At 39.4% G+C, this 144,179-nt stretch overlaps 5 protein-coding genes across 7 annotated transcripts in view; 2 read left to right on the top strand and 3 right to left on the bottom strand.

Moving 5' to 3' along the window:
• lrrk1 (leucine-rich repeat kinase 1) overlaps positions 1 to 29,497 on the top strand; it is a 97,364-nt gene extending 67,867 nt beyond the window's left edge. For both annotated transcript variants that reach the window (XM_060884263.1, XM_060884271.1), the window contains 9 exons: positions 1,242 to 1,439; positions 1,749 to 2,026; positions 7,505 to 7,699; positions 10,236 to 10,387; positions 13,928 to 14,045; positions 16,437 to 16,553; positions 18,305 to 19,191; positions 20,633 to 20,734; positions 27,480 to 29,497. In XM_060884263.1, the coding sequence (XP_060740246.1) occupies positions 1,242 to 1,439; positions 1,749 to 2,026; positions 7,505 to 7,699; positions 10,236 to 10,387; positions 13,928 to 14,045; positions 16,437 to 16,553; positions 18,305 to 19,191; positions 20,633 to 20,734; positions 27,480 to 27,657 (2,225 nt within the window). In that variant the 3' untranslated portion in view covers positions 27,658 to 29,497. The remainder of the gene's footprint in view (positions 1 to 1,241; positions 1,440 to 1,748; positions 2,027 to 7,504; positions 7,700 to 10,235; positions 10,388 to 13,927; positions 14,046 to 16,436; positions 16,554 to 18,304; positions 19,192 to 20,632; positions 20,735 to 27,479) is intronic.
• A 19,130-nt stretch (positions 29,498 to 48,627) lies between these two features.
• Positions 48,628 to 97,561, bottom strand: chsy1 (chondroitin sulfate synthase 1). Its single transcript, XM_060884280.1, has 3 exons — positions 96,861 to 97,561; positions 93,561 to 94,056; positions 48,628 to 51,476 (listed from the first exon to the last, which is right to left on the bottom strand). The coding sequence occupies exons 1-3, from the start codon at positions 97,175 to 97,177 to the stop codon at positions 49,881 to 49,883; spliced, it is 2,409 nt and encodes an 802-aa protein (XP_060740263.1). The 5' UTR covers positions 97,178 to 97,561; the 3' UTR covers positions 48,628 to 49,880.
• A 2,631-nt stretch (positions 97,562 to 100,192) lies between these two features.
• On the bottom strand, positions 100,193 to 105,884 carry selenos (selenoprotein S). Its single transcript, XM_060884292.1, has 6 exons — positions 105,640 to 105,884; positions 103,364 to 103,492; positions 103,164 to 103,270; positions 102,370 to 102,459; positions 102,198 to 102,270; positions 100,193 to 101,169 (listed from the first exon to the last, which is right to left on the bottom strand). Exons 1-6 carry the CDS (start codon positions 105,725 to 105,727, stop codon positions 101,090 to 101,092), a joined length of 567 nt encoding a protein of 188 aa, XP_060740275.1. The 5' UTR covers positions 105,728 to 105,884; the 3' UTR covers positions 100,193 to 101,089.
• Positions 105,885 to 112,084: 6,200 nt separating this feature from the next.
• On the top strand, positions 112,085 to 114,344 carry LOC132842427 (uncharacterized). 2 transcript variants are annotated; one of them, XM_060865113.1, is made up of 6 exons: positions 112,085 to 112,184; positions 112,305 to 112,522; positions 113,125 to 113,256; positions 113,439 to 113,606; positions 113,725 to 113,861; positions 114,193 to 114,344. In XM_060865113.1, the coding sequence occupies exons 1-6, from the start codon at positions 112,163 to 112,165 to the stop codon at positions 114,230 to 114,232; spliced, it is 717 nt and encodes a 238-aa protein (XP_060721096.1). In that variant the 5' UTR covers positions 112,085 to 112,162; the 3' UTR covers positions 114,233 to 114,344. The 2 variants fall into 2 exon arrangements, with proteins under 2 accessions (XP_060721096.1, XP_060721090.1); XM_060865107.1 differs by lacking the exon at positions 114,193 to 114,344 and having other exon boundaries at positions 113,725 to 114,163.
• A 27,381-nt stretch (positions 114,345 to 141,725) lies between these two features.
• The window catches only part of LOC132854465 (E3 ubiquitin-protein ligase TRIM39-like), a 3,638-nt gene continuing 1,184 nt past the window's right edge, over positions 141,726 to 144,179 (bottom strand). The window contains exons 4-7 of the mRNA XM_060882926.1: positions 143,999 to 144,179; positions 143,740 to 143,902; positions 143,553 to 143,588; positions 141,726 to 142,066 (exon numbers count right to left, since the gene is read on the bottom strand). The exon at positions 143,999 to 144,179 is cut by the window's right edge and continues 53 nt beyond it. Coding sequence (XP_060738909.1) covers positions 141,726 to 142,066; positions 143,553 to 143,588; positions 143,740 to 143,902; positions 143,999 to 144,179 — 721 coding nt within the window. The remainder of the gene's footprint in view (positions 142,067 to 143,552; positions 143,589 to 143,739; positions 143,903 to 143,998) is intronic.

Here is a 144,179-nt window from a genome sequence, read left to right on the forward strand (position 1 = left end):
GTCTGATTGTGCTCTTTATTCGAACATCCACTGCCCTGAGAAGAAATCCATAACCGGCTCAGCCCTGCTATCATCTCCTAAACCCTGAATCTATCATCTCTATTTCTTACAAAATTTTGGTCTCAAAGTCACATTTAAGAAATTGACTTATGACCCGTTTTATACCAGTCACCTTGGATAATGCTGAAACATTCTGTAGCATTAACAGTACTGTAGAGTGCTGACTTCAGTACAGCTGGAGAGAAACAGTATCCCTGCTCATTAAGGGCTTATGGTCACAAGAGCCCAATGCCAGACCATTATATGTCCTCCAGCTACAAAACTTCACCGTCACTCAAGTCTACTCACGCAACTGGTGACGGTTTCTTTTATTGAAGTCACATGTTGTATACAGAAGCAGTGGCAGTTTTATAACATACATAAAGCCTAAAGGAATGCTTTAAATGCAGTGGCTGTGGCAGTGTTAGGATTTAATTCCCCTGGTACACGTTGTGTCATTCTACATATCTGTGATTTTGCTGATCGCCCACTAGACCAAAGGTAAAATGCCCCTCTTTTCTATTCCTCTGTAATCCTTCTTGTTTACAAAGGGCTGGAAAAGCAATTAACAGGACTGAACACTGACAATGTTTCCCTTTTAATGCTTAACTACTAATAATTGTTTAATTGAGATGTACAAAGTGTTTGTACTTGACTAGCACCCTAATTTTTTTTTCTTTATTTAATTTATATCCATTTTAGACCAGAAAGAGCAACTAAAAATGGCCACTGAAGAAAAAAGTGAAAAATATTACCAGTGTTGATGATGATGCAATCACTGAAATGATTTATATATCAACTGACTGGTCATAGTACAGAATAAGATGTATTTTTAAAAAAAAAAACATAAAATCATTCACACCATCGTCAGAAGATCAAATCTGTACGATGCTACAGGCATCCAGGCCCGCTGTCAAAGCAGTTTGGGAGAAAATTGGATTCACTAAAGTTCAAGCTAGTTGTCTGTATGTTGATCTTTCTGCTCCAGTATTTGTTTGGTTTGTTGGAACTGAAACCAGGCCGTAATCCAAGCAGTTCACATTCTCTGCCTTAGACAGTCCTTGTTTTCCCACATATCAGTTTTCAGTTGTTTTTCATTCTAGTTTGCAATTTGAGAAACATTGGAAAGCGAAGACCCTTTAGCCAAGCCTGATTTAACGTCCCCCAAACTAATACAATAATGCCCTCTTATGCTCTCCCAGACACTATGCTGAAACACCTGCAGTCTGTGGATGCTTCCAGAAGCTTCTCAGAGTTCCGCCAGGAGGCTAGCATGTTACACACCCTGCAGCACCCCTGTATTGTGGCCCTTCTGGGCATCAGCATCCACCCGCTGTGTTTTGCACTACAGCTGGCGCCACTTGGGAGCCTCAACAGTGTACTGGAGGAACGTAACAAAGGTGAGGCGGGCTCATACCCAAGAAATTTAAAACATGCTTCTTTAACAGGCACGATTTATTAAAGCAGTGTGTTGATCTCATGATTAAATTACGATAATTAAGATATGATAACTTACTGTACTAGGGCTCTGTATAGAATTTTCTGGCATTCCATCCATCCACCATTGGCACTGACCAGAATACATCTGTGCTCCCATTAAACTAGGCATAATATTGATTATCATCTTAACCTCATGTATTTTCTAAAAAGTTAACTCATTATAAATAGTGTTCAAGTGCAAGAGCTCAAGTGTTGGTTACTGTCCACAGGCTCTGGTTTCATGCCTCTGGGATACATGCTGACCTTCAAAGCTGCCTATCAGGTCGCTGCAGGCTTAGCCTACCTTCACAGGAAGAACATAATCTTCTGTGATCTGAAGTCGGACAACATCCTCGTTTGGTCACTGCAGGTGGAGGACTCGGTCAATGTGAAGCTTTCCGACTACGGCATATCACGCCAGTCTTTTCATGAGGGAGCTTTGGGAGTAGAGGGCACGCCAGGATACCAGGCTCCTGAGATACGCCCGGGCATCGTCTATGATGAAAAGGTATATGGTCTGGTTTCTTGCAACCCGATCTTAGGAAATTAATTTATTTATGTATAACAAAATCTAGCAAATATGGTTTTCACAGTTTTAATGTATTATTTTCCACTTATGTAAACACAAATTTTATTCATCAGTACTGGAATTTTTCTGAGCTTACAATTTTGTCTTTTCCTATGACATTCTCATGAGAACTGAGAGTAGCCAGGCAACAGTAACAATATAAAAGATTATTTTAGATATATAAACAATAATACAAATAATACATGGGGGCACACAATGTAATTATGGTATAGTATTAGCACCTCTCAAGTTTCTTTGGTTTGGTCCTCAGCTAGGTTTACGGTCTGTTTATTGTTGGTTTCCGCTGAGTTATCTGGTTTCTACCAGCCTTTCAAAAATATTATCAGTGAATGAATATATATATTAAATTTGGTGCCCTGTGATAAACTGATCTCCCATTCTGAGTGTATTCACACCTTGCACCCATTAATCCCAGGATAGCCTTCATATAGCACCTATGTAGGCGTATTGAGTTAGCATGGGGAAAAGCACAAGCACAGAAACATGAAACAAGTATTTTTGCTATGCAGTATCCTTATGTGATGTGGTTATGTGTGGCTATGCAATGCTTTGTGGTCAACAAAAAATATGTGCCCCCTTCTGATGACCTCTCCATGCTGGCATGCTGGCACAGAAGAGGGGATTATAATTTCTCTTTAGCTGCTACTAACTATAACCATGTGACCAAACTATCTTAAATCATGGCAGAGCTGCTCATTCAAATAGAATACATGTTCATTATACATGACCTGCATGACTGTGGCGCTGTTTGCAAAAGCTTACTTAAAAAAAACTATTTTATAACTACTGCCATTATAATTTGATCAGTAACAGATGAGCAGGTAGCTGGGTTGTACCATGAGTTTTACAGTAAATGTTAAAGGTCCCAAAATCTTTCTCTCCTACTGTCCTATTTATTTCAATTCCTTCCTCTCTTTCATATTAATTTGCCCCTATACAGAAGAGGAATGCTTAATCAGACATACAATAGGATAGGATAGGCTCAGGATACAATAAATTGTACTGGATTGTTGAATTCTTCATGTGATTGATTAATTCATCATCACCATTGTTGAAAATAATTACAGGTTTTTATTTGCATGCGCAAACCATGACGATTTTTATGTGGCTTCTGGTGATGGTTATGTATATCCAATAATACTGAATAGCTCTGCTTTATGACAATGATAATCACTTCTCCTGAGCTTTCTAGAATGCTTTTGGAACAATTGGTTATGTAAACAGCACAAACTAAAAAAGAATGGCATCTTAGCAAGGGAAACAATCTTGAATATATATCTTAAATACTATTATCTAGTATTTCCTATTACAGGATTGCAAAAGAATCTATAAGAATGCACAAAGCTAGTTCTAAACATTTTAACTAATTTGCTAGTTGTTCAATTGTCAGATAAATTTGCACATTTTAAGCATTTATTTCTCGAAAGAAGCAAATTATTTTGCAATTGAAGAAGAAAATAAGGTTTAATGATCTTCTTGGATCGGAATAGGAACACCAGAGAAATCATGTCTATGCGTTCTTGTGTACCAAGTTTTTTTGTCCGTTTGTTTTTTTTAAGCATGCAGAATTGAATTTAAAAAATGTACCAACTCTCCTATTTTTGTACTCTTTTTGGATGCTTTCTGAGAGATTAGAGCTGACCTGGAATCATTCACAAGTCATGATTCTTTTGAGCCCAAATTGTACTTTGATAGGAACCAGTAGCTGAAGTCATTTATATGATGACTTCATCCTCATCATTATCCTTGCCACATTCTCTGAAAAAATAAAAGCCCACAAGCTCAGCCATGCTCTCAGTGCCCAAACCTTGTGATGTCATCATATGAAATCTGAGATGGTCTCACTCAGGTTTTTAGCCTGTAATTTCAAATGGCCTGCTGTCATTTTGTCGTGCGTTTGGTTTATTTTTGCCATTAAAGACATCGGCGCCCTAAAAGGCTCTTTACTAACTTTTTTAAAGGATTAAAAATGCGAGAATTTTTATGGTTCAGTCCTTTTTTTATAACACAATTGAATGTTTTCCCATTTTCCATTCGTACCCCAGTGTTGCTGAAACTGAAACATATTTTGGGTTTATAAGACCTGGGGAACAGACTTCAGGGGGGGAATTTTCTGTCCTTCTTCATAATGGAGTAAATTTAAGCAATATGTTTAGTTCGGCTGAAAATGACGCATTTCAAATTCAGGCTTTTGTTACAGAATAGATGTTGTTCATTAACATGAGAAAAAGGTTTAAAAATAATATTTTTTTTTTTTTTTTTTTTTTGTATCTGTAGCCCAGCTTCTTGGGGTAGTATTTTACAGTTGCCCAGTAGGCATGAAGTTGTCTGTTAGTAATTTTTTTAAATTATCCTAAACTCAGATAAGAGAAGCTGATCCTACCTTTTATCCTTTCTTAATTTCATATGTTTATTTAACCTTTATTACATAAACTTCTCAGTGCTGTGTTGCATGCTGTTGTTCTCCGAATCCTGCTAGCAGCTTCTGGCTGTTGCTTGGAAATCTACTTACGAGCCATTGTAATTAGCTTAAATGGACGCTAGATAATATTTCCAGAATAAATAATTTTAAGGTATGTAAGAACTGACTAAACTGAGCAAATTCTGTACAATGCATCACAAAATCTTATATAAAACAATCACCACATAATGCAGTTAGCTTGTATGTAAATAATCTTTATTAAAAATGGTGCTAGTCAGACTCGAGTAACACCTTTATGCGTGATGATAGAATGCCACAGCTTATAACTGAAAGGTTGAATGTTTTGTTTTATATCGAGGCTTCACACAAGATGCTTTGTCACCATAACCATTATCTGAGTATATAATATAATGAGTGGAAGCTCCTCACAGAGAGACCCACACATCTGCCTCGATTCCTTTCTGTGAGTAAAAGAAGTACTGAATAGATGACTATATTGACATTTCTTTTCTTGTTATTCTGGTTTTCTTTTTTTTTCTTCTTCTTTTTTTTAAATACACCAAAAAAATGTTTTTTGGCCTATTCAGGAAATGAACAGATGTTAATACTTGCTCGGCTTATTCAGCTGTTTTGAGAGGCCGGTGTTAATGAGGGATTCTGATGCTGAACTCTGAGTTCAAGCTTAAATCTTTCTGATCCTGTCAATTCCGGTTAAACACCCTCAAAGCAAAGGGAGAAATCAATTTGAGCTACAGTGTCGATAAACCCAAAGAGTTAGGTTCTTTTTAACTTTTAACTTCCGCTCAAAGTTCCTGAAGATCTTCTTAATGATTATGTTAAGATGCAGCTTCTGAGGTCAGTGAGTTACAACCACCGTCAGACAATTGACTATATTACTACCACAGTAGTCACTCAGTATTACCTCTTTTGCCACAGCAGTTTTTTATTTATGACAAGTCATCTGCTAAAAGACCTTTTTGTGTCAGAAAACTCCTTCAATTTTTAATACATTTTTGTAGAGTACAGTAACTGCCTAAAAACTTCCTGTCTGGGCATGACTGACTAAAGGTTTGGCTATAGCAAACTGACCGTGAATATTGGCCATGCGGAGCTCCTGAACAACAGTTTTGCTGAAAACAGCAGAGTTGTGGTGTGTATTTGATTCTGCAGTGAGTTGGACAGCTGTGGTTTTAAGTTTTTTTTTTGGATATAGTTTCACAATAACTCCTATTGGATGTGGTTCGTCCTTCCTGGCGACATTACCTCAAGTTAAGTCAAGTCAAGCCATGAAGCTTTTATTGTTATTTCAAGCATATATATCTGAAGCAGTACATAATGAAATGAAACAACATTTCTCCAGGACCATGGAGCTACATAAAAAACAGAGTTATATAAGACAACACAGAGACTCTGTGCTATTACTTTGGTTCCTGGGGCAATCAAACTCTCAATTTGTCCTCACATGAGTTCTGATATGTCTCTTATTACTTTGCCTGGATTTTAATATTGTACACACTCTGTTTCAAATTTCAAATTTTCTCTCTAAAAAAAGAGACACCAGAGAGTGCGAATAAATAATTTCCTTCCTATAACTGTAGACAATATTAGTTCAATGGAGTCAACCAGGAGCTTTTGAGCAGCTTACAGTATAAGTATGAACGTCAGCATAATTAATTTTTACAGTAGCATCCATGTGCATGCTGACATACTGTAATTTTCTATTAAATAACAAAACCAACAAAAACTTGCTTGTCTATTTGATGAAATTAGCTGCAAGAAGAGTTTTGTCAGAATTATGTACGCGTCTTTGCATTATGCACACAGAGCTAGCTTTCTAAGGGCTGGAGCTGCTCGGTGATTGGTTTGCTTAAATTTTAAAGTTGATACATATATATACATATATATATATATATATATATATATATATATATATATATATATATATATATATATATATATATATATATATATTATGTATATTCAGATGTTTTTGCCAATGCCGATCAGAGTGGTGTCAAATACCGAAACTCTAAAATACACAGTTTAACAGCCCATTTCGAAGAGTTTTTTACACCAGCAATACACCACTTAATCTTCGGTCCTGACCTATAAACCTCTCTTAATGAGAGTCATTAAATAGCTAATTATTTTACAAAAACTTTTTGGATGTTTAAATTTATGTTTTCACTAACAGTAAGTAACAGTAGTGTTAAATTACAGCAAAGTACATCACATATAAGGGGAATCCAATACAAATAACATTTAAAGACAAAATAATGCATCAACACAGCAAAGCAAAGGAACTATTATACAGATGGGAATTCTTAAGCCAACCAAAATTAGTCACATGAAGTATAGCTTGGAACATAGCCTCAGTATTTAAATGGGTTCTCAATGTAATTAAGCAATTTAATGCGTTTCCCAGATTTTGCTGTAGCCACAGGGACTGCCATACTCAAGCAAAAGGAATGCAGTACACTGCCTTATATGAGATGGGTTGAGACCAGCCTCTGCCTCTAGCACACTTCCTGCATATCTTAAATGTTTACTGAGTGATGTCAGTATACGCTGCTGTACCTTCAGCACTGTGGGGAAATCATGGCTATGTTTTCCCCTCTTGGCAAGGCTATCCTAAAAACACACAATGTCCTTTTTTTAGCTACGATTCAGGTTCATTCACGGAAATTACATAACTTTAGATAACGCCGTACTCCAGATATGACCTGGTTCCATTCTGTCCAGGTTTTGTTGTACAACAGAGGAACAAGAGCCAAATATAACTTCAGAATTGTTCCACACCAATGCCAACACTTTACTCTTCTGTGCTTTTTCCCACATGTCAAGCAAAAGCACACAAAGCAATTATTGTATAAATAATGACTTTTATGTGCTTCTAAATCTTTTGGTTCCCTCATGACTCTCTTCTGTTTCCTGCTGCATCGTTTCTTCTCTCTTCTTCTATCTCTGTGTCTCAGGTGGACATGTTCTCTTATGGGATGGTCCTGTATGAGCTGTTGTCTGGTCGCCGGCCATCGTTGGGACATCACCAGCTGCAGATAGCGAAAAAACTCTCCAAAGGCATCCGGCCTGTTTTGGGAACCACACAGGAAGTGCAGTTCTATTGCCTGCAGGATTTAATGAAGGAATGTTGGGAGACAAAACCAGAGAAGGTATAAAACGACTTTTCAAATTTGAGTGTGTAGTCTTTTAGTGACTCTAAAAATACAGTTCTGCATAAGGTAGTTGCTAAATTAATGGCTTTTAGCCTGAGTAGCGTTAGTGTTCAATTAATGGCTCTAAAAATGCAACAAAATATAATTACTGGGTTTTTTCTCTCCAAGTTGCATGCAGCATAATTTTGCAAGTTGGCCTGAAAGCGTGTGCCATATTTTCAGAACAAGCTATACAGAGTTTAATACACCCAAAATAAAAAACAAAATGTTTTTGTGAAGAAAAATCTATATAAGAAACACACTGCTAAGATTTGCATTTATTTCATTTCAAAATTCACTTCAGCCACATCAATATCGTTCCACATTTTTTTCTCTAAGCCGAGGATTTAGCTATAGTCGATCTAAAGGCATCGATCAGACCTGAAAATATTTATCATTATACTGCATAGAAATGTTTAATGCTGAATATTTCCACCATTTGATATCTGCTAGTACAAGACCCATGACATAAAACAGAGTGATGATATGGGGTGATGTGATGCAACGTGAAGCCGGAGTAGAACTCCTACTAAGAAAAGGACAAAATTAAATAGCAGTTTAGGAAATGTTGCTGCTTCTTCAGACACAAAAATGGAATCTTGGTCTCTAGACCATACATAGAAAAAAAAAAAATATATATATATATATATATATAAATATATATATATATATATATATATATATATATATATATATATATATATATATACAGTTGAGGCCAAAATTATTAGCCCCCCAGGAATTTTGGAACATTTTCCTAAAGATCTTTCCAATGTTTGCAGCATTGATAAAACTTGATATAATCAAACATTCGCCAGTGCTATTTAGTAGCTTTTGGTACATTTTGGAATATAAAATACATTTTTAGGCTTGCTTTATAATCAAATATAGTGAAAATGGGGTGGTCAAAAATATTAGCCCCTTGTGAATATTTGCTTTCAAAACACACCCAATTAATCAATCAGCTTTCAAAACACACCTAATTAATCAATCAGCTTTCAAACCACACCTGTGCAGTCAATTGGCTTCCTAACAACACCTGGGCATTCAATCAGCATTAAAGGACTCCAAGGAACAGGGCACTTGAACACATTATTGGGAGAGACTACTTTTACTCACCATGCCAAAGACAAAGGAAATCAGTCTTGAGCTCAGAAAGAAGATAGTGGAGGCTCATGATAAGGGGGAAGGCTATACTGCCATTTCCAAGCTTTTCACAGTGTCTAGAACCGCCGTACGTTGCATCATTGCCAAGTACAAGGAGACAAATTCTGTAAGAAACAAACCTGGGTGTGGTCGTAAGCGCAAGATTTCAAGAACCCTGGAGAGGAAAATAGTCAGAGATATCAGCAAGATGCCCCAGACATCTGCCAAGATGATTGTTGCTGACCTGGCCTCTTCTGGAGTTGATGTTTCAAGGAACACAGTTGTGAGGGCTCTTCATCGTGGTGGGCTTCAGGGCCATCGTCCCAGAAGAACCCCTTTACTCAAACAGCGGCACATCACAGCTAGACTGAGGTTTGCCCGTGAACATTTGAAAGGTAAAGATGAGTTTTGGGAGTCTGTGCTTTGGTCTGATGAGACTAAACTGGAACTGTTTGGGCACATGGATGTTGCTTATGTTTGGCGAAGAAAGGGTGAGGCCTTCAACCCTAAGAACACAGTTCCCACAGTTAAACATGGTGGTGGGAGCATCATGCTGTGGGGCTGTTTTGCAGCTTCAGGCACAGGGAGCCTTGTTCGGGTGCATGGCATCATGAAAAAAGAAAATTATGTTGACATTTTGAGGGATAATATGCAGAAATCTGCTCGTAGTCTAGCCTTAGGTCGTCGCTGGGTCTTCCAACAAGACAATGACCCAAAGCATACATCGAAATTGGTCCAACAGTTCCTGAAGGATACCAAAACAAAGGTCCTGGAGTGGCCCGCACAGAGCCCAGACCTCAATCCTATTGAGAATCTGTGGCGAGTGCTCAAAGTGAATGTCCATGCTCGGAAACCACGTAATTTGGACCAGCTGGAGCAATTTGCAATGGAAGAATGGGCTAAAATCCCTCAGGAAACCTGTGCCAACCTAGTAAAGAACTACTCTAAGAGGTTGTTGTCAGTTGTGGCTCAGAAAGGGTTCACTATTGACTATTAATGACCGGGGGCTAATAATTTTGGACGTTTCATTTTTGCCCTTTCTTGTTTCAACTCACTATTTCAATTAAATATCCTAATCAAACTTAGTGGAGATTTTGTCTTTGTTATTTTGGAAACAAACACACTATAAAACACTTGTTGTTAATGGTCATTTCCATGGAGAAATCAAGAGTTTTGTCTAATTTCATAAGGGGGCTAATAATTTTGGCCTCAACTGTATATATTTATTATATGTGTGTGTGTGTGTATATATATATATATATATATATATATATATATAAAGCATTAATGTTTAATGCCAGTTGTAGTCTGATATTCTGTGTGTGTGTGTGTGTGTGTGTGTGTGTAGCGTCCTCTAGCCTTGCCTATCCTGAGGCAGATGCAGGAGCCGAGATTCACCTGTCTAAGGTACCTGTTGCCCTGCGAGCAGCACAGTCAGCTCTTCCTCTCCTCGCTGCAGGGCTACAGCGCCGTGTTCTGGGATGGTGAAAAAGACAACAGGTGTGTGTAGGAGTGTGCATATGTGGGCAAGTTTTCATTTGCAATTCTCCTCTGTGGGTTTATTTTCTAAAAATACTGCACTAAACATCGAGCTGATTCTGACTGTAGGTGTTGATGCAATTTGGTAACACATTTCACCTAAGATTAAGAATTCTCCAAAGTCATAGACAATTCTCACCCTTCAGGAAGCTCTCTGTATCATACGACAGCTGCAAACTTCCTGTCACACAGATACCAGGGAGGGCAAAGGCTACGATTATTTCCTCAGAGGCATATGAATTCAGCAGCTCACATCTGTTCAAACTGCTGCTCATGCAACATCAGATGGAAATGTAATGCCCTCAAAGGACAAGGCTGTTCATCTACTTTTACATGAGCTCACAGACGTCCTTGATTGGCTAATATTGCTATGACTGATAGGTAGGAGAGAGACAGAGAGAGCTTCTTGAGTGGACAGACAATTTTGTGTCATTATTGTAAGAGCCTGACAATGGAGCTTTTAATTATGTGTTGTTTTTTCCACTGGTTTAGTAAATATAACATTTTCACACGCCTGCTTATAGGTTTTCTTTATTTTTACTAAGCTCTACAATTTAAAAACAATGAGGAAGACATTAACAAGTAATAAGAAATGACCAAGAAAAGGCATAAGTAAATAAAAACAGTGTTTCTAATGAAGCTTACCACATACTGAAATTTCTAAGCTCATCACTACATGTTAAGGGAAACAATTTCAGTTGAAATACTATAAAAAAAAAAATACCAAAATATGTCTGTACTGCTTTGGAGTGGCAGGGTATCTATAATGATGATCTTGTTTATATACTGTAGGATTGCATCTCATTTGTTAATCCCAATGAGCTTTTCTTTCCTGTGCATGGTTGCAGTCAGACCACTAATTCAGGGAGAGTGGAGAAATGCAGCACACTGTAGCACAGTGCATAGAGCTGGATATAAAAGAGCACTGATTAACACAAGCCTGCATTGGACTGCTGCCTCTGGCATTTGGTGTGAAATTACTTTAAGATGGGTTTCAACTTAAGAAAAAGGCCCAGGCTAATGAATTTGGCTTTTTTAAAATAGAACTCTATTAAATCAGACCCTGGGACCCCATCTGTGTCTCAGACAACCTCCAAATGTGACAACTCGTCATAACCCAATCCTGGTAAAATGATATGTAAATATCTAATTGGTGTTTGGGAAAATGAAATATCTCCCTCATTTGTTCCCTTGCTGACTTTAATGTTAATCAGCATTTCGTGTGGCCTTTTCGAGTAAGCACTCTTCACTTAGGGTCCTACACACACTTCCTCTCTTGCTCATTAAGTCCAGTTACCCGCTTTCAAAACCCACAGTCGTGAAACTAAGCACCCCTATTAACCCAAGTTAATGTGAAAATATTGAGATGAACCACACGGCCCTTAAAAATCTGTTTGAGGATGTGTTAATATTCATGAGCATGTAAACGAGCTCATTATTATGCGTGACAGGCTTCCTGTAAGAATAAACGGCCGTGGCCTGAAGCTCATCACAGAAGATAGCTTCCAGGTGAGATGAGAAACGGCCGTATTGTTTCTTGTCTCTCAGCGAGCCATCCGAGGCATCCTGACACAATCTGAATGGCCAGCTTTTATCTCGCGGCCCAGGTGTTGGCAATTACATCCGCCGTCGTGTCATCATGCCAAATGGAGCGGCCTCGAGATGCGCTGAAAGGTGCTGTAATTCACATTCAGGGCTTGAGAGATGCAAGAAGAAAGAGCCCTTTGTCTTTACTCAAGCACAGCAAGTCCTCTACAGAGTGGTATACTATATCCTGTACATGAGAGAGGCTTTCAGAGGTGCACAGTGAAACAAAAACCTTTAGTGGAATTGTTTTCTTTTATATGAAATAATAATAATATTTTTACAATAGTACTGGCTAATAATAATAATAATAATAATAATAATAATAATGATGATGATTCACTCTAGGAGTTAAAGGCCCATAAAAATAACTTTACAATTACAATTTCAGAACCTTTATTAACAGAAATACAAATCTATGTTTCTACATTTAAAAACAAATCTGTATACAGTAAGAAACTGAATACAGATCATATTTAATGTGACTGTGCTTTGTTTTATAGATATGTGTCTGTAGACGCAGGTAGAGGTGATGCGGTTTTTGTGAGGTATTAGGAGAATATGGAATGTAGTTTTATAATAAACGAGCATCTTGGATACCTCATGACAGTTCCTATAGAAACCATGACTTTAGTAGTTCATTGCTTTTGAAAGTAAAAACCCTTCATGAAGTTTAATTGGTCTAATGAGTAATAGGTTGGTTTCTTTACTGACGTACAAATATTTTTCTGTAACATAACTTCTTTTTTTTTTGTTTTTAAAGTATTGTTCAGGACTTGGACATGTGGGTTAAAAGGTTTGTCTCCCATCTCTGTGGTTTGATTTTTGTGTCTCGTGCTTTGGGGTTTTCTTCAAGTACTTCACTTACCTCTCCAATCCAAAGACATTCATTTTGTTCTGGTTGTCCAGTTAACTGGCAAACAGTTATGAATAAAAGTCTAATAGCATAGGCATGAACGCTGCCTGTTCTGGGGACCCAGGCTACTGATGTGGTCAATTTTGGGGTGATTCACTAGTTTCTGTTTTTTATTGGTTTCTTTGTTTTTGTCAGTCTGACTCCAATGACTCTAAATACTTAAGTATTTTTTATTGTTACAGTACCTGAGTGATTGAACAGACCATTAATTTAATTTAAATAAGAAAGAAAGAAAAGGTAGCAGGATCACCTTGACCGAATGTATCAGCGTAAACGAATTTGTGAAAAATCCACTAAACACTGTAGGTGGAAAATCTCCCACTAGAATGAAATGAGCTTTGGAGCTTTTTGTCCAAATTTGGACAGTGAATACAAGTGGCAAGCTTAATAAGACAGTCAGTGGTGTAACAATAATATAGAAACTATAACATTACAGAACAGACTCAGAGACTGACTCTTTTTATTTGAGAAGCTTTTTTCACATTCATAAACTTTGACATCGCTGACTAGATTAAATGAAGACGAGTTAACAGCAGACATCTCAGTCGATCGATGATCATTATGATAATGTCTATTTCATGAAGAAATTAGGTTTTAAATTTCATTCGTAATAATGACGAGCTGATTTAGGGTCATGATGGAGTGACTCGTTTGGGGGAATTGAGCTACTCCGAGCACAGCATGATTAATGACCTCAGAGTTCTAGCTATGAATCATGATTTAAGAAACATGAATTCATGAATTCTGTAAATCGACAAAATGCATTTTCATTTCTTTCTCGATTGAAGCAAATCCCCATGCTTTTGCTGTAACAGTATAATTTACTATAAACCTTCAAACAGCAGTGAATTCTGCATTTTTAAAAACTTTATTTATATATTTGTTTTATGTGAGATTTCATTGTTCCCATCTTGTTTGCTGGTTATAATCAGTTTCAAGTGGAGCAGCTAAGCCCAAAGCAGTCTGTAAAAACTGTGTGTGTATGTGTGTGTGTGTGATAGGAACTACACCGTGGTGAACGCAGCCAAAGGTCAGATGGAGGTGAAGCGAATGCCGTGCCCAGGATCACGCCTCAGCTGTCAGTTGAAGACAGAGAACACCCTGTGGACCGCGACTGAGGTAAACTTCTGGGAAATGTAGTTTATCCAAGCTCCTCTTTTCAGCATGTTTTCATGGAAATGCTATAATCTCATTTAGCTTCTTCAGTCAAAAACCACAACCAAAAACCTTATATTGTTGCCCAATATATTACAGGGCTTAAAGTGGTTAAGTAGTAATCATGCAGAACATTTTTAACAAAGTATTTAAAAAAAAAAAATTAAGTATTTTTTGTATAGGAATTAATAATTATTTATGAAAATATGAAATCTAGTCTTTTTACATTGTTCGAAGTAACTAGTAAATACACAACGCTGTCATGTTTCATGTATAAACAGTGGTTTCTGATGTGTACAAAAGGCTTAGGATGTGGTGTGTGTTATATATGTGTCATATACAGTATATCACATAACCAGCTGTATCTGAGTCATTGGTTTATATGGCACAGTGTTTTGTGAAAAAAGCATTATTTTAAACACACAGGATGACGTCCAAACAAATCTGGATCGGATTTTTGGTTTTAAATATAAAAGAATGAAATAATATGAGTGATGTTAAAAATATAATGGGTGAAAAATCCAATGTTTTTTAATGAAGTTTATTTAAAAAATTGCAGTAGAATATTATAACAACACACTAAACAAACATCAAAAATTGTATTTCTATCTTTAGTATTTTACTTTAAACATTTATTATTATTTTAATTAATATTTTCCTACCTAGGACCTAAAATAGTCTTATAGTTTAATATACAGAATAATGCTAGAAAATAAGAATAGCTAAGCAAAGAAATGGCCCAGTTCACTAATACACATGATTCTGTCAGTAAAACCAGCTGATATTTCACATATATGCAAAAATGTTTGCAAAACATTGAACTCAATCCAAAGAAAAAATATCAGCTCTTGGCACCACCTTAAAATTAGTTCCATTCCGTGGGAAAACCACAGCCCTGGAAACACAGGCCAACACTGATGATGCACTGGAGTGAGAGAGTAAAGAGACTCAGTTTAAATCCTTTTGATCTTGGTCCAGAATGGACAGAGCCGTCGCCATATTGTTTAGCTCGAGTGAAAACATATACAAGTCTGGTAATGCGAGACGATTGATGCAGATCACAAGAGGATAAGAAGAAATTCAGAGTCGAACGCTGAGCTTGTAGAACTCGATAAATCACAAGAGGCTTGCCTGTTTACGATGATCACAACCAGTATAAATTACCACAAGAAGAAAACAGTGCTTCTGATCTGTGCATAAAAACATCATCGCAGCTTCATACTCACTTCCATTTTTGATTCATTTATCTGTATGTGAAACTCTGCACTTATTCATCAAATGGGCGCTAATTTGAGTGGAATGACGTCCAACCCAGTCTGCGTCTGATTCACTGAAAAGCTGCAAATGATGAATCAGCTTCAGCTGCACGGAAATGAATCTGTTCCTTGTAGACCAGTTGACCTTTAGACCCGTATTTGCATGTCAAGTCAAATTATAGCTAGATTTTTATTCATTTAAGAACTTGGAAAGATCGTTTATTTGTTTGCTTGTCTGTTTAAACTGCCGTTCCTTGCTGCTATAGAAACTGAGCCGAATCGAGTCAAGGTCCAGTACTATTGTGCTCAAGAAGGTTCTGAAATGTCATGTCAGAACTTCAGTGGAATAATCCTGACTTAAAATCACTGGAAAAGCAGAGCAAAGTAAATGCCTGGTGAATTTTTAGTGCTGATATGAAATAAATAACCTAAAAATAGAGATTTGAATATCCCAGGCTTGCATTTTTACTGCTAATGGCTCCATATCCAGCTGCTCAGCCCATTGCAGTGCCACAGTACTTAAAAAATGCACTTATTTCACATTTCCAGGACTACTGTACTAATAAAGATCCACTTCTGCCTAGTTTGCTTCATAATTTATATGATGACACTTTTCCATCATCATTACCTTGATTTTAGTTTAAGCTCCCTCTGTACAAAGTTTCAGTTAATAATGGTATTTTCTTTTTTTTGTTATTTGTACCACTGTACATAGTGTAAGATACATGATACAATTATCAACCACACTTATTTTCTATTGCTTTTGGTTATTTGATTGCAAATCGGGCATTAAAAAAAATGTCATCACTGTTAACTCAGATAAAGTCCTGTTTTGTCATCTGTTGTGCACTCTTAGAACAAAAAGAAACCGTTTTCAATTTTAAAATGGTCTTTCGTGTCATATACCATCCGTTTCTTGAACACTATTTATTGATTTATGTTGCCTTTATGTATCTAGCATTGATTTACAAGTGTCAAGTCCACGTGGCTGAATCAGCTGGTTCTTTAGTAGCTATTTGTCTGTTCTTTTTCCTCAGCCAGCTGTGCAGCCTCTGTAAACGCAGATAATTAATCTTGCATTACATGCAATTGTTTTCAGGAGCAGGAGGTTTTTATATACAGCCTGAAAGAGATGTGTCCCTTGAGTCACCCGCAAAAACTGCTCTCTTGTCCGGCCGTGGTCACCTGCCTCATGCTGCTGCCAGCAAGGTCAGAGGTCAGTATCTGGGTCGGTTCACACGCTCGCCAGTCACTCAGCTGGGCTTCATTCAGATGTCCAAAGTAAAAAAGCAAATGGTTGTCTGTCATTTTAGAGGCACCAGCTGTTTCAGACCTTAAGATGATTAGAGGGTTGCAAGTTCAAATCTCGTCCTGAATAGCCAGAATCTCGACCTAAGCTCCTCATCTGTAGTCCTGGATCTCGCATATCAAGCACCTTAGATAAATGTTGTCCTATTAATGGATTTACATAGAATGGAAAATGTATTTTAAAAAACTGCACTGTGCTGGATTCTCATAGCTTATTGGTGTATAATCTAATCTGTACAGCCATTTGTATCTTCAAGACAATATTTAAATATTGATCATTAGACTTACATAAACTAGCCAGTGTTGCATTTACTACTTTCCTACAATCACGTCCTCTGTGCACATTAGCTGCTTGCTAACTTTACCCGATTACCCCACCCAGGTATTACAATGAAGGGCTTCTTCAATGCCCAACACAGAGGTTTTTTCACCTTTCTCCTCCTCTCGTTTGAAGTGTCCAGAGTGCAGGTGTTAGTGCTTCGGCTCTCCGAGGCAGATGGTCCTCTCTACAGACAACAATGACAGAGCTGCTGTTCATCCCTCTCCAAACACACACTTAGACTCCCCTTTGTGCACTTTGATGTGGCCTCCACCTATGTTTTTGAAGCACTCAGGGTCAATGGAGAGCTTTGCCTTCAGGGCAGCATTAGAGACTTGAGCTAAACATTTTTAGAAAACAACAAGCTGAATAAAAGTGGAACAGGGGTTGGTCACAGGTTTGTCTTTGAATAACTGTTTCATAAATAAATACATTTCTGGCCAATTTTATTTGTCTTTTAAATAGTATGTTAAATATGAGAATCCTTGCCATGTTTTATAAATATTTTATTTTCAGGAAAAGAAATGTACCATGTATTTTAAAATAATGACTGTAATTTTATCTACAATTAGATATATTATGCTAGATGATTTGATACAAAACCACACTTTATTACCATTTTAATTAATAGGGCGTAATACATTTACACATGCGTACACACACACACACACACACACACACACACACACACACACAAAGAATAAACATGAACTGAATGACACAGACTTCAGCAATAATAGCATATGGTTAGGTCCTGGTTTTGTTTGCTGGATTAGTGGTGTCAGAGGTTACTTTTATCCTAGATAAAAGTATTATCCTAGATATGTAGACAAGTTCCTCAACCAAAAGGTTTGTTTTTGGTCTAATTTTGCCACAATACAATGCCTGTTTTAGTTCTTAGTGGAGTTCAAACACAGTATTTTGCATTGAGATGCTTAATTTTAGCAGCACTTCCAAACAGCTTGCTCAAAAATCATGAATGGTATTTAACAGTCGATGTAGAAACTTGACAGTTATAAGAATCAACTAAAGTACAGTTCTTAAACTGTAATGCTTCTGTTTATCTCCTTCACTATATTCTTCAATGTGTGGAGGGACAGCGTGCTCTTGGGTCCAAATCCTGACAAATTTCCAAATGCTTAATGCTTTCCTGATTTCATTTGACAAAGGAGTTTACATGTGTGCAGCCTTACAGTATATTTATACCTCAGGAAACAGGACATGGTTAAAGACAAATCCTGGGTACTGAAAGTATGTGAGATATAAGTTTTAAAGAATTGTAAACAGTTTAAAAATTGAGATTTTTAAATGTTAACTGTTCTACTGTTTCTACTGTACAGTCCCTACCACAGGTTTTTGCTGGCATGGCAGATGGCTTGATTGCTGTATACACCATAGTGGATGATTTGCCTTTGGAAGGTGTGGCCTATGTGTGCTCTCACACTGTGAACAAGTCCCTGTTGGCGATGGAGGATCTTGATCCACGTCAAAGGCCATACCCTGTAAAGAGCATGGTGCCTATACGCTCTGGCTCTGAGGTGTGGTACACTAATGGGCCTGGTGTGCTCGTGATCGACAGCCTTACACTGCAGCCCATTCGCCGCCTTGACCCTTACCTCCACCCCTCCTGTGTGGTCTCCATGATATCTGCCCCAAGTTTTAGAGGCGATGAGGCCATGTGGTGTCTAGATGACCACACTAACACTCTGCTGATGTACCACGCGGGTAGTTATCAGCTCTGCGCCACTTACAGCTGTGGAGACTTGCACCCTTTACGAGATGTTTTTCCTATCCAGAACCCAGCAGGAGTTACAGATGTCACTGTGAATGCTGAGGTACAAACGGAGGAAGAGGAACCATTGCCACTTGAGATTAAACCTGCTGTTTCAGTAACGATAATCCACAGTGAGGATGCTGGAACACAGATCCTCAACCAGCAGGACTCAGTAGATTACTGCTCCATCAGTTCTTCAGGGTTCAGCTCAGAGCAGATTGCAGGACTCACCCATATTGAGGATTTCAGTTCAGGGGCCCTCAGCTCTCTAGCCAGCTCCAGTAGCATGCCCTTCTCCACGGATTGTGAGGATACAGACAGAGCTCAGGACGAGCAGATCCTGGAGGAGTCTTCACCTCTAGAAAGTGTGGATCCAGCACTACAGAGCAAAATTCTTCCCCACCTTCAAGCCCTTAACATTGTTTCAGTCAAGGACACAATCTGGATACCCAGGTACAGCGAGTTTTTTATTAAATTTGGGTTCAGGGTAAGAGGCAGAAGGGGGGAAAGGGCTTGACTACTGATCAGAAGGTTCTGAGTTTGAATCCTAGGGCCACCAAATTGCCATTCCTGTGCCCCTGGGAAAGGCCCTTAACTCTCAATTAGTCATCTGTATAAACTAGATGAATGTAAGACACTCTGGATAAGGACATCTGCCAAATGTCATAAATGTAATGTAAATGAGAAGAAACCATTTCCCTGCTAATTGGTTTTAAGGTTCTGAGTTTGGTTGCTATTTTGTAACTTTAAAAGGAATACAAAAATATAGCTGAAGTCACAAAAGCACAAACCTCTATGAATCACCTACGCAAACCACAATTCCACCTTTCCCATCCAACCACACCTATTCTGCCTTCAGGTTTCTTTCAGACCTGTGGGAAACACTGTAAATAATAATTACCTCAGCCAGGTTTACAAATGTGCCAGGTTTAGCCAAAATGTTATGTATCATATGCTGTCTCTGGGTAGGTTGATGTGTAAGAACATGATAGAATATTTCCAAAACATAAAACGCAAGTTAACATTAAAAGACTGTGGTTACAAATCAAATACTAGGATACTTTTTTTAATGCATAGACAGTACATTTTCCAAAAGATATTTCCTCAGTTGGCATTGGTGTTGTTAAATTAGTTTGAGATCTTTTAAGCGTGAGGGCCATAGCATATAATTTGCTTCATGTTCACACTCATCAAAGCATTGACTGAGCTCTTGTGCCCTGTACTGTAGATGGGTTATGGTCATTCGGTAAGAGACCACCCCTATCAGGATAGAAATATTTCATCGAATGATGCTTTACTCAAAGTTGACCCAAAGCTTGCTAGCTTAAGGAAAAACAGACTACACTGTAACAGAGCCACTAGTTTATCCTTTTTCTGTGGCCCAACTGTAGTGTATGATAATTGATATAAAAAAAGAAATATTTCCAAGAAGAACTGATACTCATACGTGGGCAGATGGTGTGTTTGTTGGTCGGTCTCAGACTTGGGTGTGCTTTTTTTTTTTATTGTTTTTTTTTTAATTCCTTACTTTTTAAAAAGAAACTGGCTAAGCTCCATCCCAATTGTCAAAACCTGGGTACAGGGTTGTGGAAATTTCTTGAGAATTGATTGCAAATCCCTGAACAATAGGCTTTGTTTGTCTAAATAGTTATTTACTGCGCAGGGATTAACAGTAAGTATTGTTTTGGCACTGGTCATGGGGCATGCCAGATACTGAGTGCTTTTCACTGGTTCCTTAAACCAACATTAGTAGGAATGTGTTATGTCACATGAGAAGTAATACGATATTCGAAGGAAAAGTAAATAGTTTAAAGAGATAAGTACTTTGGTATTTTTCTGTACCTAAGGATTAATTCACCATACTGTATGTGGATAATTTTACTGTATGTTGCAGGTGCGGAGGTGACATAATGGTGATCGAGGTACAGGAACAGTCAGGACTTCTCAGAGGTCGTGTGATTGCTGTGCTCACTGTCCCAGGAGTGGAACAGTATGGGTAAGTGGCAATACTGCAATGTATTCAATCTGATCTTAATATTTGTTTGTGTCTGTGTCAGACTATACCTAAGGATCTTAAACCCGTCTTAAATAATAGTGATGTAAACGTACGATTTAATCACATTTACCATAGCCTGGGGGATTTCCCACTAATCCATGAGCAAAGCAGCTGGGTCTCGAATGAGGGGATAAGAATGTTCACATAATGCTATAACTACAAGTCAAGCCAAATGTAGTAAAAAAAAAAAATCCTATCCTTAGTGACTGCATGTTTTACAACAGGGTGTAAGTAAGAATAGGAACTTAGTATTAAAGTAGTATTAATGTCTTCATCAATATGTGGCCATTTTCCATTGGCTCTTATTTCTGTTTAGCAATTGAAGTACATCTTTGCATTAGGTTTGCATATTGGCTCTTATAAACTACTGTTATTGTCAGATATTTGCTTTTGTAGCATTGTAATGATGATGTTATTTCCAAGTTAAGACTCTATGACAAAAGTGTGTGACGTGCATCTGAATGAATCAACCTTAAAAATAGAAACTCACTTAAAAATTCATACAATATTATCATTCTGTTCACACTGAATGTTCCCACCTTTTGACCTTGGAGTCTGAGCCAATCTGAGTACAAACTGTGTGCTACGGACTAAATTGAGTGAGACAATGAGTTAATAAAAGCTCTATACAAACACGCTTAAATGAATCACAGTTTTTAATGCTGTGGTGTACCGACGTTTATCTTTAGAAAGAATCACTTCAGTCACGTCCACGTGAGTCTGTTTGAACTCAGTTTGGGGTTGAGGCAAGTGTGATGATTTAGACATTTAGTTTACACAGTGCTAAGCAGGTAATTACTAAGAGTTGGATGAAGTCATTTTAATGAAGCAGCTTCCTATAGTTAAAGCAAAAACTGATTGAAGATATTTTTAGCCGATATTATTATTTTTTTTTAGCCGATATTATTATTATTAAGTACATCAAACCATACATCAGTAAATAACTAATATACTTCTTACAAAGAATTTTATTCTACAAAGCTTTCTTTAGGCTACACGTTAAATGATGAAACTAATACAAAATAATAGATCTGTGTATCATATTGAACTGTGTAAAGATGTACCAGTTCTTGAATTGCACTGGTGTGGGAGACCTGGCAACACAGGAGAAATCATATATTCTGGAACCAAATGGTTTCAGTCAGGGTTTCAAACCACATCAGTGCCAAGCTGCCACTATTGGGGCCCTTGAACAAGGCTCTTAACCTTCTCGGCTCCAGGAGCGCAGTATCATGGCCAACCCTGCACACTGATCCCAACTTCTTAATGTGAGTTCTGCAATGAAAAGTATTTCATTGTGCTGTAATGTATATGTGAGAAATAAAGGCTTGTTCTTCTAATACTTGTGTACTCCAGCAACAATAGTGTCTAAAAACGAGTCTGAATGTCTTTGGCTCCTTTTAACTGAGTAGGACTGGATAGTGATGTCCAGCCAACAGTACTCTATCTAATTGAATGACTAGTCTGTGCCACCCCTGGTAATTACAGGTAAAGGAAACTATTCATTTGCTAAAGTGAGCTGCTTGTTCTATTGCAAACTAAATAAGCAAGCATATTTAATTTAGCATATTTAAGCTAATTAACATTTTTTTATGAGTGAATGATTATGCGCATTTAATGATTGAATGCTTTCAAATATATAAAAAGATACACATAAAATATTCACAGAAATACTCAAAGCATGGAAAATGGGAGGCAATTAAGCAACTCTGGCAATGCTGTGGGCTTCCCTCATCATGGTTTAATATGTGAAAACTTGTTATATGCCACTAAGCTCATAGTCCTGACAAGCAAAAAAAAAATATCCAATCACGATAAAAAGAATGAATGTGAATATTAATTCAGCAACTCAGCTTCAATAATGCATACAGAAATGTATCATGCTCTTGTGGCTCTTGGGGCCGTTTGTAATTATATATTTTATCTCTAAACACTTCAGAAATTGTTGAGAGAGAGAAGATGGAATTTAAAGGCCACACACAATAACCGCATGCACAGCTGGATCTCTGCAGACACGTGTCGTTAGATATGTACCTATACACATGTAGAACGGATTAATGATATTTTCACTGGTCGGTTAAGTAATAAATGCTCTCTTACTGCAGATGATACTGTCCAGAAACATCATGATCAGTAGTTTTATAAATGACAGCTACTGTATTTCATATATCCATCATAGGTTTAATCTAGCTAGCTCTGATACAAATTGACAGACAAAATGAACATCAGAATATGTCTCAAGTTGTAAAAACAAATCTTTTATCCAGCAAATATATTAACCTCATATCTAGGATTTTTCAGGTTTTCTAGCGAGACGTTCAGACTGTCTCTCCACACTGAAACTTGACTGGATCTAAATGGAACTCATTGTTGAACTGATGTGAACTTGTGCTTGTCTAGACAACAATACACTCACCTCTGCCCTGTCCATCTGATATCCAGCCAGCTGCAGATTCTTGCCAGCGGTCCCACAAAGCTTAAACAATTCTTTGTTTTTAATCACGTCATTAAGCTGAACCCCTCCCAATGCTCAATTACAGAAAACATCATTCAGAATCTGACTCACTGAGTTCTAAGTCTTCCTACACAATGATCACAAATGTTCTCAGTCAGAATTGTCTGAATTGTCTGTTGTCTTTACTTTACCGTTCAGTTTCCAGAAAAAAACTTTCTCCATGGGATTCTGTGTTTAAACCTTGGCTCTAGAAGAGTTACCCTGTGTTCTCTCATGCTAGTCAGCATAAAATTCACCTGACTAGTTTGTTGTTTGGGTGTCTCCTAAACAAGCAGCCTAAACAACGTGGTAAGCTTTCCTACCCTGTGCTGTTTCAGTATGAACTCAGTATGAATATTTCACTCAAACCATTGCATCTTTGACACTGCGTTTGTGGTTAATTTCCTTTCCCATTTGGTTTACTTTGGATGGATGCTAGCTTGTTTGCTATGGCTAGCTAAATGCATCAAAGAACCAAGGCTTGATTTTTTTTATTTTTTTTTTCCCCCTTACTGAATGAATCTGACCTCCATCGCTGAATGATACCCTAAAGAATGCCAATACAACTCTGAAAGTGATACTAAACTGTACTTCCCTTGTTGCTAGGCTGATATACTTAATGTACATATTTTGTACTCGATCTTTTAGTGCACTTTTGAAAATCATAATGTTTATGGTCACCTAACTATTACAAGGACATAGTTGTTGAATGCTTGTTGCATGGCAGTAGAAAGTTTTTACTAGCTAGACATAAAAGAACAACTTGTTTTATTGTATAAAACTATCAGAAGTAGTGACTGCCCTAGAGTAATGACTTAAATTTAGGGTTTAATGTCAAATTTAAATTCAGTCGTTATCTTATAGTTGATCGTGTAGTTTTTCTCTTGCACTGCCCATATATGGATAAAACTTTACCAAAATTAAAGATTTTAAAATATAAGATTTAAAGCATTTATTGCAATACGCACTGCATAAAGATTCAACAGTATGCAGTGAGATGCCGCTACCTGATATAACTACGATGGCTAGCATTACCCACCAAAGTGGATACAGTACGCTGTGATCCTTATGTGCTTTCCCCTTTCCTAATTTCTGATTCCACTGAAACTGACAAAAAAAAAAATAAAACATACAAAATTTGTTTTTCTGATGTATACATTCTTTGTCTAGCTTTAGTTTAAGTTTACAACAAATATTAGAACGGGTTTAAAAAAAGTAAAATTTACTATCATAGTTCTCTGATTGCAGGTGCCAGAGAGTTTAGTTGAGTATTTCAGGAATTGAACAGAATCTCTTAGAAGATTCACTCACGACAATTGACAAAAAAATTGTGTGAAAAACAAAAAACCTTCAGTGACCAACAGTTGCAAAACTGTGGCTTCTAACTACTCTTTGCAACTGTGGTGAGCAGAAAAGTATTTCATGCCTCACAACACACCAAACCTTACGGTACATAGGCTACATGAGCAGATGCCCACATTTGGTTCCATTCCTGCCAAGAAAAGGAATCTATGGGCACTTGATCATTGAAACAATGGAGTTGAAGACTAGAAAAAGTCCTGGCAACATTTTTTTGTCCAGATGTCCCATAACATAGCTAGCGTCTAGCATCAAACAACATATGTTCCCATGCTATGATACTAGTCATACTAGTTCAGAGCATCTTGTCCTCAATAAATCTGACCATCTTCCAAGAACATAAGTATGGTTGCAGGGTCATTTCTTAAGGCATCACTTTTAAGGTCTGCCGTAGAAATTACATGCTGTTCAAGCACGTAGGTCACCTTAGGTCGATAGATCAAGCAAAATAGTGAATGAGAGTTATAGTCTTCCATGACATTAAATGCTGAAAGGATACAAGACCGGCATATCAAGGTGTTTTTCTACTGATATGATGCTGTTATTTTTGCTGTCTGCTGTTTTTTTTTTAGACCACTCTTCGATTTTGCAGTGTCCAGAGTTATAGTTCATCCATTCTGTGCTGCACAGGTGTGCTACAGCTTCGTCACAAACAGCACCCGTTCTCAGAAAGCAAATATTCAGGGATGTTTGAGGGATTAGAAAAATAGATCATCAGGAAAAATAATGATTAATAAACATGTGATCTGCTACAGATGATAATCAAGTCGTGTTATGGGATGCACACGCGATTTCGTGAGAAAGTTCACCTTTTTTTTTTTAAACACTTTAAAAGGCTTGCTGGAGAACCAGATTAGATCTGGCACCAGCACAGTTTCAGTGGTTACAGCATATCAGTGTGATTTATGTAGGATTTCATTAAGCACCGGCACACTTTGATGTACTTTCTCAAAGATGAGTTAGAAGAGGGAGTGGACAGTGGGACATGTCTCTACTGCTGGATTCTTTGGAATCATTAAAGCCATTGCTCAACCACACACATACTGTCAATGCACTTGTAATACACATCATATCAAGATGTTTGATTTCTGTCAGCACATCATTCCTTTATTATACATGCAATAATGTGGACATGTTATGCCCGAGGCAAAGTTCAAGGCAAGCAGCAAAGAGCTTAATCCTACATTATACACACCATTGAATGGCTCATATCAACCACCGCTTCCTAAAGACCTGGCTGATGATATTCAGCAAATGAAAGACATTATTTCACAGCCCAAAGGAAAACCTGTTTAAGATTGTAATTTTTATCTATCGAAAATTAAAATATTTTATTGAGTAATAATTAAACATGACTTTTTTGCCTTGGGAATGTGGATTATGAACTTAAATGTTTAAATGCAAGAAATTCAGGAGACAAATGTTACAAAGCTAAATAGCTAAAGCTTCTACACTGATGTTGAAACTTGTAATCATATTAATACAATACAGCGACCGATATTCTGAGAAAAAGTGAAAAAAGAGAAACATTTCATTCCAATAAACACCAACACAAGCTGTATATTTATTTCTTTTGCATCTAATTTGACTGTGTGATTCATCCATTGATTTATTTTTAGGTTTTTATCCTGATCAGGTTCACAGTAGATCTGGTGCCTATCCTAGAATCACTGGGTATAATCAGGGAGAATCACCCTAAATAGGGGGCCATTTACAACCCCTTCACACCAAGGGGAAATTTTGATATGATATACGTCATACTCCACACACACAGCAGCTAAGGATCGAACTCTGGAGCTGTAGGATAACACCAACAACTAATGTAATAGTATTTGATTAATACTATTAATTATGTGAAGTGATTCTCATCACAGTTACAGTAATGCATAAAGACACTTTTTTGTACCCTAAAAAAAGCTATACAAAAGAAGCAGTAATTATCTGCATTGGATTAAACTTTACAATAGTTACTAAAACAGTCTAAGCATATTGAATGACCAATAAATATTGGTTAAAAAATTGTATTGACATTCAGTGGAACATAAATCATTTAAGAAACCTGAAGAAACAAAAAAAAAGATGTGTAAAAAAAGTATATAATATATCTAGCTTGTTCTAACCTACAATTCAGCAACAGCTCCGCATGCTTGGATTTTAGCGACACACCCCAAAAGTAAATGTGCACAAAGGAAACGTTTTGCGTCACTGCAATGTGAATGAATCATAAATCAAAGTGTTGAAAAGCAGTTACTTCTCAGCGGTCATTAGTGAAGGTGGGCACATTGCTTCTGAGCAGCAGCAGCATCACATTTAGTACAAATCATATAAGTGATGCATTTAATAACAGTAAATTACATGCAGCAGTGAAATAAGTCCAGGAAAAAGCTAATTTCACACAGCTGGAAGAAACTGTAGTCTACATTAACAGATGTGTTGATCACTGTACAGGAAAAAGGGCATAGTCATGTTCACTTTCAAATGGACTGCAGCCAAAGCAGAGGTTCATAGCACCCTGCACACACTGCTCTAGTTATAAGACCAACCCATGTAAAAGCCCTAATTCGCACACCTGTATGTAATTGTATGATGCTTCAGAGGGCCCTGATTAGCTGAATCACATGGGTCCTATTATGGTTCAGAGCTCACTCCACAGGAGGGATGATCCCCTAGAATGGGGCAGTTGGCCTCAGCTTTTTCACCAGTATCCCAGAAAAGAACATTTTGTATTTCTAGGAAGAATCCACAATATTTATTTCAAGCATTTTCAAGAACGTTTACACATTTACACTCTCTCTCTCTCTCTCTCTCCCCCTCCCCCTCCCCCTCACTCAGGGCCCTAGTGGAAGCTGCGCTGGTTGCAAAGGACACTGTTGTATGCGGCTTTCAAAACGAAAACATGGCCTGGTGCCTGGCTGTCTGGAGGGGCTGGGGAGGCCACGAGCTCGAGCTTTTCTACCAGTCCTATGAAGAGCTTGGCCGTTTGGAGACCAGCATGAGGAAAAGAAGGTAGCTGTGTGTGAGCGTGTGTGTGCGTTGCAGAGCAGAATCGCAGCACTGTGTGGTTAAAGGTGACTTTAGGGAATACACACATATGTAAGCGTAAAAGGACTCAACTATGGGGAACGAGTGAACCTGTGCACTAGATACTACACACGTACACAAGCCTGGGATTGAGGGCCTATCCTGGAGAGATGGATTTGGAGGCCTCGATATGCAAACAGACACACCATACATAGTCGTCATATGAGCTTACATACACACCGTCTATACATTTTGGACTGTATCTCCAAACACACACATCATTATATTGGGTGAATCAGAGGCATGACTGAGAAGAACTGACATCACTGGTATATTCATGAGGGAAGCTACAGTAACTCAGCAAAGGCCAACACTGTGTGTGTGTGTGTGGGTGGGTGTATGTATGTGGGTGTGTGTGTATGTATGTGTGTGTTTTTATGTGTGTGTGTGTGTATGTACGTGTGTGTATGTGTGTGTGTTTGTGTGTGTAGGTGTATGTGTGTGTGTGTGTGTGTGTGTGTGTAGCAGAGCAAATTAATCAGCAGGCCAAGACACTTGAGACAAGAGCTCTCAGGCTTCTTCTAACAGCAGCTCAGCCGTACTGGATGTGTCCCTGACATGTCACTATGGTATTTTTAATTATGCCTAGCAATAATGTATTAACCTTATGTTCTCCAGAGCATCTTCTACATACAATGAAACCAACAGTAATGGATTATGGGATTTAATCAGAACTTTAATGAGTTCACAGGTTTTCAAATGATTTGGTGGAAAATCACCATTGCAAGATTTTCTTCTTGCCCCAAATGTTACAGAGCATCCAAGACATTGATTAGTGTCTGACATTTGCGTTTTTCTTTTGTACCAAAGCAATGAAACTTTTGTAGATAAGAAGTAATGATTCTCTCTCAACCGAATTCTTTTCACACCCAGTAAATATTTGCAGTATCCATGAGACTGCATGCAGTTAGTTGGTAATATCAATAAGACTTGCTGACGTGGTTTAGGACACAGTACGACTTTCATTCAAGACAACCAGGAACACATTCTTTCCTTGCAATTTGGGATGACTAAACACTTAAGATTAAACACCCAGCCTTCCATAGTTGCAATTGTAAAGCAAAATTGATGATTAGACAGAGAACACTAACACGTCATTTCACAATCTCCCATTGGTGTTTAACTAGTTGATTACAGCTGAGTGTGAAAGCCATAGCATATGATTTTAGATCATTTTTAAACTCATCAAAGCATTCAGTGAGCTCTTGTGCCCACTGGAAGCATCCTAAAACAGACCATTCCCATGAGGATAGAACGTTTTCATCATAGGATGAAGGTGATCAAGTCCTTTCTATTGATTTGCAGTTCCTTTTCTTCTAAGAAAAGTGGTAGACCTAAACCATGCCTGTAATATAAATGCCCCTCAGAGCCACTGTTTTTTTATTGAATTTGTCAAGTCTTTTCAAAAGCAAGATAATATTTCTTAACATGCCAATGTTATTGGCGCTATTTTGTGAGGCTTTGGACTTGTAGTGTAGATTAGACTTTGTCTGTATTAGACTTGGAGCTCCAGTGCAAAACTGAAAAAGGCAAATGTTGAACCCCAAAAATGAGTTGGTCTGATTTGGTACATTTGGATTAGAAAATGGTATACATTCTTTTGTGAAATCATTTAAATACCTCTACACTAGTAGAAATACCAGCATGTTAGCTTTTATTACTGTAAATATGTAACTAAACTTTGTAAACTGTATGATATTTATTATACACCTGCATGTGTAAATAGATTGATACTGTACTGTACATTTGAATAAAACTGTATCAGACTTTTTTTTGTATTCTTCTATTATTGACATAATAATAAAAAAAACATTGTTAATGACAAAAGCTTACATAACACAAGACACAGATTGTGTGTAACTGCATTTACAAATGTACAACAAAGCCCCTGTTTGGAACTTAGTGTCATTTAAGGTAGTTTTCACACTAAATATGTAAGGAAGAAGATAATAGGGAATGGTGTTATAGGAACAGAATCAATAATTTGGCATTACATTTACAGCATTTGGCAGATGCCCTTATCCAGAGCGACTTACATTATTTCATATTTATACAACTGAGCAATTTAGGGTTAAGGGCCTTGCTCAGGGACCCAGCAGTGGCATCTTAGTGGACCTGGGATCGAACTCACAACGTTCTGATTGGTAGCCCAAGACCTTAACCACTAGGCTACCACATGCATTGTGAAGCCAATGTGTGTGTTTGCTTGAATAGACTCACTGTAAACGGACAGGTGAAGACTGGAATTATTCTGGTGAAATGTGAAAAAAAAATGGTGATTTTTGTTTAAACTGTTCAAACTATGTGAGTTTGTGCCCATGATAGCCTCAGATTCCTATTCTTGGCTGACCAGCATGAAGCCTGATATGCTTTTCTGCTTTTGTAGCTCCTCTTCAATGTTTGATGTTTTGTGTATGCTGAGATACTTTTCTGCTCACCACAGTTGTACAGAGTTATTATACAGGTTACAATATTTATTCCAATCTAGCCATTTACCTCTCTTATAAACAAGACAGTTCCTCCCACAGAACTGTTGTACACTCAGTGTTTTTATTATTTTGTTCTGTGGAAACTCTAGAGATTGTGTGTGAAATTCTCAGGAAATCAGCAGTTGTTGAAATACCTCTTATCAGCCCATCTATACGAACACACATGAAACGGTTAGTCACGTAGATCAAACGAGTTAAAAACATTCACCGATGCTGTGCTGTAAAAGAAATGTTATTAGATAGGTTACATACTATTGTCTTTATTTTGAAAATGGAGCACACCTTTGTCTGTAAAACATACTGATTCCTAGAGCAGTAAACATCTTTCATCCTATTCAAACACTCACTCAGAACTGCACATACACACACACACACACACACACACACCCTCATTACTGTCACACATTCACACAAGCTGTCTAACATGCCACACAAACAAGCACTGTCGTTTCCTTCCACGGATGCAGCATGATTGATTACTATGGAAAACTGATGACAGGCACACACATACACACACGTACACACATACACACACACACCTGTCAGGAATACATCAACACCATGACGCACATCATCTGATAATACTACTCACATAGAACTCAGAGAGCTCATGCAATCACAATAAACACAAACTAAAGTTGTGTCTCAATGCGACTTTGTCTTGAATTCATCTAAATGTACCAGAATTATTGTCTTGTGGCTTCAAGTGTTCCTAGTGTATTCAAGGAAAAACACTGCAGGAGAATTTCAATCCTATGAGTATAAACACACAAAAGAAAATGTTCTAAATATTTGAACTCGTGTCCAATCAGCCAATTTATTTCTGTGAAAACTCGGAGCGATTTTCAAGGAAAAAGCTGCCGATTCCTCGTAAAACAGGCCGATGGAATGGATGCCAAAAGTTTGCTCAACACTGGACATGGTGGCCTGCAAACAGCTTTATGAATGTGCCTCTGTATGGCACAGTTTGTTTTGCATGACACGAATTAGTCAAATATAATCTTCAGGATTTAGCTCTTGAGGCTTATCCAAAAACAGATACACCACTAGACAAACTGATCATTAGGAGACATGTTTGGTCCCTCAACTGTACAACTTTTATTTCCATTAATGCATAGTCTACATTAGCAGAATGTAGTCAAATTCACATATTAATTTTACAATGTGTGTATACTGTGATGGCTGGTGAAGATATTTAATGTTGACTTCAAGTAGAATTAGATCGATCGATAGATAGATAGATAGATAGATAGATAGATAGAGTATAATGTAGACTGTATCATGCATAGTAAGTATGTGGCAAATCATCACACACTCATTTAAGACAGACAGGGTCAATAATTTCTTACTTTTTTTTAATAATTTAAGTTTGGAAAGCTCTGTTGGTCTTATGCTGTGTTTCTCCCAACCATGGTAACGGTATATTCTCACTCACTCACTCACTCACTCATTTTGTTCCGCTTATCCGAACTACCTCGGGTCACGGGGAGCCTGTGCTCAGGCGTCATCGGGCATCAAGGGAGGATACACCCTGGACGGAGTGCCAACCCATCGCAGGACACACACACACTCTCATTCACTCATGCAATCACACACTACGGACAATCTTCCAGAGATGCCAATCAACCTACCATGCATGTTTTTGGACCCGGGGAGGAAACCGGAGTACCCGGAGGAAACCCCCGAGGCACGGGGAGAACATGCAAACTCCACACACACACAAGGTGGAGGCGGGAATCGAACCCCAACCCTGGAGGTGTGAGGCGAACGTGCTAACCACTAAGCCACCGTGCCCCTCTAACGGTATATTTTTACAAAAAAATAAATATTACTAAAATCATGAGTGCGATGCAATTGAAAATATCTGTAATCAGGTTAGATTTTCAGGATGACATTTTTGCCACCAATAAAATGAGAACCTCATTACCATTCGTCTAATCTCCAAGCTAACAGCTTTCACTTTGAAAAGCATTTGTTTATGTACTTGCATCTGTTTTATTGGCTTGATGCCTAAAGTTTTAAGCTCTTCCATGGTAGGCTTTTTTTTCCAGCTAACTGTAAATAAACATGTTTCCTTGCTACAGGAAAACCCTTTGGATTCAGAAAAAAATCAGGTTATGAACGTTGAGGTGACAAACATTCACACTTTAGAAAATAGACAATTTTTTAATTACGTCTCTAAAATTAGGTCAGACATTCTAACAAATGTGCCTCTGTTTTCACACTTGTATGAGATAACTAGATTTTAAAATACCTAAAGCTGTGATGCAGCACAAAAGCAATTACATTAGTTACCATTAAGTACACTATACTAAAGTGATCATTATTCTTGAGTACATTTGTAACCACATTACATTTCCTGCAAGATTCTGTGCAAGTTGCTGTGTATAGCAGAAGACAAAAATGTCTTACAGAAATGTCCAGAAAATGCAATAAATATTGAACTCTTATTGTTCTATTCTTTTCTATTTAAAAGAAATGATTAGATAACTGCTAAGCCTGTTTACATCTTTCAGTGTACAAGTGAGCCAGGACTGACACCTCCATTCAGAAGACCTCTAGGAATGCAGTTGTAGACCATTTCAGCAAATGAATGAGTGGTAACCGAAGGTTTCACCTCGACACTCAGTGCTAAGGACTGTCAGGTTCAGATGATTGAGAGTTCTCTAGGACACCCCAGGGCTCAAAGATGGGGCCCATATTACCTTCTTTACAGGCTTACAGTGCCGGATTTAGTTACATGTCTAGCCTCTAGCTGAAGATACAGGTTGAGGATTGAAAAGATTCCATAGATCATGGGTTTCCTCACTTCAGTCTTACAGTGTATATAATTATAAATAGCCTGTTAGGGACATCTTTCACTTGGGTTTTAAACAAATTCTTAACAATAGGAAAGGCAATGTTTTGTGCCAGTGTATTCTGTTGTAGAACTGGAGCTGCAGCAGCTGTGTTGAGATTTAAAAAGGACGCATGTGCATGAGGAGGGACGGGTGGCACTAATGGGGTCCATATGGCACAAAGTAATACAGAAAAATGAACAACAAGCCAGACTAAATGGACACAAACCAAGGTAGCTGAATATCAGGATCACAGATGCAGAGCACAGGGTAGTGTATGTGGCATGTCGCACTCAAACATCTTCAATGGACAGAGCATCATGAAGGTCCATGGTCAAAATAGGGAACATACAAAGGAGTGAGCAACATGCTGAGGGGATTCACGTTTCGCTTGAGTAAGAGTACGTTCATGCATCATTATAAGAGATATCACTTCTTCTAAAATGCAAAGCCAAAATCCTGAGTATGTATAGAAGCTCTTCATGATTGTCTAAAAATATATCTTATTCTGAAAACTGCACTGAAAATACTTTTGGTTGAGACACACGGAAAAAAATATATAAGTTCTAACCTCAGTGATGGAAAAAAGTATTATTAATAATAGTGGATAATTTTTTTCTATTCCATGCCAATTTGTTAACTGACTACAAACTAAATTGTTTAGGCTTATGCTTATTTTAATATGACACATCCAAGAAGTTGATCAAAGAATAACATTGCCTGTGTGAGGAAAATGTACAGTGTTTCAGCCAAACCCAATTAATTTTTTTGGCTATAACTCCACACATACAATATAATACAATATGATTTTGATATTCAATAAGTCAACAGATGTGGGCCAAGAATGCCATTAGGCTAAAACCCTGTTATAGAGTCCAACAGTCCGGGGATGTTCCTTTCACCACCTGGAAAGCAGTACAGAGAGAAATCTTGATGCATGTCTTCCTTGTGTCTTGAAGGATGGTGCCATGCTTATCGCTCAAAGGGTTGTTTAAATAATAAGAGTTAAATTATGTCTAGTTTAAGAGTAAGAACAAATACTCTTAAGTTCATCCACTGAGTTCACAGTTCATCCACTGAGAACAGCCATATTGTACATATTGAAATTCGAATCAAGGTATGTTATAAGCAGAAAATCACAATTTTATCCAAAACAATCATTGGCTGCTGGCCAGAATTTAGTCTCTTTGCTAATAGTGGTTTTTCCCGGACTGCTTGCACATATGTGAAGGAAGACACCCTCCCACACTGCAGGAGCATGACTGGGAAACAAGGCTGTAGTGTAAGGCAAGAAAAAGCTTTTGGTCCAGTTTTATCCAGCTGGCTCTGTATAAACTCTGCGTCATGCCCATCTGTGGCGTGAAGATGCAGTGACTCCATTAGAGCATAGCAAAACATAGCTTGACTTGTCCATCTCTGCGCACCATCATGTTTCAGGCTTAACACTAGCCACTTCTGCTCCTGGCTAATCTCCTCCACATGCACACACACACACACATACACACACACTTATTCCATGGTTTTTTCTACATAAACCACTCTTGAGCATACTGACACACATATTCATCAGCCTCTGCATCACAATAACTAGATATTTCTTTGCACTCCAGTGGTCATTTTTTTTAATTGCTCGACAACAGGGTAATATTCTGTGGCCAAATCTAATATTTTATGCCAAATCTGAGTATTTTCCTACAAAAAAAGTTACATCTTTTATGGATTATGAATTAGCATTAATTAACAACAGACAAATCATGTTCCTGCTATGACTTGCATCTTCACATCAGTGGTCTCTCTGTTAAATAAGTGTGTTTTTACAGAAAACATCATATCAATTGGTTGTTTTTTTCTTGAATAAACCACATCACTGTGTCCCTGAAAATGCTGAAAAACACTGGCAAGAAAGCAGAGGTAGGAAAGCCAACACAGTCAGCGTGGTTTGTTAATTCTGGCATTGAGAGTTAGCATCAGCTACATCAATAGATTTCATATTTGCTCTCATCTGGAGTTGAGATTGTTTAGGATTGTTTTTTTTCTACTATTCAGTTATTATTTTTGCTATGTATGATTATTTATATAATGAATGATCTAGCAGAATAAACCTGGACAAGACATTTATAGACAGATGGATGGATGAACCGTGGCCTGCAAACTTCATGCACGCCTCAGCAAAATGCCCTGTGAAAACCTGACAGACTTATTTTTAAACTAAGCTCCTATTCGTATGTATTGAATTTATGAACACAACGTATTTGTATTCAGTTGCTTACTTATTATAGGTGAATCTCAGAGGTGGGCACATTTAACACTGTAGTCATCACATTACACTGAAGTGTGTGCAAACAGGACAATATATAATCTCCTTTACTTAAATACAGCTCATGTAATGTCCTGGTTTGGTTTAGTCTCTTAGACGACCTAAGAACTTACTTTGGGTTTTGTGTGCATGTAAACAGAGCTAATCTCCATCTCTGTTTCCCACAAGGACACACACAAAGAAACTATTGAAGAGTGAAGCTGCGTAAGCTAAAAAAAATGTACACATGTGTTTCATTATTGGAGCTATAGTCAACTCACCTTCAGGCATTTGGCACAATTGCTAATCAATAACAACAAAAAAAAACTAAAAGTATTGAACGAATAAGTTTCATGAAAGCTCTCATATCACATGTCAGACTGTAGAAAGCAAGTAAGAATGAAAACCATGTAATCAGCTGCAGACCTGACTGTGAGTAAAGAAATCTTCACTGTGATATTACGTTGCATATAACTCAGATTGCAATATACTGGATCAGGAGGAAGAGGATGAATGTACTTTCTTTTATGGCATTCTTTAATAAATGATTATTTGACAGGAGCATGCAATAAAAGTGAGAATGATCTGTCATCAGCTGGTCTGGCCTTCACGTCGCTTGTATAAGTTCGTTTTTTCCCTTTTTTTTACACATCTGGATCAAGATAATACTGCAGAGAAATCTGGTATTTTCCATTTTGTGAATATTATATAACACACGGAGTATTTCCGTCATTTCTGCAGTCACATTAGTCAGCAATATAAACTAGTTACTATTAAGTGATGTAATTCAGGTTTAACTATGACTATAAATACAAAATGTCAAGATTAAACAGTAGCACTGAGTAATTCACAAGGGTCCCCCCCCCCCCCCTCTCTCTCTCTCTCTCTCTCTCTCTCTCTCTCTCTCTATATATATCTCTCTATATATATATATATATATATATATATATATATATATATATATATATATATATATCTATATAGTGCTCAGCATTTCCAGAACAATTGCGCTGTTGTTTTGGTGTGTTTTGTGCTTGGCCCAGGTGCAGATGCTGCTTTTTTGCTCATTAAGTAGCAGCTCTTCCAAAATGAAAAAAGCACACAGTCTGAAATCCACCATCACTTCTTATGTCAGCAATGAAGGACCGCTAATGAAAATGTGTCCAAGGACTTAATCCTCTGATAGCCAGTGGCAAAAATAATGCAGTTAAAGGTTATATTTCTAACATTAGGCTTAATTTATTTATTCGAATTTATAATTATACTTAACTGTATTGCCAGAGTCCATTGTTATAGGCTTAATGCAAATCAATCAGTAATCTTTTACTTTAATGTAGGTAAGTAATTTCCTGTTCAGTGTCTGACTAATAATACATGTCCTGCTTTATAATATAAATCTGCTCGCTAGAATGTGATACAACGGCTCAGTGGCTTTTAATCATATCTAAGCCTGTGCTAAAAAGAAGAGTTTTTCTTCTAGCTTGGCTTTTATTCACGCAAGCTGTAACCTTTACAGCTGTTTATTTAAAAACATTATACCTAAAAACTGAGCGCTCAAGAAAGAGTCTCCCGGGAGGTCTCAGGATCGATTCCCTTTAGAGTAGAGTCTCTGTCAGAACATTAGGGTTGCCATCATGGGTAGTGAACAGAGGGAGGTCAGGGTTATCAATCCTTCATAGTAACAGAAGACAATATAAAGTGCCAGTTCTGCCATAACACCATACAACAACCCCTCAAGATGGGGTGAAACGAGTCCCACGTACCAGAGTAGAGATGCATAAGCAACATATCAAGGTTAGCGTATCTCACTAAAGGTGCATTAGGTAAGATTAGTCTATTAGTTTCTATATTAAATCTCTAATCGTTACGTGGGTTTGATATTTAATTGATTTAAGTGCACATTTATAGACACAGTGCAGTATGGTACCATTGGTGGCCCATACTGTGTCTATAAATTGACTGAAAGCAGCTGCATTGAAACACAAACAAGCATTAAACAAGCATATCATTTTGTGCCTATTTTGAATTTCCTGTATTGTTACAGATCAGGTCATTAAATTAAACCTGGACTGTTTTCCAACAGAATGGGACATTGTGCATCTGAGGAGGCATTGTTCATCTGTAACCTGACATGATCGTAAAACTCTCCCTTGAATTGTGTGTTAGGTCCTGATGCATGCCAGCCATGATCCACGCTTCTACTTTGGTTTAAACAATACTCATATGATTAAAGAAAACTTAGTTACTGTAATAAACTTGTGCCAGTGTGGATATACTTTCCAGTTTTCCACAACTCCGTACACAAGTTGTGTGTTTGGCAATGACCAAAGCCAACATGTCCTTTGCTGAATCTATTGGCAGAATAACACATTATATTGGACTTAAATTGCATTAGAAACCACAGTGTTCCAATTCTGAACACAGAATTTATTACAAACCTTCAAGCCAAATTTTGGGAATCCTGTAGGACACAATAGATGCACTTCTTGACACACAAAGACGAGGGACAGTCAAAGCTATCCATAATCATTTGATCATTTTCAACATTGTCCTTTTATTGATTAATAAACTGATTTATACTATTCATATTATGTGAGAATGTTTTATTAGTCAGTAGTTTATTTGTCATTGTGATTTGTGGCTGTGACAATATAATCTTAATTGTTTTGTAAGAAAATAATCATTACTGTGCCTGGCTGAAACATAATTATAAAAGTATTTTTTTTTTTTTAGAAATGTTTAGATTTAACAGAACCTCTTCAACTTTCGGTATTCTCAGACTGTTGTTTTGGTTTAATGGGCATGGAAACACAAGTGTAATATGCCACGACAAGGTGATTCTTTAACAATTTAAAGAACTTCTGGCACATCACAGTTCAAAGCGCACTCACTAACAGTATCATGTTCCTGAACACACACTTTATATGAAGTTGACGTGACAACTTCATATAAAGACAGCTCAACTCAAGACAGGTGATCTTGATCCAGCACCTAATGGCAGGTTAAAAGAAATAAAAACCAATAAGAGTCTAGAGACTACACAGTAGGGGTAGATACAATACTTCAAGGGCCACATACTCTTTACTAAAGTATACATAGTAAGATGCAAGGAATCCCCACACTGTTAAAATGTATGAAGCAATTAAACTTTAAAACATAAGTAATAAAATGCAACCTTTTTTTTAATCCACATAATACATTAAATCATAGCAGAACATATGTCTTATAAGATTTAATTACTGTTCTCCTCTTTTTGTCCTTAAAATGTTATTTGAACGGCATGTAACTAGTTTTTCAGATATTTGTGGTGACAGTTTGTGCTCAGGAATTCTCTTCTTTAAATTTTAGTGACTTTTGAGTTATTATCTAGTGCATTATTACAGATGTTGGTTTAAAGCTGGCTTCTGCTGCAGCATTTGATTTCTTTGGTGTTTTTGTCATATCAGTTTCTACGGAAGGCCTTGAGGTTTTACCTGGAACTCGACAGCATTGCAATTAACAACCTGATGCAAGCTGATGAATAACAACCATGACTCATGTGGCGTGACGGAGGTTAGAACATTTCTTTTGAAATCAATACTGCCTCCAAGAAAAAGAAATACAAACCCACACAATGTTGAAACAGCAAATTTGTAAGAATTTGTATGAATCAGCATGTATTGTATTCTATTGTATTTACACAATTTTACCTACTTTATTTTCCCAGATGATGTTTGGAGTTTAACCCTTTCATGCGTAAATGAATCCAAAATATATCAAGATTTAAAATAAATAAATGAAATGAATGAGATAATGAAGTTAGTAGCTCTTAAAAAAATAGAAAAATAGAATTTAGTATAGTATAGTTTCTTTCTTAAATATATTTGCAAAATAATAATATAATTAAATGAAATAATCAAACAGACATTCCTTTTAATACAAAAAAAAATGTTTATCGATTTATTAAATTAGATCTTTTTCTATAGAAACCTTTAGACAGAAAAACGTGAAGATTTGTTCCCATGTTGGTGACATCGCTAAACCAGAAGAATAGTTTACATAACATTACAGTTAGAGTGGTTATTTAAATCATATATTTCTTAAAACAATCGTAAATTGTTGGTTTTTGAGCTTGGACGACACACACACATAGGATCAATGTTTAGTTCTTTACATTAGTATTTAGCAGTGAGGCTGATGGGTAATAATGCAATTCAGCAAAGTTCAATAGTGGACCAGTGAACCTCAGCTTTTAAGGGTCTGTATGGAATGGATCAGTGAGACACATTTGGTGCATTGAGCAAGAATTTTAGCAATGTGTTAACTTTGAAATGATTTAATTGAATGATAAAGATTTGCATTACGGTTCCCTTAATTGACATTAAAATAAATAGAGTAAAAACAAGTCAAACAAATGAAATCAGACAAATAACCAGACCATAAATTCATTTTTTTGTATAGCACTTAACAAATTTGGGTAACAGAACACAACCTTATAAATGTCTTGCATTAAATGTTGTACTCTAGATGAGTAAAATGGAGCCAATAATGAGCAACAAGAACAATGTAATGAATATTTTATATAGTTGGCAAAATTAAGAAATATATTAACTTTAGGCTTGTTTTTTATTCTGAAGTTTATTGTTTCTTGATGTTAACTAATGCAATAAGAGATATAAGTTATGGAAACCTTAATGAAGTGTTATCAAAGGACATTTTCCCTACTTACAGACTTTGTGTAAATATTTAAATAGGTTTATATATATATATATATATATATATATATATATATATATATATATATATATATATTTTATATATATATATTTATATATACATATATTTATATTTGTTTGCTCAGCGTTTTATAAATACAATTTCTTAGTAGGTTTAGAAACTGGAGTTTCACGCTTCATTGAGTTAAACACTGACTAATTTGTCTCCCTGACACGATCCACTGAGCGGCACAGGGAGAGCAGAGCCAGGCTCGATGTACTACACTCCATGTGTTCAGCAGATGACATGTGTGAACAAAAAGTTCATCTCCATAGTGCAGACAGTTCCTTTCATGACATCTAGTATCTGTAACATAGGTAGCACACTGCAAGGACATGGGAAAAGATCAGTAATGCCATAGTGTAGACATTTTAGGATCATGAACATATACAGTGTACCATGATCATGAACTCTAATCCATCCTGTATCAAGTCAAGAGTCAAGTCATGAAGCGTTTATCGTCATTTCAACCATATATAGCTGTTGCAGTACACAGTGAAATGAGACAGCGTTTCTCCAGGATCATGGTGCTACATAAAACAAAGACTGGGCTAAGGACTAGTCCTAGCCACAAAAAACAGTGCGGGACAAAAGACAGTGCAAACAAAAAATACAAGACATTACACAAAAGACAAAAGACAATAAACAAAGACAGCGCTGACCAGTGTAAATACTGTATGTTCAATCAATATTGCATGTGGAGAAATACTGAAATGAACACAGTATTATAGCAGCAGTTACATGAGGTATTGTAAAGTATTGTGTAAAACAGCAATAGACTGAAATGTGAGACAGCATGTGCAAAGAGCAAAAACAGTGTGCAAAACAGAATGGAAATAGTTTGATGGATGTACTGTATATTTGGTGTAGGTCTGTGCAGTCTGTACAGTGTGTGTTGTGCTCAGTACAGTTCATTTCAGTTATCAAGGAGTCTGATGGCTTGTGGAAAGATTGGTCAGAAGCTGACAATTACTTTTCTTTAGCTAGTTTGTTTTTTGCAGACTTATGCTTGATGTTTCACATAACCTGACATGGTGAGGTTTTCTGTAGAGCAGAGTTATTTAGTGTCAGTTAATCTCAGTGATTTCTGGCACAGTAAAGTGTTCAGGAGTTTGTGCTTTGTGTTTTGTCTAAAATGTGACTTCATTTTATATCCAAATCCAGAAATCGGTGTGGATTATAAAGAAGCAGCACCCTTCTTAAATCAGTTGTCTAGATCAGGGGTTCCCAAACTTTTCAGACCGCGGCGACCCCCAATATTAGACTGCTGACCCCCCCCCCATGACCTGTGTTTATTTTTAATGTAAGTCAGCGCGGAGAATGTCTTTTCGTATAAATACGTTGAGCCAAATTGCATGAGTACGTCCAACGCGGCTTTCAACAACTGTGGATATTCCAGAAACCCAGAACTCATTCAGCGTCTTGCCGTCCTCAGGGTTCGGTCGGTTGAAAGGTCTATCAGCACATCTTCCATATCTGACGCGAGATGATTTGCCGTGGTTACACTGAATGGTGACCTTAACTGTCGTAATTAATCGGAGCAAACAAAGTTTTATTTCCAGTTTATTTTAATTATCCTAAATTTATACTCGCATCATTACAACCTTTTTTAACATATAAAAAAATAATAATAAATACAAATAAAAAAATAAATAAAGATTCTAGAAATCATCTCACGACCCCCCGCGCCCCACTCCGCGACCCCCACTTTGGGAACTGCTGGTCTAGATGAGGCGCTGGGGTAGTTACTCTAAAAATGTTGATGATAATAATGGACAAAAAAAGGAAATCAAATGTATGAAGTGGAATTGTGGTTATTTATCAAGAATTTATAAGGACAAATGAATATATTTAGGCCACAAGTGAGGATTACTAGGTATCTTGTGAGTTCATAACTGAATAGGTTGAGAGGACATAATACAAGCCACCAGTTAATTATTTGGGGAACAAATAAAAAAAATATATATATATATATAAATAAAAACTCATAAACTCTACTCAAGTTGAGAATGTGCTTAATGCTATATACAGTACATGTCAACACCAGTGATTCCAGTATGTATGTGTAAGTGTATGAAAGTGTATAATTATCAATTATCTTCATGCTTCGGTTCCTGTGGGAGAGTGGTGTAATTCATTCTCTCTCTCTCTCTCTCTCTCTCTCTCTCTCAACCCAATATACCACATTTTTTTGAAGAGCTGAAATAGAGCTTGAGAAGCCAAACTCACACCCTTAATATACACTTTGTGGGCAAAAGTATGTGGACGCCTGACCATGACACCCACATGTGCTTTTTAAGCATCCCCTTCCAGATTACGTTCCCTGTTACTGTAATAATACTCTCCACACTTCTAAGAAGGCTTTCCACTAGATACTGGAGTGTGGTTGTGGGACTTGTGCTCATTCAGCAAAAAAGAACAGTAGTGATATCAGGCACTGGTGTTGTGTGAGGAAGTCTGGGATGATGATTTGTCTAAGAAACGATTTCTAGAAAGAATTGATAATAAAAATGGAAAGTGCTAAATGTGTCATTTATATATAGGCAAGAAAAGAAAAAACTTTATATATGGGATGATTCTTAATCAAATACAAATAATATAAGGTCATTTGCCCATATTCAAGAAATTTCACTTGTAGAGATATAATAATTTTGTCTTAAAAATAACCAGCATATCACCTCAGAGGCTCCATACGTTGCATGCATAACAGTATTATTGATGTTTCATATTTTTCTAATATGCTCTAACTGCCCTGGTTGAGGGATTAACTCTCAGCACCAATCCTAAGCCTGGAGGAAATGCGAGGGTGGCACCAGGAAGGTTATCAGTCACAAAACCTGATCCAAAAGTGTTCATCAATACCACAACATCTAAATCATGAGTCATGCTTTTATGCTACACACTGAGAGAATATCAAAGGATAAGAACTATGAGCTTGTGCCACAGTGATCAGGAAACGTCTTTGTTATCATGAAGTCTGAGTGTTGGGTATGATGCAGGAACAACATGCAACATCTGATCAACATCAACATAAGGCAGCGGTTCAGAAATATATTGTGTGCTGCTTCAGACAGATTCATTCCCAGTAACAGAAGGTTATATTTTCCTCCAGTGGAATCCACAGTGATATTTTAAGAGAAAATCAGAGTTAATTTTCCACAGTAAGAAAGGCAATAAAATCTCAATTTTGGCATACCTATCTTAATCACAGTATTTAGTAATGAAACTTCACAATAAAACTTGAGTGTAATATATTGTAAAAGACTGTGGCAGCATTATGTGATAACAGTTCCAAAATGTGCTTCACAACATCTGATGTTCAAAAGTTTCTTCCATCAGGAAACAGGCGATTTATGAAAGCCATGTGAAAACACAGCATGGTCGTATATCAAAACCTTCCAGTCAGGAATAAATGGTTACTCTGTTGAATTTGATAGAAAAGGTGAAATAGCACAAAAAGAAATGCACCATGGCAAGTTAGAAAATGTCATATTTAACCATCATGGATAAAAGCTCTCAGATCTAAATTTTAGTGACACCTGAAAAAAGTGATATCGGCAGACAAATCACTGGTGTCTGTTGCCTGCAATTTTACACGATTACATGCTTTGATTTTTTTGCCCTCAAATTAAAAAACATGAAAATGGGTCTTTCATCTTTACTGATTTTCTCTGGTGTAATGCAAATCAGGCTCAAAACACATTTGTTGAAATGATGTGTGTGTGTGTGTGTGTGTATGTGGGCGGGTTGCAGTCAGATGTTGATTGTGTCCTTGAAACCATTGCCATGGAATCTGGCACTGGCTTTATTCCTAGCAGGGTGGATAACAGAGGCATGCTGATGGACATCAACAAAGAAAAGCAGCTCTAAGATTCAGTTTTACAACATGGAATGAAGAGCTGTATTGAAAATGCACCTATTGTTCGTGTGGATCTAAAAATCTACTTCCCAAAAACAGTTTATGCCTAAATCTAATCTCACCTGAATGCTGTAGACGCGTCAATGAACGGCTGCTTATTCTCAACATGCTCACACATACATTGCTCAAAAGCGCTTGTTTACACCACTGCACTTGACTATATAGCGTGCAGGTCTAAAAGGGAAATGATTTATATTCGCACTCTCTGCCGTCACCCAGATGAGTATGTCTTCCTTTTTGAATCTGGTTTCTCTCAAAGTTTCTCACGTCAGGGAGTTTTTCTTTGCACCATCACCTCTGGCTTGCTCATTAGGGATAACTCTTTAGGGATTACTTCTTCTGGTCATCTCAGGCTGTTTGTTTTTGTCACATCTGCCTCTATCTTGGTCTTTAGTAACCTAAATTCATTTATCTAAAGCTCTAGTACTGTGAAAATTCTGTCTGGTCCTCGATTGTGGCAGTTATGTGCTTCATTCATCCATTTTGTTTAAAAGTACACCTCAGGAACAAGGGAACAGAGTGAAGGATAGGAGACCCTATAACAGGGGTCTTCAATCTTGTTCACACAGGGCTGGCGTGGCTTCAGGCTTTCATTCCATCACCTGTTTCCACTTGTTTAATCAGTTCATCATGAGCTCCAATCAACTAGCAAGTGCCTCCTATTTAAGTAGAATGAAGGCCTCCAGCCACACTGGCTCTTTGCGGATATGACTGATCAATCATTAGCCAATTGCCTTGAGGAGTCGGCAACCTAACAGCATCCAACCTACAGACGAAAGTCATGTAGAGATACATCAGTATAAAGCTAGTCTCATTACTGAAACAAAAATTCATTCATTTCTCTTGGTCAGGGTTGTGGTCACACTTGCACCTTAAAGCAATTTAGAAATTGCCAAGACACATACTGGTATGTTTTTGGGAGGAAGGAGGAAACCCACCCAGACATGGAAAGAACATGTGAATCTCCACACAGAAACCAGAGCCCAGGATCAACCTGGGATTCTATCTTGAAGTAATTCAGAGCCTTATTTCAGTTGTGACGACTCTATGGAGAAAAAACCGCAGGACTATCAGAGAGCCACAGACGGCAAAAGCCATTACATCTTTTTTTTTTTTTTTTTTTTTTTTTACACAGTTTTACTTTTTGGTTTCACTGAGCATCTTAAAGTGGCTATAGATTGTCTTCATCTGCAGACTCAAATGTTCTTGTAGAATAGAGGATTTTCTGGACTGTTCCCTCAAAGTTAAAGCCCTTTTTGTAATCAAGAATCATCAACCTTGCAAAGTACACTTAAGGAGCCTGATTTATTTGTTCAACTAATGAATTTTTTTTTTTTTCTTGGATTTTAACTTTGCTTGGAAAATGTTCGTCACACTTGTTAGTTCCTTTGAATAAGCTCTATGTGCCTCTACAACAGTTTCATATCGTATTTGATCACTTTTCTACCATCAACACCAAAACAAAACCCAGACATATGAAATAGGGTGGTACCAGTTCATGAAAGAACAAAGCATCAGCCCCGACTCTGGCCAAAAAAACAAACCAAAATCAAAAGCTCAGACTTACGTAATGTTTTTTGCTTTCCGCACTCTCAGGATCATATTATGAAGCAGTGGAAATTAAACACAAAATGCAATACAGAAGGTCACCAAGTTCCATCAACCACAGATGTTCCAGGCTTTGACAAGATCCTCCAAAATTGATACAGCCCTGAATGGTGTTCTCTCTCCTACAGCAGCTCCCAGGATGTTATTTCCAACATGTCATGTTCTTGCTTAAGAACTTGAACTAGTAATATCAGTAAAGCAGAACACTGGCATGGGAAGCAGCGATTCTCTACTCTTTATTCTGCTCACAATGTAATTGGCAAAGGACACTCAGAACAGCCAAATCAGCAACAAGTTGGCCAATTGCACAATAACGCAAGGCTATTGTGCAACATGAAGCTGCAACTCGAACACAAGATTAGCAGTGACAGTTTCAAAGGAATAGATGTTCCAAAACAGTAAACTTCAAATCACAACATTAAGCTGAAACTGGAATAATTCTGAAGCCATCAGGTTTTCATAACCCTGAAACTTGGAACAAAATAATCTTTTATGAAAGCTTCAACTCTGAATGCCATACAGATTGGATTGCTGTGGTTGTACTACAGACATTTGGCAGTGAGGATTTTCTTCTATTAATTAGTTATACTTCACTGTACATTGATGTACAAGTCAGGTCCAGTAATCACACATTCTAGCAACTGCAAACAGTTGTTCTCTCAGCAGCCTCTTTCTTCTCCTCTCTTGAATTTAAAGCAAAAATTCAGCTTGTCTTATTACTGTGAAATCATGAAGACTTAAAGTGCTGGCACTAGGTACTTCTTGCATAAATGTTAAACTTTTCTCGGGGGGAAAAATAATCTGTTTACGTGGAACATCTGCTACGCAAGTCCGTGTGTAAGACTTTTGCTATGGAAACGATAACGCATTAGTATCGCAATTTAATATAATCCTGTAATTTCCATCACAGCCAGAACTACCATCAGAGCCGCTGTAATAGAAAAGTAATCATCGACATCTGACCAATCAGAAGTCAGCCATGCTGTGCTTTATTTCTAGGTAGTGTAGTGCTTTGTAACCCTGCCACATGATTTTACACAAATGAATCATTTTAGATGCAAGCCACGTTGACTGGAGAAGTTTATTCACCATTCTTCCAAGATGACTTGACTTGTTTAAATATCCAAAAGAGTGCAAAATATAGCTAACTCCAAGCCTGTACAAAGAAATGGGAAGGTTTTGTGAGAATGAGGATAGTCACACTTTTTTTTTCTTTTTTATCTGCTTGGCATGCTTGCTGGTTACCACTGCCTGCTAACAGCCTATTGGCAAGCTTCCCTTGCTGGCAGTTGTTTAAAAGTGCAAGCCCTGTGAAATCATTTAATTGGGGCTCTCGATCAAGAATCCCTTGGTCAATTCACTTCACGTCACTGGCCTTTTACAGAGTCTTGTGCTGAACACCATTACAGAATTAGATATTATAGACAGCAGGGCCTGTAAGATTTGAACAAACAGATGTACAGTTTAAAGGAATGGCTCCATCAAATTTTAATCAAAGAGCCAAAACATGGTCTCTGAAGGTTTTGACTTCAGCTGAGAATCTAATTTAGGTAAGTTAGAAAACACTTAAGGCCTGTGGTTAAGCATCACGTACACTAAAGCTGACTTACACATTTACATTTCTGGCATTTAGCAGACACCATTATCCAGAGTGACTTACACTTTTACTTCAATTTATACAACTGAGTAATTGAGGGTTAAGAGTAGGGTTGGGAACCGAGAACCGGTTTTTATTCAGAATCGGTTCTGTTTTTTAACAGGAACCGGAACCGCGCGGAATTTTTAAGTTTCGGTTCCAAACACGGTTCCGATGCGATGACGGGCAAAGCGCTGTGAGCGGTCACTTTAAATAGCCATGTCTTACCTCATGAATATTAATTGTTTTACAGTCACGCAACCAAATTAACGCAGCTTACCACAGAAATCAGTCACTCGTGCTGCTGTGCTGAGGTACACTTTGTGTTAAACATGTCTAAAAAAAAGTCTAAAGTTTGGATTCATTTCCAAAGCTACAACAATGAAGCAAATCTACCCCGTCTGAGAGGGTTTTCTCCACAGCTGGAGATACAATAAGCCAGGAAAGGTCTTGTCTTCTCCCAGAGAAAGCAGACGTTAATTTTTCTTCAGAAAAATTGCTGTTTTGCTAAGTTGTAATTCTGGATGTTAAATTTGATGTTGGATTTATTTAAATTTAAATTGATATGAATTGAAATGCTCTGTTTATATATAAAATTATATATAAATATTTAAAGAGTGATTAATAAACACAAATGGAATTGTTTAAGTATTGTGCATTATTTTTCACATTTCTTTTATTATGGATTCGGAATCAGAACCGGGAATCATAAGGCAGAACTGGAACCGGAATCGGAAAATTTCTTTTGATACCCAACCCTGGTTAAGAGCCTTGCTCAGGGGCCCAGCAGTGGCAGCTTGGTGGACCTGGGATTCGAACCCTTGACCCAGCATCTTAACCATTGGGCAAAAAAGCTTCAGTGTGCTGCCAAGTTTCAGTGAATATTATATAATAAAGGCGAGTTTCCTTTTTTTAACAAATGCACACTGGACCATCACATCCATATGTGGTTCTACCCTAAAGAAACCTGATGGTTCTACCCTGGTAGCATCACAGCTTGTCTTGACTGGAACTAAGAGGCATCAGCATGACAATGCTCCTGTGCAAAAAGCAAGATCCGTGAAGCTGGAGTAGAAGTCGTCGAGATTCCTGCACATAACTAATGCTCTTGTGGTGGTTTGATGGTCATGCTCCCTAGACTTAGGGAAAGCCTCTAAGGAAATGTGGAGGCTCTTACAGCAGCAAAGGTGGGACTGATCTGGAAAAAGCACAGTACCACAGTGTACCAAATGAAACTAATTTCATAAAGAGAGTTTAGAATAGTTTACTTAAAATATATACTACCTGCTAAAACCTTGCACCAGGGATATTGTCCATCCCTGAGAACAATTACATTGAATACTGCATACAAAAGACAACTTTTAACAAACTTTTTTTTCCATTTATTAATATATAACCTTTTTCCCAGTTGGATGGGGGCTAACCGAACAAGTACAAAATGAGCCCCAAACAGATGGTGTGTAACATTGAGGAAGAGCAGTCCATGAGTCCCAAAGGTGAGGTGATGGGCAAACTCCCATCCCTTTCGCCACACAGCATGGCTCCTCCATGGAGGAATGATCGATCAAGGTCCTGCAAATTGCTTTACAATATTAAAAGGTCTAACAAGAAGAAAAACAAAAACAAACAAACAAACAAAAAAAAAGTGTGCAGATTTGGTGAGAAAAAAAACAACAACTCTGTGACTATTTCTACCTGACTAGGAAAAAAGTTGGAGCATTGTAAATAAACCGACTGTCAGTACCTCATTCCTAATGTTCATGACTGCCTGAATACAAACACACCTACAGCAACTGTGCAAAAAAATCTTTGGTAACCAAATTAAGTGAGTATCAGAAAAACAAATGAACAACTCGATGACCGAGATGGATCAAACGAATACAATCTAATATACACGATGGCAGTCTGATAACGCTACACAAGACTGCATATTCAATAAATTAGACAGCGGGAATGAGTCGGAAAGTCAAAACCTAGATCCAGCAGTTCTGTTCACATAAGTAACAATTCAAAAAATAAAAGAAAGAAAAACAAAACAAACAAAAACAGTGTCATTACAGAAGAAAATAGGGATCGACAGAAATGCAGACATGGTTTATGGCCCTTAGTTGCAATAATTTAGTTATTTTGTCAGCTTTCCCAACAAACACTTGTGAGGCTTCCTGTAAACATTCACAAATAATACATTAAATTGTTCCTCTACACCACGTTTGCACATCTGAAGTCAGACCCTCATTAAAGTGAGCCTTCCTCTCGCACACATGCGCACAAACACACACACACACACACACACACACACACACAATGTGCACATCACTGAGGTACACAGAATACTTAGCGTCCTCACATGAGGTGCCATAAATACAATGCTGCTCTTTTTTGGGTTTGTGAAAGAAAAACACACTTTGATCTTTCAACGCTTGAGGGTCCATTTTATAACCAATTTCTGGCACTGATAATGTCTTTGTTCTTGTGTTTTTTGTATAGTTTATAAAAGGAGATATTTGAAAATATATCCACAGAAGTCTTTTGTTTTTATGAAAAAATAAATTAGGTAGCTGAAAACACCATAAAGAGGAAGACAGGCAGGTAGAGGTCCTTGCTTGCAGGGCCTATGCTGTCCTCATTGAGCCATTGTTTGAACTAGAGATCCTTCGGAAGCCATGGTCATTCTTCTCCAGCCACAGCTCAGCCAGCTGCTGTGTTGAACCATGCGATGAAGCTTTGGAGCCCAGGCACATCTTGTACTGTTTGGGATCTAAGTTGGGGTCACATATGACAGGGTGATGTACATGCACTATGCCAGTGTCTGTGCTCCTGAACAGTTTAATCCCTGACTGGACAAATTTGTTAAAGAGGTCCACATCTTCCATTCCCCACCCTTGGATAGAGACGTCAAAGCCACCCGCTTTAACCAGGTCTCCTTTGTACACACAGACAATGCCGAAGCCAAAGTGCCTCCACAAACCTGTTTTGGATGTGAACACATAGTGGTTGTTGCTTGGTACTTTTCCCGCGTAGACAACCTTTGGGTCGTACTGGCTAAAGATGATCGGAAAGTAGGTTTGTTCCCCTAATACCGTGTTTGCACGACAGCGCTTGAGGAAATCGGCTGTAAACAATAAGTCCACGTCACAGTAGAAAAGCAAGGAGTCGTTGCTGAAATGGGCGGAGCCGACCTCCAGGGCCAGGGCGCGGGAGAAGGGGCCGGAGACGGGCTCGATCTCCATGTCTGCTTTGGGATATTTCAAACGATACTCTCGCATCAACTCGATCTGCTTCATGCGCTCAGTGTTGTTGTCTGTGCTAAAGAGGAGAATCAGCAGCCTGACATTCTGGTTTGGAATAAGGCAGATCTTCTCAAAGTTTGCCATAAAGCGTACAAATATCTCATAACGTCCCGCCAGCGGCACAAGAATGTTGACTTTCTTCTCTTTGGGTTCTTGCTGGTCTGCGCTTGAGCCGCTAAGCTTGAAAGGCACAAACTTCTTAAGGGAGCTGGAGAGGAAGGACAGCGAGTCTGATCCCTGGTTGATCCGTGCAGCCAGTGCTTGAGCATCCATCTCGTCCTCTTCCAAGAAGTGGATCTTACTGAAGGTTTGCTGAAGATAAGCGTGTCTCCTGACAGGTACCGTCATGGTCTTCCCTTTGTGCTTTTTGTAAAGTAGCAACAGGTCAAGCACGTATTCGGCTCCATACATTGGATTAACCCTCCGGTAGCCATACTGAATCTCTTTGAAGTCGATGACTCTCCCTCGCGTCTTTGCATTGGCATTGATCATTTCCATAACCTGCATTATGATGTCGTCCAGTGCTATTTTCTGGGATGAGTCCATGCCACGACGTGGGGGCTGCCCATCCAAGGCAGAAAAAATGTACTTCCCGGTGAGGAACTCCCACTCAAGCACTTCCTCCCTCTGGTGTGGGTGAAAACGCATGAATGAGGGAGGCATGCCGAGTTGCAAGTCCTCTTTATGCACCTCCATGTTGCCATATCTGCTCATCTGCACGATTTCTCGGTGGAGCTGAATGGTTCGGTGGCGCAGTTCTGCGATTTTGCGGCTCAGCATGTAGCTGTGCAGCCGGTATTGATAAGGCGGGTTCTTGTTGGGATGGAGTGTTATGGCTCTGTGGATCTTACTGTTGTGCAGGTCCCGGATGTAGCCCTTCTTGTTCGGCTCATAGTTCTCATAAAACAGCTGCTGCATCTGAAAAAGAATATCACAGATAAGTTCAACAGACTTTTCCTGTTATTTCCTATATTCATTTATCTATTGATATCTTTATCTGTAAAACAATGGAAGCAAAAACCAATGTAAATTGAAGATGACAACTGGAGAACTGTTAACAATGACAAAACTGAATAAGAATAAATGGCATCAGAAAAATGCATCATCTCCATTGTTGTGAAAAACAGACTTTTGTTGAAATGTGACAAAAGGCATCACAGAGGGAGAAAAAAAAAAAAAAATCAATGCAATGCTAAGCTCATTAGTCATATTCCACCAATTACTGCTGAACTACATGGACATCCATGGGCAGATTGAGGATTAAACAAAAGCCTTGGAAGTCATCAGTCTCAAACTGACAATTCACCATCCTAATTAAAGCGCTCAGTGTGAAATCTTGGCCTTCAAAGGCCCTTGAGCTTTATATAGCACAAGAAAAGGACTACAGCTTCTTTCCCCATGGACTGAACCATTTTCTTGAAGAAAGTTACAGCACAATCTGTAAAAGAACGTGAAAATTGGACTCCAGCAGTGCTCCCAAATCCACTGTCTACTCACAAAGCTAGAGAGGGATAAAGTTTTAAGCTATTTGGTGCCAGTACCCTAGGTCAAGGGCCACCTGCTGGGTCTCTGAGTGGAAGCAAATAGTAATCTGGCCCGTCCTACGGTCTGCTCAGTTAACAGAGGCCGACGGCTCCAATTAGCCGACCTCTGCTTGCTTCCTCGATTACTCGAACATAGTTCATTAGAACAACTTCTCATGGACTGTGACCTGGTCACTTTGTGCTAAAGAATGTTGAGTAGCAGGTGAGGAAACACAAACCAATCTCATTTATGTATGTGCGTTACTCAAAATATACAGCCAGATGTGCAGGTAATAGTCAACCAGGTGGCTGCTAAGACATCTGAGGTGGCAGAAAACTAGATTCAATACAGCACTTATAGAAAGCTAAAAAAGATAGTTGGCGCCATAAGACTACACAAATTAACACAAAATACCCTGCCAAAAAGATCAAGACAGACAACACGAGTAAGCTAATAAAACATTGTGATTACTAAAAAGCAACATGGGTTTTCCTCTGATAGAAGCACATGGTTGTAAAATGCTGGCTAGGCATCAACACCAGTGGCTGAGTGAAGAAAACAGCAGCTCTTTCAGAGTTTGTTATTCTTGATGTTCAGCCAGAATTGGATCCATAACCACAAGGAATTCAGACACAAATCAATTAACATCATCAAGAAGGAGTCAAGGAGTATAAATATGCCTTTCAGTACTGAACCTGGAGAAACAGCGCTATATGCGACATCCATGGTTGTTTCATGCTAACTAGGATACTTCTTATATCAGTGTCAAAAGTTGAAAAAGAAAAAAAAAAACAAGAACTTGTACAAGTATTCAGTCTATAATGGTTTCAGTACATCCCGATAGAGAACATGTACGTGCTCTGACATTATAGCAGCTTCCCAGCACGTGTGCGCGGATTTTCCCTTAAAAAACGAATTCTTAAAACTTTAATCTGAGCATTTGTCTATGCACCCAGGGGTACTCGTAATGTTTTTCCTTGCTTAAATTTGCCTGTATCCTTTCTGATACTTTGAGACTTTTTTAATACCTTCGAATCCTATGGTCAACATAAGTATTTTTTATGAAAATATTTAAACTGTCACCTTTAGACAGCAGATATACTCCTGCAATGAAGAACACTGCTGTAATGAAAGGCTGTAAAGTTGCTTATGATTAAAAGACAGAACGAATTCACAGGCGCTGCAATAACATCGGCCTCAAAAGTCACTGTGCCTAACAAAATAATTTATTGCTAGCCAAAAAGCATTTTCATCCCTACAGATGAAGAAGCGAAAGTCGCTAGAGGAAAAAAGGACGGCGTTAGGATTTTACGCTGCATTAGAAAGAGGCTTTCGGTTTATTGATGCGGAGTCCAAAGAAAGATGCCAAAGTATTAGTGACATTTACAAAAATAAAAGTAACCTTTAATCTAAACATGAAGTAATTTACTGGGTATACCGATACACTTAGATACAACAACCTGATGAAGCAGCTTATAATAAAAGATCGTTTCGTTCCTCGGTTTACTTCAGGCTTTGGCAGCAGGAGGCAATTCGATAAGCTGCCATCTTTTAAGACATGTTTTCTGAACAGAACGTTTTAGAATAAATCGATATCATCTTAAATTCTTTTTGCCGGTGTGCTTTGGCCTGAAAGTGGTCTAATCCAAACACTGGAAATGACTGAAGTACTGCAAATGAAATTCAAATAAGAGGTCTGGGTTCAGTCAGGGAGGAAGCAGCTCAGGTTCTGTTCTCATATAAAACAACAAACAAGCAGACTATAAATAACGTTTGCTAGTTGAATGGGGAAATGGGGTAAAATGAGGAAGCACATGAAAGGAAAATCATTTGCACTAGTTACAGGAGATTTGCAGAAGCATTGCATTTTCTTCCAAATTCATCTAGGTAAACATTAGACCTTATTAATTAACCATACACCAATACAGCCAAGAACAGCAACCTTTACTTCTTTTAAACTACACACGCAGTTCCTTACATTCCTCCATACACAAACTCTGAGTACTCTAAAAATATGGGAAACGCTTTTCTGATAGGCTCGCTGTAAATTTTTATAGGAACACCTGTACCCCTGCCTATCCATAGAATAATCCAATCAGCCGTTCATACCACAGCAGTGCAATGTGTAAAAACGAGCAGATACAAGCTAAAAGCTTAAGGTATTATTCACAAATATGATCAGAATGAAGAAAAATAAGTCACACCATGAGCATGGTTGGTGGTACCAAATGGGCTTGTTTTGAGTATTTTAGAAACAGCTCTGCTTCTGGGATTTTCACCGAGAACAGTCTCTAGTGTTTCCTCAGAATGTGTGAAAAAAAAAAAACATCCAGCGAGCAGCAATTCTGCAGTCGGAACAAGCTGTGTTGAGGAAATATTTAGAGAAAAATGGCCAGACAGATTCAAGATGACAGGAAGTCTGCAGTAATTCAAGTAGTCACAATTGTAGTGAACAGAAAAACAATATAAATGCAGACGTGTACAACACGGGAACAGGAAATCCGAGGTTACAAACTCACCAAACCTAGACTGGAAAAAGCTCAGGTCTGGTTTGTCCAAATGTTCAGAAAGCCTGATGTGTTACTGATGGGAGCAGAACCTGACGTGGTCTTTTACTGTCGCAGATCCACCTGAACGTTCCTTTGTTCGCCGATGCTTTTCTGCTCAACACAGTAGTAGAGGGGATGTTTGGGTTACCTAATTTTCCTGAGTACTGGGAAACATTTTACTATTCAGAAGGCTGCTGAGGTACTGTTACAATGCCACATACAGTAACTATTAGCAGTAGAAGTTGTACACATCATGTACAAATAGACAACACACTTACAACCCTGTGACTTCCTCAATGAGTGGCACAAACATGAAACAGATTTTAGGGGAAATTACTTAAATGTGTTAACGAAAATTACACAACATGCAACTGTGCCTCATTCAATTAGAAATATAGTCTCAAAGTAGCAGTTGTTCCTGCTGTGATGCTGCAATCATCCAACTTTTACAAGTCACTGTCTACAGATTTAGTCAAGACAATCATCCTAGTCATCAGCGTTCGTGTTCAACAAGACACCAGAACAAGTTCCTTTGCTCCACTTCTCCCTCCTTTGCTGGAAAATACCAACTTCAAAAGAACCCATAAAAAAAAAATTTATACTTGAAAAAGGTTCTTGTTGAAAAACCCCATCATTAGGCACATTCTCTTTTCCCCAAATTATGTTCATGTTTAGGCTATAATTCTCTGTCAGGCTCGCTGCACGCTGCCTTTTAGATGTACGTGTTAAACCTTGTGTATGTTATTTCAGGGCTTAGGCAAGGCTGTAATAAATCAGAGCTCAGTGACGGACACGGCTACGTCGAGGTCGATCCTTCAGGGGTGCTCCGGTGTTGTGCCTCAGCCTGAAGGTAAAGCACTGAAGTGAAAAACCACAATTTATCTGTTACAGAAAAACACATCACTGCCATTCGGGCAAACTAATTGAAAAACGTTTGTTTAATGGGCTCCACTGTTGCATAATGAGTGCTATTTAGAGGACACCCCTTGTGCTTGTTTAAAATTAGTGATTTCTGTCAAGATGCTGACCTTAAACAATATGGGACAGTAAACACTCGACAGCTTCAGGCTACGTATAAAAGCAGAACTCTAAAGAGTCACAGAGGGAGGCCCACAGCACAAAATTGCACTTTTGCTTGTAAGAAAGATGATAAAATTGCACAATTATTGTATGCAACCAAGTTTTCCAAACAGCAACATCTGAGCAACAACAGACTGGAAATTAGGAGCTGTACCAAATGTTACACCAGAATATAAACTCGCACTTAAGACAGTGTTGTTGAAAGCTTGATACAGATCAGAAGTGTTGATTGTTACTATAGAAACATTAATACATCACCTATGCTGTTGTTGACAATGGATACAAGAGGGAAGTATATTTGTTTTTATGGAACATTTTAAGGAAGGAGTGTTCCATGATGTGAACCTGGCTTCAGGACAAAAGTTTTAGAAACTTCTGCACACTGGTCACATGACCTTTTTTTTTTGTTGTTGATCAAATATGGTGGTATAAGAGGAGGACAACAATCTAGGTTACTGGAAAATCTTCCACTTCAGCATGGTGACAGTAACAGTGCTGTGCACCAGGCCACAAAAGTCACAGCATGCCCAGGTATGATGTTTTCGTTCTTTTGCCATGCCGACTGATAGCAGATTGATAACAGACATGATGTTTTCATAGTTCTGCTATCACAACTGATAACTTCTTAATAATATTAGGAATTTCTCTGCCAATGCTTTGTCACAGTGATAGCACAACACCCCGGGTCAGGCTTAAGGCAAGATAAAACAGGCTGTGAGAAATGAAGAAAAAAAAAAAAAATATATATATATATATATATAAAAAAATATAAAATATATAAAATAAACTGGACACAATGCCATTTGTTGAAGTCTGGAATTATCATTAATTTATTCACACAGGCACAATAACAAAAACATTATTTATTGGAAAAACTATTTTATAGTGCTAAATTACAGGGTTAAGGCTTTTCCAATTAGCTGTGGGGATGCGTGTTCGTTCGGCGACAAGAACAGTAGTGAATTCAGGCTCATGTTGTTGTTCATTGGGGTTAGGTCAAGGCACTGTGCAGGACACGCAAGTTCTTCTACTCCAACCACAGCAAACCATGTCTTTGTAAACATTGCTTTATGAAAGGAGAATTGTCATGCTGGAACAGGTTTGAGCCTCTTAGCTCCTGTGAAGGGAAATATTAATGCTACACCATACAAAGACATACACAATTGTGTGCACGTCAACCTATGTGGCAACCGGTTTGGGAACAAGCACATATGGGTGTGATGGTCACATGTTTGCATATTTTTGGTCACCAGATATAGAAATAAGATCCTTGGTCCAAATACATAAAATTTAACCATATCCAGAGCTAGGAGAGTGAACACTAGTACGTGTTTTTAAAATTCTAGGTTTAAATGTGTGGTGACAATTTTTACATGACCTGCACATTATAAACTTTTAATGCACAATGACGGATGATTGGAGCAAACAGCTTTGACATTTTATGCAACAAAAGACACAGCTGATCAGAGCCGTGAAGTTAATCTCTCAAAGCTGTACCGTTGGGTCTTTCCAGTGTGCTGTTAGTCATGTCATGGTTTGTATGGCTATGCACTTCTGTGTGCATGTTTAGTATAGTAAATGGAAGATGTTGGAAAGTGCACATATCAAAAGGGATTATTCTACAGAGGCATCATTTTATATGCGCCGTTATGTCTGTTTTTGGGAATCCCACCAAGCAGTTCCCAAGCTTCACGTTCATCCCAAAAAAAAGAAAAGAGGTTAGTTTCTTATTTTTCAGCTTAAGGTCAGCCAAAATCTGCTAAACGACGACTCTATGGCTGGATCCTTTGTTTTTGGACAACTTTCATCATTCACTGTAATCAAACCTTAGGGAGAGAGATGGGCTTTTAATGAAAAACCAATGATTTAGCTGTCACCACCTGTACAACGGATCATTACAGAGAATAAGAAGTCCTCAGGGTCTCTCTTTAAAGAAAAGACTGCCTCAGATGGAAGGCAAGGCCATAGAAAATTGATGGCTTTGACTCTCACCTGATTATTTAAGGTCCATACACTAGGGATGAAGAATACATCAGTGCACATAGATTCTGAGTGCGGTAGACAGCAAGCAGCTCCTTAATTGAAAAAGCCAAATGTGTTCTGGAGAGGGGAAGATGTGCAGTATAGTACAGATGGGTGAGTGATGATGAAATGAAGAGCCATGCACTAACAGTGGTGAGAGGTTAGGTGCAGTTGAAGCAGTTGGGTTAGTCAGTGTTATTTACAATAGCAGTACTTAGTGTTATGAGTAGTAGTACATGACCCAAAACTGAACAACTTGCAGGCAGAGGTGTCTCAAGTGATTAAAGATTTGGGTTGTTCATCGTAGGATCGGGGTTTAAGCCCCAGCACTGCCAAGCTGCCACTGTTGGGCCTGTAACCCTTTCTGTTCCACTGTATCATGACTGCCCCGGCACCGTAACCCCAACCTTCAATGTTGTATATGCAAAGAAAAAATTTCACTGTGCTGTAATGTATACGTGACATAATAAAGGCTTCTAATTCATCTATTAAACGCTCTTCAATACACTAGTTTCAATAAAACATTTCTGGGAAATTTCAAAAAGTGTCCCTGATAAAGTGCATAAAGTTGAGCGCACACTGAGAAAACTTTGAACTATATTGACTGATTGAAGCTTCATATTGGCTACATCTAGCTAACCATAGTGAATTTGTAAAATGACTAAACTTTGATTTAGCTTAATGTTATGTTAGCTATGACTTTTTTGTAATTTGTTAGATGACAAGTGTTTCCTAAGTGTTCCCCTTACCTGCCCGATGAGGACCTGACACAGGCTGTAGACAGGAATAACCACATTGTCATGATGGATGTGGAATTAGTATTTTGCCCACTCTATATTAACACTTAAATGAAAGCATTGGATTGAACCTGGCCACCCTATTATGAAAGGTCTCGCTGACGAGACATTTCTAAATGTGTAATGAACCGTTAACGGAAAGGCTCTGCAGAAGTCAACAAAATTTGGTTTAATATGGAGGGAAAAAAAAAAAAGGCATGACAGTAGTATAATTGAATGCTTCATATTTAATGTGCAAAAAAAAAACAGGCTCTCTATTTTGATGGAGTGCTTGTTACTCAAGACCTCATCCGAAACCCACACAAATGATGCTGATGTGATAAGTGGAGTGATGAGTGGCACCAGCAGGATAGGGTTTCATTTCTGAATACAGCGGCAGCACTTAGACAAGGTGTACATTCTCATTCCCAGCTGAATTTTTAATAGAATATGCTGCACTGTGGCAGTAGGCGGGGGCAAAAAACTAACACAAAGAACGTCAAAGAAAAGTATGGCAGCAGAGATGTAACAGAATAATCTACCCATTGTTTTGTGCATCGCAATTTGAGGGAAATGGATCATCTGCACCTGTTATGCCCTCTAACAAAAGGGTTAGAGGGCATATATTCATAGGATCAAGTACACCTGATATCAGTACATTAATTGATATACCAGGCGTGTCCTGAGTCAACAAGGGTGTGTATGGACAAGGGAAAATGACCAGACATGGAAGGCATTCACACAAAACAACATCATATCAAATCAGGGAAGTAATCTGTCCTACTTCACAGTGACCAGTGAGGATTTGGTCTAAATAAACCAGCAACACACTGATAAGCCCCAGAGTGCAGCTGCAGAAACACTACCCTCTTGTAGGGTTACACAGTGCTGAAACTCTATCAGCTTCAGGACTCTGGTCTCAAGGGTATGCCACATGTACGAGGCCCATTTTGCCCATTTAGTGTTGACTGACAGAAGATACTGACGTACTTACATTTGAGCCGTGTCAAAGAAAGAAAAAAAAAACAAATAGACAGTGCAATCAGCCAATCACTAAAGGAAAACAAATCAATTCAAAGTCTTTAACTTGTCCCATAGACCCTATCTGGTATCCAGTCTGAAGTAAACAGATTGAGAATGCTTCTTGGTGTAGATAAGTAGAGATTCCTGGCACCATTTATGAGTTTTGGCATTCACACGAATGGATGACGCAAGCCACCGCTGTCCACTTGGTCAGTAAGGCTGGCTCCCGAGGGCAGGACGGTGTGATAACTCCGTACGACACAGACAGTTTTGCGAGATAGCGCAGCTAAAACACACAATCCAATACAAATAAGCTTGCTATCTAAATCCCCTCTCTTGTAAAGGGAAAGTTTCTGATTCTGTGCTTTAGCGTGTACTAAAGTGAACAGACACCACTGACAAACACTGCCAATGTCTTATTCATGCAACAATAGCTGTATTTTAGTGTTGAATTCTAGAATTAGGTCAAATAAGGTCACTCGCTTTATACAAGCCATCAGAGAAAGCATATTTGCACTGAACAGATTGGCAGCAGCTTATCATTTCTTAGTCAGGACATTACAGAGGAAGAACACAGGTACACAGATCCTCTCAGTCCAAGAAAATCTTTGGAACAAAGAAAACACTGTCAATAGCCCCATGGGCTTTGGCCAGCACTGCTTAGGTCTTTGGGAAACGAAGATAAAAAGCCCTTCAACAGAACCGCTGAAGTCTTTAGAAAAAGGGCTGGCTTGGTGGGATGGTGCTGAAAGCTTTCTCCCTACAAGCTTAGGGTTAGATTACTAACCCTGGCAAGCCTGCTTACTGCAGGGATTCCAGATCAAGGGGCTGAACAGGAAGTTGAGAGAACAGGAGCTACCATGGTGGGCCGATGCCGATCAGCAGCTTCCAGTCTGCTCCAAAAGAGGAGGAAACCTTAGGTCAGTCATCCCTAACACTATTGTGACCATTGTCTAACAGACACTAATAGCCTCGTTGACATCTGATTGAAATGAGCTTTTCAAATTTTCACAATATCTTTAAGTTGTTATGTTTAAATGGGTCGAGAAGTAAACGGTGAACTTGATACTTACCAGGATTCGAGTGAGTCGAGCACGACCTGGTTATCAGAGCATGGAATAAAACAAAAGCACCTGCACTGAAAAGGTGCTATGGAGCTCTGTGTTCAAAAAAGAGACAGTAAGCAAAAACAGTTAGCAGCTGGTTTGGATTTTCCAAAGAACCAGCAGTAAATAAAAATCCCAAACCGCACTATTATTGAATTACATTGTTTGAGAATCAAGCATGGTCAGAGTCACTTCTTACTAGGAATGCGAAAGGGGATGACAGACATTTACAGACTTCAGGTTATGTAAACCTGTACAACTGTATTTAACACTGTGTGATGTTCCATTCCAAATGATGAAAATCAACCAGAACTTTTAGACTAAAAGCGAGCAACATAATAGAGGCAGGAAGTGATTTTAAGTCATTTCACAGCAATGTGCTGTTAAAAACAAACAAAACCACTAAATTGTGTAACCAACTTGTGATTAGCTTTCTTCTGCCATTCAGAGGTCATAATAAAAAAAAAAACTAATTATCTGCAGCCCAGTCCTTTGTCTGAGAGGGCCATGATGCCTTTCAGATGGAGATGAAGGACAGTCATCTGAAAGGATGAAAGCCAACCAAGGCAGAAATGCATTAGACACAATCATGGACTGAAAAAAGAAGAAAAAAAAAAACCCTGCAGGTATAAATAATAGCTATATATACTTTGAGATAGAGACAGAAATAAAAGAGCTAGTCAGGCATGTGCCTTGCCCAAACCACCAATCATGGAAAATGTACGAACAGCCTAGGCAAATCTGACGCCGGGTCTCGTCTTTCCCTTTTAACTCTCGCGGAATTATACGTCCTTCATCCAGACACGTCTAACCGAGTGCTTTTGAAAGGACGTCAAAGAGGTTTGATTGTCATCAGTCTATTATTTACAGGTTAATTGCTGGTGACTGCTGCGAGTGCACACAAAATACCTGTTAATGTAGAATATTTGATATTAACCAGAGAAAGCCTAAAATTCGCATCACATTACATTCTTTTGGTTTGATCGTCAGTCCGAACCTGTTCAGTTTTAGACTGTATACCTTGTGTGTAATGTCCCTTAGCAATGAAAACAACACTTTGATGGAATTACATGAAAATTTTACCACAGAGATCCTGCTTTATGTAAAAAGATTTGTTTTAGGGATACATTTCCTTTTTATATTGATTATTTTTTTGTTCTAATATAAGCTTTCATATTTAGCGTCTTAATTTCCTTTTCTCTCGTGAGTGATATCTACAAATGCTCTTTTTGCTGAGAGCTGCCGCACTAAATTACACTGTCTTGTATACGATCGCACTAAAGCACCTTAACCTTACCTTTTCAGACAAGTCAACTAAAAAAAAATTAAGTAAAACATGTTGTGGTGCTAGACTCAACTTAACCATTTAAACTAGCGTTTTTGGAAAGTGCCCTACTTTATATAAACTTTTTTCCCTTCAAAATGACATGCACCACCTAAAATCTTAGAATTTTTAGAGTTTTAGAATTTCTTTTACTGATAAACTATCCAGATCCTTTCTAATATGAAATATTGTAGTGAGCTACAAGACTATAGCAGGAAACTGCTCTTTTATCATGCCGCGATTTCCCATTTGGTATTTTAATTCCAGGGATTAATCAGGTTCTCATCACATCTGTCCAGCTGTACTGCTCTCCTGCCATCCTGCTGTTCAAACAAACAGCGAGCATGGAGTGAGATTTAAATACCAGTGCTAATATCTACATGAAATCCCTCTGATGGAAACCTGCTGTGACAAGCCAAAAGATAAGATAGTACTGAGGGAGAACTGCTTTATCAATTCTGACAGAAGTCTATCCCACAATCCTCCTCTTTCCCACTTTAAAGATATTCAGCCACAGTGGTGAGAAGAGAGAGGAAGAGAAAACACCACATCGGTCTAATACCACAAATCCTATAACATTGTCGTCCCTAATGAATGTTTACGCCACTTCGGCAAACATTGAAGAGTTCGCATCGACAACGAATCAAAAGGGAGCACGAAGAAACATCCACAAGCGTCTGCAACAACAGCTGGGGGGGGGTTGGTTGGAAAATGGGGAAATGGATGGGTGGTGTTGAAAAAAGTACCAGTGAGAGTTTATATAGGAATAATATAATTTAAAGAAAGATGGAGACAAAGATAGAGAGGAGAATGGTGTTTTAAAAAGGCCTGATTATATGTAATCAGTCTGCATGTGTCTCTACCCTAAACAACTCCTACCACTCAGTCTGCTTTATATATTTAAAAAAAAAAAAAAAAAAAAAAAAAAAAAAAAAGTGCTTTTAGAGACCTAGCACATACCAAAGTTGGAGCGCCACAAACGGATGTTTAAACAGTATGGGACAGGTCCAGGACAGATTACAGCTGTTGCTTTCCACACAAACCCAAGCATGGACCAGCGATGAGGGCTGAACCACTTTCTTTAGTCAGAAGAAACATCCAAGATGAAGCGGTTGTAAAATCACTCTGAGAGAACCACCTTACAAGGCAATTGGTTCCTTTCTGTATATGAACCTTGTTTAATCTTTAAGCCGTCGAAATAGCGTGTTCATTTACTCATACTTGTAAAAAATGGCCCGATTCTATGTGCCTGTGTGATGTGAGACTAATGTAGGTTGAAAATGAATAAAAATAATAATAGATCCATGTTGTTCTTGACGATCATCCACCATTGGTTAGTGACAAAGATGCATTACAACAAAGTGACGACAAAAACAGAGCTCTTCTGAAATGAAACAAAAGCTGCTCTTCTCCAGTGCAAACCTAAGGGCTGGCTAATGGAACCTTTTTAAACCAATTAGAAATTTAATGAAAAAAGAACGAGTCTAGTAGCATTGTGTAATTTTAATGGCCATTATCTAAAGTAGGGGGGAAAAAATCATTCCAAGTCGAACCTGATTGAACGGCAAGTACGTCAACGGAATTCTGTAGCGGTATTGAACTCGATAAGCACCAAAATAACAAACGTAAAGCTTGAAAATGTAAAAAAAAAAAAAATTAAATTAAAACTCACACCCCAGATTGTAGAATACGGTGCAAGTTGGAAAAAAAGCACACCAAAACCAGTAGGAGAATAACAAAGGTAGCGGATAGACGAGGCGGCAGGAAAACGAGGCTGCTGCAGGTGGTTACATGACAAATGTTCATCCTAACTACACTGTAAATCTGTCAAAATGAAACCATGTGTGTTCACATGACAGATGTTGACTGGCGAAAGTTATACAGTTACAAACTCTTCTAACCTTGTTTTAGGGCTGAGATATAAATAAATAAATAAATACTGTTTAAAAGATGAGCAGTTTGTGGGGTTCCAAATGTTTAAAACAGAGATGCATCATGCTGACAGGACAGCGGAAGACTTCACAGCTGTCTCTGCACCCACAAGAAGCAGAGAGGAGGGAAAACATGGAGCAGAACAAGCTGTTACGGTCCAGGTGTCTTCACCTTCGGTCAGAAACGACAAGCTTGATTATGATCACACGTTCATTCTTAATCTGAAAAATCCGAGGACAAATCTTCCGGTAGTCGCCGACACGGATACTGAAACATGTAACCACTATAATAATGAGAACTCATGGGGGTCATGGACCAGACCTGATAAGCAATTAACTCAGTGTTGAGTTTTGTGTTTTATGCAGGTTTCAGCGCTCCCATAAAGTGAACTGTTCTTTCTCACATACAGCAGCTTAACTTTACATTCATTTACATCCCTGGTATTAATGTCACAGAAAGCACAGGTAAAGAAAGAAAAAACTAACAAAAACAAACAAACAAAAAAAAGATTAGAAAATGTCATGCTGCCCAGAGACAGCTGGCAGGGGGATAGTAAGATAAAGATGGCCAAATAACAGAAAAAGATGGGCTTGTCTTCTTGAGTAAATGAGGAGTGGGAATGGGGGAACATCACGATAGATGTTAGGAGTCATCGTGATGAGCAAGTGTCAAGGGGACAGATTACCCTGCCCAGGTTTTACACGCTTTACGCTCTACACTCGACAGACACTTGGCTGTGAACCCATTCTTTCTCAGCCACGGATGAAACATATGGCCTATAATTCCTAGACTGTTGAAAGACGCCGCTGCAGCTGCCCCACAGAAGCCATTACCGCCCCTGGACCAGCTTAGGACCTGAGCAGCATCGTTCGATAGACAGTAACAATTTATTGTCACAGTTCCGTACCTTTCAAATTGCTTGCCTGCTTTCATGCCCACAGCTGGAATTCCAAACCAAGCTTTGATCCACATGGTGCACAGGCAAACTAACTAATTGTGTTTACCAAGCTTCAGCAAAGCCAGCGTCAAACAGGGAAGCACAATGGGCGTCATGCTGGTCCTGATGAAGGAAGTGGAATGGGCACAGTGTGTGGCAGGATAATCTGCTTTTTCGCTGCCTGCCCTCATTTCATCACATTAATAGGTTAATTGCAAATGCAATTCATGTGAACAAAAGGCTTGAGGAATTGCAGGTGTAGGATTTGCACGGTTTAGAGGAGAGGGTGGGAAGGAAAAGAGAGAGAAAAAAAATGGAAGTCGGGTTTGAAATCTGTAGCCAGCTCCGTATTATCAGCCACCACAATATAAAAGCTCCATCCCAACCCTTTCCTGTTCCAATCTTTTTCCAAACCATTACTTTAAACCATTCAGAAAAAACAAACTCAGCCTTTTTTTGGCATTTATGAGCGCAAGAAGGAAAAGCGGCGACTGTTAAAAGCGAGCGCTCTCAAGGAAAACTGAGAGTCATGCAGAAACGTCTTGTGGAATGACAGCACAGCTTCTGATAGAGGTGTGTGTGTGTGTGTGTGTGTGTGTGTATAACTAATGTGGTGAGAAAATCTGCCCTCGTATTCTACCCTGCACAGCTCCAGATAGAGCAGTTTGCGACTAAAAAAAAAAAACAGATTCCTTGAAAATGTGTTATGCGAGGAGTCGTTACCCTGTCAGTAGAATAGCAAACAGTAAATCTCCTGACGCTGGTTGACGTGGACAGAAAGTGGCTCATCCCAGAAAGAGCATTAGCCTTTGTACATTCAGTGCTGCTCAAATGTAAACATTGTAATGCTCTTTTTTCTACATAATATAATTTTTTTTAACTCCTCACAAGTGCTACAATGCGATGTGTTTTATTAAAACAGATGACATGAGCTTTACTGTATATAATCACTCGGGGGCGAGTGGCTTGTTAACCTTTTATGGCTGCCGGGTTTATCCTGTGAAGCTCAAAGACTTTTACTGTATTTTTACCTCCAGCTTGCCTAGATCAGCAGTACGAGGTGTATATCATGATGCTCAATCGTAGAGCAGCCACTCTGCTGATCCTAGTCCTTTCACTGTAACAGTCCCTTCACCATTACACTATTAATAAACAATATAAATGAATTAATAAATAACACTGAATGACATGACTTCATATTCGCTGAACAAAACAATCTCTAGTTCTACCTTTTTTAATCAATACTTACTCTTATAAAACTGTACTCTAAAGTCTGGCATGCCATTAAATTAAAGGATGCTTCTCTATCTTGACTACATTTTATAGCATAGTTAGTCTCGTGTCTTGTAACAAACTCGCTGTGTTTTGTTTATATATTAGTTCTTGTACCTCTCCAGGGACGCAAACCCCTACTTTCATGGGTAGAAACATGATAGATAAGTAACAAACACACACACACACGTGTCCTGGTGTATGTTTGTTGTGGAGCCATGCTTCTCAGTGGAGACACACTGCCATCCAAATGCAGCTCTGGTCCAGATTGATAGGCGAGCAGAAGAACGCCACACTTCTCTCTGGCTGCCTTCTTCCATCTAAGCAGTAACGCATTTGGATGCAGTCCAAAAGGAGAGGATAGGAATGGAAGAGTGGCCAGCATTTATCTTACTGTCAGAACACAGACACTGTAGGCCCACTACGCATACTAAAGAAACCCGGTCGAAACCCATTCCAGCTATCGCTCTGAACAATACAAGGCAGCAGAAAGAGATTCCAACTCGTCTCGATATCCTTTTAGCCATTACTCTAGGAGCTATGAACTCCCAAACTACTCAAATATACATGAAAAGAGAAAAGCCAGCTTGTCTGATCCAATTCCTAAAAACAAAATAAAATGCCCGATAAGAATGTGATCCGTTTCCCTTTTTTTATTTTTTTTATTTTAATGTTTCTTCCAGACTGGGCAAGCCTGCTGTCTGCTCACCCACAAGACTAAACATTGCATTCCCCTTTGAAGGCTCTGTCTCTCTCTAAAAATACCTTTTTCAAAAGGTCATCTTTTCATACTTTCAGTAAAAAGTCTAAACCAACCTTGTTTGTTTTGTGAGTTTTTCTTTTTTTTCTTTGTAGTGCCAGATTCTAAACCTTCCTCTGCAGTCCAATCACACTCCTATCACTGCTCAAACTCCAGCAATTTGTCTTGCTAGAAACGGTTAGGCCCACCCAAAAAAAACCACACGCACACAGAGACAGACAGGCACGCACACACAGACAGACACAGACAGACAGACAGGCACACACAGACAGACAGACAGACAGACAGACAGGCACGCACACACAGACAGACAGACAGGCACGCACACACAGACAGACAGGCACGCACAGACAGACAGACACAGACAGGCACGCACACACAGACAGACAGGCACGCACACACAGACAGACAGACAGGCACACACACACACAGACAGACAGACAGGCACACACACACACAGACAGACAGACAGACAGGCACACACACACACAGACAGGCAGGCACACACACAGACAGACAGACACAGGCACGCACACACAGACAGGCAGACAGACAGACAGACACGCGCACACACACACAGACAGGCAGACAGACAGGCACACACACAGACAGACAGACAGACAGGCACACACACACACAGACAGAGACAGACAGGCACACACACGCACAGACAGACAGACAGACAGAGACAGACAGACCAGACAGACAAGACACGCACACACACAGACAGAGACAGACAAGACACGCACACACACAGACAGAGACAGACAAGACACGCACACACACAGACAGAGACAGACAAGACACGCACACACACAGACAGAGACAGACAAGACACGCACACACACAGACAGAGACAGACAAGACACGCACACACACAGACAGAGACAGACAAGACACGCACACACACAGACAGAGACAGACAAGACACGCACACACACAGACAGAGACAGACAAGACACGCACACACACAGACAGAGACAGACAAGACACGCACACACACAGACAGAGACAGACAAGACACGCACACACACAGACAGAGACAGACAGGCACACACAGGCATCATTGAAGGTAAATTGGAAAAGGGCAAGCTATCCAAGTGAGGATTTTATCCAACAAGACACTTCTTTCCCCTCTCATCACATCATTGCAATTAACATCGTGGCAGCCAGGAAGGTCAAATCCTCATGGTTCAGCTCCAATTTGGAGCTTTTTCATTTATTAAATCAGGGAATGAGATTAGGCTGGTCCAGAAGTGCTAAACCTTTTGGGTGATTCACTCAGGTCACCAACAACCTAAACTTTCATATACAGTACAAAACTAACACAATGCACTGGGGGGGGAAAAGAAAAAAAAAAAAAAAAAAAAACTTCAGCATGCTAAATGGAGGACAGGAGGAGACATGAATAAACTGTGCACAATTAGAAAGAAACAAGTCATGGTCTTACAGCTTTGGAGGAAAAATTGAGGCTTTAAAAAACAAAACAAACAAAAAAAAAAATCCAACCCTACTGACTGCTTCTGTGACAGCTGGGTTAACTTTTAAATACAGTCTTGAGCTGAAACAGGGTGGATCTCGTCTGGCCTTCCATAGGAACCCAGACTGCAGTGAAAAAAGCTTTCGGTCCTCAGTGTTCCAGTCTTTAATGGTGTCCAGCCTGCCAATTACTACAATGATTCAGAAAAAGGTTAAGATTGGACTGCTGTGTACGCTCATAAAAGACGCCGGTGGAAACGCCTGTGTGCAGAAAAAGCCTCAGATAAATCACATGCAAATGACATTGGTGAGAATCAAATCGCAATCATTCCGACTGGTTCAAAATGTGGGTCAAATTATGGGTTAAGATTAGGATTAGATGCAGCTAGAAGCACATGGTACCTTCCCACCAAAACATAATTGCTGTAGTGTTTTTCAGCACCACTTATTACACCATAATTCCATTTTAGAATAACAATGTGACGAATACTGGTCATGCAAAACATTTTATTAATATTCATAAATATGACAGTCATCTATATTTTTGCATTTGATCATTAGTAAAGAACTGAAACGCTAGCTGCTACACTAGGACAAATATAGCCTACAATGCCATGGTCATGTGACCCAACAATCATCAGGCAACTTGCTTAGCCATGCGCCGGACGGCAAGGACCTAGATTATAGATTACTTGTATTAAAATAAGATTTTTGTGGTCTACAGGTCCTTTTTAGTTTAAAGTGTATCAGCCACACACTAAAAAGGATATGAAAATGACCCAGGTGCTGGGGAGGCACCTCCAAGGGTAAAACCTTCATACGTTTAGGAACTAGGAAGGTGTATATAATGTACATTTAAGGAAATCTGATGGGTCATAGATGTAAATTGAGCCTAAACAAAATTCAGACAGATGATAGCAATAAACCATTTGTTCCTCTAGCATTAAGGTCTTAGATATTACAGTGAACCATCTTCACACAGGAGATGATTTATGTTTTATGCCCAGGGAATTCCCCATTGAATAACAATGACAAGCTGCCACATGCTTGTGTGTAAACAAACGTCAGGTGTAATGCCATGGCTAAAACAGTGCATAAAAAGGGGAAAAGATCACTGAGGAAAACACTGCTTAAAAGTTGAAAGATCAATAAAAAAAAATGTGAAAACATAGTCCTATAAATATGCAGTTACACTCAGTCATATACATATTTTTCATAGCTACGTGTGTCGAGATCACCATAACCAAAAAACACAAAAATCCCAACCCCAAATCCTTTTAGATTACAGGAAACTTGGCATAATGCTTTAAATGGGAGGCGTGCATTAAAAATCCCCTTCGTTCTTTATGCCTTTGATAAACCGCTTTAGGAACAGCATTAAAAACTTCCTTCTTGCCTACGGTAGGGCCAGGCTCACAATTTCACTGCCTCGTGTGGAAAACTGAAATCATACAATCATGAAAGCTGGTGACAGTCTCTTAAAAATAGCTTAATCTAAGCTCTAATTTCCTCTCCATACACACCGACCACAACGTCTGTGACAAATGGCTCACGAAGAGGCCAAAAACAAGTCAAACCGTCTTTCATTCAGCAACATTAGAAGCCATGACTTTTCCCACAAGTGCAATAAGCTGAACTGTCCAACACCTGAGAAAGAGTTTATTTCTTTGAGAGAATATGGAACTTTTCCATGCCATCTTAGCTCGTGCAGCTGAGAGAGAAAACCTCAGCCGAGCTCCCATCTCGGATTATCTGCCGAATTCAGAATGGAAAGGGGATAAGAAGGAAATTATGTTTAACTTTTAGACGTCAACTCGTCACGTCCAGCAGTACTTGGTGAGACAGCACTTTCCACAGAGCAGCGAGAAAGATGAGATGCTGGAAAATATGAGAGGCCAGTTAGGCCAGCTAGGCTTTCCCCACTGGAAAGAGAGCAGACCGACCAGCACACTGTTATTACTGCAAGAGCAGACGCTGGTAGTTTAAGGCTCTTTTATTCCTCGTCCATCGCCAGTAGCTTTGCCTGAGGAGCTTTGTAATAATTACCCTGCGGGAACACTTAATGTTAATATCCTAGCGTGTTTGAAGTGACCAGACACAAAAGATCTATTGACCATGATTAAGTGAAGGCACATCAACACGCAGAGCCTGTGCATGCCTAGTCATGTGGGCTAATTTACAAACCTGAACAAATTGCTTTAATTACTGCTCTTAGATGCGGAGCTTTTCTTGTCCGACACGAGAGACAACGACCGTGCAGCACAATGGCAGTCAGGAAAATGCTGGCACAACACAAAAGCTGTCGTTTCACTCATTCTTGTCCCCTATTGAAAGTGTCTGGAGAGAAGGATGATGAATTGCCACTGTATTGGTTAGGAGGAGTGGGACAGACACCATAATGAACATCTTTCATCAATTAATACAGAATGTGCAGTCACTGCGAGAACAAACGCCTCTCAGAGGACCCTCTGCTTGGCTGAGGGTGCAGCTGTGAGACTGTGGCAAGCTGTCAGTTATAGTATGTCATCAAATAGAAGAAATCTATCAGTAGTGCTAAGCTGATAGTGGAGTCACAAAGGAAACCACTGAAGGAAGAATGGGCAATGATGCCACTGACTTACATCAAGGGAAGTTCAGCACCAAGACTGCATTTAGTCATGGAGACAAGAACTATGGTTCACTTGCTTACACTGGCATTGGGATGGGAACTTCTCGGACAGCAATTTACCATTTCAGAGGTAAGAGTCCTTATTTTAGGCCAAACCAAAAACAGGCATAAAACCGACAACTCCACCTCCAGAAATATGACATGCTGCCAGAAAATTTCATAAAGGATGCAAATCTAAACAATCTATAAACAGTCACCATAATATTGTTCCCTTGGAATACAATTTTATTGCTTGCTCATGTTCTCTCTAAAAGTTCTTGTGCTGTCAAAATGCTCAAAAAGCATATCCCAGATTAATAGCACGGACAAAATCCCATTTGAGGACATTAAACCAACAGTGTGTAGAATACACTTGCCTTGAAAACTACATCTGGAGAGGTGCCTAAACTTGAAATGAATGACTTGACTTTGGAAACTGGAAACTGTCAGCACCACCTAAAAGGCTAAATACCCTGAGTGCAAACAGCCACAGAAAAGATCTGCGAGTGGATACGATCTTTAAATCTGTTCCATTGCTCTGAATAATCTCCCAAAGCAACAGAGCTGAACCTGCTGTAGGCTTAATTTAGTGCTCTGTTTACGTGGAGCTACTGGGTAGAAAATTGAGACATTCCAGGACACTCCATCTTTGCCCCTTCGCATGCACACACACACACACAGTAATAGGTAAGATGTAAATTGTAAACATGGGCAACCTGAGCTGGCTTAAATTCTGCACCTACTTTAGAGACGAACAATGAGATCATTCTACAGTGATCCCTTTGGGAATTGACCTTGCCCTTGGTAGTACTGTGTTAGAGTGGCATCCCTCCTCTATTTCTCCACTCCCTTCTCACAAAGCTGCTTGAAAAGTCAGGTAAATTTTGGGGAAAATGAAACTTTAGGAGCAGGAAGCTTAAGACTGCCCAAATTACTTCCAAAGGGATCCTTCATTGTGTGGTGAATAAGGGGATGCAATCAGCTGAGCTGTACCTCTTGCCATCTCTCTCTCGCTCATGCGATCTTTCTCAGATAAGTTCATCCCCAAGTCTGCTACAGCTGGTCTGATCTACTAAAGGAACTCGGGAACTTGGAAGGTAATCAAGGAGTTCAGAAAGGTGAATCTCAGCAGTGATGGCTGAATCCCACTGTGGCTGACAAAGGCCCCATAGTACTGGAGCAGCTCCTTGGGAAGCGTGGTGAAATTCAAACCTTCAAACACTTAGTGTTTTATTGTTGGGTTGTTTTACTGATCTGTGTCCAGCAAAACAAGTTCTTTATCTGTAGTTTGCCAACAGATGTAGTTACACAAAGTTTGTACATGTTCATATAAATGTTTAAATCTGCTTCAATTATTTAATCTCTCTGGAGCTACTTTTGTATTATTATGAAATGACAAATGATTTGGTGTGCATAAAACAAGCATGAATCACAATTTCATTGTTTTATCCTAAAGGTTGCTGTTGTATATAAAAAAATAAATAAATAAAAAAAAAGACCTGCTTTGGAGATTTGACTTTTTGAAGCCTGTGTGTGAACTTACTAGAAACAGCCCATGTAGAAGGGGAGTCTGTCATTGTCTCTCTACGTGCCAGAAACACCAGGGTTACAGATGGTACCAAGGGGTCAGAAGTTAAGAAAACAAAGAAATCCATGGGAAGGTACACAGACTGCAACAAGCCTTTTCACTCTATCTGTTTCCTAAAACCACCCACATGGAGCCCACATTCAAAGATGCTCTAAAGCTTAAATTATTTAAGATGGGTGGGACAGATTTTATTTACAAGTACATATATCCATACTAATACTCATGCTTGTGTGTGTGTGTGTGTGTGTGTGTGTGTGTGGGGTGTGTGTTTTTTTTTTTTTTTTTTACAGGGAATGAGCCCATGCATCTGAGGCCAGTAGGTAACTAATCTAAAGAGGATTTGTGACCGCCTGTTTGAATGTCTTGCTACGTTGGAAGAATAATAAGCAAGGGCATGTTTACTTTTCCACACTTGACTATGTGGTAGGAAAACCGGGGACTCGTTTTTTCACCTTCTCTGGTACGACTGTTCAAGCTTCTGTAGCTCGCTGATTAAACCGCTTGTCACATGAAGAAAAGCAGCAGCCGTGAAGCTAATACGCTAAAATCACTGCACGGATTGGGCACTCTGTAGTCTCTATGCACCCGTCAGACACCTTCAGCTTTAAGTCTATTAGGTAGTAATCGGGTTAAAAGGGATACGGACCAGAGAATGTTGTCAATCAATGCTCTGGAGAATACTGTTTAGACTCCTGCATAGACAAGCATATGGTACAACAACATAGAAGTGTCTGCATGTCAGCATGGTGGATCCAGAAGTCACAAGCATGTCACTTTCTAATGTAAAGAAGTTTCTGCTCTCACCACTTACACCACAAGAGGGTAACTGTTGTAGATACAGCATTATTTCCAAGTAGTGATGGTCTCGAAGCTAAAACCCAAACCCGCTGAAAACAAAAAAAAAAACATAATAAAAACAAAAACTACAGGACATTCAATAGAGAGCATTCCTTTAACACAGGCACTGGAAATGGCTGAGACAGACAGGATGAAATGGCACACAAAATAGACAAGAAGTGAAAGAAGAATGGGGCAAGCCAGCTCTAAACAAACACTGCAGAAGGACGTGGGGCATTTGGCAGTAAGGTGGAACAATGCTGCAACTCCTTGCATTAGTCGTGCTGCTTAAGCTATTCACAGCAAAGTGACAAGGAGAAAACAGCCAGACTAGACAGAGTGATCGGTGCAAGGTGATTAAGCAGCAGGGCCAGCTGACGTCAGCAGGGAGCACCACAAATAAGCTTTATCCCCTGCTTGGCTGACTGACAGTTCAACTTTCTCCACTTTTTTGCTTAGGCCACAGAGGACATGACCACCCACGATTACCAGCCGTAGACAAACTGATATACAGTACATGCACATATTCCTATATACAGACTTGATTACATATTCAAGGTGCATAATTTAAGGCAAAGATTCACTCAGAACTAAGTGCATATTAATATTTGGAGATTAGATTTAGTGACATTTTGGTCTTATCCATAAAAAAAAATCTATTTTTTTTTTTTTACTTTGGATAACCGTTTCTTATATTATCCATTCAATTGACCAGATCCCTACCTACAGAGACTGGTGTAACAGAACTTGATCTCTTTGAGTAGAGTGGACAAAGGACAGGGAGAAGGTGAGACAGCTGTACAAACTAAAAGAATGAAAGTTCCAAAGCTTCAAACTCTTTGATACCGCTATCTAGTCGAGCTGGGTGCCAGCCGTGCTTAACCTTGTCTGTGATTTTTTTCTTTTTTGGTTGGTTTTCCTCAGTTTTGTTGGTTTTGGTTTGGTTCGGTCATATTACATGAACACAATTTGAAACAAAAAGCCTCTTAGGAATTTACTGAAGCTTTAGAGCACAGCAACTGTACACGATAAACGTTTAGTGATCAATAGACTAGTCAAATTAGCCACAATTGTAGACACAACCAAGCCTCAACAACATTTCTCACACAACAAATGAAGGTTAAATAGCATGCCATCAAGCTGCGTTCACACAATTCTAGTAGACTGTCCTTCAGGCTACACGACACCAAAATAGCAAGGGAATGACCTTTGTGTCGACCTTCTGTCAGGACTTCTGGATGGATCTATACATGGCACCATATGGCTGACTGCTCGTCTAGACTCTGGCGCATCTATGCTCAAACATTTCCATTCCGTTTCCACCCCTAATGAAAGCCTAGCACAGAGAAAGCAATGAAAAAAAATTGCAGTTTAAAAGCTACTGTAGGAGGTAAATTATAGATTCAGTTGCACCTCTGAAGGATCATCCCCACAGTTCATGTTTCCTGTTCTGAGGGGAAAAGGAGATCCGTTTGGCTGCAAAGATGCATTTGAAGAACGAAGATATGGCAATTATTTAGAAAGGTTTGGGTTCATTCTCTTAGTTTTTACAAGTATAAATAAATTTAGACACTGATGGTAGCTTAAAAACTACTGGATTATCTATATACTGGTGTTTGGTAATTTTTAAATTTCTACCAGTATCTAAATTTATTAAGAGAATTATGAACATACCAGTAACTACAGCCTTTCTTCACAAGAGGGAAAACAATAATACAATCTATCTTTCTGCAAATGGAAGCAGGACTGAGAAGGGTCACTAAACATTAGAAGGAAAAATAAAGCGCTCGCTGGTTTGCGAGAACCGTCAATGTGTGGCCTGTTTCGAAAGTAAATGCTGTAAACGTTCAAATAAGGAAGTAATCCGAGCTTTCTATCTGCAAATGAAAAGTTGGCCTTGCTTGCTTTATTTATATCACATCGAACACCTGGCAAGTCCTGTATGAAATAATCACTTATTTTCTTGTAATAGCCCATCAAATGCATTTCAAAGAAGGACCTGTTTTGTTTTCTCCAATACTGGGACTATCACAGGAAAAATAGAACATACATTTAGAGCAGAACATGACGATATATACATTTATTGATCTGGCAACTGGCAAGTGAGACAAGGTCCAGTTCCACACACAAGCAGCAGATGGTCTTGGGCCATAATTAGGACTCAACAGTGGCTCTGGCAGTCGTAAGATTTATTTATTTGTGCGCAACCTTAACTAATGAGCTCGCCTTTACCCTTTAGAACTGAGGACCTTATTGGAGCAATGAAGTGGAAGGATGGAAATGTTTGTTGCATCTTGCAGCAAACCAAAGATCACATCCAACGATAAAATGGTAAAAAAAAATACTTCCAGTTGTGGTTACATTATATTTCTGATTCCTAATCCTTAATCTGCTGGAGGTAGGCAAAGCAACTAATTTTACTTGAATATCTTGCAGGAAATTACGCTTCTTTTGGTTTCCCTGCTTTAAATTTGCAGCATTGTTAAGACTATCATGCACACATGCACAAAAAAAAAAAAACAATCTGAAATGATGCACATATTAATTAGTTTATTACATGGCAACAAGGACTGGCACACTTACTTCCTTTCCTTTTATTCTAATAAACACTTCTGCACAAACCAAACGATTCATCTCTTTGTTGCTAGTCCAAATCCAACACAGAGGAAAAATGAACAAAGATAGAGGATGCTGACCGGGAAGGATTATCAGCGCTAATCTGTTTATAAATGTGCACACTTTAAGGTTTTGTCCAGACTTGCAGCAGAACCCCTGCCAAGCGGGTGATGGAGCATCACAGCCACTGCACACCCACAGGGATAGAGCATCCATGTCACTGCCACATCCAATTTAGCAGCTCGGTTATCTGTGTGTACACACTTATTTTCCACAAAACTTGCACGTTATTTGATGGCGCACAGTGATAAGCGTTAGACACATGCCATCGCCATGACACGCCACAATACGGATGGCACTGCACACCATGTCTGACAAGTCATCATCTCGTCAGTCTGTGGGTTTGACCTCAACACTATGTGCCAGAGAGAACACAGATGTGTATTAGAAAAGGGTGTAACACAATCCAAACCACCTTTATCTATTTACAGCTCCCAATATCTGTATCTGGATTGAAACCTACAGTATGTGTGACCTAATTGACAAGATAGTTTGTTTGCTTCTTTTGGTCTACTTTTTATTGAACTCTTATACCCTAGAAACCCTGGAAATTCCCTGAGGGAAGGAAGGCCAGTCTTCATGGTCTGTGAATTCTGAATCTGACAGCTCTTCAACCTTAGATACATCACCCAGGACTGATTTTAATCCTGTTCACAGGGTTATTGTTTTTCTTGGTACCAGCCCAAAATGAAATCAAAGTGGAACTATTTCCCAAAATATAAACAAATTCGTAGCCTTTTGTAAACCAGCGCGAGTTACTAATAACCATTGTGTTTCATGTTAGACATTGTTTGAGCAGGAGGTTTTTCCCTTTGTATGGGTGTCATATAAATTGCTCAATAAAGGCTACAGTGACTGTCACTTCCCAAAGGGTCCCTTTTCCAATTCACACCCATTAGTCTCTATAAACTTTCAGATGGGACTCTAGCACTCTACATGCAGGAAATGGGTCAGTCCCATCTGAAAGTATAGAGATGTTACTCATAAGGGACATCAATAGGTATCATTCTCCTGATATCTAATTCATATCTGTATCAAGCCAAACTGCGCATCAGGTTGCGTTCCTTATACAGAGGAGAGAAAGTTCTCATGCCATCAAAGGGTGGACAATTCCGGTGTATAGATCCAAAACACTTTGACCGTCCTCTACATATAAATATATAACGACACAAGTGGAAAGAACTGAGGTTCACATGCTAGGAACTTGTCGACAACTGACTGCATTTAAGCATCAAAACCAATGCAAACTTTGTTAACACACTGATTTACTACAGCACTGCTGGATTTGCTGAGGAGGCATCTAATCAAAATTTTCAATAAAGGTACCTAGGCATTTTTTCTGAAAATGAAATGCAATCCATTTACTAGAATCCCCTAATGCTATACCAGCTCTGAATTGGTATAAATAAGTACACCAGTCCTATAATCATAAGTAATGGCTGGTCTGTAAGAGTCCAGAGAGCTGCCAGGACAATCGGCAACCTGCCAGAGTCATAATGGCCTCATTTTACACCCCATTAAAGGACCAACGCATCATTGTGGAACTGACAACCAGCATAGTCTCAACCCAATAAAATCCTTAACCGAAGGATCTCTGGAGGATCTCGGGCACAAACCAGGAGTGGCTTTCCACCTGCAAAAAACAAACAATGCATGCCAGCACAACCTACGGGTCTCTGGATGTAATGAAACAGCTTACTGAACTCATACCTTCCATGGTACTGTTTCACAAGCACACCCCAGTCCATGATCTGAGTCAGCACGAAGTTAAAGCAGGGTGAAAAGCACAGCAGAGATCAGTGAGGACAAAGTAGCCCAGTGCCAACACTCATCTCCGTGACAAAAGGTGGTGCCAAGACTGCCAGTGTGGCGAGCCAAGCCTTATGGCACAGTAGCGCTGGAAAACTACAGCTCTTCCTAGGAGTCTGTTAAATGTATCCTGGCAGGGCATTTCATAGAGGAGACATTTAAAACAATTTTCCTTTAAACAAAGCCAATCATGATCTGAATTGTGAGCCTGAAAATAAGAGTTGGCACAGGACTGTACTGGGAGATGCAGCTGTGCATCACATTTCACAACAAACTACCTTCAAGCATCATCTAATGACAAATCAATTTGCCAGACTGGTCCTTCCCAGCTGAATTAATTTTAATGCGCACTTGGTATCCCCAGCTGTGACAGCATCTGATTAGGGAAAACAGTCAGGCATGGCAGCTTACTGCTGGCTTCTATTTAAAAATGAGAAAAGCCGACATTCTCAGAGTCAGACTTGGCATGCATCAAACAGTTTCAGGTTCGTGAAGGTTTAGAAAGAACTGGAATAGAGGGCATGCTGGGTGCTTAATGTAATCTCAGTAATGATATGCAAAGCCAGAGTAACACTGAATGCAGTGATGAACCGCTTTGGTTATCAATTACGTTAATTGCCATCCTTTAACGCCAAGCCAGTGATGGGTTTTCTTTCCCTGGAGACCACATTCAAAGTGATGGCATTACATCTACTACCCGGATCTTAAATCAGTAGCACGAACAGATAATTTCCTGGCCTTTAAAATGAATATAAGCCAACTTCACCAACTATAACCATTACAAAGAATGAAACCTATTTATGTCCCTTACCAACAAAAATGCTAGAGCAGTGAGAGCAGTATAAATAGAGTCCCTTTTGAAAGTGTACAATGATCCATTAACCTACTTTATGGCAGGTAAAAAGAAAAAAGGGGAACATGGCCTCATTCCAGTAAGTCATTTTAATTCGATTCATTCCAGATACTATGCAACATGGCAAAAAATGTGTAATTATTTAAAAAAATAAAATAAATAAATAAATAAAATAAATAAATTAAATAAATAAATAAATAAAAGATACAGGTACTACACAGATGGTCATGTGGCTTACTTTACATCCAATTCTACAGGAGGACTGCCGAGTAAACCAAATGAAAATAGCATGTTTCAGTTGATGCTCAAAAATAAAAATAACTACATTTTATCAGTGATTTGTGTATTAAGATCCAACTTAAATGTGTGTAAACAATGGAACAGAATAGCAGGTGATAACATGTCATTCAAGAACTCAAGATTATGGCAGTAGTCCAAAGCAAACAGTAGCTTTATAAGCACCGATGCCTGATAACCTGGGGCAAAAGGTCCATTAAATAGACAAAGATAATTATCCATATCAGCTTTTATGCTTCTCAAGGAAATGTTTTTTTCTGAGACGTTAACGGTTACAGACCTCCTTCAATTAAGTACATCTTTACTACAGCTTGGGCCTTTCTTTCCAGTCTTTACAGTATCCAAACTCCCTTTACATGCCGTTCAGAAAAACTTTACAAGCTTAAAGAGAAGCCACTAACGTGATATTTAGAAAATGGCCCAGACTCATAGTCTCTTCTGATATATTATGTTTATTACAACATAATGCTGCGGTTCAAGAATTAGTCCATCTTTGTAGTTGTCATGATAAGTGTCCGGGACATGACAGAAGCAATAGCTGCAGTTGGCATCAGTAAGTAGAGGAGTAAGGAGGAGTCTCTATCTCGTAAATCCATTCATTAATCATTACTGAAAGAGGAAACTACTGGGTGGTGTTGAAAAAAGAAAAACACCTTTTGTGTTGATCCTTTTGTACAAAGTAAACAAGAGTTGTGAACGCACACACACACACCCCTTGGCATTATGTATATTAATATTTATATTATATAGGTCAATCCTTACACATTTTGTCTATGAGCTCTGGAGCTGAGTCAATGAAAATTCACATGAAGTACCATCTTTTCCACAAACCCTCAATAAAACTGGAAAATGATAAAATTCTGGAATTATTAACAGTTGCGACACTGATATTAAATCATTAATAACTAACTTGGGTCTCATCTCCATTTTTGTGCAAGTCTTCTTAAACTGTACTGTAGACCTGCAGGCTGGGTCACAGAGTCCAATCTCCTACACAGTTAAAACACAGGATCACTCAGAAGCAGATGACTGGAGCTGCAGTTAAATGTGCAGGAGGATGGAAAAAGTAGCAGCAAGTGCATTTTGGCATTCCGGGCGAGAGGCTTAGAGATGGTGGCGTGTCCGGAGGAAAAGGGTGTGTCTGGGAACAGGCGGCTGCCACATTGCCTCAGCCCGAGCTGTGTGCATGCTGTAACAGAGCCGTAGCAGAGCTAAAGAAGGGCTGTACTCTGTCGCTTCTTCTCTCCACCACTCCCTTGGTTTTTCCCGAAACCTCTCAGTATTTACGGCTTTCAACTCTTAAGTCTTACTTTATTCTTTGCTTTTCTCTGGATTTGCTTTTGTTTTCTTCCCATCTTAGGTATTCTGTCTTCTCATGCTCACTAACCGTCTCTTTGGTCGTATCTCATAGACTCACATGCTCATTTACATGTTTCGGCAATTCAGTAGATCCATAAAAGTCAAAGAAACTATAAACGAAAAGGTCAGAGATAAAAAAAAAGTAACACTAAATTGTCAGAGAAAAAGTATAACGTCAAATTGTGGACATTTTAATCTTCATAACAGATATGGGGGTAAATTTAGCACAGACAGCTGACTGCACACAACATTAACCTTGATACCAAGGTTGCATTATGCATTCTGAGGATCTTGGAAATTTCTCTGATTGGAGATGACATTTCAGCCCTGTGACAGCTAATGCTAATCCTGAACAATCGAATCAGTGGCCAGCTTTCAAATTGCCTGTGGAGAAAACACAGAAACGTCCCTGGAGACGAAGACTACATCAAATTCCTTATTCATGTAACGATCTGTTAATAAAAAAAAAATTTAACCTACTGTTTTTACATCAAATATTTATCACGCTTCAAACCACTGATTCAAACTGTGCAATTTAATGATGTGAAATTCTTCAAACAGCTTCGACACATGGATTAAAGCTTATTTACTTTAACTGAAAGCTGACCTCTGTGGTACATCTCTTAAAGTGCTTGAAGACAACACAACAAAGACTGGATTTTTGACTCCCATGAGGGTGTGTGTGTTTTGGGAAGTAGGGGGTGAATGAGGAAAAGTGAGAGCTTCAATTAGCTCCGGAAAGCGTAGTGAGTCACTTAAGCTCAGCAGTGGAAATGATTGGGTTCTAAAGGCATGTTAATGGCCTTCCTCTTCGAACGACCGTCAAACTGTTATAAACATGGCCGACGAGCCACCAGCAGAAACAATAAGCATGGGAAGAGAAGCATTGACCTGGTATTGATGCGACCTTGCTGTCTATTGTTTTCATCTTTCAAGAAGGTGACATCGTGTGAAACATATTGACGTTGTACAACGTAGCCGTGTCTGTCGACACGCACCACACTACACCCACTAAATCTGTCAGTGAGGTCTATTAAGCCATGTACTAAAAACTCAGCGGATAGAACACACACAAACACACGACAGGAAATGGCATACAGAAACAGGGTAGATGAAAGAAGTCCTACTGAAACTGATAACATTAGCATCTTGGCCTTATGGCTGATCAGCTGCACCATTCTGAGATCACACAAGCCTCACACTCCATCTCCAACGACCATGTCTTATTAGCCAGAGTCATTTTGAGCGTGAGGAAAATCTAACGGTGTGTGCAGTTTGAATGGAAAGTAGCTATTTAAGTAGCAGTTACTAGGAAATCAATGGCTGCCTGCCATGCCACCCATTTCATTCAGCGTCATTCTTTTTAAATTTCGAAGCAAGGAGCTTTATGGTATAAAACGGGATGCACTTATTTCCAGGGATTTCAGAACAGCGTAACAGATATTGAGTCATCGGGCAGGCGTGGCCTATTTGATAATCTAAACCTAACCGTAGTTTTTGGTTGTTTATTCGTTTTCAAAAATTGCTTAACTAAGATAATAAAATCTACCTGTATGACTGTTTTGTCCTTCATTATCCATTGTAGGTATGCTCCATTTCTTTTTTTGAAAGAGGGCGTTTTTCCAAGACCTCCAGAAACCCGCCCACTTTACGTCGTGGTAACAAAACTCCTGGAATTTCGTGAATGCCGGTATAAAACACAACCATTGACCACCATTGACCATTTGGCTGATGCTTTCATCCAAATCAACTTACAAGTAATATAGGAAACAACTGAGTGGTTTGGGTCTTGCTCAAAAAAACCAAAAGCACAGTGACAGCTTAGCAGTGCTGGGATTTGAACTCTCAACCTTCCAATCATTAACCCAAATCCTTTACGACTGAGCCACCACATCCGCTGCTTAGTTGTAATCTGGATTTGGTGAGACTTTTACAATGGGGAAAAGTGTTTAAATTTGTCAGAGATACCTCAAGGTGTGCATTGAACTGAATGTCGACTAGGGTTTTAAGAGTAAGCAAGAAGAAAAAAAAAGGGAAGAAAAGAAGCGGAGATTTCAGAAAACTTTTCATCCCAATCTACAGCTAGTGGTACGTGGAAATGGAAGTGGAGCCTCAGTGGTTAAAGCTTCAATTCAAACTACTGATCAGATGGGAGATCTTACCTCTGCACTGCCAAGCTGCCCCGATGAGTTCTTTGGCAAGACCCTTAACCGCTCAAGTGAATCCTTTTTCTATTAGAAGCTATAAGCTAAATAAACAAATGAACCACAAAATTGAGGGCTATCATTGCTTTGCAGTGGGTTGACAGTAAGATAGACGCTAAAATAGAAGCTGGTTCTTGCTTGCAATGCATCATGCTCAACTGTTCCACCACAAACACATTTAAACACTATTAATGCAACAGTAGGTGCTTCATGATGTGGACCATTCAAGCAATTCCAGCTCTTTATTTTTAAGGAGCACCAAGGTCACAGGTTTTGAGGCACTTCCCAGAATTTCTCTTCAATCTGAACTGCAAAATACATGGTGTTTGTCTGTACACCTGGCTCGGACATTAAGAGCCTTTTCCAATAAAGAAAGCACTGACAATCAACGGCTGTTTTCCCCAGACGCCTTGGCACCTAAAGCACTATCCTCATAGCCTGTATGAGTAGAGAGGAGGTGATTCCACAGTAGACCCTCCAACTAATGCGCCTTTCTAACAAAAACAACAAATAAACCGACCACCACCCTTCCCAACTGTCGTATGCAATATTTATGAGATGGAAGATGTGGGTGGAAAAAAAAAAAGGAAAATTTCTAATTAAATTAATGTAATGGGTTAAGGGTAAGAGAGGCAAGAGTACATGGTCTGAAATAAAAGGGGTGCTATGACCAGGCCACAAAGGGCCTCTTGTTAAGATATTAACTCCAAGAGGGAAAGCAGAGAGAGAGAGCGAGCACGAGTGAGTACGCAAGGAGGGATGGGTCAGGCCTCAAGCTGACGAGGCTGAGTCCTGGAGAAAGCAGAAACCGCCGAAATTCATTAGATGCGCTCTGGCAGGGCTGCCTTTTGGCACAAAGATAACGAACAACCACAGAGCCAGCAAGCTCAAGCTGTGTGCCTAACACACTCCCTGTATTTGTTGCTGCACACAAATCCTGTTTTCAACTGAACTGGTACACACCATCGCCATCCTCCTCTGCCATGTAGGATCCTACCAGACGGTCCTACTGGACCTGTATGTGGAGGTCTGCGATGCTAAAAGTCCCACGAGGAGAATGATGGTGCTCAAAAGCGGGTGCTTTGTATCCTTAACTGTGGCCACGTCAAAACAACAAGCAACACATTTTAAGTGTTCTCTTTTAAATGCAAACCGAGACAAAGCACAAGTACAAAAGTTGCCCCATGATCTATTAGAGGTTCTGATTTAGACAGGCCACTTCTGCTTTCCTGGCTATTTAGCTAGAGATAAAGAGATAGCCAGTTCCTGTTAAACTCTGAGGAAGTCAGAACTCATAATCATGCTTACAAGTAATGACTCCACACTTACTGCAGATTCATTTCATATTATTTAGATTTATCTCAAACCTGTGTGTGTGTGTGTGTGTGTGTTTGGGGGGTTGTGTTTAGAATCTAAGTCACTGATCAGTTTTAGCAAATCAAACAAACCGAGATTAGATTTGGTGCCAGAGCTTCCAAAGACATCCCTCAAAAAAAAGATCTGGCAGTCTCGAAACCAGTCGAATATAATCTCATTGTGTGTCTGCTGCTAAGAACGGTGTTTAAAACCTGTCGATAGGAAGACAGCACAGGGTTACGCAAAACTCACAGGACAGATACAAAAAAAGCTATTAGAAAAGGAGGGGAAAAAAAAAAAAAAAAAAAGGATAGCGAATATTTCCTTAAGATCGTTTTGAAAAATGTTTCTGGTTATGCAAGCCATTTTCTCCATGAGCCTGAATCGCACTGATTGATGACGGAAGCAGACTACCATCATTTAATCATTTAACATTTCTTTAATCGCAGGTCCATCAGTGGAGGATCATTATAAAATTGGAGAACAAGCCTTTTATAAAATCCAGCCATAAATTCGTTGGGCTCTTGTCAAACTGTTTCAATCTTAAAAAGGCTGCTGTAATCCGTCAGTCTGAAATCGACTTAGGAAAAAAAAATTGCAGCTGGAAATGTGGCCATGGTCACCATTTGGCGTTGACGTACGTGCACACAATGTCCCAACACGTCACACCGATCAAAACAGCTTCTCCGCCACTTTCAGAAGATTTAACTGAACAGGATTGTTGTGTCTAAAGGTAGCCACACCTCGATCTGGGAGCTGAATTAGGAGACGTAGGCCTTCACCTCATCAGGCAAGCAAACTCACTGCTGCGGCTTTTTTGTGGTCTTCTGACTGGTTATTAACAATCCTCTCTTGAAAAATGGGTCTTTTGCCGTCTCACAGTACATTTACAGTATTTATATAATTGGTAACCTTTTTTTCATATGAGGGTCTTGGACAGGATTAGAGGAGCAGAGAGCTGTCACTCGGCCAGTCCCACATTATGTGATCCTCTTGGCCAATCAAATCATCGGTGACTCAAAAAAAGATAAAGAGGCAGTTTTCTCTGGCACACTATATTCAGGGCTGGATTAAGAAGTGTATGCTCAGCATTAACGGAAAAAGTAGCGAGCGGCAGAGAATAGAAACACTCGATGCACGCTAATTCCCAAACAACTGGCAGATTAATAGTCATCGCTGTGATGAAGCGCCTGCAGTCTAACAGTAAGCATACGACAGGACGCAGCTTGAACCTCAAGAAATAAAAATCGGTGGGAATTGTATGAAAACCTGCCTTGCACCAACGTCTCCCAGGGTGCCTTCGAGGATGCAGGGTGGAGACAATGACGAGAATAAATGGGGAAACCTGAGAGGGGAAAAATGGAACCTGGGCTCAAAATCATTTAATTTATAAGAATAATTTAAAAATAATAATAATTTGATACAGTTTTGAGCTAATGAACTCCGTGACACGAAAGCGCTGAACATCCCACAGCCTACACAGAAGGAGCGTTTCAAGCCTCGTCCTGGAGCCCGATGCGCACACCAGCATTTTTAACCTCGGCTTGTATTTATTTTTAAATAAAACTAGTAAACATTCATGTGCTCGTTGTGGCCCTAATTTTAGCCTCTTGCCTGGGAGCAACAAAATTACACATACATCAGCTCAGTGGCCACAGGATGGCTGAAAATACACCCGGTTTGCCACATGCATGACTGGCTGCGAGGGAGATGGTGAGAGGGGGGGTGATTGGGGGAGGCAGTCAGGGCGACAATCTCGTTTAAAATGCAAGACACGAGACGAGGTGTGCTGCATTTAGCTGGACATTCCATTTGCAAACGTATAAAAACCTAGACAGCCTCCAGAAATAGGTGCAGCTCAGATGGATTCAAATAAATAAAAAAAAAAGCAAATCATAAGAGTCCAGGCTCAGAGATGGACAAATCAGTATCAAGTGCACCTGAAACAAGGAGATCTCAGGTCCTTTGTGCAATCATAGTTGCCTAGTTGACAGGAATATTCCTATACATACACACACACACACACACACACACACACATATCCATAAAAGAGAGAGGGAGGGGAGAAAAAGAAAAACCCTATTAAACACCCAATAAAATTATGAAGAAAAAAAAAAAAAAAAAAAAAAAAAAATATAAAGATACAAAACGCCAAGCTGCCGTATAACGAGTACAACGTGCAGACATGGACTTTAACCACACGAACAGAAAATAAAGATGTTAGCCAGACTACAGATAATGTCATTTCGATACGACATGACAGCAGAACAATATTCATAGGTGATTCACTGCCCAACAACAGGCTGCGCCACTTATTAGCCTTATTAGAATAGGATAACAATAAAGCTACACTGCGTCTCTCACACGGCAAACTCTTCCATTTCTTTTTATTAAAGCTCTTAACTGGCTAACTCTTTATTACATTATTAGCAAACACTTTTTAAGCCTAGTCAAGTAGGTTTCGTTGCAACCAATTCGGAACCCTGCAGCTTGTGGTGGAGATTTCTCAGGGTGGTGAGCTAATGAATTTATCATTTGTCCAGACATGAAAGCACAGGCAGACATCGTGGCTTGGCGTTCGAACACTCATTAGCTAAGCGAATAAAAAGCCCTGCTATGACCATGAGGAGAGTCATGAACAAGCAATACTGTACATTTAATGAGCACAGCAGGGCAAATCTAATTAGGCCATAACCATAAAGCAGTCATAAAGCAAGTCAGGGAAGAAAGTTATGATCCTGATTCCCGGGACAGTCAACGTCCAGATGGCCTAAACAAAGGCTTGTGAAACATGCAGAGCAACGCTGTGAAAACAAGAAAAATGTCACTGGGTCAAGACAAGGAATCCTTCAGCTACTTGTTTAAACGCACTGGAACGCAAGCATGCTTTCAGACACACACTAAATAAGAGAGGACTTCCTGTTTTTTGGCATAACCAGCCTGGCTTCCCAGAACACACTGCGAGATCAATAATGAGCCATCACACACAGATCTTTAGAGAAGAGTCTATAAAAAGAGCTGCAAAGTACAGGACTACCGCACGGGGCCATGTAATTCCTGGTTTTGCTCTGGACGACACTTTTGGGGGTTTTTTTTTCTAGATACACACTGTTAAAAGGAGTATACATGTGGGAGGATTGCTTCCTGTATATGCATACATGTGGCCAGAAAAACAGCAGGAAAAAAAAAAAAAAAAAACACAAAAGGAAATTTATCTGCAAGGACGCGGAAGGACGGCAGCGTTTCTGCTGACGGGACGCGTACGAGCGCATGCACACAAAAAACCTTTGTGGTTTCACTTCTGCTGCATCAGCATGTGGCTGCGATTCGACAATTTCCGCAACAGGGTGCTTATTCAAGATCAGTGTGATCTTAATGCTGGAACATTGCCTTTGCGTTTCTTGGAGGATGCGGCGGACGCAGGGATTTAGTATCATGCAACGCTGGCAGGAGGTGTCATGACATTCACCTGGAACAAACAAGCCACACTGTTCAAAATAATTACCAGAGCGAGTGCGTTATTGTCGACACAAATATCTGCACTGCATATGGCTTCATGGTGAACTAGGCAGAATTCTGCAGCATGATTTGCACTCCCCAAAAAAGCTACAAACCCAGACAATATAATAACAGCTTTATTTTGGAATAAATGCTAAACTGATCGTTCTCTATTCCAACAGTCTATAAGTGACACGGCGGAGGCTCTGCTGTGGGTAAACTCATGGTATCTTAAGTATGTAACCTAGTGAACCAGCATTAATGTATCCAATGTTAGAGATATAAGTACTTATGTACGTCGCACTGGATAAGGGCGTCTCCCAAGTGCTGTAAATGTTCTCATAGTTTAGCAAAGTTTACAGCATTGTCAAAAAAAATAAAAAGGTTTTAAATAAATAAATAAAAGAAATACATAGATATAGGCATCATGAGTAGTCTGTACAGACAATAATCCTTCACAGTGCATTGTTTTTTTTATCCAATATACTTTTAAACCTCAAAAAATTTTACAAATACTGCATAATATCGAGAAATTGTTTAACAAATCCTAGTCTGTGACAGTTACACGAGTTTCTATGGTAACAGCCACTTAAAGAAATAAGCCTGCTTGTTAACTGAATTATTTCCTGCACAAAATAGCACAAATTAACATAACTGAACCAATAAACATGTTGGCTTATGGGATCTCCTAAATTTAGAACACATCCTGGTAGTGGATCATGGGGATGGGGTAGCATAGAGGTTAAGGTGTTGGTCTACCAATCGGAAGGTTGTGAGTTCGTTTCCTACGTCCACCAAGCTGCTACTGCTGGGCCCCTGAGCAAGGCCCTTATCCCTCAATTGCTCAGTATAAAAAAAAGAGATAAAATGTAAGTCGCTCAGGATGTCTGCTAAATGCTGTAAATAATGTAAATGGATCAAGTGTTTAAGGCTCTGGGTTGTTGATTGACAGGTCAGGGGTTCAAGATCGCCCACTGTTGGGCCCCTTGAGCGAGTCCCTTAAACCTCTCTCTGTTATGGCTGATCCTGTGCTCCGACCACAACTCCGACCAGACAAAGCCGGGATATTAAGAAGAAAGAAGTAATTTGTGACACGAATAAACGGCAACGAAAGGAATTACACTGCTATGAAGGTATTCGGTGTCATGAAAGAGAGCACTTCAGTTCAGCAAGCACCGAGCACAGAGGCATGCACACTTACAAGGAGTCAAACTGTTACCAGCACAGGTCTACAAAACACACCTCTGTTCCTCATAAATCCAAAAAAAAGTATTAATTAACTAAAAAATAATAATAAAAATAATCTTCATGTTGTAATTTCATGACGATTGAAGAAACAGATAGCATTAGATGACCTCACAGATCACACACAAGACTCCCAAAGGCTTCCAAAAAAACATAAAAAATCAGGTCAGGACAAAACAAGGCACGGCTGAGCAGGTGAGATGTTCCCACATTAATAACGAGAAAGTATTGAGCTTGTCTGCAGAACTCAGCCTCCCTTTTTTTGTGCCAGTGAGCTTTTGAGTCGTTTAGCGGAAGCGTTTATGTCGGGGGGAAAACAGCGGCTGTGAGATGAATGATGATGAATTGCAGGCCTTCGACGGCAAAAATACTCCCTCAGCTACTGTGAATAAGCTTTCAGCAATCGTGCACCAGGTGCCATGACAACGAAGCCTAGCATGTGAGGTGCAAAATGAGGAAGTTACAGAGGTTTGAGGGTGGCTCCATGACTTCACACTTCCATCACCATCATACAGCTTAACTGTCACTGTATTACAGGCACAAGCATGAGGTTCGTTTTTGTTTTTTAACAGAACAGGTTATGGATTTTATACTTATAGTACTTTTTTATTATATAAGCAATCAACTTTGTTGCACAGAATGTGAATTGTGGTCTCTACACTAGCCTTGAGCTACAATGCACAAGTTGTGTTAATGGCTTTTTACTCGTTTATTCGCGCATCCAAACCTTAAACACTCAGTAATCAAATTCATGTGAGAGGTTAAACACAGAAATATTGGCAAAAATTGGTGATAACAGGAAACAGTATTGATGGTGCAGACTGTGGAATTTGGCTTTACTGGAGCTACACAAAAAGCTAGTGAAAGTAAAATAATGATGGTGAAGATGACGGTCACCTGCAGATATTACAGCAGACTGATGCCTGTAGATCACAAAATAACCGGTCGGGATTTTGTCAAAACATTGTCTTAAAAAAATGAAAATGGCTACCAAATGAAGTGGAAATTGATGCATGCGATCGGCCTTCTCAATAAAAAAAGGCATCAAACGAAATTTTTGACCTGTTATTTGTCAAGAAACTAACCGATAGAAAAAATAGGGATCAATGCAAGGATACAGAACAAGGACACCGACATCGTCACATACGTTACAGCAGAGATAAATACTTTTCGTTGCATATCCCAGCTTGTTGGGGTCAAAGTGCATACAAACCTACATTTTGACCCGTCGCAGCTTTGGAACATTGCTTTAATGGTTTCGTGTGGAAGAAAAGCCAGAGCTTCTTTCAAAAGCACATAACTGACCTCTGTATCACTACATCGCTCTCTTTACAGTTTAGCAGTCAGTAACGCACACAAAGATGAAAAGCGGCACGCGACTCGTGCTTTAGCCTGGAGCTAGATGCTGGAAGACTGAGTCAACAGAACAGAGCGAAGAGGTCCACAATATTGTGGGAGGATTCTGGGCTGCTGGGATTAACATATGGTCAGGTGATGAGAGGTTAGTCTACACTGATTGGGCAACTGCACCGGCCAAGGCAGATGCTGCTGCTCGTGTGCTTTGTGTACATCATCATGGCACTGACACAAAAGTGTGCTGTTTAAAACTGTGGAAATGTGTTTGAGTCTCAGGCTGGAATTAAGTTTAAGTGCTAAGTGTCAAGACACTAGCAGAAACAGCAGCTACACTGAACTTGCTCATTTCAGCATCTTCAGAGGAAAGCGTCTTTATTTAACAGTCACGAGTAACCGTTTTAAACAACAAACTTCTTAAAACTTTGTGGTCACGTTACAAGGCTGTGTCTCTCTCAGGACTTGTTGAAACTCGCGATGCAGTAGGTCTTGGCCATGTCTATAAAGGACTGAAGGCAAAATGCTCTGACGTTAATAGCAGGTTGCCCAGCTGTGCTGTCTCTAACCAGACCTGCTTGACTGCAATTAAAGCACACATCAAATGCACATTAAAGCCCCTACTGGTCCCAGGCACAGGGGAAAAGGCTTTTAGAAGCACAGCCTCCTCCTCGCCAGGCACGTTCCACCTGCCAAATGCTGCCTGTCATTTAATCAGCGGCTTCTGATATTCGTCCAGGCTTAATTTCATTTTGCCCATTTAAGAGCACCACAGTCGTATTTACAGTGAAAGACTGTGTACACGCCTCGTCAAGCCGGCGAGAATGGAAAAGAGGTCATTTTGCCTAGATGGATGGGTTTAGTAGACTGAATGCTTCAGGAAGACAGTGGGGAATGGGATATGAAGCAAATATGCAATCGTGGCTGCTGGAGAACGGGAAAGTACATCATCCTTTTTTCACACAGCCCCAAATGTTTATCCGAAGGCACTGTGCAGAGAGGCGGAGTGAAAAGCCAGCCAAAACGCTAAAAGCTCTACAGCATGCGAGTCGCATATCAATACACTTCAACAGCTTCCTCTCCGGTTCTTTACTGGTGCGCAAAAAGCACGAGCGGTTCCATGAAGCAAACGCTCAGCTATTCAACCCATAGCAAAGTATTCAGGAAGCTGGGAGGTCGGTTATACAGAACTGCTTTATGGTCAGGGGCCATCATTCAGCAGAGTAAAGTCCAGATACAAACCCAGCAAAGTGTTACAGCAGATCGCACCAAGAACTGGGGGGAAGGGAAAGGAAGGGAAGAAGAGAAAGAAAGAAAAAGAAAAGAACAAAAAGCCATAGAGCGCGGCTTCTGTGGCAGATCCGTGGTTTCAATACAACCAATCGCAATCTCACTAGACGAGAGACTAGCTCCAGGGCAGGAGACATCAAGATGGTGGAAATGGGATGTTTTAACCAACTTTTGTACAAAATTTTACTTTGTGCGCCTTTCTTTGTCTGATTAGTGAACTGACAACATGGCTGGTTTAAAGTGCTGATGAAAACCAAACGTTTTTCTACCTACATCAAATTCAAAACTGTGGCATCATCATCATCATCGACCATCACACTAGTCAACATTGGTAACATGAAGCATCACTACACTAGACAACAAAAATCACATAACAGTTAAGATCTCTAATGTAACTGGCATCATCGTTCGGATGTTAGTTTTATGCAGAATTTGATACAACTGCCCCTTGTCTTAGTTAAGCGACATGCCTTCTTAAGAGACACTGTGTTTCATATTTATGACTACTGGAGTAATAATTCCTTTATATAGCAGTCAGTATAACAGTTAGGAGTGCTGAGTCTGTGCTGCCAATCAACCTGAGCCTCGGGGAACTTCGGCCTGCTCAGTACACATCCATCTGCACGCTGCCGCTAAACTCCTGGAGTACACTAGAGGACACGTCACAGACATTTATATGCACACAGTAACTCGGTGGAACAATTTGTGTGATATTTTTGAAATCATATTTATTTTTTAATATTAAAAAGCAGTATTTGTAACGGTCTGCTGTCCACCAACACTGACGGACCGCTAACTATCACTTTAATCCAGTGAGTTTATAAACCATGGAAACATTACCTAATTTTCTGCCACAAAAATAAAAACTTTATAATTCTTTATAATAAACTTTATAATTCTCGCTTTTTCACAATACAGAAAAGATTCATATTTGGTCTGCCTGCCTCTCAACGAGAAAGTTGCTAAAGGAAATGGGATGTATAAATAGCTTTTTTTTCCTCTCTCCAGAGAAGAAACTATCCTGAATCAGCAATCCCCTTCAGCTGTAAATGAACCTGTTCTGAACAAAGCTGTTATTGTTACGCAGACTTCCTCATTCTGAGAGAAGAAAGCGTACAATTTAAACCCAAACAAAGATATAAAGCAGTGACTTATAAGGGAGCTGCTCTGGTTAATGGCTTCCAGGGAGTTTGGATGATGGTTGTGGGGTGGGGTGGGGTGGGGTGGGGGTGGGGTTGGGGGAGTTGGGGGTGTGACGGGATCCATTTTGCCAAAGCTGCACCCTATAATTTTCAATCGTCCAAATTGCAGTTCTGAGAGGCTGTTAAAAAAAAAAAAAGAGCTGATTTTAGAACAATGTGTACTACAGTATGATTTCAGATGGCAGAAATACTTTCCGTGCGATCAGTGCGCTCTGACCTTCTGTTTCCTGATTTATCTGCATATTATATAAAAGGCCATTTGTTGAAATTGGCATGCAGCACAGAGAAAAAAGAAAAAAAAAAAAAAAGAACGACCTGAAAATGCGACTTGAACATCTGCGGGGTTTTTATTTAATTGAGCGGGATTTTCTGTGCGCTATTCTAGTAGAAGCAAGGCAACTTTGTCTTAATGGACAGACTAGAAACCACCGGTTTGACCAAAAAAAAAATAAAAAATCATCTTGTATTTTGATCTGTTTAAATGTTCCAAATATTCTTATCTGCAACTGAAGTCTGATTTTACATGGGAAAGGGAAAACGTGAAAAGTAAATTTTTAGAAATGTGGAATTTCTGGGGTTTCTTCACACCAACGTAGTGTGTTCCTCTATATATATATATATATATATATATATATTTGTATTCGTTTAGAAAACATTCCTATTCTGAATAACATTCATTTTCGGTTACTTCTCTGGGCAGCGGTGGCTCAAGTGGTTAAGACTCTGGGTTGTTGATAGAAGGATCAGGGTTCAAGCCCCAGCACTACCAAGCTGCCACTGTTGAACCCTTGAGCAAGGCCCTTAACCCTCACTGCTCCAGTGGCGCAGTATCATAGCTGACCCAGTGCTTTGGCCCCAATCTCCAAAATTGGGATATGCAAAGAAAGAACTGTGCTGTAATTTCCCCATTGTGGGAAGGATAAAGGTACATCTTATATTATCTTACGGTATAAGTGACACAATAAAGGCATATAACATAACATGATCATGACTCAATCATCACTCACCTCATAAGACCAGACGCATTGCACCCCGGCAAATCTGCGCACGCAGCGTCCCACTTCCACGTCCTCGTGTGTGGTGTACATCTCCTGTAGACACTGGCGGATGTGAGGCACCATCCTGCGCAGTACCTCGCGGCTCATGATCACGCCTGGGCCTCCCATGCAGAAGTTCTCGCCGGGCTCGAGTGCCAGCTTGCCCAGCTCGTCACGAGCACCCATTCCTGTCTGGCCCAGGAAAATGGCCTCGCTGCTGTTCAGGCTTCTCAGGAAGCTCTCCAGGCGCTCGCTCTTGATGTAGACGTCGTCATCGGCACGCATGAACCACTCGAAGCGGTCCAGGTAGTGGTCGTGCATGTACTTGAGCATCATGAACGATTTCTTCTGTGGAGGGTAAGAGTCATCCACGTTTTTGAGGGCCACGATTGGGATGGGAAGGGACGTGTCCGAGCCCTCGCTAGAGAAGAATTCCACTTTACCTGGAATGCTCTGAGCCCAGGTCCTGCCCAACACACAGACGTGACCAGATACAGTTAGAAAACATTTTCTTTTTTGTTTTTTTGTTGTTGTTTTTTTTTTTTTTTTTTGGGGGGGGGGAATAAATAAATAAATAAATAAATAAATAAATAGAAGGAAAATGAATAAATAAATAATCACATACTTAAATAAAAACAAAAGAGACAAATGGCTCAAATCCTGTAGTTGATCTTTTGTGTGTGTGTGTGTGTGTGTAGAAAATTTATTTCTAAAGCCAAAAAAGTGACAGTAGTTTTGTTTAGTTCTGGTCAGCATCGCCATGTTGTGGGTTTCTGAAAGCAGTAAATTACACAGACAAAGGGGTTTCAGTGCAGTTCAGAGGGGAGTCCAGATGGGGACGGTTGCGAAATCCAACCAACACTGTTCAGGACACGCAGCTGGACGCAAAAGCAATATGAACCACTGGTGTACGGAAAAAATACGTACCACCATGAGGAAATCAATGGAAACGTATTCTATTCTGTAATTTGAAATAAACAATGAGGTAGACTGATCTCAAGAACAGCCATGCTTTTCTCTATATTTTGGCCTTCTGTCCGCACCGAGACACCGGTTCTCTCTGGCAAAAAACTGAAACCCCTCCCGAGTGGAGAGATCTGAATACAGTGCTGAAGGTTCGAGTGAGAACACAGACATTCAAAAACAACGAGGTGTTTTTAGTGACACGTTCAGCAAAATAATTGTTTGAAGGAAATTCCCTTCGCCACAGATTCTTATGCTTGCATGCATGTGCCTGTAGGGATGTGTAGGGAAGTGATGTCAGACGTAGATGTTCAGGGGAGAGAGACAGACGGGGGAGGGAGAGAGAGAGAGCAAATTCAAATGAAAATGCAGTTTTCAGCTCTTTTGGGATTAAATGTGAAAGTAACGGAAGGAAATCATTCATCAGACTTGATGCAGGAATTTCACTCTTAATATGATGTAAGCTACAATGAAAGGAAATTAAATAAATAAGAGAAGCGAGAGAGCGAGAGAGAGAGAGAGATCTATGGATAAGGCATGTAATTAAGCGGTTGAGGGACCCGAGACTAGCTTTGGGCGCTCTGGCAGTCTCAGTGTGTGAACTCAAGCTTCCGGTCAGTAGAACACAACCCTGACCCCGACAATAACTAACCAGAGGATGCCTTACATAGCCCGATCTGGTGAAGCTGGCAACATTTTTTTCCTCTGCTGTGGTAAACTTTCCCATGAGGAACAAAGATTGTGCTGCGGCGTTAATTTTTCCCACGTGGCGCTGCGGGTGTGTCTCAAATAGAGTTTACAAAAATAGCGTTGAATATGGATGACGTCTACTATGAAAACCACTTGTTTCATTTTGTTGAGAGAAAAATGAACAAATGAAGCGGTATGAACCCTCCAGAATAGTGTCTCTCATGTAACAGAGTTTCACTGCTCACAACACACAAGCATCTGAGCCTCATGAAGACCTCAGTAAGGAGATGTTGAGTTTCTACCCAAGAGTGGCAACTCAAGACTGACCGAAATCTAGGATCCGATTCAGAAAACTGAGCAAATGAACCCAAAATTAATTTTGCATCTGAATACAAGCCTAAAGAATTGCTTAAGAGCTTGTTTTGTACTTAAGCCAATGCTTTAATTTTTGCTTTAAAAAGCACACAAAGAGAACACAGGCAAAGAGGAAGAGAAAGAAGAAAAAAAAAACATTATAAAAGCTAAAATGATATTAAACCCATCACTAGCTTTTGAGTGCCCTGTTCACGTCAGTAACCTTATGGGAAGAATCAGCTGCTGGGGTCAATCAATGTTTATGCAAATTAAGGTAACAAATTCCCATTTTCTAGTTTTCTTTTGGAAACTTTTTTTTATAGCTGTCGGAATATTCATGTTTCCCATTCGTTTGTTTCTGTGACATTACGTAGAACGAATTTAGCCCTTTGTCATAATGACTTGATGCACTTTCATGTGTCACTGTGGATAAATATAGCAGTTCCCACTTTAAAGCAAATTCCTGGGCTTGTTTTCATTCTCATTCCACCCCTGACCAGCCCAGCTAAATTACCATACATTTGCAACTACAGAAGGGCTTCCAGAAAAGGCAAAAAAAGTCTCCCTGGGACCTTATGCCACCAAGTGGGTTTGACCTGTGAACCTATATATCTATACCTGTTGTTATCTGAATGAGAAGTACTAAGGAGTTCACCGGTGAAGTGGCACGGTGTGTAGCGTCGCCACCTCACACATCCTGAGCTCAGGATTCTGTCTGTGTGGAGTTTGTGTGCATGTGTGGGTTCCTCCTGGTCCTGTGATTCCCTCCAACCTCTCAGAAGGCAGAAGTGCAACTCTAAACAGTTCATAAAAGGTGAACGTGTGCATTTTGTGTGTCGTGCCCTCTAAAGGAATGAATACGTTTCCCACCTAGAAACATATTGCCACATCACTCCCAGTGCTCCCTGGAGAGCTTCCACATCCACTGTCCCACATGCCCAAGATGAAGTAGTTCTGGAAGATGAATTAATGAAGCAAAAAAAAAAAAAAAAAAAGCCTCACAAAGCCAGAGCTGTGTCTTTCTCGATTTCTTCACTAAGGTACACGAGGGGAAAGTTCCTGTAAAAGCACGTCAACAACACATGCACATGGAGACTATGAGACCTGATGGAGAGGATCATCTGTGCGTTTACTCTTTTCTTTTCTGAGAAATAATAGCAGCATGCAGTTTACATCCCCCCCCTGTGTGTGTGTGTTCCCCACTCAGACTGATGTCTGTGGGCCACCGCGTTGCTCCATGTACCCCGTCTCTCTCACACTCACCTATGCGCCGCCACCGCACGGTTGTTCAGGTACTTCTGCGCGGTCATGACGCCGACGAAGAGGAAATTCTGGCTACTCAGGACGGCTTTCTCGGTCGGCAGCATCCCGCTGCCCTGCGCCGGCCACCTCACCCCGGCTCCGTGGTCTCTCCTCAGCGGGCCGTTAATGCCGCAGCCTCCGCCGCCGCTCGCACTGCGCCTCTGCCCGGCTTTCTTCAGCTCCGTGGCGCGGGGTAAAATCAGCCTGGATGCCAGAGTGAAACCCACCACCAATCCCAAAAGCACACTGAACCATGCTCTCCGACTTCTGGCTGCCATTCCACCAAAACCTCTCCGTCTTCCCGTCGTGTCAGTGTGTGTAGGGCTGCGTGTAAACGTGTGTGTATGAGAGAAAGCGTAGGCCGGTTTAAAGTGAAGCCCCCCGCTGTAACCCCGGCGCTCTCTGTCTCATGGTAACAAACCGTCTAACTGCCTCTAAACCTGCCCGCGGCTTTCGCCACGTTCCCCTCTAACTACGTCCTCCTCCGGTTACCCATCCAACCTTCAAGCATTCCTCGGTCGAGCTAAAACAAATTACAGCCCTCAGGCAAAGGATTTACGGCGTCCAGGCAGCGAGCAGCGTCCCCATTCTCCCTGACTAGCTCGCCATTGGAAGAGCCATTGAAGTGCTGATTGCTTCGCAGCGACGCGGCTGCTTCTTCTTCTTCTTCTTCTTCTGCTGCTGCTGTGTGGGTTTTGGAAAGAGATCGGACACGTAATGGTCACAGCGCCGCCCACCGGAATGCGAGTAAACTCTGTGTTTAAGAGTGAACTTCGTGTCCTTCGGGTCGATGTCGCTCCGTCTAACAGAACTGAACCGATGCCAGCGTTTTGTTTTAATGAACGTGTAAAATAATTATTAATACAAAGTGACAACAGTGTTTTTTCCTTTTTATATATATATAGAGGAAATGATAATATAGGTAAAAGATATTTATAAAGCTATTTAAAGAACCATTTACTTTTCAACAATGTCCACACATCTCTGCACTGCTATAGCCTTATATTTATTTACTGTACATATGTTTAAATATACCTATATATTACATTCTGTACATGTTTACATGTATATATATAAAACATGCTGTACATATGTTTATATATATATATATATATATATATATATATATATATATATATATATATATAAAAACATACTGTACGTGTTTACACACACACTAATGTATATATATATATATATATATATATATATATATATATATATATATATATATATATATATATAATCACTGTACATATGTTTAAATATACCTATATATTACATTCTGTACATGTTTACATGTTTATATAAAATTACATGCTATAGATATGTTAATATATTTATATGTAAGCAGCATTAAGTGAGGTCCAGCACTGATTTTAAGTGAGGAAGCTTGGGGTGCCATCAGCTTTCCAATTAATCCCAAAGGTGTTCAGTGGGTTGAGCTTAGGGCATGGGCCACTCAAATTCTACCACTTGGCAAAATGTGTGTATATGGACTTTTGTTTGTGCACATAGGCATTGTCATGCTGGAGCAGCTTTGGACACTTTTGTTCTGGTCAATGATTCTTTATAACTCCCATCTCCTAAAGGATACCTGCCATGTATGAGGTCAGGGACAATGAATTTGATGTTTGATTTCACAATAATGGATATGGCTGCAAGAAGCTGTAGCTGGTACTGTAGATAGATAAGACAGTAACTCTAGGGCAGACTGAAGGGCACCAATGGTGAGGAAAGCTGTCGAATTGAAGAACAAGACCTTAAATTGAGAAGTATAGAAATGCCAGAAAGCTGAAGCAAAAGCAGTCACAGTACTAAAACTTTGCAGAACATGTTCTGGCCAAACCTTTATCCTCTCAGAAGGGTGAGACAAGACCATGCACATGCTCTGATAAGCAAATGTGGGGGGACTGTTGACCTCTACTGGAAATATTGTTGAGTAATGAAAAAAGATTTTGAGCAATTTCTTAACCTAAAAGACATGGCCTCCTTCCAGAACTTGTGCCAGAAATCTCTGAAGCTGAGGTTACTATTGTGGTTACAATTAAACTTTATATCAAAAAGGCTGTAGTAGTAAATGAGATTTAGCTGAAAATGTAGGAGACACTGAACAAGACTGGTGTTGTGTAGCATGGCTCTTTAATGATGTATGGAGATCTGTGGCAGTACCTTTGGACCAGCAAACTGGAATGATGTTGCCTATCTTTATAAAAAAAAGAAAAAAAGAAAAAAAAAAAAGAACAAAAAACAGATTTCTATAAGGAGTGTTCGAATTAAAAGGGTATTTACTCCTCACCCTCCAAAGCAAAATCTATGCCAATGTTCTGTAAAGGAGGAGACTCTGTCTGATAGGTGAACCGAGTATTAAGGAGTAACATCGCAGGTTCCACCCAAGCCACAAAACAGTGAACCAGTTCTTTACTTTTACAAAGCACAGCTTTGTCAGGAGTCATGTGAGCATGCCAATTTAGTCTACACCTTCATTGTTTTCAGATGATTAGGTTCATTTAGCAACATTTCAATTAGGACATCCAACATGCACCTGAACATTTCACTGCTCAGTGTGAAGCAGATCCAAGACTGTGATTAGCTCATAGAAAGCAGTGAGATGTTCCTTTCAGTGTAGTTTAAGTACAACACAAATCAGGCAAGTTCTACTGGATGGAGACCCTGGACCACCCGGAGGATAATCTTCGGTTGGACGGGAGTCCGTTTCAGCCTTGTACCACCCAAAAAAAAAATGGAAGGAACATAAATTAATTGCTATTGTTTTTATTGTTCCTTTTTTTTCTATTAGGATGTTATTATTCAAATAATATCTTTATTATTGTTGCTAAATGGTATCCTTCATCAGGTACCAAACAAAACATAAAAGTCTGACACAGCAATCAAGGACAATTTGTCATTTAAATATGAATTCATTTTGTAACAGCTGATGAATATTTATTATATAATGGATACATTAGCGTTATGGACATCTTGCTAGTATTACATTAGATGAATTTATTAATAATTATTATAAATAATGATGAATAATTTACTTATTTGAACTGAACTTTTACTTGACTAAAAATGTTAGAACTTTTCAGAAATCAGATCACATACACTAGGAAGATAACAATAACCTTTCAGTATACTGTACCTTTAAAAGGATCAGGTAACTTTATATATTCATGTGCTAGTTGTGATCTCCATCTAGTGGTGAAAATGCTAGAGTACATCGTCAGCTTTGAGTAAACCTTACACAATTCACTGTATTTACATTGCTCAAATTCAGCCAAAGACCATCATTGCAGTAAAGCATTTTTTAATCATGAAAAGTTTACAAGAACAACAAAGACATTTGATGGTAGTTTACAAATGTTGCACTCACAATTACAAGATTTAGTCCTTCTATGAGGCCACGTGCTTAACAGAACCATTTTGCAGGTTCAAAAAAATAGATTTTAGCCAATGGAAATATAGTACCAGTCAAAAACGTTTGGAGACGACTGATAACGGAAGGAAGGGTTTTCTTTGAGGACTAGTCACGCCTAAAGTAAAATATGAATGAAGACATTATTACTACAAAATGACATGGGATTGTGCAGTGAACAAGAAAAAGCACTACATTCAAATGAATTATTAATACAAATGTCTTAATACATATTGAATCTAGTGTGTCCAAATGTTTGATTTACAGAACAATATTTTAATGTTTTGATGTATTTGGGTTCACACACACACACACACACACACACACACACACACACACACACACACACACACACACAAACACAAACAAACTGAAACTCATCAGCCAACCCCACTGGACTGAGTACCTTTGATGAGGAGGCGTCATTAGAAACCGTCACTTACTCACATGGATAGATTCTACAATGAGCCGCTATGCATGTACGCAAAAAAGTCTGATGATTACTGCAAGCCAGACTACGTCAAGAGAATGCATCTTAAAACTGCACCCTTCTTCATCAATCCTTTTTGATGTAACTGAGATTTGAAAACATTTAGAAGGTCTGAGAGAAATGATATATAATTTAAACGCCTTTTGTAAAATTAAAGATTCATATTAATCAATATTACTGATCCATGAAGAGTGCAGACAGTTTCAAACAGTTACTTGTGGTGTTCTTATGCATTAAGGGTCAGAGGTGACCAGAGTTACGTCCCTCTGACCTCCTTTAACCTCATCCTCCAGCTGAAGGTCCTCTTCTGCCTGGTCTCCATGAGCAGGTCCCTCCTCCATCGCCAGTCAATGGATTATAACCTACACAAGCACAGACGCAGACGCACGCATGCAGATGCACGCACAGACACACACAACAACACACAACGTTAAAGTCCTTGAACATGTAGAGAACAAAATTCATCATTACAATTTAATTGTAAGGTGCAATTAAATAGTGTTGTGGCAACACTAAGACGCAAAAATTCACAAAACATGCCATGGTCAATAAATCAATCAATCAAAAAAGAAAGAAAGAAAGAAAGAAAAAGAAAGAAAGAGAGCCATACAGTTATAAAGATCAATATTTACTGAAAAAGAAATATTGAAAAAATCAGGCAAAAAGTCAAGTAATCTACCAGTAATCTAAAAAAAAAGCCTGTAATCTACCCGAACCTCGTCTGTTCTTTTCTATTTCTTTAAATCCTGAAAGTCCAATGATTTATTTTTACTATTTCTGAACAAAATTAAGCATCTATTCTAAGCAAATAGTTTAAAATAATATATATTTGTGAAGATGAAAGCTGCCTAGCCATTAGTTTGGGTATAAAGACATGAGTACGTTGTAATAATCGGCACAGACCATGTTAAAAAGTCATAATTTAGGCAACAATCTTACTAAAAATTAGCCTTTATAATTTTAGTCAAAACTTACTAACCAATCAATGGCAGCAATTTAGAGGTGAGAGAAGAAGAGAGAAAGATTGCAGGAACAGAGACATAGCACTACTGTACTTTTTTTTTATTCCGACACAAGAAAATCACGTTCTCTGGTTCGCTTTGTCCCGTTGCATTCAGTGTGGATAATGTGGAGAATGTGTTATTTTCCCTTTTCTTGAAAGTGTTTAAAACAGTGCAACAGTAAAGAAAATCCTCAGGCTGGTGTATAACAGATCAAGCGTCCCACACTACATAGCCACTGAGTAACAACTTCTTCCGAAATGTATGTTGTCTCGAACCAGTCGTGTGGTTTTATAGCTGTTGAGACTAAAGCAATGCATTGAATCTTTACACTCTTTGTGGGAAGTGTTGTGTATATAATAAAAAACGAACAGCTGGGTGTTATTTACCGCTGCTCCGAAGAGACTTTTTGTCCGTCTTGGGCTTCAGGGCTGTGGTGTTAGTGGACACCTCATCGTTGTTCTTCAAAAACCCAGAGAGAGGACATGAGCAAATTAAAAACCTCAAATGTTACATGCTTTAATGATACAAATGTCCTCACTCTCTCTTAGAGTAACTCACCCGATGAAGTCGATTGTTTCCTTTATAACTCTTCCCTTCCTTCATGCTCTCCCATTGCTCGATTTTTTGTCGTCTTTTCTCCTCCTCGAGCTAGGGGATGAAACAGAAGTATTAACTACTCAGTGACTAAGGCAACGTGAAATATTGAGATACTGACGTACAATTACATATTTGAAACCCATTAACTCTAAAAACACTTGTAGTGGAAGTCTATATGTCTTAGTAATGACAAAACTATTCTCAAATAGCTTTAGACCACGGCGCAGGTGAAAGCTTGAATCTGATTGGTTAGAAGACTGTTTAAACAAAGATAAATAGAATCGTTGATATGGCTTTGGAGTGTATAATTTATGGAGTGTCTCCAATGTTAGTGCTTTGTAATAGTGTAACACTCAGACTCTTAAAGAAAGAGGACATTTACAACATTTGAGACATTTCGAAAGGGCAAACATGTTTCATAGCTGCTCATACGGTTGATATTTTATCTTGTAATCTGGTGTCCTCTGAAGGAGCCTTCCTCATGTTGTCTCTAGGAGTTCACCTGACCACTGTCGCCTCTTGCTTACTCATTAGTGATTAATGTACATTTGATCATTTATATATTTCTGTAAAAGGCTGCGTGGTTAGTGTTATTGTTAAAAGTGCTATGCAAATAAAATTTAACTGACATTAACTATATTGAGTTCTGATCTGTTCTTACACCCGAAAAATTTGCTGAAATTCATCTACACATCATACAAACATTAGGTTGAAGAATGCTGGAAAATCTTTTTGAAAGCCAATCAAATGCTCACTCTCTGCTGTTTCTCTTTAAACTCTGCTGCTCTGGCATCCAGTTCTTCTTGCATTCTTCGGCGTGACGCCTCCAGAGCCTCCTGACGCATTACCACGGACGATGGGTCTAGAAACAAAACAAAACTAGTTTAGTACTTGTTTAGACATTCTCACATTTCCGGAATAGCTAAAAACGTTGAACTTTATTCTCAGCACTGACCTTGACTGACTGCTGAAGCTGAGCTCAGGTTCAGGCTGGGGCTCTTCTTACTGAGATACTGGATGAGGAAGTAAACTCCCACACACAGGACCAAAAAGAGCCATCCGTACTGAGAAAGTAAAGTGGCAGCTGCAGACAAAAAAAAAAAGGATGTGACATTAGATGTACTGTGTGAGGCAAGACGTCCCGCATCAGCATTAAGTTTCAGTTGAGCTGGGATTTATTTTAATGGGTGAGCTCAAAATAAACTAGATTTGTAAAGTTCGTCGCGACTTTGATGTTGGCTTTGATGGTGCAAGTATTCGCAAAGGCCGGTGCTTTTTGGAGGCGAGTGGACATAAGGGTCAGTGTTACTTTTGGAGGCAAGTGGACAAAAAGATTGTGAAAGCTACTGGACCGCTAGGGTGCCAATACTTTTGGAGGCGAGCGGACATGAGCATGTGACGTGATCCAAATACCCGTGAGGAAGTTCCCCTCATTGTGCTGAGTGTTTTGATGTGTCACATGTCCATGTTGTGCAAATTTTTGATTTCGCTTATTTTGGGGGGTGGGGCTACACGTGACGTTGAGTGTCGTCACCAGAATACCCGGTGGGGTGCCAATACTTTTGGCGAAAAGTGCCTACTGAGGATTTGGACATTTCATGTCAATACTGCAGTCATTATGGGATTCTACTTATTATTATACAGCATAGAACACAGAAGAGAAGCTGTGCCTGAGCTCTGCGCACGAGAGCTTAGAGGAATTTTAAGAATTCCATATTCAAGTCTATGGGATGTTCGATCGTCGACTACGGGAAAACTGAAAGTTCCGTCTAAAGGGAGTAAGGTCCTAAAGAACCTGTCCGAGTTTGGTGTAAATCGCTCGAAAACTTGCTGAGTTATAAACCTCCAAATTTTATAACGGAAGTCTAGGGGAAAAAAAGGCCACTTTGAGCTTCCGTACCGGGAATGCCGGAATTAATCGGGCTGAGTGTTTTGATATACGTTTTGATGTGCACAACATGGGCATGTGACATATCAAAACACTCAGCACAATGAGGGGAACTGCCTCACGTGGATTCTGCTCACGTCACGTGATGTCATGCAATGCCACATGAAAATCAAAAATGAGCACAACATGGACATGTCACATAACAAAACACTTGAGGGGAACTTCCTCAAGAGTATTTGGATGATGTCACATGCTTGTCTCCACTTACCTCCAAATATTTTGGCACCCTAGCTTTCTGTCCACTTGCCTCCAAAAGCAACACTAACCCTTATGTCCACTTGCCTCCAAAAGCACTGTCCTTTGTGAATACTTGCACCATCAAAGCCAACATCAAAGTTTGTCGTGACAAACTTTACAAATCTAGTTAGCACTGAACAGCCTCATTTTGGGAAACGGCTCCACAGACATCTGCCTGCACACATAACCACGAGCTTGCACAAATTCCTGCCTTTCTAAACTGATTAATCTGCAAGCAGTTTGTCTCAATCAAGGGATGAGCGCAAAAGAGGAAAGCATAGAGGAAAATGTGGCAGCCTAGTGTTTAAGGTGTCGGGCTACTGATCTGAAGGTTGTGAGTTCAATCCCAGGTCCACCAAGCTGCCACTGTTGGGCCCCTGAGCAAGGCCCTTAACCCTCAATTGCTCAGTTGTAAATGCTGTAAATGTAAATAAAAACACAGCCAAAAACACACCAAGGGGCGGGACATGCAACAAAACCTTAATTGTTATGTACTAAAGCAAGGAAACACCATATGGAGCAGCTCTACATTCTTTATTAATGGACAAAGCAACTCGTTTGCATTCATGAAACCCTTATAGCGTTGTTACGTTGTATAAACATTACAGCCGGATTTCTGCTTTTCCTACCAGTTTACAGACAAACCCCGCCCGTACTCTGGCTCACAGTATCCCCTGCCGTGATTGGCTAAACGCGTGTACGTACCGCTTTAATAACCAATCGTACAACAGAAAACAAACGCTACGTGTCTAAACACAGCTGGGGTAAAACACTGAAGCTAGCTAAAGTAGCCGATGACGCTGCTTTTTTTTTTTTAAAAGCTTTTTATTTTAACGATTGCAAATTTATTAGCCAATATGTTTTTAAACTCCATGTAAGGTTTATAAAGTCACAGGGTTGTCTGTAATTGTTGTTTTTATATACTAGTATTTCGTTAAAGCTATCTTTAGGCAGACTTTAACTCAAACTGTTAACCAAGTCCAATATCGTGTTTACATTTAATGCGTTTTATTTGATTAATCCGAAGTAAATAACAGTTTATTTACCAGTTGACTGAATAAAACTCAGATCCTGGTTCTTCAGATTCTCATCGGCTCCGGATTTTATTTCAGCATCGCCGCCGTTTGCCTCCATGTTTAGCAGAAGTTACACTATACCTTAGACGATTATATTACGTGATTATTTCCCCATTTTGATAACGTTTCTATAAGAGAAATTAGCGTAAACCGCGATAATTTGCTAACTCGCTAAACCAAACCGGATTTCCGTAGACTGGAGGATGGCGTCATCAGAGTAGTGATGGCCGGTTCGTGAACGAATCGTTCTTTTGAACCGGTTCTTTTTAGTGAACTGGATGAACCAGTTCAGCAAATCGGACTGATTCGTTCTAAACATTCGTTCGCGTCTTGAGTCAGCGCTGATCCACAAGTTACTAAAGTGACTCACTTTCGGTCATGCCTGACAGCCCCTCCGGCTCTAAATAAACTCATATCCCGGAGTATATGTAACTCCTGGGGGCCGTTTCAGAAAGGAGGTTCAACCAACTCTGAGTTTAAACTTGAACTCTGAGTTGACAAACCCCGAGATGGGAAACTGAGTTTTCGGTTACAGAACAGCTGAAAAGAGTTAGTTTTATCAACTCTAAGTTGACTGACTCTGAGTTAAGCGCGTCATTATCAATGGAGCGCAGATATAACGAGTCACCATGGCAACAGCGTCAGTCAAAAGAAAAGTCTGCATATTTCTCGCCAGCAGAACCGGAAGTGCTTATGGAGGATTGGAGAATTTTAACACGTATTTAAAAAAAAAAAAAAAAAAAGCAACACTGCTGTATAAAACAATAGTGGATTTAACATCAAATTTTAAAAGGTGTATTTTAAAAAAAAAATAATAATAATATATATATATATATATATATATATATATATATATATATATATATATATAAAATACATTTTTAAAATACACCTTTTAAAATTATAACACAAACAAATCATCCTGCTGGCGACTTTTTTTTGTCAAAAGCGACTTTTAATGGTGTTTTTGGAGACTTTTGTGGTGTTTGGAGACTCGAAAGCACGAATCACTCTGCAGTTAGGCCTACTGTGCTCAACGAGCAGCGGGTGCTGCCGTGAGCCCCTCTCCCGTCCAAAAGCACTCACAGGCGGTCAGTCTCTCAGTAGCCTCGCGCTGCAGTCAGAGCAGAGAGGAGACACGCACCCCTCCGCGTCCAGGCTGCAAATGAATCGCGCATGCGCATGGCCGCCCCGTTCCCACCCTGGTTTACAGAGCGGGCTGTAAATGTAAATGTTTCTTCACTTTTTCTCACACAAAAATAAATCACTGCATTTAAATTGACTCACGACATAGCTCTCCATTCACTCTAGTCTAGTCTCTTGTCAAGTTCGCTTGTGCCAGCTCTCGCTAGTCTGTTATCATCAATCTCGATTTACATAGGCCTTTACTACAAAACCCCAAAAGTCTTTTTAAAGACTAATCCCACATTTTTTTTAAGATTAGATCAAATCTCAGCCCTAGCCAGTATTTTTTTTTAAAACTGCTAGGCAGTAACTACACTTAGCTAAAAACCACACACGCGACTAAGACACACACACACACACACACACAGACGAAGGACTACAATCGTTATGTATTAAAATAAATTCTGAATTGTCTGCAAAATAATTATTTTGTTCGTTTTATTAAAGATTGTGCCTATGACAAACCTGTGCTAACAATGACCTTCATGTCCATGTGTATACGGTATGGGTGTTATGGCCTTCAGGTAAATATAGGAATAACCCCAGGGAGGATGGCTCATAGTAGGCATTCTGTAAGAAAGATTAAAAAATTATAAACAAATTACATAAATTTCATAAACCACATTAAAAAATTACAAACAAATTGAACAAATTTCATAAACTACATTAAAACATTTTCATTAAAAAATTACAAACAAATTACATCAAACGTTGTCGTTCTTTTTATTTTGGACGTTCTTTTAGCGATCTTTCTGTACTGACCACTATGGTGAAAGCAAGGTTCAAAAAAAAAAACACGATAGCGATTGCCAAATTAATCAAATTCATCTTTCTTAAACAAACCAAATTATTCCTTCTGTTCAGGTCTTTGCATGCTGATAGGGGATAAGAAAAAAGAAAGTCCATAAATCAGATGTTCCTTCTGAAAACATTAACAGCCAGAACATATCTGGAAAGCTTGTTGCTATATATACACCTTCATGGCTGAAAAAGAAATAATTCTGCAATACTCAACCATTAACAAAAGGAGACCCATCAACAAAACTTGCACAATAATGGTCATGGCAGCCAGGCAGATGACAGAGGTTTCACTGGATATAGCCATCTCTGCTATATTGCCGAACAGTGCAGACCCTGACATCAAAAGCTCAGCTGTGGTTTTTACGGTTGCTTATATATTTATGTTGATCGGCTGTGAGAGAGAAACACCACATGACCACATTAGCATGACCTACAACGATTCCCACATTGAAAAGTCTGGGACGATGGCATACGAAAGTTGGTTTCGTCCAGGGATCAAGGACATTTTAGATGCGCAAAAGTCATGGATTTAGCGCATATACTACATGCTCGTCGTATTGCGCTGCAGGGGTGTATAATGCTTCCCCCTTTATGATTCACACTTGGTTTTAACCGACTACAGCAACACGCTTGTTGCAAACATGCCACCATTTGCTCAGCCCAGGGTGACGCTTCCCCTGATCTTGATTAGCCCCAGATGTACTAGCTTCAAACATCGTTTTCTTTCCCCTGTATGTCGAATATCTGCTCGCTTTAAGTTTCTCAGCGTTAACACCAGTGAGGACCTCACCTGGACCTATACACTGAGACAGTGCTGAAGAAGGCACATCAAGGCCTCTTCTTCCGGAGACGGCTGAGGAAGTTTGGAATGAGCCCCAGCATCCTCAGAACATTCTACACCCGCACTACAGAGAGGATCAGGGTATATTCTGGCAAACCAGAAAAACTTTTGGTAGTTTGCTTGATTTGTGTCAGGCTGCATTGCACACCTGTAGGGAATTGTAGTTTTTTAAAACATTTGTGTTTTTCTTATAATTGGAGCTTGTAAATAGTGAGTTGAAAGTACAGTGAGGAGTTTAGGGGATTGTAAACACATTTATGCAATCAGATTTTAAATATTTAATTCTAAAATAGGATGAAATTAATTTTAACCATATTCGACAGTGTCCCAAGTTGTTGACTGTATTGACATGATAACTGAGGTCAAGAGCTCTCATTAACAGTTGGTCCCATGTCTGTAGCCCCTTTTGTTGCCTAATTATAAGCCTTCAAAAATGCACCAAGGTGATGTTTCAAAGGTCAGTATTTCAAAACAAGAGCCATGTAGATTCTTCATACTGACAATTCTACATATTCTCCAGGTCAAGACCTTTCTAACGATGTATTTGGCTTAGCTGTACAACAAACGTTTCATGTTCTCATTTCAACGTACACAAGCCATCTCAGGTGTAGTTTCAGAGAGCAATTTGAAGGCTCAATAGGGTTAGATAAAATAAAGCTTTTTGTTTGTTTGTTTGTTTGTTTCTGGCTGTGTAAACAGACCTCACACCTTGAGGAATACCTGGTCAGTGGTCCACACACACAAACTGTGCATTTCTGTTTGGGCTTATATGCATAGGCTATCTATGTATGTTAATGCTGCTATGATAATTAAAAACATACCATTAATAAACAAGACCATAGACTGATGGGTAGTCATCTCCGATTGTTGGCTACTTGTAGTAGATGACTATTAGGCCTATTGGTTGCCAAAACCTAGATTAGCAAACATTATACATAATGTTTGCTACATTATACATAATGTATGCTCTCTTGCATCTTCTCTAGCCTATTTATTTCTGTTAAAATGTTTTCTTTTGAGCTCTACTAAAAATGGCAAACAGGCCTATTTAGTTTATCCATTAGAGTACCATTTCCCTCCTTCCAAAACCTGTCACTGTGAGAAAGTAAAGGCTTCAGCTATGTGTGCCAAATCCAGTAGCCTATGTATTGTTTCATGTTCCTTCTTTTCCAGGTTTCGGGTGTGTCCGGTCATAAAAATTCTGCCCACATAAAAAAGTACTAAAGTAATTTATAGTAAATACCCATACTATAGTAAATTGTAGTATACAGTATATGTTATTTAAACCTTTGATAATGAATGCTACAGCATACTGTAGAGTAATAACTACACTCTAAAAACAGATGTGTTAAAACAACACAATCAGTGTTATTTTGGGAACAACACATAAATGCATCTCTGTGTTATTATTGTAACACCACATTTTGTGTTACTTGGGTTGTCACTGATTAATTTTAACACAAAATAACACATAATGTGAAATTACTTAATCATTCCAAAACATTCCTTACAACTGAGCATAGCCAGTTTTTTAACTCATGATGGGTTTCTGGTCTCAAATTTTTTGTATTACTTTCAATTCATATATAAATATATATTTCTATCATGACGGTTCATTTCATAACAAATTTCATTTCATTAAATGTGGTAATAGATATTTGCTACAACTTTATCTGTATGATGGAGGAAAATAACTTTGATAAAGCAGATACATATAACATCATCATCCTCATCATCGTTCATAGCAGCCATTATATTTAAAGTTTAAAAATTAAATTGTACTGTTCAACTGTATATCAAAGTATCTACAAGTATCACTTCTGCTCTGACATAAACCAACTTTTCAATATCCATTTTGCCAAATACCTCTCAGTGACAGCAAAACCGCGAAAAAGAAGTGAAAGTTATGTGAAGTATCTAATCATAACATGAAATCGTACTGTGACTCACTGTATTGTGAGTATTGTTGGTCCTTGCCAACACCCAACCCTACTGAACCATTGATAAAAGATGAAACAATAGGCTACTTATCATTTACAACCCCCACATGTCCGAGGTAAAGGGTTACCACACTTATGGTGCCAACAAATGACAACAATAAATAAAAATGGCCATTTACAATCTCATTTACTTCATAAGAAGTTGGAGCAAAGTTCCTTGAGAACAGTATCGCAACCCCACAGTATTGAGAACAGTATTGCAACCCCACCACTAACAGAGGAGTTGTGACTAAAGATAGAGACTCCTCCCCATTCTTTCTTCCAATCTATAACTTTTTTAACATCAGTATGTGTTTCCTACAGGAATACATCTGCTTTCTTCTGTAAAAGCACTTCAAAAGCTCTGCTCTTTTTTTTACAATCTCTAGCTCCATTTAGATTTAAGGTGGCTATCTGGACTTCCCTCATTATGAGTAAGACAAGGGTTAAATACAACCTAAAAAATGATACACTGTTTTTTTCTCATGTCTTTGCACACCCTTACTGTCATCGTTTGTTTCAGCAATGAGTTTCCTCACAATTTTCTTCAGTCTGTACACTTCTTTATTTACAACCCTCTGCCATTAGACACTTTGCCTTCTCAATAAACTGATTTAGGTCAGGAAAATATTCACTGACCCTCACTCCCCTTCTGTCCTTTGCATCATAACTCCTGCTCAAACACTCAGCCTGTGATAGAGAGGCACTGTCAGACATCTCACTATCACTATCATGTTCTTCACTTTCAACTACTTCCGCTTTTTTAACAAGTCTGAGGCCGTCGTCTTTATTACTTTTCTCCTTTTCATCTGGGATTTAAAAATTCTCTGTTCTGCCGCCATTTCAATGCCATCGTCGTTAATTATTTTCTCGCCTATTTGAGAAACCGAGTTAATTTTTTCACCATTTGCACTGTGTAACACCTCTGTTTCCGCCTCTGAATGTTGTATATTAGTTACACCCCCACTGTGTTCTGTACCTGTGACCGTGTTGTCTACTAAGGTGGACCGGGCTTCAGCTGACTCGTCCGTGCCCGTTCCCTCCCTCAGTGGTACTGGGTCTGCTTCAGCCCGGTTAGTCTCGGGTGTTTGTTGTACAGCTGGTTCTGTGTTTGTGTTCTGTGGCTTATTGCCGTTGTCTTTATTAAATCGGTCGGGACAGGTGCGGACTAGGTGACCTTCTTTACCACAGCATAAACACCTCATTTTACCGATAATCATACATAATCAAAACTATCTATATGGAAATTAAACGCTATGTCGAGTTCAGCATTATCTTTAACAATCATGTACACAAATCTCTTAAAAGAAGCGACCTCTTTGAGAAATGGTGACTTGCTTGTCATCGGAATCTCTTTAACTGAGGACACGGATTTTCCGTGGCGAGAAAGAGCTTCGAGTAAGATTTTATCACTAACTAGATTTGTAAAGTTCGGCACGATTTCAATTTGTTTGTAATTTTTTAATAATTTTTTTAATGTAGTTTATGAAATTTATGTAATTTGTTCAATTTGTTTGTAATTTTTTAATAAATGTTTTAATGTAGTTTATGAAATTTATGTAATTTGTTCAATTTGTTTGTAATTTTTTAATCTTTCTTACAGAATGCCTACTATGAGCCATCCTCCCTGGGGTTATTCCTATATTTACCTGAAGGCCATAACACACATACTGTGTACACAAAGGACATGAAGGTCATTGTTAGCACAGGTTTGTCATTTTACAAAATCCTGCTTGCTTTAAATCCTGATTCCAATAATATGCTGATATGGTTGTCTCAATAGTAGTAGTAGTTGTTTATGTTTTCATTTACCTCTTTTAATTTGGCAGTACGGCTCTGCACCGTCACAGTCAATATGTGTGCGTGTGGACCAGAAACCTGCACACTGCTAAGGTATGGGCTCTGGCCAGCAACAGCCGACAAGCCCCAGACAGCCTTCTCCATCCCTCTGCTTGAGCTTTTTGTTTGTCTGTCACTGGAGTGTCAGGTTTCTGTTGAGGGTTTTTGCAACACCCTGCGCTGGAAAAATAACCTCACACTTGCAGAGGTAAGTCAGTTTACAGAGGTCAGTTTGAAGTCTTGTCTGAGAAGTGAACATTTCTGTTACTTTCATAGAAGACTAACAAGTCGATATTGTAGGGCTGTGCAATTAATTGTTTTTGATTTTCAATTTAAATTTTGATTCAAACAATTACAAAAACAAGATAATTGAGGTAAAACAAGATTGTGCAACAATTATTGTGTAATTATAAATTGTGTGCTTCGAAGGCACCACTTGACATGTGTAGCCTATTTCAACACTTACATGACAAAAAGGTTAAATAAATGCATGTTTTCAAAGTCACTGGGTAATCGTGTTAAATAATTGTGATCATGATTTTTACCAAACTAATCGTGATTATGATTTTGCTCATAATTGAGCAGCCCTACCAGATAGATGTGAAAATGACACTTTCTTCCTTGATTGTACTACATGATTAAATATCACAACTAAAAGTAAACATTTATGGAACCATCTAGGATTGTACAGTTGCATGCAAAAGTATTCTTGATATTTTTCTATAAAATAACAACAACTGAGTGAACCACCATCACCAGATGTAATATGTGAAACTGTAATGTTTTCACTGACTGCTGCTTATACCGTAGGTTAACACCCTTCACAGAGCCCTGGTGGGAGAATCCATAGCCCATTTTAGGCATCACCACTTCCGACAAAGAAGTTTGGTAGATGTTTGCTCACAATTTGATGATGGGACCACATGCCCAGCATGTCCAAAGGTTGGTTCTAGTTCTAGCATGGTTCTTTTTTGATTATACAAAATTATCTGATTTGTACATATCAATTCAATGCCATCAGGTCAATTATGGTTAAAGTATTATACTAAAACAGTAACAGCATAAGTGTATAAACCTGGTGCAGATACAAAACCAGGATTACTGTAACTGTTTTTGTTTTCTAGGCGGATGGAGATATGATAGTGACATTGGATGCCAACTTTGGCCTTGTGAGGAAGCAAAGCTCAGGGACAAGTGCGGTTGAGCCATTACATGGAACTCGCATGTTTGTTGATGAAAAGGATGTGGAGGACTACCTGCTATCACATCTTGACAGCTCAAAGCCTCACGAAGTTAGTCATAGTTGCAGAATACTTTATTAGGACTGAGTCCATAAAATATTAGATTTAACTTGTGGGGAAAAAGACCATTATTCCTTTCATAAATTCAATGTTTTCATTAAATCTTTAGGACTGCAGTAACTTTAAGGCTGGCAACGTGTTGAGGTCACAACAACAAGCAAAGAAACTTGATGTTACAGGAGTGTTTGGAGCATCCTGTCGTCATGAAATGCCCCTAATGTTTGTCAACATGAGCCAAGGAGAACGGCAAGTCTGTGCCATTGTAGTGACATCTCTTACTATTTACCCAGTGTTCCAGAATGATAATTCCCCTGTTTGATTCTAGCTATTCATAAAATGCCTAAAATAGCATGACCCTAACATAAGCCATATTTTATTTAATTTTTTTAGTCAACAAATATAAACCTCATGGAATGTATATTAGAGATTCCAAAATATTACAAAACGTAAACTTTACAACAATTCTATAATATTCACTAATATAAGAAAACATGAAAAATAACATAAAAAAGATTTATTTAATTAACTTTTCCTCAGTATAAAATGTTTTATCATTCACATTTTTGTGTTGAAATAGATTAGCCTATCCCCTGTGTGTCATCGATGTGCTGAGCTGATGAGCCGGAGCAGCAGCTTGACGGCGACCTGCCGGAGCAGCCGGAGGAGCTTTTGCTGGGGCAGCCGCTTGTCGACGACCCGCAGGAGCTTGACCACGAGCAGCATCTAGTAAGTCCGTCTTTATTTGTGCATAAGTATAGAAATTTCTACATAATTTATTGATTTTCTATAAATTGAATTTTTTCGCGAGACAAATCTGCAATATGAAAAAAAAAATCATTTTCATTTTTGGAAGAACTACCAGCAGATGGTAGTACTGAGCTTAAGGGTCTGAGTGGCATTTTAGTCAAGAACTCCTGAGCTAAACGCTGTTACTACATAAATAACACCTCTTTTCTATCGTAGTAATGTAGAGAAGCAGCTACAACTGCGCTGTGCTAGTAACAGCGTTTAGCTCAGGAGTTATTGACTCAGGAAACTCCAATCTGTGAATATGCGGCTAACTTCCCGCTCCTTCAGTTCTCTCCAGCGCTGGAAAGCTGATCCTATACTAACACGGGTCCTACTTCTAGCCTTATCGTAAGCCTTTCTTCGCTTTCTTTCTTTGTTTTTATCCTCCATGTCAATGTTAAAACCGCTTTCTGCTAATGTCACACATGCACACTGAACACACTAAATGGGGGTGGCCCGTTGCACAAAACAAAACCTTATTCAATAAAGGACAATTCATTCAATATAAAGATTTATAATTTCTTTGCACTAATACAAAGAAAAAAGTGGACTTATTGTTAGTTCTATGTAATTTTGCTATGAGTTTACCGGTCTGGCCCCCTTGAGATCAGATTAATGTGTTTGTGGGCTCCAGACCAAAATGAGTTTGACACCCCTGTACTAAAATGTAGGTCATGCTAATGTGGTCATGTGGTGTTTCTCTCTTGCAGCCTATCAACATAAATGCTTATGCTACAGTGAAAACCACAGCTGAGTTTTTAATGTCAGGGTCTGCACTGTTCGGCAATATAGCCGAGATGGCTATATCGAAGGAAACCTCTGTAATCTGCCTGGCTGCCATCATCATTACTGTCCAATTAGTGTTGATGGGTCTCCTTTTGTTCATGGGTGAGTATTGCAAAATTATTTCTTTTTCAGCCATAAAGGTGTATATATAGCAACAAGCTTTCCAGATGTGTTCTGGCTGTTAATGTTTTCAGAAGGAACATCTGATTTATGGACTTTCTTTTTTCTTATCCCCCATCAGCATGCAAAGACCTGAACAACAGGAATAATTTGGTTTGTTTACGAAAGCTCAATTTGATTAATTTAACAATCGCTATTGTGCTTTTTTTTTTTTTAAATCTTGCTTTCACAATAGTGGTCAGTACATTAAGATCCAAAGAACATCCAAAATAAAAAGAATGAAGTTTGTGATGTACTGACCACTATTGTGAAAGCAAGATTTTTTAACATCATTTGTTTGTCATTTTTAATGAAATTTTTCTAATGTAGTTTATTAAATTTTTGTATTTTTTTTATGTAGTTTATGAAATTTATGTAATTTGTTCTATTTATTTGTAATTTTTTAATGATTTCTTAAATGTAATTTGACATTTTCTATGTAATTTATGAAATTTATGTAACTTTTTAATGAAAATTGTTTAATGTAGTTTATGAAATTTGTTTGTACTTTTTAATGAAAATGTTTTAATGTAGTTTATGCAATTTATGTAATTTGTTCAATTTCTTTGTAATTTTTAATGAAATGTTTTTAATGTAGTTAATGAAATTTGTTAGTAATTTTTTAATGTAATTTGTTCAATTTGTTTATTATTTTTTAATATAATTTTTTAATAATTTTTTTTATCAAATTAATAAATATGTTTTTAAAAATTAATTGTTGTGGTTTTTATTATTTTATTTCACAGTTTAACTCCAACTTTTTATATATATATATGTGTGTGTGTGCACCCGCTTTGAATGTTATCCTTCTATGGATGTTATTCAGTCCTGCCTTCGAAGTGCCTTACAAACACATCGGTCCAGCAGCATGCAATTTATAATTGCATAATAATTGTTGCACAATATTGTTTTACCTCAATTATCTTGTTTTTGTAATTGTTTGAATCAAAATTTAAATTGAAAATCAAAAACAATTAATTGCACAGCCCTACAATATGGACTCGTTAGTCTTCCATGAAAGTAACAGAAATGGGTTGGCGGAACCCCTGTGTTAATGTCTTGAGTTTTAAAATCTTTCTTACAGAATGCCTACTATGAGCCATCCTCCCTGGGGTTATTCCTATATTTACCTGAAGGCCATAACACCCATACTGTATACACATGGACATGAAGGTCATTGTTAGCACAGGTTTGTCATAGGCACAATCTTTAATAAAACGAACAAAATAATTATTTTGCAGACAATTCAGAATTTATTTTAATACATAACGATTGTAGTCCTTCGTCAGTGTGTCTGTGTGTGTGTGTGTCTTAGTCGCGTGGGTGGTTTTTAGCTAAGTGTAGCTACTGCCTAGCAGTTTAAAAAAAAATACTGGCTAGGGCTGAGATTTGATCTAATCTTAAAAAAAATGTGGGATTAGTCTTTAAAAAGACTTTTGGGGTTTTGTAGTAAAAAAGTGAAGAAACATTTACATTTACAGCCCGCTCTGTAAACCAGGGCGGGAACGGGGCGGCCATGCGCATGCGCGATTCATTTGCAGCCTGGACGCGGAGGGGTGCGTGTCTCCTCTCTGCTCTGACTGCAGCGCGAGGCTACTGAGAGACTGACCGCCTGTGAGTGCTTTTGTACGGGAGAGGGGCTCACGGCAGCACCCGCTGCTCGTTGAGCACAGTAGGCCTAACTGCAGAGTGATTCGTGCTTTCGAGTCTCCAAACACCACAAAAGTCTCCAAAAACACCATTAAAAGTCGCTGGATTTGTCATTTTACAAAAAAAAGTCGCCAGGAGGATGATTTGTTTGTGTTATAATCAGTGCTTGAAGTGGGGGAAAAAAGGTGGCGGTACTCTCTTTGCATTGGCAAAATCATGACATTTCTACAGTGAAAAACAAAACTTGGAGATATTGCTGTTACAACAACAATTTATTGTTATTTATTAACAACATAAATGTATTTAAACATGTTTGTGTGTGCATTTCTTTACAAAGACAACTAAACATTTTCTTATTAGGTCATAATAATAAATCTCTTTTTTCAAGGTCATTAATAAACTTGATAGTCTTCAAATTTGTTAAGATGGTGTACAACAATTGCATCTAGATGGTAAACAACAAAAACAACCAAGAAAACAGCCCTGATCTTTGTCTTTTCAGTCATATTTCGATGTTTACAAGACAGCAAACATAATAAATAAATAAATAAATAAATAAATAAGAAGGCAGCCTACACTCGGGTTTTACAGTTCAAGTCACTTACATTGTAGACATATTGACTCTTTTGGTCTATTTTAGCAGCGAAAATAGATCTGATGAATCCACTCAATCGTATTTTGAATGATTCAGTGATTTGAACGAATCGGTTGAGTCAAAGATTCAATGACCCATTCACAAACATCTCTCATTCTTGATGAATCGGCCGTTTGAATGAATCGTTTGAATGAACGACTCAATGACTCGCTTAATAAAACCGCTTATAACATTCAGTCCAAACACAGTTTAATTTTTATTCAGGAGTTATGTATATACAAAACGATAACTTTTGATGATAGTAGTTAAGTGATAAAAAAAAAAATTTAACAATTTTTTTTTTTCAGATTTTAGTTTTTCCCTCCCATTCTGTAGCCTACTCGCCGGCTAGTGTGGGGTGAAGGGTATATTCGGCTCCAGGTGTAAGAGGCGGGGCAACAATTACAAAATTTCAAACTTAAAGTTCATGCAAACAGATATTAATAGACAGGTTTCAGTCAAATATTTATGGTTTATTTAGCAAAATTCAGTGTTATAAACATGCATCCTCTTCTATGTTTAATATTCTCATCAAAGTGAGCATCATGAATTTAGGAATCAAAATAATAAAAGATAGGCTACTACACTAAGTTGTCAGAGGAAATGTAACTTAACCAAGTTTTGGAGAAAAAACAGAAATCAATTAACCATTAGTTTTTATTTATTTATTTTATTTAACCTTTATTTAACCAGGTAGAACTCACTGAAATTAAAATTCACAGGAGTGACCTGGCCAAGATGAGAAGCAATACAAGTAATTCAATAACAGATTTACCCAATATAAAGATTTTATGTTATATAGTTATTACGAGATCTATCCTTGAAAAGTCATCGTATGCTTCTCAGTCTTTAATTGTGAATCAATTAAAAAACAAACTATCTGGAACATAGTACATACTAAATCAGTTAAGTATAAAGAATTCAACAAATAAGACAGTGGCAACAACCCCACCAAAGCATTACCTACATTTTGTAATAATATTATATATTTTATGCAATAAAAGTCTGTAACTGTTGCCCTGCCTCTTACACCTGGAGCCTCGTACTTTTAATTCCTTTCTATGGTATCGCGCTGGGAAAACGGAAGGAACGTTGTGCTTTGCGAATTACCCATCACGTGTTGGTAAACGGCGTGTGCTACAGTTTGCTATGCCGATTGCGAACCGCAATAGGGAAACCGTTTGCCAGAATATACCCTGACCAGAATATACCCTGACCAGAATATACCCTGACCATATAGCAACAAGCTTTCCAGATATGTTCTGGCTGTTAATGTTTTCAGAAGGAACATCTTTTGGACTTTCTTTCTTTTTTCTTATCCCCTATCAGCATGCAAAGACCTGAACAACAGGAACAATTTGTTTCTTTTATGAAAACTTAATTGGATTAATTTGGCAATCGCTATCATGTTTTTTTTTTTTAACCTTGCTTTCACCATAGTGGTCAGTACAGTAAGATTGTCCAAAGAACGTCCAAAATAAAAAGAACGACAACGTTTGAGGTAATTTGTTTGTAATTTTGTAATGAAAATGTTTTAATGTAGTTTTTGAAAATTGTTTGTAATTTTTTAATGAAAATTTAATGTAATTTGTTCAATTTGTTTGTAATTTTTTAATGCATTTTTTAATGTAGTTTATGAAATTTATGTAATTTGTTCAATTTGTTTTGTAATTTTTTAATCTTTCTTACAGAATGCCTACTATGAGCCATCCTCCCTGGGGTTATTCCTATATTTACCAGAAGGCCATAACACACATACTGTGTACACAAAGGACATGAAGGTCATTGTTAGCACAGGTTTGTCATTTTACAAAATCCTGCTTGCTTTAAATCCTGATTCCAATAATATGCTGATATGGTTGTCTCAATAGTAGTAGTAGTTGTTTATGTTTTCATTTACCTCTTTTAATTTGGCAGTACGGCTCTGCACCGTCACAGTCAATATGTGTGCGTGTGAACCAGAAACCTGCACACTGCTAAGGTATGGGCTCAGGCCAGCAACAGCCGACAAGCCCCAGACAGCCTTCTCCATCCCTCTGCTTGAGCTTTTTGTTTGTCTGTCACTGGAGTGTCAGGTTTCTGTTGAGGGTTTTTGCAACACCCTGCGCTGGAAAAATAACCTCACACTTGCAGAGGTAAGTCAGTTTACAGAGGTCAGTTTGAAGTCTTGTCTGAGAAGTGAACATTTCCGTTACTTTCATAGAAGACTAACAAGTCGATATTGTAGGGCTGTGCAATTAATTGTTTTTGATTTTCAATTTAAATTTTGATTCAAACAATTACAAAAACAAGATAATTGAGGTAAAACAAGATTGTGCAACAATTATTGTGTAATTATAAATTGTGTGCTTCGAAGGCACCACTTGACATGTGTAGCCTATTTCAACACTTACATGACAAAAAGGTTAAATAAATGCATGTTTTCAAAGTCTCTGGGTAATCGTGTTAAATAATTGTGATCATGATTTTTACCAAAATAATCGTGATTATGATTTTGCTCATAATTGAGCAGCCCCTCCATATAGATGTGAAAATTACACTTTCTTCCTTGATTGTACTACATGATTAAATATCACAACTAAAAGTAAACATTTATGGAACCATCTAGGATTGTACAGTTGCATGCAAAAGTATTCTTGATATTTTTCTATAAAATAACAACAACTGAGTGAACCACCATCACCAGATGTAATATGATGGAAAGCTGATCCTATACTAACCCGGGTCCTACTTCTGGCCTTATCGTAAGCCTTTCTTCGCTTTCTTTGTTTTTATCCTCCATGTCAATGTTAAAACCGCTTTCTGCAAATGTCGCACATGCACACTGAACACTCTCTCTGCCGCATATTGACAAGACCCGCCCCTTACTGCTCATTGGCTACACGTTTGTTTTGATTTTTGTTCTGTTTGGTGGCCCGTTGCACAAAACAAAACCTTATTCAATAAAGGACAATTTATTCAATATAAAGATTTAAAATTTACTACTTCTTTGCACTAATACAAAGAAAAAAGTGGACTTATTGTTAGTTCTATGTAATTTTGCTATGACTTTACCGGTCTGGCCCCCTTGAGATCAGATTAATGTGTTTGTGGCCCCCAGACCAAAATGAGTTTGACACCCCTGCCGGAGCAGCGGCAGCTTGACGGCGACCTGCCGGAGCAGCGGCAGCTTGACGGCGACCTGCCGGAGCAGCGGCAGCTTGACGGCGACCTGCCGGAGCAGCGGCAGCTTGACGGCGACCTGCCGGAGCAGCGGCAGCTTGACGGCGACCTGCCGGAGCAGCCGCAACAGCCGGAGCAGCAGTAGCCGGAGCTGCCGGAGCAGCAGCTTGACGGTGACCTGCCAGAGCAGCCGGAGGAGCTGTTGCCGGGGCAGCAGCTTGTCGACGACCCGCAGGAGCTTCACCACGAGCAGCATCTAGTAAGTACGTCTTTATTTGTGCAGAAGTATAGAAATTTCTACATAATTTACTACTTCTTTGCACTAATACAAAGAAAAAAGTGGACTTATTGTTAGTTCTATGTAATTTTGCTATGACTTTACCGGTCTGGCCCCCTTGAGATCAGATTAATGTGTTTGTGGCCCCCAGACCAAAATGAGTTTGACACCCCTGCACTAAAATGTAGGTCATGCTAATGTGGTCATGTGGTGTTTCTCTCTTGCAGCCTATCAACATAAATGCTTACGCTACTGTGAAAACCACAGCTGAGCATTTAATGTCAGGGTCTGCACTGTTCAGCAATATAGCCGAGATGGCTATATCCAGCGAAACATCTGTAATCTGCCTGGCTGTCATGACCATTATTGTGCAAGTTTTGTTGATGGGTGAGTTTCGCAGAATTATTTCTTTTTCAGCCATAAAGGTGTATATATAGCAACAAGCTTTCCAGATATGTTCTGGCCGTTAATGTTTTCAGAAGGAACATCTGATTTATGGACTTTCTTTTTTCTTATCCCCTATCAGCATGCAAAGACCTGAACAACAGGAACAATTTTTTTTTTTTTTTTTTTTTTACGAAAACTTAATTTGATTAATTTGGCAATCGCTATTTTTTTTTTAACCTTGCTTTCACCATAGTGGTCAGTACAGTAAGATCCAAAGAACGTCCAAAATAAAAAGAACGACGTTTGATGTAATTTGTTTGTAATTTTTTAATGAAAAATTTTTAACGTAATTTGTTTGTAATTTTTAATGAAATTTTTTTAATGTAGTTTATGAATTTTTTGTATTTTTTAATGTAGTTTATGAAATTTATGTAATTTGTTCTATTTGTTTAATTTTTAATGAAAAATTTTTTATGTAGTTTATGAAATTTGTTTGTAATTTTTTAATGTAATTTGTTCAATTTGTAATTTTTTAATGAAATTTTTTTCATGTAATTTGTTCAATTTGTTTGAGATTTTTTAATGAAATGTTTTTAATGTAGTTTATGAAATTTGTTTGTAATTTTTTAATGTAATTTGTTCAATTTGTTTGTTATTTTTTAATATCATTTTTTAATAAAATTGTTTTATCAATTTAATAAATATTTTTTTTTTAAATTAATTGTGGTTTTTATTATTTTATTTCAGTTTAACTCCAACTTTTTAAATATTTTATATATATATTATATATATATATATATATACATACGTGTATATGTATGTATATATACATATATATATATATATGTGTATGTATGTATGTGTGTATATATATAATGTGTGTGTGTGTACCCGCTTTGAATGTTATCCTTCTATGGATGTTATTCAGTCCTGCCTTCGAAGTGCCTTACAAACACATCAGTCCAGCAGCACGCAATTTATAATTTCACAATAATTGTTGCACAATATTGTTTTACATCAATTATCTTGTTTTTGTAATTGTTTGAATCAAAATTTAAATTGAAAATCAAAAACAATTAATTGCACAGCCCTACAATATGGACTCGTTAGTCTTCCATGAAAGTAACAGAAATGGGTTGGCGGAACCCCTGTGTTAATGTCTTGAGTTTTAAAATCTTTCTTACAGAATGCCTACTATGAGCCATCCTCCCTGGGGTTATTCCTATATTTACCTGAAGGCCATAACACCCATACTGTATACACATGGACATGAAGGTCATTGTTAGCACAGGTTTGTCATAGGCACAATCTTTAATAAAACGAACAAAATAATTATTTTGCAGACAATTCAGAATTTATTTTAATACATAACGATTGTAGTCCTTCGTCTGTGTGTGTGTGTGTGTCTTAGTCGCGTGGGTGGTTTTTAGCTAAGTGTAGCTACTGCCTAGCAGTTTAAAAAAAAATACTGGCTAGGGCTGAGATTTGAACTAATCTTAAAAAAAATGTGGGATTAGTCTTTAAAAAGACTTTTGGGGTTTTGTAGTAAAGGCCTATGTAAATCGAGATTGATGATAACAGACTAGCGAGAGCTGGCACAAGCGAACTTGACAAGAGACTAGACTAGAGTGAATGGAGAGCTATGTCGTGAGTCAATTTAAATGCAGTGATTTATTTTTGTGTGAGAAAAAGTGAAGAAACATTTACATTTACAGCCCGCTCTGTAAACCAGGGTGGGAACGGGGCGGCCATGCGCATGCGCGATTCATTTGCAGCCTGGACGCGGAGGGGTGCGTGTCTCCTCTCTGCTCTGACTGCAGCGCGAGGCTACTGAGAGACTGACCGCCTGTGAGTGCTTTTGTACGGGAGAGGGGCTCACGGCAGCACCCGCTGCTCGTTGAGCACAGTAGGCCTAACTGCAGAGTGATTCGTGCTTTCGAGTCTCCAAACACCACAAAAGTCTCCAAAAACACCATTAAAAGTCGCTGGATTTGTCATTTTACAAAAAAAAGTCGCCAGGAGGATGATTTGTTTGTGTTATAATCAGTGCTTGAAGTGGGGGAAAAAAGGTGGCGGTACTCTCTTTGCATTGGCAAAATCATGACATTTTTACAGCGAAAAACAAAACTTGGAGATATTGCTGTTACAACAACAATTTATTGTTATTTATTAACAACATAAATGTATTTAAACATGTTTGTGTGTGCATTTCTTTACAAAGACAACTAAACATTTTCTTTTTAGGTCATAATAATAAATCTCTTTTTTCAAGGTCATTAATAAACTTGATAGTCTTCAAATTTGTTAAGATGGTGTACAACAATTGCACCTAGATGGTAAACAACAAAAACAACCAAGAAAACAGCCCTGATCTTTGTCTTTTCAGTCATATTTCGATGTTTACAAGACAGCAAACATAATAAATAAATAAATAAATAAATAAATAAATAAATAAGAAGGCAGCCTACACTCGGGTTTTACAGTTCAACTCACTTACATTGTAGACATATTGACTCTTTTATCTATTTTAGCAGCGAAAATAGATCTGATGAATCCACTCAATCGTATTTTGAATGATTCAGTGATTTGAACGAATCGGTTGAGTCAAAGATTCAATGACCCATTCACAAACATCTCTCATTCTTGATGAATCGGCCGTTTGAATGAATCGTTTGAATGAACGACTCAATGACTCGCTTAAGGCCTTAAAGGATTTTCAAAACTTTAAAGCCTTTCAAGACTTTAGTGCCTTTCAAGACTTTAGGGCCTTTCAGGCTTTTAAAGACATGTGGAAACAGATTTGATGTTTTCTAGACTTTACGCATCTAGATCAATTATGAAAAAGACCATTTATAGCTAATGCAATCCATTGGAAATAAATGCTTTATATATCTTTTCAACAATTATAGTGCACATCACATTATTCACTTATATTATACAGGTCACTTGTATTACACTGCTCATTTACATTACACAGCTAACTTGCATCACACAGCTCACTTTCATTACACAGGTTACTTATATAACACTGCTCAGTTTCATCACAGTGCACATTTTCATCGCACAGCTCACTGGCATCACACAGCTTACTTGCATCACACAGCTCACTTGTCTCATACAGCACACTTGCATCACACTGCTCACTTGCATCACACAGCTCACTTGCATTACACTGCTCACTTGCGTCACACTGCTCACTTGCATCACACTACTCACTTATGTCACATTACTCAATTAACACACATTACTCACCCCATTATTTGTAACCTTTATGCAGTTACATCAGTAATGGAAAAGCCCATTTACAGCCAATGCAGTCCATTGAAAATACATGGTGTGCAGCTTTTTGCAAATTACAGCGCCACCTATCGTCCGATCAAGATAAAACTTGGCAGGATTGTTAAAAGTCATATGTCACATGTGCTCAATGAGTGTCGTATAAATTAGACTTTTCGTTTATGAGTTATAGGCTTTGAATTATTTTTTGCCACGCCCATTTCATAAATAATCCTTTAATGGCAAGCCAAAGGATAATGTTCCACTTTTTTTTGATAATTATTGACAATAAGACTCGAGAGAATATTAATGCACTGGATTGGTCTCGATCAGGTGAAAAACCTAGGACTAGTTCGCAAAAGTAGGTTTTTCACCTGATCAAGAATAATTAATGAACAATTTGATTGACAGCATTGGCCCAAGAGGCAAAGTATGTTCAGTATGTGGAGACCTATCAAATGATATCAATATTGTGTGTATTTATTAAGCACTACGTGATTACAGTGTTGTAAAAACTCTTTAGCGCCAACTAGTGGCCGATTTCTTTCAAATTTATTACAGACCTCTAGGACCACGTGTCGAACATGCTCACCGAGTTTCATTCCGATAGGCCTCCATTAATCTTGTCTAATTGGTGCTCAAACTTCATTGGCCGATAGCGGCCATGTTTTTTGAGACACGCCAATGTCCTTACATACACTCAAGGCAACTTGGACACATACACTGCACACCAAGGTTGAAGTCAATCGGACCAACACTTGCATAGTTAGAGCTGTTTTTAGTGATTTTTCTGTCATAGCGCCACCAAGTGGCCAATCGCCGCGGTTTTTGACCTGTGACCTCAGTGTGACCTCTTTCACATGTGTCCCAAGTTTGGTGTTGATAGCTCATTTATTTCTTGAGTTATTGCCATTTTAGCAACAGTTGGCTCCACCAGTGTTCAAACATTTGGGGGCCCCTTAGTGACGATGAATCAAAATTTTAAACTAGTGGCCGATTTCTTTCAAATTTCTTACAGACCTCTAGGACCACGTGTCGAACATGCCCACCGAGTTTCATTCCGATAGGTCTCCATTAATCTTGTCTAATTGGTGCTCAAACTTCATTGGCCGATGGCGGCCATGTTTTTTGAGACACGCCAATGTCCTTACATAGACTCAAGGCACCTTGGACAAAGACACAGCAAACCAAGTTTGAAGTCAATCGGACCAACACTTGCATAGTTAGAGCTGTTTTTAGTGATTTTTCTGTCATAGCGCCACCAAGTGGCCAATCGCCGGGGTTTTTGACCTGTGACCTCAGTTCGAGGTCTTTCAGATGTGTCCCAAGTTTGGTGTTGATAGCTCATTTAGTTCTTGAGTTATTGCTATTTTAGTAAAACTGGCTCCTCCCAGTCCGAACGTTTTGGGGCCCCTTAAGGACCCTGAATCAAAATTTCAACTTTTTTTTGATAATTATTGACATTGAGACTCCAGAGAATATTACTGCACTGGACTGGTCTCGATCAGGCGAAAAACCTAGGACTAGTTTGCAAAAGTAGGTTTTTCACCTGATCAAGAATAATTAATGAACAATTTGATTGACCAAATTGGTCCAAGAGGCAAAGTTGTTCAGTATGTGGAGACCTATCAAATGCTATAAAGCACTTGAGATTTGGACATACGGTTTAGGAGTTATGGGCACAAACGCGTTGAGGGGCGCTGAAGCGCCCCCTATTGGCCGATTTTGCTGAGTCTTTGGGCCTGAGTAACTGTGACCAGTACTACCATCTGACCAAGTTTGAGCTCTCTAGGCCTTACGGTTTGGGCTGCACGACCGTTTCTAGGGCGGAATAATAATAATAATAATAATAACTAATAATAATAATAATAATAATAATAAAAATCCTACCGAAAACAATAGGTTTCCAGCGCTTCGCGCTTGAACCCCTAATAATAATAAAAATCCTACCGAAAACAATAGGTTTCCAGCGCTTCGCGCTTGAACCCCTAATAATAATAATAATAATAATAATAAAAATCCTACCGAAAACAATAGGTTTCCAGCGCTTCGTGCTTGAACCCCTAATAATAATAAAAATCCTACCGAAAACAATAGGTTTCCAGCGCTTCGCGCTTGAACCCCTAATAATAATAATAATAAAAATCCTACCGAAAACAATAGGTTTCCAGCGCTTCGCGCTTGAACCCCTAATAATAATAATAATAATAAAAATCCTACCGAAAACAATAGGTTTCCAGCGCTTCGCGCTTGAACCCCTAATAAAAATCCTACCGAAAACAATAGGTTTCCAGCGCTTCGCGCTTGAACCCCTAATAATAATAATAAAAATCCTACCGAAAACAATAGGTTTCCAGCGCTTCGCGATAGAACCCCTAATTAAAGCTGCAAGCAGCATTTCCCGGGTTCAAGCGTTTAAGGCCTTTGGATTGACATGACAATACATGTCATGTCATGCTACATATGTCATGCTACTAAGGGTGCCACAACATATGTCATGTGAAGTACTCACCCGTCCAGTTTTCCCTAAAATAAACAAAGTCATATCCATTAGAGATGAGCCGGATACTTGGCTGAAACGAGTATCCGGTACGGATAAAGCACTTCTGCCGAGTACGAGTATTATACGAGTAATACGAGTAAATATCTGTGCTCGGATTGTATGAAAATCATCATTGGCTAGCTGATTGTGTCAGCGTTCTGTGATAGGCTAGTCTATCTAATTAATGATTAACAAATTAATTATTACCGGTTAAAACCCCGCCCATTTCAAGACAAGCCCCGGCTACTTCCGGGTTAGGCCCCACCCACTCCGTGTCAGAACCAGAATCAGAATCTTTGCCTTACAAGTCAGCACAAAATTGGGTTTTTGGACTGTTGGGGGCGCTAGAGAGCTTTTTTTTTTTTTTTTAAAAATGGCTGTTTTTAGTGATTTTTCCATTATAGCGCCACGAAGTGGCCAATCGCCACGGTTTTTGAACTGTGACCTCAGTTTGACATCTTTCACATGTGTCCCAAGTTTGGTGTTGATAGCTCATTTAATTCTTGAGTTATTGACATTTTAGTAAAACTGGCTCCTCACAGTCCAAACTTTTTGGGGCCCCTTAAGGACCCTGAATCAAAATTTTGACTTTTTTTCGAGAATTATTGTCTTTGAGACTCTAGAGAATATTACTCCACTGGATTGGTCTTGATCAGGCGAAAAACCTAGGACTAGTTGGCAAAAGTAGGTTTCGGATAAAATGCGCGATAGCAAAAAAATTTAATGGCGCAAATGAAATCGGAGATATACGTTTTTTAGGTCATGAGCCAAGGATTCCAAGGATATAAAGCACTTGAGATTTGGACATAGGGGTTTTAGGGGTTTAGCGCCCCAAATTGTCCGATTCCGCTGAGATTTTGGCCCTATTATAATAATAATAATAATAATAATAATAAAAATCCTAACAAAAACAATAGGTTTCCAGCGCTTCGCGCTTGAACCCTAATAATAATAATAAAAATCCTAACAAAAACAATAGGTTTCCAGCGCTTCGCGCTTGAACCCTAATAATAAAAATCCTAACAAAAACAATAGGTTTCCAGCGCTTCGCGCTTGAACCCTAATAATAATAAGTATGCAGAATAACAATAATGATGCTTTGCAAGCACCATTAACTAGAATGTACATTTCCTGAAGAAAATGTGAATGGTGCTTGCACGTGGCAAGTTCCACTCATCGCATTGATTTCGCTTACTTTGGGGGCGGGGCTACAAGTGATGTCACGTGACGTGACCAAACCACACGTGAGGGAGTTCCCCTCATCGGGCTGAGTGTTTTGATATATAACATGTCCATGTTGTGCTAACTTTTTGATTTCGCTTACTTTGGGGGCGGGGCTACATGTGACGTTACGTGACGTCACCAAAACACACGTGAGGCAATTCCCCTCATTGGGCTGAGTGTTTTGATATATGACATGTCCATATTGTGCTAACTTTTTGATTTCGCTTATTTTGGGGGCGGGGCTACACGTGACGTCACGTGAATACCTGGTGGGGTGCCAATACTTTTGGACAAAAGTGGCTACTAAGTGTTTTGACATTTTACGCGACAAATCACGTGTGAGGCAGTTCCCCTCATCGGGCTGAGTGTTTTGATATATGACATGTCCATGTTGTGCTAACTTTTTGATTTCGCTTATTTTGGGGGCGGGGCTACACGTGATGTCACGTGACGTGACCAAACCACACGTGAGGGAGTTCCCCTCATCGGGCTGAGTGTTTTGATATATGACATGTCCATGTTGTGCAAAATTTTTGATTTCGCTTATTTTGGGGGCGGGGCTACATGTGACGTCACGTGAATACCCGGTGGGGTGCCAATACTTTTGGACAAAAGTGGCTACTAAGTGTTTTGACATTTCAAAAGTGACTACTAAGTGTTTTGACATTTCATGTCAAAACTGCAGTCATTATGGAATTCTACTTATTATTATACTGCATAGAACAGTTTGTTGGGGGCGGGGCTACACATGACGTCACGAGAATACCCGGTGGGGTGCCAATACTTTTGGACAAAAGTGTACTGACTGGGGGCCAATACTTGTGGAAACATTGGATTGATAGTGTGGAGTTGATAGTTACATGTATTGAGAGTGTGCTTTACATCTACAGAGAGAACAAAAGAATTTTAAGAATTCCCCATTCAAGTCTATGGGAAAAAAAACCCCCTTTGAGCTTCTGTAGCGGGAATTCCGGAACTCCGATCGCTTATAAAAGTCATAGCACACCTGTCCTCAACGAGCCGGTCGATTTGACACCTCATTCATGGGTCTAGGACAAAAGCTGCGGGACAAGTTACGCGCCGAAAAAGTGTCCGGAAGAAGAATAATAATAATAAGTATGCAGAATAACAATAATGATGCTTTTCAAGCACCATTAATAATAATTAAAGCTGCAAGCAGCATTTCCCGGGTTCAAGCGTTTAAGGCCTTTAGGGAGTTTAAGGCCTTAAAGGATTTTCACATACACAAAGTGACATAAACAAAGTCATATCGGTGAGTCTACAATCCTCGTGCGAAGCAAAACGAAGTATGAAAACATACTTGGCAATAAGACCATTCTGATTCTGATTCTGATTCTGATATTATTCTGATTCTGAGACTTTGCCTTACGAGTCAGCACAAAATTGGGTTTTTGGACCTATGGGCACAAACGCGTTTTGGGGCGCTGAAGCGCCCCAGATTGTCCGATTCCGCTGAGATTTTGGCCCTGAGTAACTGTGACCAGTACTACCATCTGACCAAGTTTGAGCTCTGTAGGCCTTACGGTTTGGGCTGCACGACCGTTTCTAGGGCGGAATAATAATAATAATAATAATAATAATAATAATAATAATAATAATAATAAAAATCCTAACAAACACAATAGGTTTCCAGCGCTTCGCGCTTGAACCCTAATAAGTATGCAGAATAACAATAATGATGCTTCCCTTTCGATACTCCACTCATACTGCGTATGGGGGAAAAGCTCCTTTTTTCCTCAATACTGAAGCCTTTTTTCAATAACGCAGTGCAACTGCACTGCCATTGGTTTAATCTGTAACTTTTTAAAACCAATGACGGCGCTGCGTAGCTGCGCGAGCCTGTGGCGATGCAGCGCGCCAAAGCCCGCTAAAAAGGGGCGGGGCATATAGCTATATAAGCAGGCAAATCGCCAGAAGAAATCAGATCTTACTCCTTCAGCGACGACTTCACTTCGCTGAATTTCCTCTGAACGCCTTCGCTGGATTTTCGCCGTTGAATAGGCACCGCAGCGGACCAGCTGAGCTCTTTAGACAGCCGCATCTCGCGCCGTTCTCGGGCTGCCGGCTTCCTGCTTGCAGCCGCTTCTCAGCGATCTCCTGCCGCCATCCGGCGATCACAAAAAGAGCTTTCCAGCGGTTTTCACCGCTCTAGAAGAGCATTTCCAAACAAGCGCCGTTTTAACAGCGGCGGCCATGCCGCGTCACAACTGTGGCACATGCAGAGTCCCTCTGCATGACAATGACGGCCATGAGGAGTGCGTTTCCTGCCTGGGTAAATCCCACGCTGAAACTGCACTCACTGAGTCCTCATGCTGCTTCTGTGAGAGCATGAGTCTCGCCTCTCTGCGCTCGCGGATCGCTTTCTTTAATGAAAGTGACTCCGCCCCTCACGCCCCCCCGTCCTTTTCCTCCCGCGAGCCGGCCAGGAAGCGACAGCGGGGAAGAATGGCTCAGCGCCCGGGTTTGGGTGAGCTCACGCCGGCTCTGCGCCCGCGTGCCTCACCCTCTCCAACGAGAGAGCCGTCCCCCGTCCTCTTCTCACGCCCAGAGCAGCGTCCCTCAGCTGAAGTGAGTGACCTCATCTCATTTGGCGGATCGGAGGACGAGCCGCTTGACGACTCCATGTCACTCGCGGCTTCTGAAACGGAAGACTGGGCCGGTGATTCTAACCCCGCCCACTTGCCGTCGCGAGAGCCCATCGACGCCAAAACTGGGATGGATGCCGAGCTTCTCCGCATCCTCTCCAGAGCTGTCGAAGATCTCCATCTGGAGTGGGCCCCCCCTGAGGAGCCGACGCGCAGCAGACTGGACGAGTGGTTCCTGCCGGGAAGCCGCCAGGCCCCCCGCCAGCGTTATGCCTGAGGTGCACGATGAGCTCACAAAGTCGTGGCGCGCCCCCTACTCGGCCCGCCTACGCACTTCCTCTGCAGCTCTCGGTGCAGTAGATGGCTCTCAGGAGAAGGGCTATGAGCAATTGCCACCCTTGGACGAGGGCGTGGCTGCTCATCTCTGCGGCTGTGGGGTGGAAAAGCAAGAGAGCCCTTCTTTCAAAGCCCTGCAGGGTGACATCTGCCATGGCTGGCAGAGCCTACACTTCTGCAGGCCAAGCCGCTTCAGCACTACACACCATGGCCATTCTACAGGTGTTCCAGGCAAAGCTTCTCCGTTCCCTGGATGAGTCGAGCCCTAGTGAACCTGCTTTTTGCGATCTCCGCAGCGCCACAGATCTGGCCCTGCGCGCCACAAAAACCACGGCCCAAGCCATTGGACGATCCATGGCCAACCTGGTTGTGCTGGAGCGCCACCTCTGGCTTAACCTCACTGAGATTAAGGAGAGCGACAAGGTGGCCTTTCTAGATGCCCCAGTCTCTCCATCTGGTCTCTTCGGGCCGGCCGTAGAAGGCTTTACAGAGCGCTTCACCGCAGCACAGAAGTCGTCCCAGGCTATGCGGCACTTCCTGCCCAAGCGCTCCACCTCTGCCCCGAGTCGCCCCAGGACTGCGCCGACTCAGCGCCAGAGCAAACCTGTCCCTTCTGCCCCCCAGGTGGTGCCCCCTAAAGAGCAGCACCCAGCTCGCCCCACTAAGCGCGCTAAACCACCTGGACGTCAGGGCCCCCGGCAGAGGATTGTGCTGGACCCGACGCCCTCTAAATCCTCCTGATCGTTGGGGAAGGAAGAGGAAAGAGCAAAGTCCTGCCACGGCGGACCACCCCAGAAGCTCTCTCGCCTGCCGGCTATGCGACCTGGGCCCACCGTCGTTGCGTCCACACAAAGCGCTGTTGTTATGGCAAACACAATAAAGATTTCACATTTTCTAAAAGAGAGCAGTTTTCCTCTTCCACACTCGTCAGTGTTCAGGCCCCTAATCAGTGGCCTGCCATCCGACACTATCCAGCCCCTTGTCACACGGGCCGAGGCCTGGCAGGCCATCCCCGGAGTGTCCAAGTGGGTGTTGGGGATAATAAAATACGGCTACTCACTGCAGTTTGCCCGGAGACCCCCGCGTTTTCGCGGGGTGATTCCCACTTTGGTATAGCCGGACGACGCCCAGGTCCTCCGCACCGAAGTGCTGACGCTGTTGAGGAAAGGAGCCATAGAGATGGTTCCTCCTTCAGAAAGCGGGTCGGGGTTTTACAGCCGTTATTTCCTTGTCCCCAAGAAAGATGCCGGTCTCAGACCCATCTTAGACCTCAGACTCCTGAACCTCTCCCTCATGAAACGGAAGTTCAGGATGTTGACACTGAAGCAGATCCTCACGCAGATTTGCCCCGAGGACTGGTTCTTCTCGCTGGATCTGAAAGACGCTTACTTTCACATCCAGATAGCCCCACATCACAGACGATTCTTGAGATTCGCGTTCAAGGGTGTGGCTTACCAATACGCAGTCCTTCCCTTTGGGCTGTCTCTAGCGCCACGAACTTTCACGAAGTGCATGAGCGAGGCACTTTCCCCTCTGAGACAGATGGGAATCCGCATTCTGAACTATCTCGACGACTGGCTCATTCTAGCCCAGTCGCGAACCGAGCTAGACCACCACAGATCCGTGCTCCTGAGCCACTTAGAGTGCCTAGGACTCAGGGTCAATTTTGGCGCTTTCGCGTCAGAGTCAACCAGGCCTGTCTAGCAGCCCTGGAGCCTTGGATGAACCCTGTTTGGTTCAGCCGTGGAGTACCCCTACAGGCGGTTTCCAGAAGGACGGTGGTCTCAACAGATGCGTCCAACCTGGGTTGGGGTGCTCTGTGCGAGGGCAGACCAGCCTTCAGCTCGTGGTCGCACGAGGACAGCCATCTCCATATCAACTGCCTCGAGATGCTGGCGGTAGAACGAGCCCTTCGATCTTTTCAGGCGATCCTGGAAGGGCGCCATGTCCTAGTCCAGTCGGACAGCATGACAGTGGTGTCCTACATAAATCACCAAGGTGGCCTTTCGTCCAGCCGCCTCTACATGCTGGCAAAGCGCCTCTTGGAATGGGCATTACCCAGGTTGCAAACGCTCAGGGCGACACACATACCTGGCTAGTCAAATCTGGGAGCAGACATGCTTTCACGGAGCAACGTCCCCTCGGACGAGTGGATGCTCCATCCCCAGACGGTTCTCAAAATCTGGGAGATTTTCGGGAAGGCAGAGGTCGACCTCTTCGCCTCAGAAAGCAACTCTCATTGCCCAACTTATTTTTCAAAGGACACAGATGCGCTGGCCCACGACTGTCCCAGCCTCCTTCTTTATGCTTTTCCCCCGATTGCTCTGGTCCCTCAGGTCATCAGACGAGTCAGGGAAGACAGGCGCAGAGTCCTCCTGGTGGCCCCACTCTGGAGGAGCCAAGTTTGGTCCTCGGAGCTATTCAGGCTTTCCATGAAAGCCCCATGGCCGATCCCCCTGAGGCGAGACCTCCTCTCTCAGGCGAACAGGACAATCTGGCACCCGCAGCCAAAACTCTGGGCTCTGCACGTATGGTCCCTCGATGGGAGCCTCTGAGCCTCCCCGAGGACGTGCTGCATACCATTGCTCAGGCGAGGGCCCCATCTACGAGACGCCTTTACGCCCAGAAATGGTCAGTCTTCGTTGACTGGTGCTCCGCTCGGAACGAAGACCCTGTTGAGTGTGACGTATCTCCGAAACTGTCATTTCTCCAAGAGCGTCTGGACAAAGGTCTCACCCCTTCCACGCTCAAGGTGTACGTAGCAGCCATTGCAGCATTTCATGCTCCTATTGCTGGCCAATCAGTGGGTCGAAACGGCCTCATTGTGCGTTTCCTGAGAGGTGCTAGGCGGTTGAAGCCCCTACGTCCTCTCACCGCTCCCACTTGGGACCTTCACACGGTCCTTGAAGCGCTCAAAGGACCTCCCTTTGAACCGCTGCGGTCAGCTGGCCTTCGGCCCCTAACGCTCAAAACCGCTCTGCTACTTGCTCTAGCATCGGTCAAGCGTGTTGGCGATTTGCAGGCCCTCTCGGTGAGCCCTGCATGCCTTGAGTTTGGGCCCAATGACTCAAAGGTCATTTTAAAACCCAGGCACGGCTACGTACCTAAAGTGCTCTCAACGCCATTTAGAGCGCAGGTAGTTTCTCTCTCGGCTCTGCCTCTGTTGTCAGGTGAGCAAGAGCTGAATTTACTCTGCCCAGTGAGGGCTTTGAGGGTATACACTGAGCGGTCATAGCCGTTCAGGCATTCTGACCAGCTTTTTGTCTGCTTTGGTGGCCGCACCAAGGGGTCTTCGGCCTCTCGCGTTGGATAGTCGACGCTATCGCTCTATGTTACTCTTCTATGGGTCTTGAGTGCCCCATGAGAGTAAGATGGCCATCCACTAGAGGGATGGCCTCTTCATGGGCCTGGTCTAGTGGTGTCTCTATCAAGGACATCTGTGAGGCGGCCAGTTGGTCCTCGCCGTCCACTTTTGTCAGATTCTATAACCTGGACATCCCGACCTTGCACGCTCGGGTTCTTTCGGTTTGATACGACGGCCTCTTCAGACTCCATCATCATAACACCTCCGGGGAGCTTGCTCCCTCTTAGCAGTGTTGCGTCAAGGGTTCGATGGCTCCGGCCCTCTCACTTATCCTCTGGGCCCCAGGTTGTTCAAGATAAGTCTTATCGTTCTCTACCGTGGCACGGCACGGTTGAATTCGTTCCCCATACGCAGTATGAGTGGAGTATCGAAAGGGAACGTACTCGGTTACAAACGTAACCTCGGTTCCCTGAGATACGGAACGAGTACTGCGTTATATGCCGTGCCATGACGCTGCGGCTTCAGTGTCGTCGCTTCAGTCGTATGACCTGATTTCCTCTGGCGATTTGCCTGCTTATATAGCTATATGCCCCGCCCCTTTTTAGCGGGCTTTGGCGCGCTGCATCGCCACAGGCTCGCGCAGCTACGCAGCGCCGTCATTGGTTTTAAGTATGCAGAATAATAATAATAATAATAATAATAATAATAATAATAATAAGTATGCAGAATAACAATAATGATGCTTTGCAAGCACCATTAATAATAATAATAAGTATGCAGAATAACAATAATGATGCTTTGCAAGCACCATTAATAATAATAATAATAATAATAATAATAAGTATGCAGAATAACAATAATGATGCTTTGCAAGCACCATTAATAATAATAATAATAATAATAATAATAATAATAAGTATGCAGAATAACAATAATGATGCTTTGCAAGCACCATTAATAAAAATAATAATAAGTATGCAGAATAACAATAATAATGCTTTGCAAGCACCATTAATAATTATAGCTGCAAGCAGCGATACCGGGGTCAAGCCAATCAGATGCGCTCAGAGCATGTCGCTGATGAACCATACCAAGTTTCGTAGCAATATGGCATTGCATTCGTAAAATACTGAACGTAAGTATGTATGTGTGTGTGTGTGTGTGTGTGTGTGTGTAAGTGTGTGTGAGTGTGTGTAAGTGTGAGTGTGTGTGTAAGTGTGAGTGTGTGTGTGAGTGTGTGTGTATGTGTGAGTGTGTGTGTAAGTGTGAGTGTGTGTGTGTGTGTGTGTGAGTGCGTGTGTGAGTGTGTGTGTAAGTGTGTGGCTTATTCACTTGGCAGGCTCAACATTGGTAGCCAGCGAGCTAGAACTTATCACTCAGTTTCATTTCACAAAAGCAAAAAGGTCAATCTTTGTGGAATCTCTGTGACCAAATCTCTGTAAAATGTGCAAATTTAAAGCCAGAGAAGGTTGTTCTATACTAAGAAACTACATGCTGCTAGATCGGCCAAGCAGTCATCTGTCCTCATCCTCTTTGACCTTTCAGCAGCATTTAACACAGTCAACCACAAGTCTCTTTCATCAACCCTAAGTAGTCTTAAAGTTTGTTTACATTAGCTACATAGTCCTTCATCCATATCGGACTCTTCTTCATTCTAACACTCCTTGGGCGTGCATTTAGATCTGTTTGAATCCCCCTTCATCTTCCCAGCCCGCTTGTTGAAACGGACTGCATTCAATCGTCTCCCATCACTGAGAAGTTAAGTACCACTCCACAGAAGTTACAGTAAGTTGAACTCCACTGTCTGACCTACAGCACATCTCACCGCTGTCATACTCCTCTCATACATACTGTATCTTGAACTACTCTGATGTACTTCTCTGCCACACCTGACATCCTCATACAGCACCATAGCTCCTCTCTCGGCACCCTGTCATACGCTTTCTCTAAATACACAAAGACGCAGATTCTGACTATCTCTGTACTTCTCTATTAACATTCTCAGAGAAAAACCTGCATCAGTAGTGCACTTTCTGGGCATAAAGCCATACTGCTGCTCACAATTATCAACTTCCTTTCTTAGCCTAGCTTCCACTAGTCTTTCTGAGTTTTCTTTATATATATTACAGAATATTACACCTGATGTGGCTTTGAAGTACAACAGGGATGATGGTCATTTTTATCCATATGCTTTAATGTTTAAGAATACATGAAAAACTAATTTCACTGACAATCCTGGAAAGTAGCTCAGAATTAATATACAACAGCGAAGCTAGTAATGTGTCTGTGTTTTATCAACTTGTCTTATGACACTTCACCCCAGTGGTAAAGCTGTGGGGAGATGAACGGGGTTGTCTGAACCCAAATATTTGGAGGACTGTCTCATGTCAAAATCCACAGTGAGTGAGTGATTGCCACTACAGTAGTGCACTTTATTCAGTATAATATAATGGAATGTATGTTAAATACATACTGTAAGTATGCAAATGCTTGGTGCAAAACAAAAATGTAAGTGTAATAATAAATGTATAAATGTAATCACAACGATATCTGGATGGTTTGTTAGGTTGTTTAGGCCGCTAGGTTTTAAACCAAGTGTCTGAAAAAGGATAAAAACTTTTATCTGTTTACTGAAATTGCCCATATTGGTGTGCGTGTGCATTTGTGTGTAAATACAAATAAATGACTCAGATAGAATATCTTTACAGATGACCATAGTGTCGAACTATCTATAATCTAGTGAACAGATTAATTCACCACATTAATAAATCTTTAAATTTAAATCTACAGACATTGTCATCATCCAAAGACACCAAATGCAGATATAATACTCCAGCTGTAGTAGTAAATGGTAGTGAAAGCATAAATAAATGCTGCTACACGTAATTCACTACTGAAACAAATCAGATCCACTTGGAAAACAATAATTCAGGCATCATTTTAACAACATTAAACAATACAGTAATGTCAGTGGGAGAAGTAATTGATTAAGTTGAGTCTAATTTTGAATAGAAAATAATTTATTAAACAGTTTCCTACAAGTAGAGTCTCTAAAATTAATATTTCTCTTTTCAGAACTGCAGAGACTGAGTGTGTAATTATGGTCATTACACCTGTAAAGTTTTAGGTCTTTCTGTGATTTTAATATATACAGTTCCCTCGGAATGTATTGTATTGTCAATTCTATTTTGCTCTACTGTTTAGTTTGAGATTAAAAGATGAACATGCAGCAACAGATCAGTCAGATTTTCAGCCTCCCTTAGTTGTATGCCTTGTAGTCTCAAACGGTCCCATCTCCAACATCCTACTGCCAATGTAACTGTCTCCCTCCTCTGTACATGTCCAAACATCTCACACTAGCCTCTCTGACCTTGTCCCCAAAACAGCCAACCTGAGCTGTCCCTCTGATGTGGTCCTTCCTAATCCTGTCCATCCTCATCACTCATAAAGAGAACCTTGACATCCTGATCTCTGCTGCCTCCACCATTGCCTCATGTCTTTTCCTCACTGCTACAGTCTCTAACCCATGCAGCATAGCTGGTCTCACTACTGTCTTGTACACCGTATATTTGACTCTTGCTGACACACTTCTGTCACACACAACACCCCTGACACTTTTCTCCACTCACTCCAACCCGCCTGCACTCGTCTCTTCACCTCTTTTCCACACTCCCTTTCACACTGGACGGTTGACCCTAAATCCTTAAACTCCTGCACCTTCTTGTCCTCAGCCCCCTGTAACCTCGCTGTTCTATTTTCCTCCTTCTCATTCATACAATTGTATTCTGTCTGCTTTCCAAATAATTTAAGAAACAGGTCATTTTTAAACAGTAAATTATTCTTGTTAATCACATCATGTGTTGAGTGACATGGTGTCTGGATCAGGTAGCTATGCTTAGTAATGTGATGATGGAAAGAGCTTTTCCAGCTTTTTTATACTAATAACACTTATTTATATAGTTAATTTTATATTCATCTGTATCAAATGTTAAAGACATCTGTTTGATGTGTGATATTTGTTGATACTATTTGAGGTGTGTTTGTGTGTGAGTACTTTTGCAACAGCATCATAGTGTTTGTGTGTACAATTGTGATCTTCTTACCAATACTCATATTTATATCTGTAACGAAGAGGCGGAATCCAATGGAGGAGAAAACATTTGGCGAGATGTTTATAGAAAAACTCAGACAGAAAATAAATCATGAGAGTCAGAGACAAAACCGGTTGTAACCCGGTTCCCTGAGAAGGGAACGAGACGCTGCGTCAGTGCTGACGCTATGGGCCAGCCTCGAAAGGGAACTACATACGTAACCTGGTTCCCTGAGAAGGGAACGAGACGCCGCGTCGCTGGCCCATAGCGTCAGCACTGACGCAGCGTCGAGTTCCCTCGAAAGGGAACCGACAATAATCCTAATAAACAGAGAGTCAAACGGAGGGGTGAACAAATCTGAAATCACTAAACACAAAGAGCAAAAACCAGGAAAACAGAACACTGGATCAAACACGAGTAGAACAAACAACAGCTCAGTACAGAAGTAAAATACTAGACAATATATTATACTTCACGAGGTAAACTAGCGTTAGAGGGATTTAAATGTCCACAAGCACCTGAAATGACACTGTGACACGAAAGTGTTAGAGCTCTGGCTCCCTCTGGTGGTGAGGAAGTGTAAGTGAAACAGTTACAATATAATAATAATAATAATAATAATAATAATAATAATAATAATAATAATAATAATAATAATGATAAATTTATATTTAAGTTAACCAAAAGCAGATGATGTTCTTACAAATAAAAAAATTGTTTAATGATGAATATGAGAAAAGTTTGCAACATTAGTTTTTATTTACTAATATTTATATGTAGATTTGTTTCTATGGTAAATAACATAGATCATGGTGCATTTTGTATCAAACCACACAATTTTTAGATGAGAAAAATATTAAAAATATATAAATGGAATGTGACGTGTTTCTTATTACCCAGGTGTGTCCTGTTAGATTGATCATTTAAATAATAAATGAACATCTACACTTGGTTTTAGTCTCCAGTTTTACTTGTGAATACAGAATGTGTTGTTAAAAAGGAAAAACCTGCATGAAGATCAGAGAGCTGTCTATGGGAGAAAAGCCTCTGTTCTGTATAGCAACACTGTTATCATGGAGTGTAAAATCTCTTACATTTACATTCATCACTGTATAATCATTCCCAATGTGACATTTGGTTTGAAGCTCTAGTGCAGAGACATTATTGATGATAACTAACCGGAAGTAAACATTACACTAACTACTTTTATTCTTACTTTTCTTTTTTAAATTTTCTTATGTAATGAGAAGTTTCGAGTGCCTGTGTTCAAGAGTTTAAAAGATTTTAGAGAGATTTTCAGAGATTCATAATTTAAAATTCAGATTAAAAAAATTCAAGTCAATAATCAAATATATTTTTTCAGTGTTCACAAATTCAGATTCAGTATTTCAGTTTTTCAACATAGAAAAGTGAAGTTTATCATCCGGGTTTCTCAGTGCTACAGTCGACAATAGACAATCAAGCCTGGAGCATGTTGTACTGTTTTGTGTTTCCTGATATTACAGTAAATACACCCACAAAGGTTAGAGCCCAATTTCCACTGTTCTTTCCCCTTCTGTAAATGTCTCAAGACATGTTGTAATGACTGTTGTTGCTGCGTACATAAATTCATGTTGTATAAGTTCATGTAGATATAAAAATATAGTTAAAATGTAATATTCCTGTGGGTCAGAGAGCAATATGGATGTGATCAAGCTGTGACATGCGGCTTCTTTAAAGCTTATAAACTCTGTATATGGTCCAAGAGACGCACAAAGTGTTTGTTTCTTTGTTGTTTGGTATTCAGAATGAATGAGAGAGAGAGAGAGAGAGAGAGAGAGAGAGAGAGAGAGAGAGAGAGAGAGCACAAAGTAAAATTACACAAGACATCTGTATGGTTGGTGGGCGTTATTTAATTGAATCAGTGCAGCTATACCTTCACTGTTCAGCTTTATGATTGGATTGAATTCAGCTTCACTTGTAGAAATGAAAGATTGTAGATGTTAGTAAAACATTGTGTGGAAATATTGAATGATTCTGACAGAATGATTTGTTACACCATGTATGTGGAAAAGTGATGAGTATAAAACTCCTTGTCTATCAGAGGGGAATGTTGTTGTTTTGCTGGACAAAGAAGGCTGGGAGATTTATAATCATACAGATAAAAAAGAATTTAAAAACATACAGTTACATCCATATGAAACATTTCACTGACCAATCAGGTAGCACTTACATTGTGAATATTATTGAAGCTCTCTCTGCTGTCCATCCTTTTAGAAATTTGCTTATTAGTGCTGATAAAGAGATTTTAACCTGAGATTTTTATTTCTAAATAAAATATAAATCTGATTGTGTTTGTGTTTGATGAAGTTTCAAAGAGAAACAAAGTTTTGTTTGTTTTTATCTACAGACATCAGCAGCTGAACTTTATACAATTTTTGATCAAATTAAATTTTGCAGTAAAACTCAGAGTAAACTGTAAATGATCTTTATTTATATGTGATTTGTAATGACAAAGTTCCACAGTCATAATGTCCCATAATCATAACAAGCAGACTGTAGGATTACAATCAAAACCAGGTATTAAAATAATATGTACAGCATTTTAAAAGGATATATGTATTTCTAAAATTCACAAAATAGGAAATTATTTATTTTTATTCTCAACATTTAATATCTGATTGATTTTGTTTGGTGAAAACTCATTCGGTTTTAAATACAGGAGAGATGATCAGTGGTGCTGAATTTTTACCTCCTTCATTTAAAAAAGGACTGAAGAATGGATAGAGTTTCTCAGTGAAAGACTGACCAGTGAAAGAGTAGATATGAGATCTGGACTTCACATCATAAAAGGAGACCAGACCCTCCTCATAATCCACAAACACCCCCACCACCTCCACCTTCTCTCTCAGTGTGAGGGGGTACAGGGACTAGCACAAGCAGCATACTGATTCTCATTCTTCAGGTTCACAGTCCAGAATCCATTCTGAGGAATCGCTGTAATCTTCCCCTTCTTGTTAATGTTCTCTCTCACGACTCCTAATGACCAGCCAGTTTTCCCTCTGACCTGCACCTCATAATAAAATCTCCCTGAGGAGGAACTCTGATTTCCCAGAACACAGACATACCGATTAAACCTCTGTGGTGTATCAGGGAGATTCTGTCTTTTGTCTCCATGTGTCACTTGTTTTCCATCAGCAGACAGGATGAGATTTGAATGAGCTGTATCAGGATCCAGAGTCACATCCACTGAGAGAAACACAGTGTGTGATATGAGAAAACAGGTAAAAAATATTAAATCATCATCCAGTGGATCATATTCATTATCGATTTATAAAAGGATTTGTAGAAGATTTTTTAAAAGCTCTCTTTAAAAATGAAATTCCCATCATTTTATCTAGCATTCAATCAATCTACTGATTCAGCAGTCCATCCATTCATGTCTAATCTAGCTGTTGTCCACAAGCATTTATTATTGTTTCATTAAAAATATTATACAGAGCATAAGTCCAAATGAAGGCAGTCTGTAAGTGATTAAAACATATAAACATCATTTATTTATTTGTTTGTTATTTGGTGTTATTTCTTTGGGGCACTGGTAGTTAAAGTGGTTAAGTCTCTGTGTTAATGATCAGAGGATTGGGTTTAAAGGTGCCCCTGCTGGGCCCCTGAGCAAAAGGCCCTCTGCTCCAGAGGTGCTGCTTCTACTTACAGTGAGATTTTAACATTTTACTATGTATATGATGAAGACAGAGGAGAATCTACACCTCTGGTTTCTGCCCCTAGGACACCAGTGGATTTTCCTAGAGTCTTTACTTCTGAACTTACTGTAGCTTTGTTCCAATACATAATGCCTCGTTTCTGTGTTTTGTGAGAATAAAATGACCCATATGAATTCAGTAAAATGTTGATGAACTTCACAGGTATGTATTGTGTTACCTGATAGGATACTGAATAATCACATTTTAAATGTTTCCTCTCAAGTTTTTTAGTTATTTGTTTGTTTACTTGTTTGTTTTGTAGAGTTTTACACTAAAAGCTAGACGTTTTGGTAAATGATGAAGATTGAAGAAATCATAAAACACACCACCATAAGCGCGCACGCACACACACACACACGCGCACACACACACACACAAACACACACACACACACACACACACACACACACACACACACACACACACACACAGCACATTCCCAAACACACTCTCTCTCTCTGTGCTAAATGAAGCTCTCTCAGTTATTGATAGTCAGTTAGTGTTAGTGTAAAAAATATATTTTTGTAGAATACATTCATGACTTTTATGTTCAAGCTTATTTGTAAATGACAGAAACACTGCATGGTGTAAAAACTCTTTTCTAACTGCATCACTTTAAAACTCTCACCTTTTGGACAACATAAAGATTACATTTACCACTGATAGTCAAAGAAATCCATCTTTTATCATGCAGTTAAAAAAGGTATAAAGTTAATCTCTGTACAAACATACAGGTTTCCTGCATTATTTTATTAGTGAAATGTAAGAAGATGATCAGTGTTTCTAAAGTAGAAAAGGGTTTAAGGGCTTTAGTGCATGACAGTAATAATTAGCTATAGTGAGGAGGATAATGAAACAATTTAATACTCCTTTTATCTGGAAAGATCTAGAGATGAAAATAAGTCTGATGATGCAGTGGTGTAATGCTGATATGTACATTTTAATATGAGAGGAATTCAGAAATCTCACTGTACCTGCATACTGCTGAATCCTCTTCAGTTCTGTGGAAACTAATTACAACAAAACATCACTGTCATTAGATTTCAGATCAGTTATTGGTTGATTTCATTTAGGTTTTTCAAAACATTTATCTAAAACATCTACTTTAGTCTATTATTAGACTTTTTTTAATCAAATCTAAAGTACAAAATAATTTCTCACCTGTTTCCTTTAACTTGTCATTGAGTGATTTAGTGAGTTTCTCATTCAGAGTCTGCTGAAGCTGAGACAGAGCTGTCCTCACAGTGTCCACACTCACATCAGTGTTAATGCTGATCTCAGTCCAGTTCTTGGTGTGTGGAAGGCTGCACATGGAGGAGTAAATCTACAGTAGAGCAGGAAAGAGGAGAAATCCCTCAGCATGGTTAGTGTTGTTCTGTGATGTTCTGCATTGTCAGTGAGCAGAGAGAGGAACACTGACCTGTAGGAGGTGGAGATGCTCCTCAGTGTGTGAGAGCTGCTCCAGCTCAGTGTCTCTACTCTTTAGCACACTGATTTCCTGCTCCAGCTCTTTAATGAGTCCTTCAGCCTTCCTCTCTGCTGCTTTCTGCTTCTCCTCCATCATCTCTGGCAGCTCAGCCTGACTTCTCTCAATGGAGCGA

The sequence above is a fragment of the Tachysurus vachellii genome, chromosome 1, assembly GCF_030014155.1.
Source record: "Tachysurus vachellii isolate PV-2020 chromosome 1, HZAU_Pvac_v1, whole genome shotgun sequence".
Classification (NCBI taxonomy): Eukaryota; Metazoa; Chordata; class Actinopteri; order Siluriformes; family Bagridae; genus Tachysurus; species Tachysurus vachellii.

Bases quoted from the DNA above. Each gene is read 5' to 3' on its own strand.
- chsy1 (XM_060884280.1), bottom strand. From the start codon at position 97,177: ATGGCAGCCAGAAGTCGGAGAGCATGGTTCAGTGTGCTTTTGGGATTG. The intron at 94,057-96,860 runs GTGAGTGTGAGA...TGTGTTGGGCAG, and splicing joins CGTGCGGTGGCGGCGCATAG to GACCTGGGCTCAGAGCATTC. The intron at 51,477-93,560 runs GTGAGTGATGAT...ATTCTTTTTCAG, and splicing joins AATGCGTCTGGTCTTATGAG to ATGCAGCAGCTGTTTTATGA.
- selenos (XM_060884292.1), bottom strand. From the start codon at position 105,727: ATGGAGGCAAACGGCGGCGATGCTGAAATAAAATCCGGAGCCGATGAG. The intron at 102,460-103,163 runs GTGAGCATTTGA...TTCATCCCCTAG, and splicing joins TTAAAGAGAAACAGCAGAGA to CTCGAGGAGGAGAAAAGACG. The intron at 101,170-102,197 runs GTAAATAACACC...GTGCTTGTGTAG, and splicing joins AAAGTCTCTTCGGAGCAGCG to GTTATAATCCATTGACTGGC.
- LOC132842427 (XM_060865107.1), top strand. From the start codon at position 112,163: ATGAAGGTCATTGTTAGCACAG. The intron at 112,523-113,124 runs GTAAGTCAGTTT...CTTATACCGTAG, and splicing joins ATAACCTCACACTTGCAGAG to GTTAACACCCTTCACAGAGC. The intron at 113,257-113,438 runs GTTGGTTCTAGT...TTTGTTTTCTAG, and splicing joins CATGCCCAGCATGTCCAAAG to GCGGATGGAGATATGATAGT.